Raw genomic sequence first — 144,179 nt, 5'->3', positions numbered from 1 at the left:
TCACGTCTTTGTGTTTTGATTTTTCCAAAACAGCTGAACCTTCACAGGACACAGCGACATAAAACACACCACCATCATTACAGAGATGATGGTAATCTCCATCATTCATCTGTGACTCAAACACTATGCACAGTGAAGATATTTACATTCATTAAACACTACCCCATTTTTCTTTCAGCATTTCTGCCTCAGCAGATCATCTCCAGACGAATGTTCGAGGGATTATCACTAGTTGTTATGTGAAAGATCGCAGTAATTTGTATTTGAATTGCTGTACAGATTGCATTGCGTCTGTCTGCATTAATAAAGGATCTGTTAGTAAATGACTGGTACTCATTCACCAACAAAAACCACGTGGATCATCACAGATCTATCCTGTTTGTGTAGACTGATGCAGGATGTGCAAAGTAGAGATTTATCCAATCACTGGTCAAAAGTATTGCTCCTCAGTGGCTGCAAGAATATTATGACTGCAGGAAGTAACAAAATGATTGTTTAAGAAGGATTATTACGACACATAAACTCATTAAAAAAAGAGAAAAGATCCATTTTTACCCTAAATAGACACTGTATTTTAAAAAGTACACTTTCAAAAAAAGACATCCAATTATTTTAGTTTAGATACATTCCAAAAAGAGGATCGCTTGATTTGAAAACATGGATTTATCTTTATGTTACTTCTTCACCACCTTAACAGTCCATAGCTGAGTACAACCACCAATCTTATGATACTGACAAAACCAAAGGGTTCTTAAAATAAAATAAGCTTCAGCCACATGGTTGGGAATGCAAAGCAGGGCTGTGGAAGCTTTCGCTGGTTTCTTAAAATGTTTGTGCGCTTAATTTCACAGAAACTGCCGTGTGGTTGAGACGAGGGAACTTTGCCAAAACCCAAAGGTGTTTCCTTTGCAACCGATGCGACTTGCTGCAGAAACACACGACGCCTGCAGCCGTGGATTTACACACAATAACTCTCGCTCACTATGACATGAGGGGGTTCAATCGTGGTGTAGTGGTCAGTTCTGTCATCTAACATCAAGCAGAGCCCTGGATCAAATCCAGTTGTGTTCCTTCCTGTGTGTAGTTTGCACGTTCTTCCTGTCTGTGCATCAAATTCCGCTTTAAAGCATTACATGTGATGCTGATTGGAGGTTTGCCAGTGCGTGTATATTTGTGTCTCTGTGTTTTCCCTGTGATGGAGAGGAGGAGGCTGACATCATGGGATCCAACAGCGACCGAGCTCCTGCTTGTATTTCAACATTTAACCAGTGGATGTCAGTGTTGGTCACAATCTGTGACACTTTAATTGTCATGAACTTTCAGGGAAATGTAGAGGCGCTGCAGGGAACTGCTCCTGAGTGCTATAAAGTCTCTAATAGAAAATCTTTAGTGATTTAGTGATTAGTTTTTGTTTGAATACATTTTTTTTTAAATTTAATGTGGTATGCAAATAAATAAGATGTTGCAAATAAAGTTTTTCTCAAGCAAATTACAAATATATGAATTCATTTCAACTAGATTTTGCGGCATTTTTTCACGTTAATAGCTATCCAGCTATCCAGTAGCCAGAAAAACATAATGAGAGATTATAAAAATGTATCTAAACATTTAAAAAAAATAATTATATATATATATATTGTACATTTTATCGTCTTGGGCCAAATAAAGAAAAAATCCAAAACATTTTGGGAATATTTTCCTTCTCCTCACTGCACACATACCAAATGTCACAGTCAAAGTTTTCAGCTGCAAACAACCAAGATTTTATTCATTATTGCTCTGGGTGAATGTTTCTAGGTGGGGGATTTATGTCGTTAAAACTCCGCAGTGAGTAAAATATTCTGCTCACACACGTTTGACTGAAATCCTGCGTTTAAGTGATTCTTTATGGAAAAGGATTAACAAGCACAAGATTTAGTTTATAAGATTAAGAAAAGTCAAAGCCAAACACATTTTATCACTTGCCGGGAGGACTTTATATTGAAGATGGATTTTAAATTTTTTTTTTTCTGAGTACATTGAATATTAAGTACGGATTAGTGTATTTCTCCTGTAACTAAACTATTGACTTGGGTAAGTTTCACCTGTGACAACCTGCAGCAGACTGACTTATCTCCTTTTTAAAGCCTTTAGAAACTTTAAAATCACTTTTCGACGATGCCAGCTGGCAAACTTTTTTCACATTTTTTTTTTTTAATCTGCCAATTTGGATGCAGCATCATTAGAAAATGTTTTGATAAGTCTAATGCTTGCAATCACGAGGACAAAAAAAAAAAAAAACTGTGATTAATAACGATAATTAAAGTCACAATTGCAAACAGCATGGCTCATAAATTTAAGGAGACAGTACAGATGAGGAGAGACGGCCAAGCCTTTACTCGTTCACCAGCATCCACAGCTTGTTGTCATTAAACAAACATATTTAACTTATTTCCTGGCGTGTATTTAGGAGTTTCATTCCCCACGTCGCATGTCCTTGCATCACCGATTCTCAAGTAACGTTTAATCAACGGCTAGCAACATGTTTGTCGCCTGTCGGTCTCCTTCAGAGGCGGCCAAAATTAATTTCTGGATTATCCTCCAGTCATATCTGGATGCTCTGCTTTCATCCCCCAAGCTTCAAAGCCAACGCTGTGCTCACTTCAAACAGCCATCAGCGAGTGCCAGTCAAAGCCCGCTCCAGAAGACAACAAACACTGCAGAAAATGTTAATCAGTCCGGGCCCAGCATCACCAGAGTAAATAAAATAAATTGTTAACAGATGCCACAATTTGAAACATGTGGATAAATAAGGCATCATGTCATCCTTCTTCTTCTTATTCTATTTTTTTTTTTTTTTTTTTTTTTTTTTTTAATTTGGTGGTTCACACAGGGTCCAAGCTCCTCTTCCTCTCTTCCACATCCCTCCATCCCATCCATCTCTTATGAGTCACTGACTTCACTTCATGCTGCTGCTTTTTCCAGCTCGGTGTGGAAGTCCGCAACCTCCGCGGAGTCTGGATAACACAGAGGAGATAAATCACTTCGCTTAAATTCACTTTACCATCCAAGAGCTGTGACCTTTTTACCCTCCGCAGGATCAGATGCGTCGTTCAGCGACCTCTTAAAAGAGGGCTTTTGTGAGCGATCCTACGGCTCAAAGTTTCCAGTCACACAAGTTTGAAGGGATTCCTGCTCTAAAATGGGACGATGGGTCCAAACCGATGAATGAAATCACCGGTTCATTCACTGGGTGCAATCCAGGAGAATCACAAGAGGGGGGGGGGGGGGGCACCAATAATGCAAAAGCAAGTGAAGCCTTTGACCGTGAGATTGTGTTTGTGTGAAATCTCCAGAGCAAGTGGTGACTGACAGAAATACCTTCAGCAAAGTGTAACATCTATGGACTTTACCCAGCTTAGGATCGCTGACAGTTGAGGGCCGATCCCAACTCGCCATTGACAAAGTGCAGGGCCGGTTTATTACAGAGCAGAAGCTGATGGACCCAGGAACGACTAGAAAGGGGAAAACATGCAAACTCCATCATAGAAAAGAAGCCTTGAACTCTGAATTCAGGTCTTCTCACAAGGAGGCAAAGCGCTTTTCCTGTAGAGACCAATGAATGAGAGCAAAGATGACGTTCTAAAGGACACACAGACACAATGGTTTGTTGTCGTCCCCGAACATCTTCGGGAGCATATTTTCCATCTTCCACGCCACTTTATTGTTGTCAGGGTTGTGGGCGCTCCAGTCGTTTCCAGCTGGCTGCGGGCAATGGCAGGATGTACAAGAGACGGGTCGCCAATCGATGACAGGGACAACACACAGAGAGACAGATAACCACACACACACACACACTCATACACACACACACGCCTATGAGCAATGTAAAGTCACCAATAAGCCTCAGACACTGCAGGAGGAAACCGAAACCGAAACCCACACCCTGCCAGTGAGAACATGCAAACTCTGTCTTGTTTGTCCGCCGTACCTTCATTTCCCAAATGAACTAAATAAAAGTGTCACCGGATGAGCCGATTCCTCTTCACTCACATCAGATAACCAGCCACAACTTGTCTTGGGACAGATCCTCTGATGTAATGTCTGGAAACAGGAACATCGCGAGCGTCTGACACAGAACAATAAAGATTTGTTCGCACTCAGCCTTATTAGAGGGCCTGGTGAAAATGTGACATTTGTTTTATGCTGGTAAACTTATAGCTCGGAGAAGGTCTTTCTATACCACTGACTTCCTTTTCTTTCGGATTCCTAGTCAAACCAGCTGATATCGGCTATATCAATATGGGGTGGACATTTTGTACAAAAGCCACACATACGAGGAATCAAGGATATATTATTTTAATGTCTATTAAAAAGACTCCAAAGCCCCAATAGCATCGCTAATCACACGTGGAAGAAGTAGTCTAATAAGGAAGAATGAAGAAAAGAAACACACCTTTCTTAATCTAAAAACATGAATATCAATATCTTAACGTGACAGCTGATCAAAAAAGAGACCTATCTAAAGTATTAATATTTTAGTATTGATTTGCACATCACTGCTAACGCTCACTCACTGGAATATCATTAACGGTCTCAGTGTTGTACATCATCGAAATGGATCCACAGGGACGGACATTTTACAGTGAGAAAGACATTTTGTGCAGAAGATATATTTACAGACAATATATTCATTTATATTGCTCTCAACCCATTAAATCACATTAGTGTAACGAGAATAAAAGCAAAATCCCAATGGAGGGAGAAACGTTACTGGCCGACATATATTCAGTGCAGGGATTGTGCTGAAGAATCCCTGATATTCAGTATAATGGATGGATGGATGGATGGATGGATGGATGGATGGATGGATGGATGGATGGATGGATGGATGGATGGAAGAGCTCTCCATTGGATGTGAGCTCGCCAAAGTCACATAAAGTCAGTAGAAACACGGAGGGAAGCCGAATTATAAAAGCTCATTTCAAACGTGGGAAAATAAAACGTCTTTGCGGTCGCGCAGCTCACTTCACATTAAACTCAATAAACTTGTTGGCTTTTTTGATTAGCGTCACTGTTGCGTGGTGGCGTGATGTTGACAGAATAGGAAAAGAGAGAGAGACCCATCCCTCTTGTCTGAACTTTTGGTAAACACAATGGAGGCAATGAGAAAATGTCAAGACTTCAACTGTGGTCAGAGCGCAGCGCAAGTGACTCACTCGTCGGTGTGCACGTACGTAAGAGAGAAAAAACAGACGCTGCGCGTGCGTGCGTGCGTGTGTGTTGTGTGTATACGTGCAGCAGCGATCTTTATCTCTCATTCATGGCGTCCAAGGAAATGTAGCAAAAGCTGGTTAACAGTCATTTTCTCGGTATCTGCCTGGCAGAGATGTGCTGATAAACACTTCCATGTCTGTCGAGCAGCCACCTGCCGCCTTGTTGTGTGGAGGCTGAAGTAATACTGCGGCGTTGTGCAGAAGGTCCTCGTGTTGCCCCGCTGGCTCGCCGACTTCCAGCTAGATGTTGCACAGTTGTTCTGGGAAAGGAGCGTTATCCAATGGAAAAGTGGTGGAGGATGAAGTCACTGCAAGAGAAATAATTTATCACTCGGGGCTCCAACCCAGATTACCTTTAATGGAGATATTTCACTTAACTTAGCATTTCCTATTCTTCTCTTTGTTTTGATTGAGAGAAGTTGATAAGACCTCATGACTACATCATCACCATCCTTTTATTTATTCATCCAACCATCTTCTGTACCACTGCATCGAGTTCAGGGTCGATATCATGCCGTGTGTTGCGTATTGATTCGGGTTATTCCATGTAATCATGAATGTGAACAACTGCGACCACAAACATGGAACAAACAGAAAAAAAGCACACCAATTTTCAGATAGATATTTGTGCTTTATATTTTTCACGTTCTGATTTCATATATTGTTGTTTTTTTGTCTCTCATTTCGGCTGCTAGCTCCATATTCTGACCAGCTTGATAGACATAGTAAGCACCAACCGACTATCGTTTCGTGTGTTTTTCCTCACAACCGGTTCATGTTGTACACGAACATTAACAAGTTGTTGATGTGAGGTTTTAAGTAAAAACAAAAAATGCCGTCATATTACTGCCACTGTTAATGATAATTACGATTAAAAGCCATAGATAGTAGTGATATTTGTGGCATAATCATAGCCTGCCCCGTCCCTTAAAGAGTAAGTTTAATTACTTTAAAACCCCAATAATATCTTAAATAACCAAAGCACTTCATGAATTGTATGATACATAAACTTTTTTCTGATTAAAATTAAAAGGAGTGTCCCACAGAAAATCTCTATCTTCACTAAAATTAAAAGTATCAGTTTTATAGTCTTTCAAACACATCGCCAGTAATGCCAGGCCTCTGCCGAGAGGAGGACCAGCTCACCTCCCATACTTTAAGGCACCTTGGATAAAAGCGTCATACAAAACTGACACGGGATACTTACAAATCAGTCCAAGTAAAGCCTTTATTTTTGGCCCCACCGATCAAGAAAGGCCTATATGACTTTATAGTCTGATTCACATCTGCTGCTGATGATGGCAATGTGAAACCACAGACTTGGCAGAGTGAGGGAGCGCCGCGTCCCTGCCAGCACTTCTACCACAAACTATCAAACTGCCACGCCGAGCCTCCCGCAATACACTGCACCCGGCGTCGCTGTGTGTACTGAATACTTCATTCTCTAATCATCACATTCTCCATATCCCCCCCCCCCTAAGGTGCTTCGCCAACATCAAAGGAGGTAAAGGGTGGCGTGGTATCTCTGTGAGCCCGTGCCTTGCAATGTATAAAGCAGCCCGGCGTTTCAGCCCCCGAGACACAGGCGGAGAGCAGCCGAGGAAATTCAATTTCACGACTACCACATTGCTACCTGGCAGGTCGGGCTGTGGTTCGTGTGTTTCGGAGGCTTTGCCTGCACCTGGTTCAGACTGATCACACCAAATGTCTCCCGGAACCACAGGATCAGATATGAACAGTCCCTGTGCCAAAGAGTCAAGATTTTAATATTCTGATCCCCCCCCTGAAGTCGAAAAAGTGTCACTCGGGGAGCATAATTCACAGAGAAATGATCTTAATTAAGAATCCTAATTGTGATGAAGTTTGCGAAAGATAGTAGGCTTTTTCATACATTCAACGTATTTTATGTGTATCAGGCTAATGATGTATATTTTTAAAAAAAACTTAGTTTAGTGATTTTTAAGCACAATTAAAAACTTTCAAAACAGTCTAACATTGAGTGTAGAAACTACATCATCAATAAGCACGATTAATTCTCTGTCTGTCTGTTAGTATCCTCGTTCACACGAGTAGCAATTAAAAAATAATGTGGCACTCACTTCTTTCACCTCATACAAGAAAAGCGGTGTGTTTTACATTATTCAGCAGCAGAATATAATTGGATCAAGGTGTGAAAATAATGACTCAAAATGACACTTTTCCCAAATTTGTTATTAATACTAAATAATTCCATTTTAATTATCTTTTGTTGAGGACGTGTGCTCGGTATTGTTTCCCACCGCTGTGGCTCGCCGAATGATCTCGGCTGCTCTTTGACACTTTGCTACAACATTAAAGTTACTGTGGATAATTACAGGAGCAAAGGCCCAGAGAGAGAGTGAGGAGAGAGAGAGAGAGAGAGAGAGAGAGAGAGAGAGAGAGAGAGAGAGAGAGAGAGAGAGAGAGAGAGAGAGAGAGAGGCTGCACAGCAAATGAAAATCCCTGGCACTGCATGTCAAGCCTCCAGCAAGTAACCTTGGTGTGCTTTTTGATCCTGACTTGAATTTCACATCATGAAAATCAACAAAAATCGGCTTTTATCTTCTCAGGACTACAGCCAGATACTGAAAGGCCAATGAATGCTTTTATCACTAACAGACTCGACTACTGTAATGTTGATTTTTTTTTCTTTTCTGGAAAGCACTAGATAAACTGCACATGTGCAGGCAGATGTTTCACTGTTTGTAATGCAGTTTTCTATATCGTTGTTTTGGCTTCAAATCACTAAACATTACCTGCCTTAAACTAACAGTTTTTGTCGGTAACCATTCACATATTCAGCTTCTCAGAAAATCCTGTTGTGATCAAGATCTTGTAACCGTTATAAAATCAAAGCGTAATGGAAAATCTGCAAAACGTGCATAAGCACCACTGTAAAACACATTTGTCAATAAGTGTAAAGAAAACTTAATCCCTCCTTCCAAATTCCTTATGACACTCCATCCATCTTCCGTACAACTGAATCCACTTCACAAAGGGAAAAGGTAGCCACGTTTATGTTTTTTAACTGTGGGAGGAAACTGAAGCATGCACAAGGAGAACATGCAAACTCCTCACAGAAAGGCCCAGACTCAAACTCACGGTATTCCCTCTTCACCACCTTCAAAAAAAAACGCAGTCTTTTTCTAAATCTGTTCAAAACAAAAAATATAATCTATTGCATCCCTGCATATAATAGTGCGAGCAACCGCTCCCTGGTGGCGTGGAGAGGTATTGCAAGTAGGAAATTTACAGTAAAACCACTTTTTCAAGTTTTCAGTATTCAATCTTGAAATTGAGGTTAGTAGTACTACATGAACATATATACACCTCTTCCTCTTATGGTCCAATAACATGTATTGTGAGGTTAATTGGTGACCTTAACTTGCCTCTTGGTGTGACTGGAGTTTTACCGGGCATGGCTGCTTGACTCAGGCTAATCATATTCATTGAATGGGATCTTTGCAGAAACAAATGTGTTGATATATTTTGCCCCATTTCTTTTTTTTCTTGACGTCTGGGGTGAAGACTGAAATCGCAAGCACACAAGAAGCGTTTTCTATTCAGGGTTGAACAGTTTGCTAATAATTTCTTGCATCAATAATCGTCATATAAATGTGGATGGAATATTGTGGACACATGCACTCGTCTGGGTGCATGATTAAAACACAATTTATTGCCATAAAATCATGTCCATGGTCTATGTTTCTAGAATAAATGTTTCAGCAGAATCTGATTAGAGGTTTTGGAGTTGGGTTTGCCTCAGATGTCATGATTTTTTTAATGGGCCTTGACATTGTTGGCTATATCAATGTATTTCCCAGGCTTGTTATTATGTATTTCATCTAAAAGGAGACTTCAACCAAAGCTTTTCTTTTTCAAAAGCAAAGTGGCCTTGTTAACTGGCCCTGTTTTATACAGAAAGCATGTCATACAGCATGCTTCCTTCTAACCTTGTTGGTAATTTGTGCCATCCAGTCATTTTGTGACAAATGAAACTCTCAATGAGCCAGTTTAAGGTTCCCATAAGTATTTAAAGTCTTTTCACCTTACAGTAATCCTGAATGAGTCGCGGCAGTTACATAAAATGCTGAAGTCAGTCACATTAAAAAGCGGAAAAAAAAAAAACCTGTACTTTTTCCAAAATGCACTTTGAGCTTCACAGTTGAGGCAACAACTTTCTGAGACAAGTTTACAGTTCACATGGAATTACTACGAAACAGTTTCCATCGGGGCGTGTGATCAGCGCCGAGATCTCTCTGTGTTGTGTAATTTTTTTACATGTCCTCAACAGGCGCGCTTCAGTGTCTTCACAAAGCATCGAGGATGATGTGAGGAGCCCTTTCAACGACAGGAGGTGTGAGGAAATCAGACGAAAGCTGTTGTCTGGGCGTAAACATGCTGTTTGTGGAGATGCTGACGGTTATATCTTAAATGCCAGGCGTACCTCAAGCTAACGTACAGACAACCACACATAAATACTGTCACTCGCCCACATTCAACAAACCACACAGGCAAACAGACACACACTCCCCAGCTACTGTACACTTCTTTTTTGTTTCCAGAACAGAAAGTTCCTACATGCATTTTTATTTTTGATCAGTTCATTTTGTGTTTGTCACTGTGTGAAATAATCCATTTAATGGGGTTGAAAGGTCACAAAACTCTTCTGATAAGACATACATCAGTGACACATTTACTGTGCGATCGAACAGATCTGAACATTCGGTGTGAATGAAAAGGCTCCAGACAAAGGAAAGGTTTTTTTTTTGTTTCATTTTTATTTATTTTTTTTTAACCTTTTTCTTCTCAGCCCAGAAACAGTTTGCTGAGAACAAATAATCTTTTGCATGAACACCCTGTTCACACTCGCATTACAGTTACACTCATTCTCACTTGGAGGCTTCCCAGTACAACCACAGCCTATTCTGCCAGCCTCTAAGCATCATTGTTTTGGAAAGTCAATGTCGTTTGGTTGGGAAATAATATCATCATACAAACATGTTTTTTGTTGTTGTTGTTTTTTTCCCCCCAGATTTGGTTTGTTTGATGTGGACGTGCTCGGCAATCAGTCACATTTTATTTGCGGAACTCAAACTGCTTTAGATGGGCCAGAAAAATAAAGAAAGTGTCCAAAAACAGTGACAAAATAAAATATTCAAGACTAATATACATTTTTTCAGAAACAAACTAAAAAAAAAAAAGTATTAGAGTATTATTATCCAAAGAAAGGCTCAATTTAAAAAGTCAGGGATTCAGATCTTGATATGTTTTCATATCAGTTTGGAACAGTTTAAGATTCTCAGGTTCTGGGGACCAGTCTGGCTTCATACATGACAGGGAAAAAAACAAACTTCACTGCGAAGGCCAAGAATCACTTTTAAGATAAAGGGTGTTCTCTTACTGAAACATCACAGTTTCTGAACGACTTTGTCAATCTTGATGTTTCATATGAGAGTGGCCAATGTAACACAGAGAAAGCTCAAGGAGACACTTAGATTATTCATTGTTATTTTTTTTTTTCCCCAGAAAGAAAAAAAACAAATGCCACAACCCATTATTGCCCGTGGTTTGTTATCTCATGTGTCTTTTGCATTCACAATTACAAATTCTGACGTCAACCCTCCCACAATTTAAAGAACCTCAACTCCCACCTGCCTCCCCAGTATGGAACCACAGGAATATCTGTCTTAACAAGATCATGAAGAATGTAACTGCTGTTCAAGATTTTCACTATTCCAAGGTTTGTTGGTGTAAATGTTTTTAACAAAAAAGTCTGTCAATTAAGAAAGTTTTTCATGACTTATAAACAGAGAACTGTCAGATTCTAACGAAATGTGATCTCACGGTGAAAAAAAAGCTCCAAATGCATCGGAAACAACACCAACGAACCACCAAGGACACGCGGACCGTGAGGAAGGACTCAATGGGACGCAGGTGGAGACACTCGAGGGACAAACAAAGAGGAAGCAAGTCCACAAGACAGAAGAGACAAGAGGGAAGAGAAGGTGAGAACCAGAAAACGATGAATATTACAGAAGGAACCATGAGAGGACGACACATGAGAAGCAGGAACCATCTGGGTCGTGACAGCAACCATCCAAACTGCATCCATAAATACTTTTTATAGCAATCAAAGATAATCACTATCAGAGAATGTTCTCTTTAAATATTTCAACAGTGAAATTACTTTTAAAACATTGACTCTGGATGTGAAGAGATAAATTCAGTTGAATAAATGGATTGTTAATGCAAAGCAAAGTTAATTAGAAGTGTTTGTCCCCCCCCCCCCCCCCCCCCCCCCCACCCCCGGGAACAAAAAAGAGAGTATTTACTCTATATACCACAGAAGAATGTCCCTCTAATTCCATGTTATGACAAATGGAATCCATCCGATCAAAGTCACAGCTCCATTCAGTCAGAATCTGTTAGCGTAGCACATCATTATCACTGCATTCGGTGAATGAGAACTGACGGTATTTCCATCGCTGCAAACCTCAAACCTCAGTGACTCTCCCCAGACAAAACACATTTTATCAATCCCAGAATGTGGCAGCTCCACACCAAACTCCAAATTAAGGTTTGTATGACAAACGACGTCGCACCTCAAACCGTGCGGGAAGAGAGGCCGCCTGATTGTTTTCTCGTTGTGTTTTGTGGCAACCGGGAGATGGAGGCGAGGCACAAAGACACATTGCTCCTCATCCCGACGAGAGCCCTATAATCTCCCCAATCAGGGAAACCAGAACAAATTGGGTTCCGCAGCGCTTTCAGTGTGCCATCGCTACAAATCATCATCAAGGCTCCTGAACATGTGAAAGCATCCAAGAACACAAACAAGGCCTGGGAGAATAACGTTTGTTCCAAAGACTGCTCTGGTGAAGTGCTGCGAGAACACTCGCTTTCACTTGTTCTTCTCACATCCTCTAGTGGATTGGGAGTATTTTTCAACCAGAGCTTACAGGGGTGACATGGTTTGGGTTTTGGCCTCCAGTGTTTGCTGGTTGTGAACAAGTGTTGGAGGAAATAAGGAGACACGTAAAAGTACATCTAAACATCCAGGGTTTCCCCCTCACGAACGGACTGAAGATATTTGAATAAAATATAACATTCTCATCAGATTACCTTCATTCATTAAAATGTTGTAATTCATTTGCATAAATATGAAGAAATGTCATCAAATACTTTACCTTGCTGAATAAATTGTTTTGTATTCCCACTTGAATAAGCTTTAACTTGGTTTAACTAACTTATTTTAAACTATTTGATGGCTTTTAGAATTTATCTTTCATATTCTCCTCGCGTCTGTACTTTTATTGTATTTCACGTACTTGTCTTTTTGCTATTCAATTATATTTAAGAACTTTCTAGTATTATTGACACTGTAAATGTATTTAATGTATTGCTACCAGGACACACTTGCAAAAGAGACTGTTAATCTCAATGTGTTTTCTCCTGAATAAATAAAGGAAGAATGAAAAAAAAAAAAATGAAAGCTCAATCAGTAACTTCAGTTTAGATTCAAAGTTTATCTTCATTTGAAAACATTCATTCATTATTATTTATTCGTATCTGATGTCATGCCTTTGTAAGATATGCTGGCTTCAACTTTACTCAAGGTGGAAATAACATCCAGATTATCTACATTCATTTGTGTGTTTCGCGCACGACAGACGGAAATGGAGCTGGTTGAAAAGTCACTGAAGTGATGACGGAGCAGATTTAGGGCCGAACAAAATGAAAGACAAATAGTATTATTGTTTTCAGAGTCCCTCCTCGTGTCATGCATAATGAATACAGATGAGTCAGCGTTTGGAGTCTTCATTGTTTGGACAAGAATTCGTTTGGTGAAACAAAACATTTCCTATCACGCCGGGCTTCTTCCGGCATTATCAGTCCTGTGGATTAAGCAGGGGAGAAGGTGGCTTGGCGGGATGAACCTTGAATGTTTGTACGCCGTCGGTATTTCAGAGGCTGGGGAAAGTGTTCATTCAGATTCATCCTCTGGGGACCGGGACTGCATCAAATTTTGAATGAATCCATTCGCCGCGCATCGAGAACTCACCGTGACCTGGTGCCACGGGAGGAGGAACTATCAGGTCATCAAAAGCCACGATCCACTCTCAAGGAACTCTGGGAAGTCTTCACCTTTATTGCAGTGACTGTTCACCACAGTCTGCTCGGTAATCGCTTAAAATATTTCAGCGTGAATCAAAACTGCTTCACCAGCAATCACTAACGCTCTCAGAGCCGCAGCCTGTTGACGCCACCAGCGAGGATGAAAATTAGGATTTGTGCCAATAAGCAGACCAACAAACAGAACCGACATGGAAATGAGGCGGAACAAAATTATCTGAGCAATTTGGAAGAAAGATATGTTGGTGTGCACCAGCGTTACAAAGTAATTCCATAATCTCCAGATCAATGCCAAATCCAGTTTGAATAATTGCAGTTGAATGCAAAAAACAGGTCTCATTATGCAGCTGAGCCGCGACAAAGGCAAGATTCATTCGCATTTAAGTGACGCTGTTCATCGCACGTTTCGAATAACAGCAATGTGAACTTTGACAGAGTGACCTGACAGCGTGCGAGTTAAGAGACTGAGATAAGATGCGGGAGAGGAAATAATGTGCTGTAATTACACACGCACACATTAAGGAGATTGCACGGGGCGAGGAAGAGAGGGACGACGAATACTGAGAGGGAGTCAGAGCATTTATGGCTGGAAATCCAAGTTGTGTTCTCAGTCAAGTGAAAACCATCAAAAGCTTGAGGTTTGGGGACTGAAAAGTCGGTTCAATCTCCAGCCGTTTCCCGCAGCCTTTCAAAGGCTGCCAAACATTTATTTGTTTTGGATTAATGTAATTAACCCCCCCCTCTTTTTCCCCACGTTGCACACAAGCGAGTCACAGTCAAAAGATTACAAGGCCTCTGCTTCTCCTACATGCAGCCTGGCCGGGGCTCAGAGACACTCACACACAGTGGCGCAGAGATTTCATATCAGCGGGATTATATATTGCTTCAGCCGCAACATCGAAATCACCCAATGACAACGCTCGCAAACAAATCGGCAAACAGTCTATTGTCCTTGTGGTCCAACAATGGAGAAAAGTATAAACTGTGTGCTTTTTGACATGCACAGGATTAGGTTCTGTTTTGTTTGTTACTTGGAATTAATTAATATTGTTATATTTGTCGTGTCTGACAGCTCATATAGTGAATCCAAAGTCACCATTTAAAAAAAAAAAAAATGTTATGGAAATGGAAAATACAGCCGAAAAAACATTAAATTAAATTAAATTAAATTAAATTAAATTAAATTAAATTAAATTTAATTTAATTTAATTTAATTTAATTTAATTTAATTTAATTTAATTTAATTTAATTTAATTTAATTTAATTTAATTTAAAAATTACATTTTTAAATTAAATTACAAATTAGAGAACATGCAAACCTTCAAGAACTAATTCACATTGTTGATATTCTCACTGGGAATCCCACATTTTCACACTTTGTTCCATTCTTCAAATAAACTAATGGAAAAACTTGATAATGGAAATCCTGAAACTTGTAGAAATATCAAGACTTCTTTGCCTTTGATATTAGTTTTTTTCAAAAGTCCGTAAAAAAGACAATCCTATGAAGTTATACACAAGTTACAAGCGATAGCTTGAAAATTTCTCTAAATCTGTTTCCTTTTTTTGTATATTATTAAGCACTATTATCACATGATGTAAATGTAATATTATGTAAAAAATAATATTCTAAATATGATGAATTAGATGCTTTGAGTGTATCGTGAAAAATGATCTGGGTTCATGTGTAAAAGCTGAAATATGCTTTAACCACAATCCTTTAAAAGCAAATGACCAATGCAGTTTTTCTGTGTTGATGTGAAGTGTAAAGCAGAAGTGTTGTGCAAGATATCATATGCAAACACCACTGAATGGCGCTTTTTATCCAAATGATATATTGCTGTCATTAGGTTAACCTTGGTAGCTTGACAGTGGAGTTACAAAGATCCCTCTCATCATATTAACTTGACTCATGAGGAATCAGATCTCGCAGTACAATGACGACCGACGCAGCAAGCACCTCTGTGCCAACCAGTTTAGAAAAAGTGGGTGTGACCTCAACAAATGCATTTGAGTTATTAAGCCGTTCCCAAGCTAAGAAAACCCTGCAGACGGTGTAAATTCTGTAATCATGATGTGTGTTTGCACATTTTAAAAATCTTTAGATCGCTTATTCATAAAATGTACTCAGTCAAACACAAATGAAACATCATTTGCAGTAAATATTACGTTTCCACGGAGTCATGATGTCTGGAGTGTGAATAATTTCAATTTGACAGAAGTCACAGTAAGAATTATGAGTATGCATGTTAATCATTAGTTTTCTGGCCAAAGAGAAATTTCCCATAAATGCTGAAGGTTTTCTGTTTCATATGTTATACATCCCCTCGTGGGCACAGTCGGGGGCAAAAGAAAAGTACTGTGAAGATTTTTGGCAATCAAACCCAGATGGGACCAAATCATTTTTCAAAGTCTGCTCCAATGTATAATGTGTTTTCTGAATTTTGCATCAGTTTGAATAATGAGGAGGTTTATACTGCAGGCAGGGTGATACAAGTTATGGTTTGACCTTTTTTTTGTCACTCACTATCTCAAAAGGCTTTTGTAAAGTTGTTGTTTTACATTAGATACAGTAAGAAGAAAAGAAAAACTATAACTTAAATAATTATCCATTCATAGTATTACTCTTAATTTCATATCATAAACAGTGGAAAGGAACCTTTGACGTTTATTGCTCTTTTCCCAGGCTAATAATAATGCAATCCTCCCCTCCTCAAAGCCTGCATGCATGTCTTCCCACCTCAAGAGGTCAGTCTAGCTCCCTGTGCCATCAGCATCTGGCCACCTCAGCTGATGACCAGCATGAAATCTTCAAAAACAAATTGAACAGAAGCAGAAAGTGTAAGCGTTTGTCACAAAACGACGTGAGAAGTATGGTTTCTCTTCTTAAAGGATGCAGCAGCCGTGCACATTGTCTGAATGATCACGTCACCGAGCTTCCATTAATTCCTGATTTTGCAGGATCAGCAAAAAAGGAGACCAGTAAAGAGAGCTTATAAATATGCAATAGTACACTGAATAATATAGTAGTCATAAATCTTGATTTCTGAAACCTCAAGCTCATTTGATGTTGTAAAATGTTCACAATATATTTGTATAATCTATATGATGCCATGTGTGAAGATCTTTCTATTTTTCTTGGATGTATGCGTTTTATTGAATTGGTTGCTTATTCAAATATGAAACCACCAACATTTATACAATAGTCGACATCAGTGGTAGTTTTTTTTTTTCCAACCGAAATCAACCAACAAATAAAACATTTGTTTCCTATGGGTGCACACGACGAGTCAAATCCATCAAAGATGTAGAAACAATGGTTTCCTCCCACAGCATGTTTAAAAAGACCTGAAAGCCACACTGCCAACATTTATGGATATAAATGGTCTGTTCGTGTGTTTTTATATTGTTTTTTTTGTTTTTATTTTTATTTTTGTTTCATTCAGGAAGCAGCTCCTCTCCCTGCTCTGGTTCTACTTTACCTAAATTCCCGTCCCTGAGGTTGTAGTGAATGTGGACAAACGTTTTCATGAAGAAAAACAAAAACTGTGATTCATCCAGTGACGAGGGGAGCTGTTCTAGTCGGTGAATAAACCAACGCACAAGATACTTCCATTTGAATTTATTTCTAAAGTTAGCTCAAAGTAAAGCAAAGTACTTTTTTTTTAAATTTTTTGCACAATTCTGTTGCTTTATTTGATTTTCTTTCGGTCTTCCCCTCCTGTTTCTTAGAGAGTTGCCTGTTTACTGGAAGAATAGAAAATGCCAGGATGTTTTCTTTGTCCGGTACGACACTCCCCACTTTTGACCTTGGCTTTGGATGAGGGCGCTTGGGTTCGGCTTGATGCTTTGGAAATATAACAACGTCGCAGAGAAGTGGAGGATTGATTTTTCAAGAGACGTTAACTTCTTTTCCATTCATTTTTACTGCTGTCTTCCTGTTGCTGACCCATGGAGGTTGTAACATGCGTATGCATCAGAGAACTGAAGTGTTTATCACCCGTGTGTCTGTTGTTTAAATATTTGTCATAAGTAGGAATACGAAGGAACAATTTGGATTCTATTCTCAAGAGAAAAGCTGTTTGACTCCACTTATCACTGAGGAGCCACATGGAAAGGTTCACCTGACAATAAAACGTACTGTGAATCATCACGTCTCCAAAACAGAGAACCCCGCCCCTCTGGACAGCTCTCTGGGATTGGAGATCATTTTAGTTTGTCAGTAAGTTATTTCCCTTCGTGAAGAAAAAGAACATATATACAAACCAGCTTACTTACCTTTTAAAACCGTATGATTTTGACAGTCTTCTTGAATTTCACTGTAACGTTTAAAGTGACTATGTTATGGAGAGGCCACGATCACATTTTCAGTTAAACAAGCTGAGAAACTGCCTGGAAAAACGTACTAAATATGTTTTAAATCGTCAGTTGTAAGTTGTAAGTTGTGAACTAAGAAATTAAAAAGGTCTCACTTCCCTGCGAATTCGTCGCTTTTTGAAAAACGTGTTGTTTTCTACTCGTTATACAGTAACAGGCTTTCTATCATAAGTCCATTTTTTTTTTTTCATCTGCATAATTCAAGACACTTGGTGTTGATGATTAGATTGAATGTAACTTCATATTTACAACACTAAACACCCAGAGTGAGAGCGTAACAGTTTACTGCAGACAGTGTTTGGACTGCGGATTTGGAAAATGTTGTGTTCCAGCCATGTCCTGATAATTACCACTTCAGTCGTGTGTGTGTGTGTGTGTGTGTATGTGTGTGTGTGTGTATGTGTGTGTGTAGCACACAAGCGTACATGTGTTTCCTGCATCCATGCAGATGCTCATTTGCACACATGCATGCATATACGTACCATTGGGACAGATTCTGAGTCCTTGATCTCCCGCAGCGTGGACCGGCATGGAAGCACTCACACACGTGCACACATACATAGGCTCACACACACACACACACACACACACACACACACACACACACACACACACACACACACACACACACACACACACACACACACACACCCACTCCCCAAACCTAAACAATGATCCATCATAGGAATCCACATCCTCCTCTGGGCCACATCAGTCCCTTTGCTGCGGAAAAACTGATCCCAGAATCGGCTGCTAACTGTCAACTGCAGGACTCTGAGCCGCCCACTCACCACTAGAAAGAGACCACTGTGGACGCACTCATTTAATAGGCCTGCCATCAGAGTAAATGGAGGCTTAGTTTGAGAGCGCTCTGATCTCTCTCTGGATTTGTGACGCTCCTCTTTTTTTTGAAAAAGAAAAAAAAAACAACAACCCAAGGAGAGCAAACACAATGGCGGATTTGTTGAGACTTTAATTGTGATTTTTAGTTTTAGTTTTGTTCCTTGTCATTGTCGGTGAATTGTCTGGCATGTTGCAGCTGTCATCGAGGTTTTCTGTGCATTTGAAACGCGTGTGTGTGCTTTCATGTAGGTCTCTCAGCTCTTCCCACTGAACACAATGCAGCCATTAGAAGTAGCTGCATGGTGCATATTTCCTGACTTTTGTTCCAGCTGTGGATGTCATCATTTATTTATTAGAAAAAATAAATCCCTTCTGCAATTGACTGGCTGCATAAAGAAATAACTCATTTCAACCGGTGACAGGTTGTTTTTGTTTTAGCATAGGAAGCTAAAAATTGCTGAAAAACACAACATTTTCTGATGTTGTGAAATCGTTATTTTGCACTCACAGCATATACGTCTATGTGATGGATCCAGCGTGTTAATGTCTGGGTGTGTGGCCATCATTAAACACCACTAACCTTGAACTGCCCGCTGCTTCAGGATGAACACGGCCACCCACACTCTCTGCCCCTGCTCTGCCATTTATATCAAACTCCACATCATGGACCATCTGGAGACTCTGTACTGTACGGCTAACCCATGAGCATCACCACAAGCTCCTCTGTCTGCCAGTTACAAAGTGATTTATTGAATTTTTTTATTGTTATTTTTGTTTTATTTTACTACTTTCCAGTCTCTTGGCAGTGAAGTCATCCAAAATGAAAAAGGTGAACGATGCTCGGATAAATGTTAAGATTCGGCTGGGTGACCGTTTTAAACAACATTGGTTTTCATGGAGGAGCATGAGCAAGGTTTGGGCTGTCGGCCTGCTGCCGAGTTTATACTGAGGCAACCAGAAATCTGCGAAATTTACAACCTTTCAGAGATGAATAAATGAAAGCGGGTGTCGCTGCATAGACCTCCGACTTTTACTGTCAGGAAAGTACCATTTTCTCCCTGTGAAGTAGTATTTGATTTTCTGTATCAATCACATACACGCTCAGAAAATCTCATTTGAAACTAAAGCGTCAATAGAATGGTCATCAGCAGAAGCAATGCAAAATAGAAACCAACCCAATAAGTGGGACTGGTAGAAAGCAGAGGAGAGAAGATGCAAAGAGAAACTTCTGGCTGTTATCGTCCCGTCACATGTAGTTCTCATTGCCCTGATGAGACTTCTGGGCAGAACCTTGATCAGCGGGAGAGTCGGGCCTCTCCGGCTGTGGCGAAAACGCTAACCACTAATATCAGGTTGGTTCTGCAGACGAGAACAACAGCATGGCCACACTAACCAGACAGCTGCCGTTTTCTGCATCACAATATGCTGGAACAGGAATAAGCCACTCCACGAGCATGGTAACAACAAACGAGGACGATAGTACAAAGATATCAAAGTGATGACCTGGGAAACATCCATATATGCAGAGGAATAACGTGCAGACTCCTGCTATCAGGCTGCTGCACCATTAAGAGCCGCTCCCTGGGATAGTGTGTGTGGAGAGTACGTATGTGTCAAATGAAGAGAAATGATGTTTAACATTTCTTATAACTTCTCCGCGTTTGAAACTTCTTCCTGTGATTCCCCGAATTGTGTCAGTGGGTAAGAAGCTTTTCCACACGTAATCCATAAGTCACGCTCTATTGTGCAAAAGTTCAACTGGAGACTTGTGGTAAGCAACGTATTTGGGAAAACTGACATCGATTATATTTAGCAACTTATCAACCAGTTTAAAGATGGGCTGTGCATTTCACAATGATCCATTTAGACAGCTTTGATAGCGAATCCAATTTACATGACTAGATTCATAACGTTCCATTAAATGGAGACAGTTGTTTTTCAAAAGTCATCGGCCAAACAACCAATGAACGCAATTAATCATAGACACATGTTATGCCACATGTTCATGTGTGGAAGTCGTGCATTTCCTAGAGTTCTAATCTGACATCGGGACACTTGTGCATTATTCTATTTTCATTTATTCTGCGCATCTAAGAAATTATATAATATGATCACTATAAAGCTACAAATTTAAGTTTAATGCATTCCTTTTTAGAAGATATAGAGAGTAATTTACAGGATAACAGTATGGGATGAGAGGGAATTTTTCTCCTGATTATATATCCGAAAGAATATTCTAGGTGTGATGATACCTGTTTTGATAAAGTTTCCACATCGCGGGATATAAGGGGACAATCGGGAAATATGGCAACAGTTGGGGAAATCCCCTTCCCTTCACGCAGATCCAATAGAAAATCTCTTTATTTTAGTTGCACCAAATTAACAATGCTGTATCCCTGAAAGACGTGGTTCATGGTTTTACGGGCAAAAATAACTCACTACTTTTGTAACTACTGAAATAAACTCATGGGAATTGCTATCACAAGTTCACAACACAGGAGTGAAAATGTGTGATGGGGAAAAGGTTTGTTTCCACTGAGCCAAACTGCAACTCTGTGGTGAGTGTGAGTGTGTTTAGTGTCGGCTGATTCAAATCTAATATATCAAGCTTTAAATAGCAGGCGTGTTGACTGAACTCAAGCAGATTAAACTTTTTTTTTTCTTGCGTTTTTTTTCTGTGGTAAGAGGTGCATGTGCACTTAGTCTGCATGTGCACACATATGCAACTAGGCGACTGCGTGTGTGTGCGTGTGTGTGTGTGTGTGTGTGTGTGTGTGTGTGTGTGTGTGTGTGTGTGTGTGTGTGTGTGTGTGTGTGTGTGTGTGTGTGTGTGGAGCGAGGAGTGAATGGTTTGGCTCCACATCAAAGGCCCCTGCGAGTCTCTGCATTAACGAGGCCTTTTGTTTCCTGCCTCCCAGATTACAGCACGTCTCTCCCGCACTGCCAGTGTGTGTGTGTGTGTGTGTGTGTGTGTGTGTGTGTGTGTGTGTGTGTGTGTGTGTGTGTGTGTGTGTGTGTGTGCCTGTGTACTTGTGTGACTCTGCTGAGGGCACTGTAACCTGTAGACCAAAGGCCATGGTCTGATCCTCCTCTTTATATTTTTTTCATCAAATGCAACCAGTCTGACTCGACTCTAAAGTAAAACATTTCATCCAAACTTGCCATGTCTGCCTCTTCTGTCATCGTTGTTACACTGTTCTCTTGCTTCACAAAACCATAGCATGTATCTGCAATTAATGAAACACTGTTGTCCTGCACTGTTTACCTATATGCTCTGGAAAATGTATTTTAACTGTTGATGCATTAACAACAACAACAAAAAAAAAGAAAAAGTCAGAACAGAGCAGAAAAGTATCCCTGGGTAATATTGTGCCATGAAAGTTATATTCTGAACACTTTAGGAGGATAGTTTGTATGTTATGTGAATCTAAATAAACAGGACATATTATAAGTATTATAAGTAACTTATTCAAATCTGTGGAAGTGACAAAAGGCAGAAGCCTCTTCGTGTTCCTCCTCCTCCTCCTGTCTTCATTTACCGTTGTCTGAAAGACATTCATTGGAGAAACTCAATCGTAAGGGTTTCTGTGTATGAGCAACATTTACAGCTGTTGCCACATATTAGCTTTATTTATTTTGAACCCCAAAATTATTTTGGATCAGTCTGGTGATTTAATTCTTTTTTGTGAGGTGTTTTATATGCGTTCAGTATTTAACATTGCTAAAGCGGTGAATTGGTGATGTAAGCATTTTCTTGAAGGAAAGTTCTTGTTATTTAATCAAGCTGTCTCTCGTTTAGGGCAAACTATACAAAGAGAAATCCCAGCAGCGTGTCTCAATGTCTGGCTTTTTTGGAGAATTTGTTCATTTTTAGTAGACTAGGAAAGAACTGCTGAAGCATGTCTAAAAGCTTGTTAAATATATTTAAGCTTTGGGATTCACATTTTTCTTTGCCTCTGCTTGGAACGCAACAGTTTGTTGTTTTAATTATTTTCCGAAATCTTTGTTTGTCTGCAATTTACACTGGCAGTTTTTCTGGGTTTTTTTAAAACGTTGCCATTCTTTGTCATTTGTCCTTGATTTGTTTTGTGCTTCTGACTTCTGACCAGCTGCCATCAGTGATAATATGTTGAAATACTGGAGTTGAATATGAACACAACCTAATCCGATTCTCTCCTGCAGACTTGCACAGACAGTCGGAGGCGATGCAGCGCCGTTAGTGCACATGTGCATCTCTACCCCCTCCCTCCCGTTGTGAATACTTCCTTCTGCTCATGCACTTGTAAACAAAGATGGCGGACTCGTAGGGGTATGACTCGCGGTCAATATTCTAGTTTTATAATCCACACAGGTAGTTTTAAAGTTGACACTCACCCCTGATAGCATCCGATTTGTCATCAGTCCATGCGAAAGTCGGGTTCTGTCCATTTTGTGCACGTTTATAGCGTATGGTTCTCTGCCTCGGTTCTCTGCACACGTGCACGTGTGGGTTTCTTTCAAAAGCATCGGGTTCTCGCGGCTCATGCCGTTGCCTTACCTTAGAAAAACAAAACAACGACAAAAACGTCATACCCCGAGAGTAACAACCCTGAATTATGAATTAAACTCATTTCCAATCACAGAAGTGTTCCTATTTCACCAGTTATCATCACTGTGATCATGAATAGTTAATATTCTTTTTATTTTATTAGGGTCCGAGCACTGACAGTGCAGAGAACCCTATTGAAACCGTGGGATTATTATTATTATTATTATTATTATTATTATTATTATTATTATTATTATTATTATTATTATTATTATTATTATTATTATTATTATTATTATTCCCCAAAGAAACACATTTTTAAGGACCTCACCATACATAGCTTTTTGTAAAACTTTTTTTATTTATTTATTTTATTGTCAATACTAGAAAAATCCCTGTATAACTGAGAAGTGAGATTCGGAAAGAGTTTCATTCAGATTCTGTTTCTGTGCAGATGACACCCAAATTTGCTTTTCTACGGATCGGGACTCAACAGCACAACAAATAAGAGACTGACTTCTCAAACCTGACGCCTCAAACCTTCCTCAGTACACTGAGACAAGCCTTGCAGTGTTATGACACAGAAGCTCTCCTGCTGCTACTTCCAGTCACTATCGGGCCTGCTTTTCAAAAGGCCGGCTATGATTTGTTAATGTGCGCCTTTAAAAAGTTCATGAACTGAAGCAAGCCAGAGTGAAGATGGAGCCGTTCCAACCACAGCTCGCTTGTTCTTTCCTCTGAACACTTGAAGAGAGCAGATTTCATGTAGGCATTTGAAAAGAGTTTCATTCGAGTCGGAGATATAAACACTCCAAAAGAAATTGGAGAATCTCTTCTTACATCATGACACACAGTTCAAAACCTCTGACTACGAAACTCCACGACGGGGTTGTCTTGCTGGCATATTCCCTTTTTTGTCCATTTTCGAGTTTAATGATTGATTGAGATCAAAGATGCATTGTCATGTTTTCCACTTTTATGCTGCTATACTTTGCTGCTCTCACCGGGAGACTTCGGTTTGCATTTGCTCGGGACAAATCAGAATCTCCGACTCACAAATAAAAGTGTTTGCATCTTCCGGTCCTCCGTTGAAAAGCAGTAATGTGTTTTCAAAGCTCTTCTCCTCCACTGTTTATGTTTGTTGATTTCACCCCCAAAGCCCTCTGCAGATCCGCGATATCAACTCATAAATGTTTGATAAGGAGTTAACGAAGAGGTAAAGGGACTGCGTTCTGCCAAATCAAAAGAGAAGGACACATTCAAATCTGCAAAACACTCAGCAAACTAGAGCTTGAACAAGCCTCGTTATATTCCACATGGTATCAAGTGCGCACTTCTGTTTTTATCTATTTGTGCTTATTTTGCTGAGCCAGTATCCTCCCGTTGCGTGTTCACACGGCAGTCCTGAAACCGGTCCTGAAGAGAAGGCACACCTCACGTCAAGGACACCTTAAGGGTAACTGCTGGCGGGAAACACTGATCCATTTCCTCTTCTTTAGTACAAAACTCATCACTTTTCCTTCAAGTGGACTCTTCTAACCACAATTATTGGAACAGACTGAAAGCCAAGAGTAAAGCGACCTAAACCGGTGTCTCAAATTGTGAAGTGATTCAACCTTCTACAGAAAGAAAAAACAAAAAAACTAACTTTTACAAAAGCAGCAGAGCATGAAAATATTACAGTCAACCTCTTTGTAATAGAAAACAAGCATGTTTAAAGATTTAGCAGTGGCGACATTACAAAACAGTTTATGTTTACATGACGCACAGTGTGTACAGGGATTGCGAGGAAAGAATATTGATTGTTGGCTACTTTGTTATTCAAGTCGATAAGCCTCTAAGAGACTTCAACACAAAGTCGCCCCCGCTGCATGCGGAGGTTTGTTGAGGTTCCATATTGCTGGCTGGATTTTGCCTCGGAGGACATGGTTTTGATTGTAGGAAAACTACCAATAAAAAAAAAGCGCACAAGTGGTTCCAGTTAAGAGCTGTTCGCTTGGATGTGGCTTAACCCCAATGAAAGGACATGATTTAATTACTCTGCAGCTTTAATGCGCCTGGTGTTCCTTTAGAAAGCATAGAGTATAATCTTTTTTTTTGAACTGACTGTGATTCATCTTTGAAGAAAAAGAAGAAAAAAAAACAAAGTTCGAGAAAGAACGTTTCCACCACCAATGATTAAGCAATGGAAAAGGACTCATTGAAATGATCTTCTCGCATTAAATGAGCCTTTCGCCCAACAGTGGAGTTCAATTTTGGAAGTACGAACTCATTTGCGCCGTTATGCTTCCTTGCAGCACAGCGATCCTTTGTAATTCTTTCTTAATCATTGAGGTTTTTAACTCGTGAGCCAAGAAGTCAAAGCAAAATCGACCTCATCGCCTTAGTCACAGGCTGTTTGAGTCTATCTGTTCGTTTGGGCCTGTTTTGTGTTATTGACATTCAGTTGATGCTGTTGACTTCTTAAAAGAAAATGATTAAATAAGACACGTTTACACTCCCTGACCTCTGGTGAACCAACGGCCTGATGGAGAAAACTACAGAGATTTGGAGAATTGCTACAGCAATAATTCATCACTTTCTATATTCGATAGTAAACAATTCAATTTCAAGCAAAGCTCCATAAATTTTTGTATGCTAGCACACACTCAGCAATGTCATATAAGATATGTCTCATATAAAAATGAGTAAAAAAAAAATCAAATAACTTACCTTTTCTGTTCTGTGAAGCTCATGCTATGATTTATCTTGAAACTGGCCTCGTCAGCATTTTCACTGAGAATATAAACAATAGTTACAAGTTCATTATTCACAAATGTTTTATTGTGCACAGGTTCAGTAATGCTCCTATTTCTGGTTTGAACGTTATATACATTAAACTTTCCTTTGAGGATTTAGGCGATGCGTTTACCAACATTTATGAAAACAATCTGCTGTATATCGTCTCTGTTGATGGCCTTTAAGATACATTTTTCTTTCCTTTGTCGTTGGATGCAGAACTGTATCTCTGTATGAAAAAAAACAAAACAAAAACCAAAACTTGGGTCCCAGCAGCGACGCACCTTCTTCTGTTATCAGTGTGGGATGCTTATCATTTCTATCTGCTCATGTTTCCTTTTTGGGCCTTTCCGACCAAAACGTATTGTGTGATGTCACAGGCGGCAGTCATTAGTCTGAGATAAGCAATGATGAGACAGGATGTGTGGGGTGTGCGTGAGTCACAACCCCTTCGGACTGATAAAGCTGCGTGACGTGAACTTTAAATACCACTCTGATCTGACAAGAGTGATCGAACTGCTCAGAGCAGGATAGCGAAAGAGAGAGAGAGAGAGAGAAAGAGCGAGAGCAGGAGGTGCATGTAAAAACAGAGGAGGTGTTTGTAGGTCAGAGCCCCTCAAAGTATTTCAAGGAAGACAGCTCGCATAAAGTGTGTTCATGTCTGAATTTCTGTTTTGCAGCAGACAGGCCGGATTTAGCCTTTAGCCTCAGGTGAACCTGTGAACCCATGTGATGAATGTGCGAAACGATCAGTGCAGATATTCGCGGGAACTGTGCTCGGATCGGAGCGCGGCGAGCTCACGAGGCAGCGTGGCCCATGCAGGAGAGGTGCTGTCTCTCTGGAAAAACAGCTGTCTATATTTAATCAAGGCGAGTAAACAAGGAGTTTAAACAACTCATTTATAATTTAGATTTGCATACATTAAAACTGCTCATTTTAATCTTTTTATTAATATGCATCAACGATATTGTATAAATATGCAGTTTTATGCAAATATCGGGCCCATTTTCTGTTTGTATTTAATTCTGTTTCCCAGCTGTGGATCATGATTTTCATTCAAGGCAACCGACTCAGATTAAGTCAAATATTAAGTCACAGCATGGGAGTGTATAAATATTTCTCAATTAAAAACTCTGCAGACCAGCCCTGCTACTGTATCAGCATTAAAAATGCATCGGCGTTGGGAGGAAAATAGGCGAAGGCAAGTAAGGAGTTTGATAAGACATCAGAACTTCAAGTCTACATCTTTGAACTATGTTTTCTCCCTTCTTTCCCTCCTCCAATCAAGTAGTTGCAACAGCTAGCACTTTTCGCTGTTTTGGAGACGGTTACAAAATCTGGGCGATGTACGGACCAGCCAGAGACATGCTGTGCCTCCGTTATTGATGAGCATGCTGTGCCTTCTGATGTTTTTCACAGAATGTCCTACATTTTGCGGTTCCTTGACTGAGCTGCCACTTATCGGTTGATGCAAATGAGTAGTTTTGTTCCAAATGGTGAAAACTACCAAATGAACAGTGTGACAAAAACTGCTAAAAAAAGGAGTGCTGAGAGCGGAGTGGAGCTCACAATGCATAATTACCGAAGTTAATAACCAGCTGGATGCTGATGATAGGCTACCTCCGAAGTATTGTCCCATTCAATGCCAGCAGCACCTTTCAAATTCAAAAACAGTGACGGTCTGCTCGCGTTTTCCTCGGAGAGCTGCTGATTATTCAGATATGTCTGTTTATTGAAAAAAACATCATCCTACATATGAAGTTCAGAAACAAATTTGACAGCTCATACAATGTCCTATATACGGTTCAAGAAGCAAACAAGATTTCAATAAAATGATATGTCTCCAAACGTTCACTCATTGAGCCACTTCCTCTGTGTGAGGAATTGAGCCAGATGTGATCCAATACAAGAAATCTGCATTCTATTGTGCCTTTGCAAAGTTGATATAATATAATGTTTAATATAACATGTAGTGCAGTATCAACTTACAAAAAAGGGTTGAAATTTTAAAAATACCTTGTGCAGTCCAGCTCTACATAACTACAAATAGACATGAACAAATAGTAATTATTAAACATGAAACAGTGAGTAAAACCTGTGTATGCATAGGAAGAACATGCATACTCCTCATCAGAAGCCCCTCTCAAACTGGGGGAACAGTCTTCCTGGGAGGCATTAGTGCAGCCAGCCCCCGGAAAAGAGCATCGGTAGTTTTCCCTGACAACACGGTTAATCACCTTGTCACTTTAGGTATCATGATTTAATCTCATATTAACACCAGATATTCATCATCAAAGTAACAGTTTCCAGGGACAAACATGGAAGGAAATTTCAGAAGATCATACATGAAGGTTTATGGAGCATGAATATTAAAAAAAGTAGATCTACACTCAATAGAGCTACAAAAAAAAGTTTGAAATGATCTTGAAGTGGGTCTTTTTTCCCCCCCAAGAAATTATTTGATTTTAAACCAGTGGATGGCCAAAAAGAATGCAGATTCTGTGTGAGCTTTGGGATTATAGTTGAGCTCCAAAATAATGAGTTTCTCATTGTCATGTCAACACTGTAAACAGGAACTAAAATGAGTGAGGGGGGTGAAAAAAAACCACCTCCAGATGCAGCTCGTGTGAGAGGGGGAGGAGGAGGAGGAATAATTGGGTGGAGGTAACTTCCTTTCACTCAAATGAAAGTAGCAACACTATACTCTAGTATTTTGATATACAAAGCTGCACTACATGAAAGAATACAATGTAAAGTGAAAAGTACAGTGAGTTTGAAGCCATAATATATGGAGGATATATACAAAATATGTTCATTAATAATAAACAAGACCTTCCAGACACATTTAACAATTTTTTTTCAGACATTCCCAACAAGGAAGCCAAAAGATTTCCATTTACAAGTTGGTCTTACCTCCAAGCATCAACTTTTCATCAACTTTCGTGGACCCCAACTTTGAGACTCTATGTCCTCAAATAAAAAAAAACCAACTAAATAATAATTTTTAAAAAAAGGCTAATTAAATATCTTAAAGCAAAATTATTAATCCTGTCAAGTTGGATCCCACTGATTCGGGCGCCCGGTCCACATGAGCCAAAACAATCTTTTTTCTCCCGTATTTCTTGGGCTGGAAAGATTCTTGCAGAGACTGCTGGAGGCTATGAGCGATCTTACTGCGCATGCACATATCCCCATGCACATATATTTCAATGGATTAAGTGTTGTCACTGGAACCTTGTTGTGGCCTTAAAAAGTTTCCCGTCCACACGACCTCAGGAAAACTACTCTAAACCATGTAGCACACATGCCAGGCCTATAGATGGCGCTGTAACTCTGATCTGGAGCATGTAGTCCACCATTGTTGTTGTTAAGTGACGTCACGGAGAGGGTCGCAGGGTTATCGGGTCGAGAGGTGGGGCGATGACGTCATCGTTTTCAGCTAATGTGCGTTTTGGCCATTTGCACGTCAAAGCCGAAACCACTCTGAAAGCCGTTCTCAAAACAACTGTTTTTTAGGCTCCTGACATGCTTCATCGTGTGGGTGATTAATAATAGAATTAAAAAAAATGCGGCTACATCATGACACGGTGTTGTCGTGTGGCAGGGCACGAGTTGATAGGTTGCGCGGTTTAAGTAACCGCTCTTATCAACTCCATCAGTTTTCTCTGCTTGTTGTTCATTCACACTTTCTTATTTTCATTATTGTCATGTTTATCAATGGGGCGGGGGGGAGGTAGGGTACGAGGGCGGGGTCATATAGGCCCCCTGGGCTACTTTCAAGCTGGGAAACCTGAAGTGCTTCCTCCATTCATGTAGAAATGTATTATTTCTCTATTGGATGTGCGGGGCAAGTCTGTTGCTTGCAAAGTTACCCAGAACAGTGTGATGTGTGTGGTTCTCTGACAAGAGCACTTAATATTTGTAAGTAATTTGGGACGCCAAATACCAAAAGAGCAATGTAAAGTTGATCCAACAGACAGGATGAGAGTGTGTGAGAGGTTGTAAAGTATTTCATACACTTCATCCTTTGAGATTAAGATTCCTAATTTCTTGCTTAATGTATTTGTTTAATTTCTCTGTGAAGCTTTAATGTATTTCTTTTATTCCTTTTGGAAAGCTTTTAAGTTTTTTTTTTATTTCTCAAAGGAGTTTGATTGAGTTTGAACTTGTTTCATAAAGAGTTTTATTGAAGTACAGATCTCTTTCAGGCACAGAAAGACACGTTTGGTCAAATAACGAAAACATGTAACCTCTCTACTAACCAGAGTGGCTCCAGCAGCAGCAGCAGCAGCAGCAGCAGCAGCCGGAGGACCGTGGATAGTGTGAACGCGCCCCTGGAGGTTATGAATAATGCGTGCGGAGCGCAGCTCAGGGAGGTGATGTCTCTTTAAGAAGCTCAGCCCTCTGCCCAAACAATCGTACTACCCCCCCCCCCCCCCTCCCTCCCGCCCCCACCCCAGTCATCGGACCTGTCAATCATCCGCTCGGCGCCCTTTGATGTCGGATCTCCTCGCCTTGTCTTGGGCTCAAATGAGCTGTTTGCTGTTGTAGGGAAACATTAGTCTTGTACCGAGCAGCCAGCCGGGGGACGCCACATCTCAACTTTTTCTCGTCTGCATGTGCCGGAGATTTCTACACTTTGGAGGCACCCCAAACTGAGGACGATCCAACACAGCAGTCGCCCCCCTCCCCTCCCTCCCTCCCTACTTCTTTATTTATACTTTTTTTTTTTTTTTTTTTTAAATTCGGGTCTTTAGTAAGAGTGTAGCCAAACATCGCAGGAGGGGGAAGTAGACATGCCTCAGCTCAGCAGCGGCGGCGGCGACGACCTGGGAGCGAATGATGAGATGATATCGTTCAAAGACGAAGGGGAGCAAGAGGAGAAAATCCAGGAGAACGCGTTCACGGAGAGAGACTTGGCCGACCTCAAGTCCTCCCTGGTGAACGAGTCGGAAATAAATCAAAGTCCAAACGCAGCGGTAGGTGGCTCGGAGTATGTGTGTGTGTGTGTGTGTGCGCGCAACCAAGACACACAAAACAGAGAATGTGTGTTTTATTTTACGCGTTGCTGACTGAATGAAAAAAAACAAAACAAAACAAGGCGCACAGAATTATTAGAAGAGGTGAACTCAGACGCATCATAAAGTGTTAATAAAGGTGCCTGTAAAGTCACTTCAGAGAGTTTTTCCTCACTCCGGGTTTGTTGTGGGCTCGTTTCAGGCGGTCAGACGGGGACAGCAGGGCGAGCAGAGGGGCTTCCCGGACAAACACAGGGAGCATCTCGACGGTGGTAAGTTTTTTTTTTTTTTTTTTCATTTTATTTTAGTAAATCAAAATTTTTTTTAAAAAAAGGGGGACTACGTACAAACCCATTCCCGTGTTTGAACACACTATCTTAATTTACGCACAGCCGCTGCGGAAAGTTGGGAAATAAATGGGTGACACGTGCAACTGCGCCGCTAACTTCAAAGGAGTTGCGTTCAGGTGTACACTGTAAAAAGTGCCGTGCATCTTTTTTCTCGCGCTACTTTGAAGAGATCGTGGCTGAAACCTGCAAAACTATGGAGAAAGTGGCGTAGAAATAGAGCTGAATCTCTGAAAAGTCATTATGGTCGTCTGCTTCTGTGCAACATTTTCATCATGATGGGGATTTTTTTTTAGGGTTTTTCTGCACCCAATTCATAATCTTATATTAATTTGAGTCACTTTTTTGTTTTTAACGTTTCAACTTATAGACAGGTCCACCAGTGGCTGCAGAGAGGTTTATCCCCTCTTTTTCTCTTCAAACTTACCACCCAAAAGAAGAGAGTAATTACCCCCCCTACATGAAGGCACATTTAGAGTATGTATACATGGCAGGTTTAATTATAGGTGTCACTGCAGGCTGTACTTAGTTGTGTAATTCATTGCAGTCCTTTATGAAAGGAAGGAAAATGCTCTCGCATTGTGATCCTTATAGCAAATATATTGGATTTGTGGTTTTGTTGAACCCTACAGAGCGAGACCCGCAGAAATCAGAGATTACCACCCGGATTGCATCATTTCACATCCTGCCACTCCGGGATCTGACCCTGTTGAAAGTTCTGTCAACTTTTGGAAAATCTTAGTGGTGATGATGGGGGTGTGGACATTTGATGTGAATGATTTTGATGTCAGTGCCACAGATATTTGTACGGAGGAGGGCTCCAGCCTCCAAACACCCGTCATTGTTTTACACCTTTTTAGTTCTAATGTGGTGTGTCTCTATTTAAACATGTTCAGACATACCTGCACACCAGCTGACCTTCAGAGGCCTCCGATGCTAAATATGGGTGGTGGTGAGATGTAAATGAAGACATGGGCTGCAGAAGTTCAGGCCTCTATCACGTGCCGATTGTCACACTTTTGTTATTGTCTCTGGTCATACGAAGATAGACCCTCAGAGTGCCGAGAATGCCCGTAAATAGATATTGTATGCACATTTAGCTTTTAGTTTTTCTTTTCTGTTTCGTACTGAACCTTTTTCGCAGCATTGCACGAGTAAGTATAAGATTTTGTGCCGCTTTAATCCCCACATTCAAAGTTTCACCATCAGTTCTGCGTGATGCCACCCAATCGCAGTCGTACAGGTCATGACGTGGTATTTACAATTCCTGTACTAAAGACTATTGGCAATTTGAGACAGGAGAAACTCTGCGAAGGTTTTGCTGGATCACGAAGAAACAAATATTGCAATTGTAACGCTTTTTTCCTGTCTGACATCAGTGTCGAAGCAACAAGATGGAGGCATGTACAAGTCTTCAGCGTATCCCGGGTATCCATTCCTGATGCTGCCAGACCCCTACCTCCCCAACAGCTCCATTTCTCCCTCTGTAAGTCCATTTCTCTTTCAATCCTCCTGCTGGCTTCGTTGATTGGTGACTGCTTTTCTCCTGGTGGTGCTCCTCGGTTCAAATCTCGTACCGGAGCTTTTGTACTTCAACTTGCACTTTGTGTTGTTTGCCACGAAGTCCAAACTCCGAACAAATGGCGTTTTATGTGAGAAACCAAAGATTTGGTGATATTCAGTGTCGTTAGCAAAGCTTAATCTAATGGTTGCTTTTCATTGCTGAGAGTATGAGAAATAAAACAAACGCTTCCATGAAGGGAAAATAGAATGGCATTTATCTATGCTGAAACATAACAAGAATCCAAATGTAATGTCTTAAAGTGGAGCACACTTTTATGTATTTCTTTATTTTTTTCCCCCTTATTGATTCATATTTATTTTGTCTCAAGATAAAATTTTGTAAACTTCACTCACTTCCTTCAACCTTAAAATCTGTGATGTTTCCCCCTCTCTTAAGTGAACTCGACAATTTATATCCTCTTCTGTAATCTCTGTATTTTTTCCAATTACATACAGAATTTTTAATGCGGCTTCTTTCAGTTCGGAGAGCTGAATTAAAAGCACATTTTTAATGTCGCTGGTATGTGGGTTTCCTCAGCTCCGGCTTCGTTAGTTGGATCTGTATGTTCTCACGACGTGAGCATGAATCAAATCCCGGAAATACATCCATCAAGTTTTCAAGTGACGCACCAAGAACTGCCAGCGCACTTCAACACGGTGCACGAACGGGCCCGTAGGTTTGGAAGAGGCATTAAAAGAGGCTCTGTCGGGCTAAAGTGCTTGTCGCATCGCTGCAAATCAGTCACAAACTTCACCATGTGTTCTGACTTGTCTTTGAACTGCGCAGTTTCCCCTCTAACTGCCTTATAAAACCGAGCCGTATTTAAAACAGAGCGACGTGAAATCAAAGTGCCGCAGCCTCATGAAGCTGAGCGGGGGGGGAAAAGGGAGGGGGGGGGAGACTTTGTTTTTGTTTACGCCCCTGCTGAACCTGGAATATGACTGATGTCGTCATCGTGAGGCACTTCGCATGACGTTTTCCATCTGTTTGTGTCGAGCGTGAATGACAAGAGGGTTGTCGCAGCCTTAATGGCAGTTCCGAGTGTTAAACCGCTAAAACAAACATCAGAAAGACTCATGGAAGGATTTGGAGTGTGTTAGAGCTCTCACCCAGCCAGACAGCCTTAAAAAATTAATCATAAAATCCCTTCAAGTCACCCATAAGAACCAATACCCATGGATAGGCTGACTAATTGCACCAAACACGAGTGGTTGTGCCTAATTCATTTTTCACGTGCTGCGTAATCCTGTTGCCTGAATTAACCCCCTGCTCAAGTAGACAAGACGTTGCTAAACAGCATAGATGCCTGTTTGTGAGATCACATGCGCTGTAGACTGACACAGTCTGCTGGATCACACAATCTGCTTCACGGCCCAAAAATGGGATTTCTCTGATGCCACCTTGACGTTTTCGGCATCATGGGTCAAGACCCAATGGGAAGAAATGGGAGATGGGGAAGAAGAGAAAAAAAACGGGTCATTGGAGGGTCAGAGAAGTTGTTAGAAATGGTCTGACAGTAAGTGAACATTTTATCTTCTCTCTGAAAAATGAAAGCTTCATTTAAAAGAAACATGACATCTGGCCTTTAACTGCACTGCAGCTGTGCAGAATAAAAGGTAAATGGTGTTTACAAATGCATTTGTTATGTAAGAAGTGCAACAGCAAGGTCTTTCTTGAAATCCCATCTTCTCCCGATCGAGGTTTCTAACTGAATAAACTAAGTCGTATGATAGGATGCCCTCCTCTTTCCAAGCATCTTCATGCACTCGGTCTCATGACGCAGTACATCCGACGAGAGTGCAATTTCTCTTCGAAGAACCCCGAAGCATCTGCGGCAGAAGCTTCTCGGAGATCGCTCTAGTCGAGGGTGGGATTTCTCTGAAGGTGGTGGTGGGGGGGTTGGTTGGTGGTGGCAGAGATAAAGAGCACTTTCTTTCCCCAGTGTGTCTTCGAGACTCCACACAATGCTCACTTGTTGCAGCTTCCCTTGTAATTAGCCCGCTGGTTGTGAGGCGGCAGCGGCATATCGGGCCCCATCTACCTGCCACTTGAAAGCTGTTGAGAATAGTGGTTACAGGGAGTTTTTCTGGAGAGGGGGGGGGGGGGGGGTGATGAATACGGACGGGGGAGATGTATCAGAAAGTATAGGCCTTGGTGTGTGACGGAGGGGTAGGAAAAGGCGGCGTGGTGTTTTCCCAGTATCGTGGCGTTAATGTGGGACATGGCGACACATGTTTCGACTCATGCCGGTCATTGTGCGAGGACTTCATCTCTGCTGCTAGTTTGTTATTGCCAGCCAGGTTAGTTGAAGCGAAACCTCAGAAAGTCACGGTGCTTCATGGGCACGAGTTGGACTTTGTGGACGCATAACTGTGATGGTTTTATCCAGCCTTATTGGTTACTATACTTTCCATGAAAACACTGAAATACAGGAACAATCCATCTGCTCTCTTCGCATTGGTGATTTTGTTTTGTGTCCTGCGTGTTGACGCATTTAGACAAACCTGTGAATCCGCTGTTTCATTGTGCCGTTATAAAACCATTGGTTAACTTGCTGAACTAAATGGCTGGTAAATAATTACATAAAGAATTTGAAAATGTGTTTTTTGAGATGATTTCTTGTGTTTTCAATCAGATTGTTTGACCTTTGTTGGTTGTAATGAGAATGTTTACCTATAATTGGTGCGATACAGATTTAATTCAATTGAATGTATTTGGATTAGTCACCCTGAATCTTAAGCCTCCCCAACATCAGACATTTTATCAGACAATTATTAAAAGATGAAAATCAATTTGGATTCACCGACTATAAAGGTACTTTTGCAGTTATTTACGCATGCAGACAAAATGCCCCCAGTCAAAGTCTTGTCAATGTTTACCTTCCTGTGTTCCTGTGAACCTCCATTCACACGTTGCAGGTTTTGAAGACAGATGTGTAGTATTCATCCTTCTCTGACTGTCTCGGCCACTTTGTGTCTCACAGGATACGATGAAATACAATTCCCCAGGCTCTTGTTATTCCTACAGATTAAAATGTTATTTTCCATGTTTGACTGAAGCAGGAACAGACACAAATGGCCGATAAATCACTCTGTATTATTCTGGTATTAATGTTAACATCTTGTGTATAAAAGCTCCCTATCTCTGTTGAGAAGACTTTTTTTTTTTTTCCCAGAGAGAATGCACACCAGAGAGGGTGCTGCGATATCTAGTCCCTCTTTATCCCATTCAGCCATAATACTCCTTATTACAGCATTTCATGGGACATTTCACTGTTGTTACATTAATGGAGATGTCGGTCGTCCTTTCAGAGGAAGTGGCCCAAAGGAGGAGATTTGTGGGATTCCGAGATAGGACTAAACTCCCCGAGCTTGTTGTCTTTGGATAAAGCTTTATCTGTAGTGTGTAGTGCCATGCACATTGTGTTTGTGTGCATGTTTTCCCTGCGCGTGGTCGCAGTTCTAGTTCGTTAGACCACGTACTTTGTGTGCATCTCAGATTTTGGCATGTTTGTCTGTGCGAAGTCGGATTCATCTGCATGTTTTCTCAAGTTTGTTGCCTTAGGCTCGTGTTTGTATCCCGGGTTCATGGTGTGTTTTGTGTGCTAATGTTTGCCGTATGGTGTGTGTGTGTGTGTGTGTGTGTGCAGCAGGCTGTGGATGCAGCACGTTTGCTCATTGTGGATTAAGAGACAGTATTTTTGAAAGGATCACGAGTCCGTCGTCTCGTGGAGTCGAGCATCAGCAGAGGGGAGACTGTTTGTAAATCTAACGTTTTTCCCTCCTCGGCATCCATACTTCTCTCCTTTGCCTTCCCATCTATCTGTCTTCTCTCGTCTCTGCTGTGTTCTTCATCGTATCCAGTTCAAAGCAGCTATTTGCTTCAGTTCAACTCTTTGTTTTCGTACCAAGTGAAATCACTTGATGTTGATACGAAAAAGAGAGATGACGGGGAAATGGCAAGGTTTAGGAGTGTCATCAATTTTGAATTACTGTCAGTTCAACATGAAGGAGATGGCGATCCGAAACCCTGCTGATGGGCTTTTCAGCATCTTCTTGAAACTCATCCAGGCTTGGACTGCCGCCTTGTTGTCATGGAGTCTGTTAGTATTACTCGCTGCGGTTGATTGTCACTTGATGAAAGTTTCTGAAAGAGTTTTCACGAGTAAATGGAGCATTAACAGAGGAAGAGTCACAGCTCTGCATTACCGAACAGTGTGGCTGTGAAATGTGTTTTTTTTTTTTTGTGATCTGCAATCATTTTTAAATCGTTGATTAATCGAACTTTTTCAATATTTTTCTTCCTCTTACTTTGTATTGATGATTGTGGTTTTCCGCGTCGAACAACAACAGAAAACAGTCCTCAAGCCGTTCATGTACATTTATAATCATGAATATTCCTCAACATGTTTTGTAATTTTAAAAGATTTTAAAGACCAAAAAGCGAAAAATCTATGAATCCAAAGCAATAACTGTATTGTTTTTATTTTACGGTTAATCACGCAGGAAAGCAGTTGCTGTGCTGCGTTCGACTTCAGCTCAAAAGGGAAAGCCGGTCGGCAAATAAAGAGAGTAGCAGATGAAGTCCTGGAGATTGATGGCTGTTTGATTAAAATTGGTGTGTGGCCATTAAACCAAAAACAGGAGCTCGACATGGCTGGAAGTGACTGGTGACTCATGGACAATGAGTGATTGGCGGTTTTATTTTAATAAGGGGGTTACTGCCCAAGGTTTTCCTCAGATGTGTTTGGTTTGAAACAAGCGCACCTTGTCCGCATGTGCACACTTCGTCAACGTGCTTCAGTCGAAAACATAATTAGTCTCTCCATGCCTGATGAAGACCGACTCCCCTGTGTCGGCGGTGAGTTTCCACCCACTTTGTGAGTGGAAAGAGACGTCGGAAGCAGTTGAAGTTTTTATTCAGATATTTGGCTGCGTGTTGTTTAATTCACTGCAAGAGAGGCTGTGAAACTCCCTGTGATGTGGAGGCTGTGGTCACACGAAGATGCCGGCGAGCGCTGCAGATGACACGCTGCTTGCAGACTCTTTCCTGCCGACTGTACCTGGACGCTGACTGTAAACGGCTCACTGCATCATCCAGTTTATTTAGGATATCTGTAAACGTTTGATTCGGGTGCCGGTGGAGTTTACGCGAGGCTGTGCGCTGCTGTTGTCACGTTTGGGGGAAATTTTCTGCTCATTTGACCTTTTGATTTCAGAGACAAAACGCTGAAATTTTACAGGAAGACTGCTGAGAGATTGATGTTTTGGAAAGGTGGGAGTGAGATCTTGTCATTTCTAAACCTCTATAAGCTCATTTTAATTTTCTTCAAGCATGAATGTTTCAAAATGCCCCTTCGTCAGTTTCTCCTAACTGGAATTTCCAAGTCGTTCTTAGAAACAATCTTCTTATTTACTTTCTTTTCGAGCAAATTGAACTTATGGATCTGCCCCATTAACATTTCCATTAGTCTCCTCCTCCTTCCTGGTATTCATTCAGAAATCAGCTTCTGTTGCGATCACACTTCCCTCCCCGTCCCCTTCTTTCTCCCCCTTGTATCCCCCAAATGATATGAGGTCGATCCTCCAAGATCAAGGGAATGGCATGTGTGTGTTCAAGCCTCTGGGATCTCGCCACTTCCTTGTTTTCTATTGTATTTCGGTGTTGACAGGGGGGTTGTTCATCCCTCCCCTAGTCCCTTGGTAAACAATGGAACCAACACAGGCTGAGGCCTCCCTAATCCCCCTCCTTCATTCAGACCCATTGCCGGGATGAGCAGCGTTGGGGCCTCCCTGCCTCTGACTGGCAACGATAAGGACCTTGCCCCGCTTGCCTCGGAGGAAAGCAGCTTGGGCAGAAAGTCTGCGTCTTGTCCTTTGTCCTCTTTTTTCCATTTCCACCGATATGAATCAGCATGTTGTTTCCGTTACTGAGCTGCTACAGTATAAATCTTTAAAGATGTCACAACGTGTGGAAGAGGTAATGTATTTTAATCAGATATAGTCAGACGCATGGATGCAAATCTGGAAATGTCTCCAGAATTTCTCAAAATTTTCAAAATAAATTAGCCACGATATATCGCCCAAACGGAACAAAAACATCCCACTATCTGAGAAAACATAATGTGAGGAATACTGTAAAAAGTTGCACGTTCGCTTCGAACCGCAAAACCTCCTACCTGAAGAGTTCATCTGGCGCCGAGAAACCTCATCGATGTAAATTTGATTCCCAAATACTTGTTTGTGGACTTGTTTGTCACAAGTAGATTGAGGCCTCCACTACTGATAAAACGCGACCAGGAAGATCAAAAAAGATGTGGGCGAGGACAGATAAATAGATTTTAAAGAGGGTCGACTGGAGAAGTAAAGGTGGCATTGTAGAGGGAGGAGAAGAGGAGGGGGAAGATTAAAATACAAATGACCATAAGAGCCCCTTCATCGCCCTTCCAGCTTTGAAGTAGCGGCCTGTGAAGGCACCTGAAGAGAAACGGTTCAGACGAGTATTTCAAGAGGCGGAAATGTTAAAAGAATATCAGAAGAAGAGGAAGAAAAACCCTTTGGATGGCCCCGAGGTGTTTATACCTGTAATTATTCATCCATTTATTTCTTTCCGGTGCGGTGGAAAGGATGGGCGGGGGGGGGGGGGGAATGGCAGCGCAGCAAAAGACAGGTGTTAGAAAAGGAAGTGAGGGTTTTGTTTGATTAACTTTTTCTTTTTTTTTTTTACAGTTTTGACTTGTCAATATAGAACAAATGGCGTGTGCACTTTCTTTTAATTACTATTCTGTATACTAACCATCACTGAGAGGAATATGACGTCAACATTCATCTTTCTGCATTAAATATGAACAATATGGAAGAAGTGGTCCTGATGTTTGTAGAGGTTAGATGTTTCTCAAGTCAACTTCATGTTTATGCTTCATTTTTATGCTGTAAACTAGTGTGAGATTATGTTTTGAAGTAACATTACCCTAAGAAGGTGGCGAAAGACCAACAGGTGTTTGCAAATGTTGTTTATTGGGATTTTCTTTTTTTTTCAAACAAAATGCAATCATGCATCTGAACAAAAATGGAGTTATTGGTTAAGATAATGGAAGAAGTGAACAGTACAAGTAAAACAAATTCCCCCGATATACAGAACCCCTAAACTCACGACATAGTATTCAGTGTTTCTGCCGTTTCCGTATAAACAGAGATCGCTTTCCAAACGTCAAACTTTTCCGAAAACAAAAATGTATTCCCTGAAGACACGGCGCCATGCGTAAATGATGCACAAGATCAGATTGTTGTTCTTCGTTCTAAAGTGTGCGTCTTGCGGGCATCACCTCTGTTTCGGTGGGATGTGAAGTCAAAACTGACTGTCGCATCCAAATTTAAGACATGTTCTAAAATTGCACAGTTGATCTCTTTGAACGATACATCTCTTAAGTCAGAATGGAAAAATGATTCACTTAGTTTTAGAAAGTGATTTTCTGTGTTCCAATATGACTGGAGGAGCTCTTTCAGTGTCGCTTGTATTGAGCCTGAGTTTATTTTGTTGTGGTGTGTTTTGTGCGACTCATTTTCTGCTAAACTAGCAGTGACACCTGGTGAATCACACTTGGTTTCATTCTAAATCACCGAGTTCATCGGTCAAGAACATTGTGAAAGCACCAATGACGGAGATCCAAAGTCTCACTGTTGCACTTGTGTGTTTTCTGTTAAATGGAGAGACGACGGTTTTGTTTTTCCAGGAAATTAATTTGGAATACAGGAAGACTTGCCACGCGGTCTTTTTTTTTTTTTTTTTTAAATCAGCTCCTTGTTTGCGTCCCACTCTTTGTCTGAAGTGTGTGTGTTTTACGGGATGTTGCACCCAGGTGAGTCATTGGCTCGCGGAGTGAAACTATTCAGTCTCGTGTGTGTCGTTGTTTACAAAGTGAGCTGTCTGGACCTCCCAGATGTGTGTTCTCAGCTTGGAGTTAATCAGTGACAGCTCACTCTCTCTGTTTCTCGCTCTCTCTCTCCTACACCAATGCAGTCACTCGTTTCCACTCATTGAACGAAACAACTTATTTCCTCCGTCTTCCGGTTGGTCACAACAGATACTGGCACCTCCTCAGTGCGCAACTTTGCTCCGTCATCGTTTTCGAGCTTTGTTCAGACAGTTATTGAACAGTTGCTTGTGTACACACAGATCCACAGCACAATTAGGTCAGTGGGCCAACGTCGCAACCTGTTAACGGGTTCAGTCCCTCCTCCTCCCCCTCGCCTGAATCCTTGGTCAGTCCGGAGTTTCATATAAGCACCTGTCAGCCTGTATGAATGAGTATTTGGCGTTTTAAGTTACATTTGAAGAGGATGTGAGTGTAGGTAAACAGAAGCACAGCAAAGATTAGAAATTGATCAAAATGGTTTTGATGTTGAATGATTGTGTGTGAAACTGAGTATTAATACACTTTCTTTGTTTGCATGAGAGGGATTTTTTTATTTTTTTTTTAAGAAATCATGTGACCTCTGGGAATTAAATCTTGTTTCGTTTCCTCTTCATTACTGTCAATAATCACTTGGTTTCATATCACAGTCACTTTTCTTTCTGTCGGTTGGTTTTTAGTCATCTCGTACTTTCCCAAAAAGGAAGCTAAATCATGTTAAACACGAGACTCCGCTACGTTTATGTAATCAGGAATTTGCCTCGACGAGCCGCATATTGCATAAGGAACCAATTTGATCTAAAGAGGCGTGCTGACGCTTAATTATAGAGGCAAACTAAATGTCTAAAACTGAATGTTTTGAACATCCAGGATGTTAAAAGGGTGTCGAACAGACTGATACAACCTGTGGTATACACGGTTTGAGCAAGAGAAAGTCAATCTAATATTGATGACGGCACAGCACATGCAGTATGTGTTGGTTTGTTTCTTCCACTTTTGTCGACCTGAAGATTTAATGATGCCGCACATGGGGCGTTCGCAAACAGAGTCCGAGTGACGACGATATGTGATCATACATGACAATTCGCCATGTGCACTCCGCCTTTCATCTGTCCGCCTGTGAGGAGATTTACACCCTGTTTACACTCTTTTACTGAGAGGTGTGTGTGTGTGTGTGTGTGTGTGTGTGTGTGTGTGTGTGTGTGTGTGTGTGTGTGTGTGTGTGTGTGTGTGTGTGTGTGTGTGTGTGTGTGTGTGTGTGTGTGTGTGTGTGTGTGTGTGTGTGTGTGTGTGTGTGTGTGTGTGTGTGTGTGTGTGTGTGTGTGTGTGTGTGTGTGTGTGTGTGTGTTTCCAGAGTCTGAGAAACTAACGTCACATGTGGGTCTGGTGTACGCCCGTACTTTTAATTCTTCTCTTGTTGGTTATATTTCTCCAGAAAATCTCCACACTGGTAATGAGTTGTGTGTTTGGATTTTTTATTTTTTTTTTTAAATCACCTCTATCATCTGTGTAATCTTTTTAAAGAGGCTAGACTAATGATTTCTAACCACTTGTTTTCTCCTTCTGACTCACAACGCCTTCTACTTCTTAATTGTGAAACTAATCGGAGTTCATCCTTATGATGCATCCCGGGCCAGTATTTGTGGATTAGTCATTCGCTTTCTAAATTTCATTAATCAGCAAACTCCATTTGACGTGTTCCCATTGCTTGTTTTTGGTTTGGTCCCCCCCCCCCCACACACACAAAAAAAAATCCTCAAGTATGCTTTGAAAATCAAAGACGGTAAAGACAACGCGGAGTGAAATTGTAACCAGTGGATATAGTAATTACTAGTCTCAAACCCCTGTAATTACCGAAAGCACGTCTGTTGATCAACTAATACTTTAAAAAGGTTATTTCTGCAGCTCTTCACACGGTCTGCATTTCTGACGTTGAAAGAAATAATTGTTTACCTGTTTGAATATACTACAGTTTCTCATTATATTATCTGAGGGAACTGCGACGGGCCCCTTGATATACACGTGGGGTCACAATATTTGTTGGCCTTCAATTAATTTTTCTGTTTGTAAATCAGCAAATTTTAGTTTGATGTTATTTAAAAGAAATAAAGAAGCGTGGTGGAGATAATCTGACTTTTGAACACATATTGGACAAAAATGCTCGTTGATAGTAACATATTGTGTTTACCTGTTGACAAGCCAACACAAACACATGATCCGTTTAGTAGATTAAATATCATCATCCTGGAGCATCTACCGAAAGTAAACCTTCCCGTTTGGTTTGTGTTATTGTTGATAATTGATGATGTCCTGCGACAGCATGTCCCTCTTCCACATGCTTCACCCTCCAAACCTCAAGCCTCTGCAGCTGACCTTTATCGCCACTTTAATACGCACCTTATTAAAATAGTGCCCATAAAAATAGTCGACTGAATGAAACTCAAACCCCATCCTCCTCCGCCCCTCTCGGCCTGCGCCCGTGGCTCTGCCCAGACCAACTGGAGCCTCCACAGCCGCATGAAGCGGCCCAGCACACATGGCTGTGATCTCATGCACACACAGGAGCAGAAATCCTCTCTCATGTGATCCTCGTCTGCTGTGGAGATGAAGCCGCCGCCACCTTCATATGCTATTCATTTGTCTCCACCCCCCCCCCCCCCCCCCCCCCCCCTTGTCATACAAACGTGCGTTTAAAGCTCATCGCGCTGCCGATGTACTGAAGTCGCGATACGGAGAACCCCCGCTCAAGGATAGAAAATGCCTTTCGTCTCGTTTACACTCGTAGTGTCGACTTTTTGCCTCCACTTCCTTCTTCCTCTTTATGACACACTAACATACATCAGGCATGCACACAATGCGACGATCTATTGTGTATTGTTTGAGCAACTTTGGGTTTCTTTTATTCCCTTGAACTGAAAGAATAAGTTGGGTGATAAGAGCCGAGCTGAAAGTTGTAAGAGGTTTGTATTTTGAAGTTCACGAACACAATTTTAATTCATGCATAGCTGGGATCTTTTGACTATACTCAACCTTTTAAGTTGGGTTCCTTTCAGAAAGAGAGTCGGGGAAAACAAAAAATACCCAATTTTTAGGTTGGTGGGGTTCATACTTTCTTTAGACGTTCAGCTCATATGCCAGCCAAATACACAAGCCTGAACCACCCATCCACTTAAAATTACAAAAACACTGTTGTACTTAGATGGAATCATGGCAATCTAATATAACACCAAAGCAAATCATTATGGTGTATAATTGGTGATTTACTTTGAGTTATTCATCCCTGAAGTAACAGGGTGGAGATGATAAAGATGGAGTCTGAACTAAACTGTCTGCCCAACTTTGGCTTCAGTCTTGGTGGGAAAAACATTAAGGCTGGTCTCATGGACAAAAGACCAAGTTGACTTGATTCTGTTGCTTCGAGTTACCTCAAGAAATTTGAATATTCATTGATACACAGATAAAATCCGATTCAGGCAACCACCAATTGCCATCATATTCAAAGATATGCTACTAAGTATAATGATAAACAGCAATCTACCTTGCCAAATGAATGTTTTGTGTTATCACAGCTTTTTCCAGTATTTGCTGGTAATTATAAAGAGTCTACAGTTTTGTTTTGTTTTTAACCGGTGCTTAATACAGGATAATGTCAAATCGAAGGTTGTTATTTCAGGTTGTTATGGGATATTGTTGCGTAACGAATGACTGCATTTTCCCCAACTGCTGCCTTCATTTGCACACAAATATTCCCACTTGTCCTGTTTTCGGTCGTCGCTCGTTTGCTTGGCTTGCCTACATCTCTGAAGACGATTTCTCCCGTCTGCAACTGTGTTATTGCTCTTGTAACAGTGAAAGTAAAATGTCCTTGAGAGCTGAACACAAGAAGCAAAAATGAGGTGAATGTCCCGCAGCTTTCTCCAGTCTGATCGCTCGTGTCCCATCTGTTAATGTCATTTTTAAGCCAGAAACGGGAGGAATTCCCACTTCAACAGGTTTCCTCAAAAGGAGCTCGGCCATGCGTCAAATTGATTTCCTACCTTTGTTTCTCCCTGCCCTGCAGAGGTTGAAAGAAAACGCCCATGCCCACATTTTGTTGTCATGGGAATCTTTTTCTATCGTGAGAATATCCTCAGGTCTTTGAGAAATGCAGATAACGTTGTTGGACGCATGGTGAAAGCCTATCCGTACGCCATCGACCTTCATGTGAACAGATGAATGCGAGTTGTTGCCAATTTGGGCAACTGATCTTTGTTCCTCAATGCCAAAGTTGGTGAAAAAGTAACCGGAGGTGGCCAAAAAAAAAAAAAAAGATGGCTTAAATGAGGAGAAAGAGAAACCCTGAAAGACATAAACAAGATCATTTAATGACCACGGAGTTGATGTCACTGGCGGCGTATTGCTCCAGGAAGTAACAGTGCCTATTAAGCATTAGCATTCTCAGTTTGGAGTGTGTGAAAAGGTGTTGTGGTAAATCAGCTTCTGCGAACGTTGTTCAGAGCCGAACACAAACTGGAGCAACTGCGATATGCACCCTGCTGTGGTCAAACGCTGCAAGTGTATATGTGTTTTGTGGCAGCATGTGGGCGTGTGCGACAGCGTAGGTGTTGCACACAGTACAGGGCATGTATGTGGGAAACACTGTATGCACATTGAGGACAGATGAAAGGAAAGAGGCGGGTGGGCAGGAAGTGAACAACAAAAGGAAAACACAATATCTGATTTATCAGATGGGGGACAGATTGAGTTGATGAGGTGCAGGAGACCAAAAAAAAAAGAGACCGTGATTGTAAAAAAAGAGAATTTGAAAGAAGTAGAGTGTTTGTGTTTGCGCGCACGTGTGTGTCTATGTGAAAGAGACAACTTATGAAGGAAGACGATAGCTGCAGTAGCGGAAGGGAGTTAGCAATAAACAATGAGAAGCTGGTAACCGCGTTGTGCACCTGGTAAAACAAAACCACAACCTCATGCTGAAGCAAACTCTTGACAGCTTAAGAACACCTTTAACCGTTTCACCTCCGCACTCAAGGAAAATGAGCTTAAATCTGTGGGGAGTTCGCATTTCGAAAGTCAGTTTTTAAGGAAATGGGCTTGTTTGATGGAACCCAGGAGAGCAGCGAAGTTTCAACACAGAAAACGATCAAAAATCACTCTTGTGGGTGTCTTGAAGCCATGGATGGTGGACTATTTATAGAATCGTAATTTCAAATTTCTGTGGAAAAAGCACAGAATCGGCACTAAAACTTTTTCTTTTAGTTTTTTTTTTTTTAGGATCTCTACTAAAGCTTTGTTTTTAGTTCTGACACCGGTCTATGAGGCAAAAGCCTTAACCACAGTGTTTTTGAACCTTCATGAGAAAGATGTACTAAAGTCCTCCATTTAACACAAAGCTGACATTGAGCATTTTGTTATATTTTCTTTTAACTTAGTTGAGTTCATCTTCAGAAAAGCAAAAGAAAAAATGCACAAATAGAAAATTAAAATTTCAGGTTGTATAATTATCTCATAAAACTTCATAAAAGTTTAGAAAATTAACAATTTCATAACTCATCTGGCCACAAAAACATCTGGTATGGACTGCCGAGGGCTGAAAAGTCACACAAAAGTTACTGTGTAAGGAAAACAATAAATATGATGCATTGTTGACATTTCCCGTCCATCATCGTCCTCTTCAGTCTGCACATGTCACACTGTAGTTTCTGTTGAATAAGCGGCATTTAATCTCTTCAATAGACGTGCACTCAGTCAGACCGTCTCCATCAATGATGTGTTTATGTTCCCCTCGCTGGATCATCCCCCCTAGACCGAAGCAGATTTACAGCAGGCACAGGCACAGCCGGCCCCATTGTCAGGACCCCGGAGGACTTGTGGGCTCCCCAACTGCTCTGCAGATCGAGGCGACCCGTTCCCAGTCACCTCCGTCTGTACGGGAGTTTCTGCTTCCGTCCAACCTCGTTCCAGTTTTTGTCCGCTTTTCCTTTTCAAGCAAGTCTTAATGCTGCCAATTAATGACGGCAGTAACTCCGACACGGTCTGAAACCACCTCGCAGCTTGAGTAACATCCAGGCTCCAGTTTATCCCCCACGGAGCCCCATTAATCTCAGGCCAGTAGAGGGAATACTGGTTTCAATTAGGCATCCATTAATGAAACATCAAGTCGGTGGTATGCTGTTTTGATCAGAGGAAGCAAAGAAAAACACTGTTGATTTTATCAATGTGTTTGTCTTTATGCATTTCACCACAGGGTGAGAAAGTCCATAAATGTCCCAGGAGAGAGTTTGCTGCGATTTAGCAGAAGCGCTTGATTTCAGGAAAATTGGAGGAAATAACAAGCAATTATTAGCAGGAGGAGTTTATTCGTCTGTTTTCGTTCATTTGGAGAGAGTTTCCTTCTTTATAAGCTTTGAAACTGCTTTGTTGCGGAAAGTAAAAAGTTAGAAAACAATACGAATAGGTTCATAAAGATCATTATGTTCATATTTGGAGTCATTGGTAAAACAAATGCTTTAACTTCTCTCTTTGCTATTATGTCATTTTTACCTCGAGTTAAACATATTCATAGATAAAGTTCAGATAAGATTGAGTTGTGTTTAACAAGCGTGTCCTGTTTTGGTTGCAGTTCAAACAGCAAGTGAAATGAACGTGACATTCGGCCTTATCCAACACAGTCTGATTGTTAGTCAAGAGGAGTTTCCTGTTTGTCTCCAGACCGAGATTCAGATCTCACCTCAATAGCTCCTCAAGCTCAACTGAGGACGGTAATATTGTTTCTGTAAGTCTTCATTTGCAATCAAACTGTACTGAGGGCACAAGTTTATAATTACCAGGTCTGGGGCGTGAGTGTGTGTGTGCGTGTGTGTGTGTGTTGTGTACAGTTTAGCGAGGTTGTCTGCTGCGGTTTACCATGGAAAATAAAGGCCCCGAGTCTCATTGTCACCTGAACGACACACACACACACACACGCATACGCACACGCACACGCACACACACACAGAGCTCCTCCCCTCGTACTGCTCTTGTGGTGTTGGTGGAAAAACTTAAAGGTTTACTTGCATTTCCTTTTTTCCTCTTACCACTTTAAAAGCAGGAGAGAAATACTGCCTGCAGATGCATCTGAACCTGCAATGGAAAGTCATGTACAACAGACATCACACAAAAAAAAAGCTGGAGAGATAACATTAAACTGGAGTCGTCTCTTATATGTGACTTTCTCCTGAAGTCATAACAGGACACCTTTTAAAAGCATTTTTATGTACAATTATTAATCAGACTACAAAGAAAGAGGAATCTTGAGACATCCCAAACGACCGTGTTTATGACCTGTCATCAAGTGGAAAGGTTACATTTCCCAGGTGTTAAAAAAGGAGAAATGAAAGAACCGATCAGCATTAAAGCAAAACAGAGGTACTCCAAATTAAAAAAGCAAAAGCACGACATGTTATTATCCCGAAACACTTTGGCTCAGGATGAGGTGCCTAGTCATGAGCCAGTCATGGAAAAAGTGTGGATTTTGATCATTTTAATTGGTGGAAAGCATGTTCGTGCTTTGCAGCAGCATCGCACGCAGTAGCTGGAGGGAGGAGAGGAGGGGGAAGGCGTCCAGGATGGGAGCAGCGATCTCTGGTTTGGCCTCAGCCATGCCGCATGTTTTTTTGGGGGGTTTTTTTGTTGTTTTTTTTCCGGTTCCCGCCATGTTTCTTTTGGCACGAGATTAAACAATGGGTGAATGAGAAAGATATGAAATGACTTTAAGATTAAGAGTTGGACAAATACACAGATTTAGACGTCATTACTGTAAGGAAGATATAGAGGTGGCGTCGTTTTCGTAAATGTGTGGATGTGTCTGCTTCCGATTATTTATTGACCGGAGTCTGAAGCTCTTGCTTCGTGTGCTTGAGATAATCTCTTTGGCATCTAATAAAAACACCGGCTCACTCATTAGCTGCACATTTGGACCAGATCAGCTCGGTAACACCGCTGATGGTTTCAAGGAGGACAGAAGTCTGTCATTAGATGAGTTCACCTCAAGTGCAGCTCTTTTCGACCTCTCGGTCAGAGCAAATCCATCAAATCATGCATAGCAACCTCTTTTCCTCAATATTTTCTGATACTGTGGTGAAGGTGTCTAATAAGCTCCGGGACTCCCCAAAATCCAACAGATCCAAGGTTATTTCAACTTTTTTTTTTTTTTTTTTTTTTTTTTTTTTTTACTTTATCTTTGGCATTCAAAATGAACAAACTCAGGGTGTGGTCTTGCTTTTAGTGACTCTGATGTACAAAAAATCAAGAGTAATAATACAAACAATTGAAATTCTCCTTTATTCTGTTAAAAGTTGGCAATCCGAACTTTTGCCCTGGTCAACCGAGCAGAGTCGCTTCGCGATCACGTCCTGTGGTCCATAAATGAAAAAAGATAGGAAAAAAAAAAACCTGCTGAGCTCTGTGCTGTATGTTTTGCGGAGACGATGGACTCCATCAAGGGGCGGTTGGAGGTTGGAGGCTCAGCGAGCCATGAGGGCTGCTGATGGTTAGCCGCTTGGCTCGGGCAGGCCAGTGCTAAGAGAGGAGAGGCCCGGGAACAATTATGGCTTAGTAGGAGTAACGGAGCTGAGCCAGGCAGCTGCTGGTTGTTCCCTGAATATGCCTCGTGTGTGACTGCTTGTGTTGGTGTGTTCAGGGGGCGTCGAGAGGGAGTGATGCTCTCATACACAGCCACATATTTACATTACAAATCACGACTAAACAATGCCGCCGACCACAGATGCAAACGTCTGACGTTTTCATAGATGGGATGGATTGATAATGATGATGGAGAGATGGGCAGAAGAATTCAGGAACGAGGGCACAAAAACAAGAATGGTTGAGATGTATAGATGGCAAGTGACTGCCAGTATTGTAACCTGTTTAACATTTGTCAACTTAAGTACCATTTGAATCTTAACTCAACATTTTCCTTCAATTTAAAGTGCTTTACTCTAAAAATATCAAGAAAAACAGACTTTAGGCGCTCAAAGATCATTGTTAAATGAGATCTGCCGTAGTTTTAGTGTCAGTTTATATGAAATGTTTCAAATATTCGTGGCCTGCACGTTTCTGTGATTGCTTTGTGTTGAATCGTCACTCATCAAGCAGCCATAAATGCTTGCTCTCATCAGCTTTAAAATGAGCTGACCTGCATGAAAGATGCAATACAATTAATGTTTGATTGATTAACCTTGCAAAATGATGAGGCTAGTGCCTAAAAACAAATGTTGGATGTCGTATGAGCTCAGTTGGTAGAGCATGAGACTCGCAGTCTCAAGGTAGTGGGTTCATGTCCCACGCCGGGCGCCACCTTCCCGTGGGTTCACCACCCGCAGGAAGGTTCTTAATCGGTGCAATGTGATCTGGGTGACGGTGCTCAGACTGCCTCCCTCACGACCCGGAAACGGATAAGCGGGAGAAAATGGATGGATGGATGGATGTCGTATGTTGGAAGTCCGAAATATGTCAAATCAATTGGGGTCGGCCCTTTAGATTGCTTTTGGTGTCTCAAAACGGCTGCCGCAACGATCATTGCAGATAAATTAGCTGTGAATTAGTCCTTAGTCATCCAAAGTTACTTCAAACTCTGTTTGTATATTATAAAAAAACCTTGGCAATGTTTCAGAATGGGTCTGCTGGGTTATAATAATGGACTCGAGCATACAAAAATAAAATGTATCTGGCTTGAGCAAGTGAAGATGAAACAGGAAACCATTTTAACGTGCAACATTTCGATTCATTGTACCAATCTGCAGATGTTTTCTTATTGGTTTCCAATTTTACTGTTGAAACGGATCAGATCACAAGCGTGTGCTTTAATTGTACTGCCGTTGGCTTTTGCTCCCATCACTGCTGCTGCGGAAGTCATAAAGACATCTCACAAACTCCTGAAGTGTCTGACACAGACGTTCATCCACAGAAGTACTTCCCGCATGACACCCACAGGAAAAATTGTAGCGAGATTTGAAATTTGAGGTGAATAGATTGAGCTCTTGAAATGAGTTTCATAAGCAGAAGTAAACAGTGCAGGAAAAAGCATCATGCCTGAAGCTTATTTAAAGAGCCGAGGTCCTCAAGTAGAAGCAGTCGCTTTATTTTGGGGTGATAATTGCACACTGCGGGTAAGCCACCATGTTATTTGTACAGATGATCGATAGCAAAATATCAACCCGAGGCCTGTTGACCAACGGGGCAGCTTGGCTGGCGCTCAACGTGAAACCAATGCCCGCCGTGCTCTCGCTCTCTCGAGGACCCTCTCGCACACAAGCATGAGGACAAACCTGCGCTCAAACACACAAGCTGACACGCATGCTGACTTTTCTTATAAAAGAAGGTAATAAATGGATACACAACATATGTTCCAAACACATAAAATGCAGCGGCACTTTGCACACATGCACGGCACAGCAGCGAGGACTCTTGTGCTCCGGAGATGGCGAGTGGTGACAGGCGGCCTGTGTGATGCCGCTGCATGCACAGGCCCCGTGGGCTCTGCGGTCAAACGCACCACTGCTGGCTCTTGCGAGGGTTTTGGACGAGCGCCACATGCGGTCAGCTGCATGGTAGCGCCCTCGCTTCAGCCTCCCAACATACACACGGGACTCCTGCAGAGTAGTATTATGTTGAAAACTCTCAAAGCCCCGCTTTGTTTAGGTTTTTTTGTCCCAAACTGAGAGAAAAAATTACATTCAAATAATCCAAATCCTTTGAAAGGTACTTAAAGTCGCCACTTGACATCAGGGAATAATTTGTATCTGCATGTTTAAAGTGACATTCTGAGGAAGATTCTTAGATAACTTGGATGTGGGCTAACAGTGGTCTTGTGGCTTTGATTAGATTTTGGAGCCGTTACATTAACTTCAAACTGCTAAATCTGGTTTGCAATACCACATTTGAACTGGCTGAATGATGTCAGTATGGTTTTTTGAGACATCACTGGATGGAAAAAGAGGCACGGATGAAGGGAGTGTACTTTTATGACTCATTGTAAAGGTTGCAGGAGCTTTACTATAACTGCTTTTATTGGCATTTAATATCTGTCTTGACATATAAATAGGAGAGCGTTGTCACAGTTGCAGGTAAACTAACTGGGTCTGACTGAATTGCACTGGGAGGTGTGAGTGTCTGCCAATCGGAACGGTCTGCGACCACCCCGGGTTAGGCTGCAGCGCGAAGCAGACGCCGCACGGTTAGCACTGGTGGGGAGTGTTTTCTCTTCTCTCCAGCCCCTCTTTGAGTTCTTGGAGATAAAAGCAGCTGGCGCAACATCAAATCAATAGGCCCATCAATGGTAACATCTCCTGAAGATTAAAGAGAAACTCACACAGAGGCAGCGAGGGAAGGTAGGGTGCTAATATAGTACAAGACCTGGCCAGTGGAAAGAGATTTAATTGATGTGTAGAAGGGAGATGGATGAAAGGTGGGAGCTGACGACAATGTTGTAATGGGGTGGTGGGGGTGGGGGGGTGTCGACGTCCCTTTTGTAATCAGTTATTTACTTTTATTTATCCATTAGCAGCAGCCGGTTTGTCTACATATTTATTAAGTAATACATCTCAGCTGCTTATTCCTCTTTTTAGACATGCATTCAGCAGAATCTGCACGTTGATGTTTGAATCCTCTGCTCTCCCTGCAGACACCTTGCTCTCCTCAGCTTTTCTTTTGTAGTTTTTGGTTCTGCTCGGTGACATCTGCGCTTTCATTATCTTGTTTGTCTGCATTTCAGGTTCTCTGTTTGATCCGTTGAAAGGTATCCAGCATGAGTCTGCTGCACAACACTATCCCTCCTACAACGATACGTAGACAAATGTGTGTGTACTACAGACTCTACTAGACAAATGTAATGTGAACTAGATTCAAACTGATTAGTTTTGTTGGAAAAACATTAGTTCATTTGAAATGTTCTAGTTAACCAGCATTCATACCACTACGATTTAGTTAAAATTATCTTTTTTTTTTTCTTTGTGTATTTGATGAATGAGACCCAGAATCACCAGGTTATTTTTCAACAATATACTCGAGTGTTTGTGAAAACAATCTTTTCCCCAGCAAGTCATATTGATGAGTGTCTTTGCTTTATACAACAAGGTCCTTGGCTTAAATACAGGTCGGAGGTCCTTCAGCGTTGCGTTGGCGTGTTCTGCTCATGCTTCTTCGTGGCTTTTTCGTGGATTTCCTTCCATCCAGAAATTGGCGTTGACTTCCTGTGATCCAATGTTGGATGAAGTGAATAGACAATATTTAGGACGGGCGGGATGGACACCATTTAAATAATCAGAATCAATGTAAAATGTACCAGACAGCAGTCCCTCTGGCAGATCCCGCCACAGTCAAAGCATAATGTAATTAACTCATTAGTCTGCTTTGCAAATAATCCATCTCGTTGTTCCGCTAATGACTGGGCAATGCAGTTTTCCACTTTCTACTCTGGGATTTCCACTCCACCAGCCCCCTCTTCATGGCAGGTGTTCATTTGTTAATTCAAATATTTCCTCAGGACTACCACAACAAGCTGCCGCAATTAGTGGTACAATTTCCCCAATGATGGTTATTTTATTTTGAGAGGAAAATAAAACCAGACGGAGCTTTCCTCAGACTCTGGAGTGTAGGTATTATCTGTTGGATCATTTATGCTTTGAGCTTTTCCCCAGTGTGGTTGCCTCTCGACTTGGCCAATGGTGCAACAATAAAGCGACATCGGTTCCGTACCAGCATCCGTCTGCTCCGAGTTATCCTCAGTTCCTCCTCTCTCTTGCCAGAACTCACCAGAATATTTCTGTTCCAATAGTGAAAACTAAAGTTGAGGAAGCCTCCAGTGCATCTGCTCACAAGCACTTAGTTTGCACTCCATTCCCCAATAAAAGAAACAGCAGCGTGTAGGGGAGGGGAGGGGGGGTGGTACGTCAGTTGGGGAACGTAAAAGACATTCAAAAATATTCTTTAATAGCACGGAGACCACAGGATGGGGCCTGCGCTGAGCTCGGCCGTGTGGTTGTGGCCCGGGGTTCGTACGCTCTCCGTCTGCAGCCACATCAGAGCTCTGAGCCATGTGTAATGTGATCTGGACGGGCAGAGGAGGGATCCCCCTTGGATTCAGAAGAACTGCCACAGAGGTGCAGTGCAGGGATAGGCGGTCAATGATGTAAGACGCCACACGGTGACAAACAGTTATGGCTGCGGTAACGGGCACTTTTTAACTGGCTGCTCTCAGCTACCATTGCGGGAATCGAACTCAGTGCTTCGAGGCGTTGCTCCTTTTTTTTTTTTGGGGTCTTTTTGAGATCTTTTGATATGCGTCTAGATCAGCCAATGTCAAACAACACACGGTGGATGATGATGGTGTTTGAGGCTGCATTCAAGAGTAGCTGCCAAACTTCTTCAACAGCATTTAAATAATATCTCGCCATATTGGAAAGTTTTTTTAAAGCTGAAAACTCAAATATCCCTCCTAATACTGGATAAATACACTCACTTTCTTCAATCGCTGTCTTGTCTCTTTCTTTTTTACCTTTTAATCTTCAGAGCAGCTACTTTCCAGTTTTTGTTTCTAAATTCTTTGTCCTCCCCACTGTTTTTTATTCATTCTCTCCATCCTCTGTCCTGTTTCATCCCTCTTCGCCTTCCCTCTGCTTACTCACAGTCTTGAACAAACAAACAAGCAGTGGGTGGCTCACATCTCATATCTTTAATTCAAGCCAGTCAAACTACGGCGAGGATGTTTGCCAAACACATGAAGTGCATCTCCCAGGATCACACAGAGAAGGAAGGAGGAGGGGGTGGGGTGGAGAAATAGAAATATGTTTAACCATCATGACTTGGACTTGATACACAGAGAACATCCCGGCATTCAGCTGAGAGATTAGCATGATGTTTATGGCATTTTTTGCTTTGTTTTGATGGAAAACACAATTGGGAAAGGCCACGATTGTACAATGGGGAGGATATTATGTGATCCCTTTTGTGAGCACGAGTAAAAGCCACTTTGAGGGTGAAACACATTGAAACCTCATGTTTTCTCATAAAAAAAAAGAGAGAGGTTTCCTGATATTTTTTCAATTAAGTCACGTTTAGGCACACAGGATGGCATAATTGATTCAGTGTGACTTATTCAGAATATAATCCACCTTTTATAAATCTTTTTCCCCCCCATTTATATCACATTTCTTGTGTCTTCTATGGGGGACACTGATGCAGCTGTGTAACAGTAACCGACTGCAGGGACTTATCCATCATTCAGGAAAGCAACATATCCCCCCCTGAGACCGAGCCAAACCATTTGTGGTAACAACATCTTATAACGATAAATGACAGTTTAGAGGAATACCAGAGCTGTTTTTCCAGGTGTTTGGATGAAACTCCCATGTGTAGTTTTCACATCCATCCGATTTTCTTTGGCAGAAGCCGCTCTGCTTTGGTGAAAGGAGTCTTGTAACGTTCAATTTATTTGTTCAGGCCATTCAAAAATGTGAGCGTGCGCAGTCAACGAAGCAGTGAAGTGAGGCCCTTGTAAAATTCTTTTTTTAAACTCCAACCATGAAACCTGTTTCTTTTGGTCGAGTAAATTCAGTGGAACGTTCACGGACAGTTTTTTTTTATTCAATCGCTGCAGCGCCTGTTAGGAGAGGTCACATTCTCCTCTCATCTGGCAAGTTTTAGGGTTTTCACTTTACATTGAAAGGCAGGATCAGTCATTTGGCCATGGGATGTGAGTACCAGACAAATGTGTCTGTTGCAGTAACACTTGTGCAGACAAAGAAGTCTGTTCTCTTGGGAAATAACCATCATACCTTTTAGGACGGCAGCAGCTTGTCACCAGCTTGAGTACTTCTATTGATCCCCCTGGCATTACATGGCACAAAGCTCCTGCTTATATTTAGACTGTGTACTAGAGTTTTCTTTCACTTATGTAAATGTAATTAAATTGTCTCAATATGCATCTGTATTTTATGGTTGCAGTCATAATCTAAACGTTAACTTCTACTTATAAGAATCAAGCAGTTATATAACAGTGCATTTGTAAGTAAATTTCTGTTATTAACTCAATTTCATTCATACAACACACATTGCCTAGAGATATTGTGTATTTAACTTTAGGGCAAAAAAAACAAACACTCTTTGTTTATTTTTTGAGCTTGCTTGAATGTAGGTAGACATGCCAAGTTGCTTATATGGAGTGAACTGCTAAAAGGCACTTGAATGCCTACATCCTTCTTTTCTGTGTGCACAAAAACACACCACCAGCTAGTGGCCTGGAATGCAAACTGCAATGCAATTCATGTGTATGAATGGCTGTTCCAATGCAGATGTGTACAAATGTCCAGAGAAACCAACTATACATACTCATTTACGCTTGTGGTTAATTCAGCGACACCAACTCACCAACAACTCGTATCTTTGGACTGACAAATTTGTGGAACCACCAGTTACTAACTTTCATTCCCCTCCAGAAGACAGCGTTATTTCATTTACTTCAAAATAAAGCTGACATTCACAGCTGTTTTTGTAATAGTAAGTGTCCCCTTTAATGACTAACCATTGCTTTAATAGTTTCAATTTTCATCCATACAAGGCAATTAAAGGGAGAAACGGTCCCGAGGCAGATCTTCTGGCGTCAGGACTTTTTCGCAGCCTGTGGTTCACGCTCAGTCTTACGGTTGCTACGGTTACTGCGTGCCCCCTCTGTTTCCTCGCTGCAGCGCGGCATGCGAGAAGTGGGACCGGCCCAGCAGGTGGGCCCCAACAAGCAGGAGAGGTACAGTAGCAAAGGGGGAGGGAGGAGCGCAGGGGAAGTTTGCTGGGAGGTGGAGCCCACCGCACATCCAGAGGAATCCCTCCAGCCGCTGGGCCAAGAGGAATTAATCAGACAGAATAAATTAGGACATGAAAGGATTGAATGGGGGGGGTGCAACATCTGCACCTCCTTCTACACTTTAATCCATCTACTCATCCCTCCATTCTCTCCTGGATCTACTCTCTCTTTTGCTTGCGCATGTCCTTCTTTTGCTCCTCAGTTTTAAACGATACGTGACCAAACTTCGCCTCGTCAGATCTAATTTTGGAGGCAAAACTCATAATAATCGATTGGAATGAGCTAAAAATGTTTTGGTCTATTTTCAGTGATCCCGTCCTCTCGTCCCTTCGATTTGACATTGAATTTTATTGGAAGATAAAACATACGGAAATCACAGATTGACCGATCAATTTTCATTTTAAAATGTATTAATAAACCACATGATGGACTTTGCTGGTTTTAAAAACTCTTACACCTGATATTATTACTTGTTCAGACCGAAGTGTCTGCTAATTGTGTAAATCAAAAGGACTTTTCCAGAAATCAAGAAGCCACTCAGTTGTAGAGTCTTAAAATAAGATAGAAAAGACAGTTCCCGTCTTCAGAGTATCTTCTTCCTTTTGAATTTTTTTTTCCAACTCAAAGGTCTCTGCTTCAGGCCTGTGCAGCCTCTTCATGCATGGAGACTGAGGATTGAGGACCTCTGAGAGACCTTTAAAGTGTTTTGGGATCAGCCATCAGAGCAGACGCTGGTCACCAGCGCTGATTAATAACCAGCCCTCAGAAGTGTTTGTTGCAGCGACCGTGATCTTTGGTGAAAGGCGCTTCTTTAAGTGGTCCTTGGTCGGCCTGCTTGATCTTTCAGAGAGACGATGAAAGCGGCGCACCGATCGGACAGCAGCCCCGGGGCGCTCTGCCTTTGCCCCCGATGTCATCTGTTTGTGAGTCGCCTCCTCCAAACAGCACATCGGGGATTTGTGCTCAACAACTTTCCTTCCTCTTTCACTCCCTAAACTGCTTTTGAGGGCCTAAATATAGCAAAGCTGGCAAAAAAAAAAAATACTCTTACTGGAATATTAAATATTGTTTTTAGAATCAAATGTTTTCTGAATTGAGCGATTGAAAGCTGCTTTTTAAGTTCCATAGCATCCATATCAATATTGTTTTAAGAGCAAGGTATATTTCAAAAATATTGTGTCATAATTTGAGCGTTTTTAAACTTGTTTAAATACTTTTGTGAGCTCAAAAGATATTTCAGTATAAATAAATAGTTCATTAACTCATAGCTAAAAAGAGTCAACTATCACTACATGAATGTGCTTAACTTGATCTTTCTTTAACATATGGACCATTCTAATCGTTCACAGAACGAACTGTAAGGATTCTTTTATTCTTGTTCTGCAGTAAAATTGATGGTCATCAAGTTGTTTTTGTGTTCATTGTGATGTTTAACAGATACTTTGAGCCTTTTTTTTATTTATTTTTTGGCACTTGGTAAAAGTCTTTTATGCTTTGTAGTTGAACTGATTGATGAGAAGCTCCAGTCGTGTCACTGGAGCAGGCGAGGCAGGATAATCAAATTAAAATGGTGATTTCCGTCTTTTGATGGTGAAACTGTTAATGGCACCTCAGTGAGCGCTGACGAAGCAGTGGACAGTGGCTTTTGGTTGTGGTTTGTCAATGCTGATGACCAGCAGAGATCGGGAGATAAAAGACAACAGTAGCTTTCAATCATCCTCGGAAGCAGCGTGGCAATTCGGTTGACTTTCTGACCTGCCAGAACTTGGAAACTTCTTTATTTGATGTTCCCCCTTTTAACCACAAATTGTTTTTGTTTCTTCTAAGACGTGATGCAGCGTGGAAAGAATTGGAAAATATGGGGAGCAAAACTCCGCTTGGTTTTGTAGTCGTGTTTCTTTCCCCCTTTGAAAAGTCATGCAAATCGTACAAATGAAATGCAAATTTGTGCAAAAATATCTCACTTTTCAAAAAGCAGATGTCCTTTCATATTTATTAGAGCACCATAGAACGTATTTGTGCATGCAAATAAAAAATATCCAGAAAATATTTCTGTTTGGGGGGGGGGGGGGGGGGGGGTGGTTGTTAAGGCTATTCAGCATGTCTGCCCCCCAGTTATTTCCTTTGCATGGCCCTCAATGCTTCCATAACACAAACTCCCAGGGATGAGATTATTTTGATACGAACATCAAAGAGAGCGGATCAGACAGAAAGCACCGTGCACGAGAAGTGAACCGGTGACCCAGAGGGCAGAAAGCATGTAATCTGATTGAGCTGACTGTTGAGGCAAGTCTTAGGGAAGCAGTCGGCCCGACGTGTAGAATCAGTCGTCTACACCAGCCTCACCAGCACCCGGACCACTCCACACATACACACAGTCATAGAAAATAGATGTGGAACAATAACGTGTGTTAAAAGAATAGATTTAAATGAGATTCGCCGTTTCAAAACACAAGTTTGTGGCAGATATTGACAGTTGAAGCACCCACTGCTTTCCCTCTCGCTTCAACCTGGAACAAACCACCCTGGTCAGGAACGTCTGGCACTGCTCGGTCCAATGACCACCCGCGGTGATGAACTCGCTGCTAATGACCTTTGAATATTTGTGTCAAATAGTCTATTGAATGATAATTTGGGGCTCGGAGCGGCGTGTTTAACATGTGCTGGATGCTTTAAATGTCATTTTAAGTAATATCTGTTTGAATATGAAATAATATGACACAGAAACGCAGCAGATCATCAGGTTGGACATTCTGAATTGCACATACTTCTGTATATGTGATGGTTTTCTAGATACAATGGACATTGTCCATCCATTCGTTCCCTTTGGGAGGGGTAAAGGAAAGGGTATTGCCAGTCCATCACAGATGGGAAGTCACTTTTCCAAACATTTATTTCTAACAATAGCTAGTTCATAGAATATAGTTGTGACGAGAAAAATCTTGCTTTCAGTATGACCCCCCTGTGTTTGTCTTTTGTTGTGGGGATCGGCGGTAAATTTGTGTGATAAAGAGAGAGTGGTACACAGGAAGTGCGTCACTGCAGGGTTTTTTTGATGTGTGGTGGCATTTCCCATTTGGGGCCATACGTAGACTGATATTCAGGCTGAGCTGGTGAGTGAAAGCTGTGCTGTTGCAGCCAGAGAGGAAAGGTTTCACAATGACTGAGCGACAGACATCTACAGCAGGGGGACGGGCCGCATAACCCCGAGGACAGGATCGCAATCGCAACGGGGATCTTTTCAGCAGTGTTCTCAGGCTGCCGTTTCCTTTCCCTCACACTGCTGAGTAGGTGGAAGGAGATTCACCGAAAGGTCACTTTTGTTTTTTTCTCCGTCTGGATGATTAAGTCAAAATTTCTTCCCAAACCACGGCCACCAGATAAACCAGGTCAGATAAACACAGTTGTTTGAGTTTGACATTTTGCACTGGAAACAATCCTTGCCGGCTTGTCTTAGAAAAAAATGCAAACACTGACACCTTTTTTTTCTTCTTCTTCTTCTTCTTCTTCTTCTTCTTCTTCTTCTTCTTCCTCCTCCTACTATGGTGAGCGCTCACAACCTTTCTGACAGCGCTGAGCAAAATCCAGCTGCGGGCGCTCAAAGTTGTAGCAGCTATTGTTTGAATGAACTCAACAGGAGGATTTATGTCCTATGTGGTTGTTTCACTTCCTGTCGACTCCGTGTATTAATGTTACTGTTACAAACAATTGCTTGATCTGATCAAAATAAGCAAATACACCATTACTTATCCTTTTGAGGTCATTTCTGATGCAGTCACCACAGTCCGGAGGAGAAAGTTACCTTCCAGCCTGTCTCCTTCCGCTCATTATCAGAGCGATAACTCGATGCCACAGCGGTGCTTGGACAGGATTTTGCACGCTCTCGCATCGGTGGCCAGGAGCCCGCACGGAGAGCTCAGAGGTTTTTCACGACATCAAGTCCCAGTTCTGATGTCAAATTAGGTGTGAAGGTGAATCTCTCTGCTCAAACCGGTCACTTCTGTTATTACCTCCACTGCTACCAACTTGCACAAAGAACCGCCGCTGCGAGAAACATTTCTACAGAAGACCTCTAAGAAATTCCTTGAAAGAAAGGAGCCATTTCAAAATGTGGGAGATCTTACACAGTGCCACCTGACAACTGCTTCTTCTCACCGTTGCTGTGATGAAAGACGTGATGCAAAATTAACCCTTTGACTTATTATTTATGCCGTTTCAAGCAGGCAAATACGAACTTAGTGTTGACACTGATCACGATGGAGTGAAGAGTTCAACCATTAAGGAGGAACTCGGTTCAAGCTTCTACCACTTGGAGCTGGAGAGATTAGGTTTGGTTTGAACAAGGAGTGTCTTCGGTTCTCCGAGAACGAACAAGCTGAAAGCTAATTCATCTAAGATGTCTGGCTTTCTCTATTGGCACGACAGCCATAGTTGCATTAAGGACTAAACAATGATGGATAGGTGAACCGAGGGATCCACGAATAAGTGAATTGCTTAGTTATTTGGTCAGTGAGTCGCTGTTTGGTACAAAAAAAAAAAAGACACTTTAAGTCCTAATTAACAGTCCAGAATCATACTGGGGAAACTGGCCAAACTGGAAAAGAATAGAAATCATTGTTTTCCTAAATGTTGAAATGGAAATCTGCAGAGAAAACATGCCGCATCCTTCTCTATGAAGACTTCAGTGTAGTGTGCATGGTTAGAATCCACACACAGCTCAACCCACACCAGTTCATCATGGCCAGAACCCAGATGTTCCAGTGGTGTGTGGCAGCATTGGACCGTGGTGTGCGTGCGTGCGTGCGTGCGTGCGTGCGTGCGTGCGTGCGTGCGTGCGTGCGTGCGTGCGTGCACACACACTGGGCGTATCCCTGCATACATGCATTCAGGCATGTATATGAGCATTTCAGTGTGTGTGTGTGTGTGTGTGTGTGTGTGTGTGTGTGTAATTGGGGGAGTGGGTGGGCGTGCTGAGGGGGGTGTTTGCTCCTTTTTTTAAACATAGCTGCGTTGTTATGGTTGCCCAGGCTTTGATGTTGCCCAAACCTCCAACTAAGAGGCTCTCATTTTAGGCTCCTGACTCCGGAGAAGGCAATGACTTCCAGATTGGGGGGACCAACTCCGCGCCGGGACGGGTTGTGGGAGGTCACGAGGGCCGAAGCGGGTTGATATGATGGTATTGGAAAAGCAGGAGGGCTCAACCTCCAGAGAAAAAGACGAATACGCTGGAGTCTGCGTCCGATTTTTGGTTCATGCCGCTAAAACGCGGGCTGGCAGGGAGCGTTTTACACATGTGTTCAATTTAAGCATCATCTCAGTTTGTAATTTTCCCCCAAAAAACATAACCTCGGCTGCATTTCATCTCTTCAAAATGTATTTACTTGGGCTAACTGGTTGTGTACGAATGCAACGTTGAAATAATGGGACTGCAGGTTTGAGTCTCTAAATCGCTTCTAAAGTTTTGACATGATGTTATGCAGTAAAAGGAAACAAAATATCAAAATTTGACAAATAACTGAAATTATTTAAAAGGGTAACGTGACATGAAAAATCCATATTTCCCGAATCTTTGTTCGACTGGAGCAAAACTAAACCAGTTTTGTTGTTGTTGTGGGTAATCAAAGCCACACATGTTCAGCATGAGACAAACCATTTCTCCACAAAGTTGTATCAATCATAATATTCCTTTTTGTCATGCAAAGAAGTTTCAAAATTGTTCTACCTGATGTCAGGCAGTTTACATATTTTTGACACTGTGTTTTTCCTTCCGCCTCCTTTTTCCAGAGAAATGGCAAATATTGATGAAGTAAATTCTCTCTCACTCTCTCTCTCTCTCTCTCTCTCTCTCTCTCTCTCTCTCTCTCTCTCTCTCTCTCTCTCTCTCTCTCTCTCTCTCTCTCTCTGGTGTTGGACTTTTTTTTACTTGCATGTTTTTTTTTCCCCCTTGTGATCGCCGGTAAACCCAACACCCATCAGCAGACACGGTGTGTGCACGCATGGTTTTTCAGGAAGCTGACCGTGTCTTCTGACCACTCAGGATGTGTTTTTTGGAGAGCAAATTGTTAGTCTTGTAAAATACACAGAGAAAGTGAAGAAGGGGGGGGGGTCAACTGCCTTGACATTTTCCCGTACTACTTAGAAAAAGAAAATCAACCTGCAGGGAAATAATCATAGGTGATCTTTTTTTTTTGTTTTTGTTTTTTCCCCCACTGAGCACCTTCTACAGTTCACTCCTTGTCTTCGTGTTCAAGCTGTAACATCTGGATACGAGCACATTTGTAATTGTACAGAAACCCAACTCGTTCTTTCACACACTCCATTAAAATAGAAGGAGTAGGCTCATTCACGTAACAGTGATTATATACAATCATGTTTTTAGGTTTAACAATCAAGGTTTTTCCTCATTTTGCCAGCATTGGATGGTCCTACGGGCTACACTACACCTCATTCAAGATGGGGGGAAAAAAACGTGAAAAGAGGTGAATTTTAAGCCTTTTGCAGCAGCAATCGTGAAAAGAAAGTGTCGATTTTTTTTGATATTTAATATATTTACTGTGTGTTACGATCTGGTTAAATCTATCGGCTAAGACATGATTTATTAAATGTTTGTTTTCACTTGCTTCAATATGAAGGTTTGTTAGGTCAAATTTTGGGCTACCAGGTCACTTTTCTTTTCCCCTGAAGAAACCGTTTGTTCTATTTGGCTGTCCGCACTCTTTTTTTTTTTTTTTTTTTAAATATGTCTTTATTTCAGCCCCAAGCAGGACAAGGATGATTGTGAAACAAACTGTGACTGAATGTTTTTAATGTGCCATCTCCATGAAATGTGAGATTAAAGACATTAGCCTCAAAAGCACTCAGAGAGAGGGGCAAGAGAGAGGACGCTTTAATTTCCGCTTCAAATAGAAAAAGAGACAAATCTACTAAGTGTGTCATCCGAAAACTAAAGAATACATTAGAGGGGTTTTATCGGTGTGTGTGTGTGTGTGTGTGTGTGTGTGTGTGTGTGTGTGTGTGTGTGTGTGTGTGTGTGTGTGTGTGTGTGTGTGTGTGTGTGTGTGTGTGTGTGTGTGTGTGTGTGTGTGTGTGTGTGTGTGTGTGTGTGTGTGTGTGTGTGTGTGTGTGTGTGTGTGTGTGTGTGTGTGTGTGTGTGTGTGCAGGCAAACTGTGTTTCTTTGCACGTATTGTGTGCGTGAAATGCATACGTGTGTGTGTGTGTGTGTGTACATGAGGGCAAGGCGGAGGGCCGTCATTACAAACTAGTGATATCCGAGATCCCATTAACTCTTGTATTCAGCCACAGATTTCTGTTCAAATAGAGTGAAGATAAAAGGCTGCAACAATATGCTGATAAATCAAAGGCCTTTCAAGGGAAATGAGACTACAGAGACACTGGCGGCCAGTTTCGATTTCCTGACGCACTTTAAAAGGTGCTGATATCTAATTGTAATTTTTAAAGTAATCGCCTCTTTGATGTAATTAAATCTTTGATGTAATCTACAAACCGAGGCGTTTTGATTGGTCCGGCAGCCGCTGCCGTTTGACACGAGGGTCTCTTCACGTGCATGTGGAGATTATTCAGCCTCATCCAATCGGCCCACCTGCTCAACCTAAACACCGTTTTATGAAATAGGCCAGAATTACTGCGGAGTAGCACTGAAGTAATCAAAGCACAATGACGCTTGCAGCGTATTCCCCTGGTGTATTGAAAGCCCAGCAGGTTACGGGGGTTTACATGGCACCCCCTGCTGGGCCTGAGCGTCAGGGAATTAAAAAAAAAAAAAAAAAATGTATATATTGAAATGGAATTTTTAATGAGAATGGATGCAGTGCACCCAAGGTGAACTCACCATTTGTTACAGCGAGGTCTTTCCCTCCTGAATCCAGGATGTCTGTGTTGCACACATTAACAGAATCTCTGAATCGGAGGTTAATTTAAAAAAAAAAAAAAAAAAAAAGGGACTCAACTTTTTTATTAGTGTCGTTTGCCATATTGTGGATGGAGGAATTCAGCAGCTAAATAAAGAGCGACATCTAGATGACTAGATGCTGAGTCAGCACTATTTTCTTTTTTTTTTTTTTCAATGAGCTTTTGTATACATGAATTTTGTTTCAAAGTTTAAAAAAAATAGAATTGATCCCGAAATGTGATTTGAAAAAAAAAGAGTTTGCGCATACACTTATCGTGTCCTACAAACTCTCACACCTTCTTTCCACTGAAGCTGATTTGCTTACATTCGAGAAATGTAGTCTAACAACGCGTCAATGGGAAGAATGTGCCTTTTATAATTGGAGCAGGAATATAAAAACAAAAGGCAGAGAGAAACAAACCTGTGCAGGGCTTGAAGCTCCGCCCACTTTCAGGTGCCGCCAACATGCCGATCACTGCAGGGAGTGAGCGTGGTTTACATAGTTGGTTTTTGGATGTCAAACTTTTGCTGTCTGAGCTCTTGGAAGAAGGGGGGGGGGGAAACTTCACCTGACTCACACTGCCCCAACACTTCCTGGTTTAAAACCACTGTTCCGAATGGGCGGACGGGTCTTCATCCATGTTATTTGCAGTTTAAAAAGAAAGAAAAACCTCCTCAAGGTTGACTTGTTCACAGTTTTCACCCCCTGTATTTACTATCGATTTGCACCATAAATTTCTGCTCCTGCGATTTATGTCAGCCTGCAAGGGTGGGTAACTCCTGTAAATTAAAGGGTGTGGGACATTTTCCCTTCATCTGTGTGTGTGTGTGTGCACCTGAATATATGTAGTCGTGACCCCCCCCCCCCCCCTTTTTTTTTTGATAAACATAGCTATAGGTTTTGTATTCAAAGACGTGTTATCTGATCTTATCCGTTCGACTTCCCCACACATGCATGTGAAAACTCGCCTGTTTCTGCAATGATTAATTATGTGCAAGTTGTGTGTGGTGGTGGGGGGACTTTTTTTTTTTCTTCTTCTTCTTCTTCTTAAACACAGAGGGGTTGATAATTACGGGTTAAATGAGTGCTCTCAGTCAGCCTCCCTGAGTGTGTGTAAAAAAAGGAAGGCACAGCAAAAGCCACTTCAAGGCTGGCTAATTACCCCGAGGAAGAGAGGAAACATAAATGGACGATTTTGCGGCTATAATGTTACAGCAAAAACGGCTAAATCAACCTCAGCACGTGAAACGGAGCCGCAGCTACATTTGAAGGCTCCAAGCAGCCTAGCAGAGTGTGTGTGTGTGTGTCTGTGTGTGTGTTTGCATCCATAATGTGCAGACCCCATGTGCATGTGTCTGTACATGCACTGTATGTCGGTGTGAGTCCCATGCAGAACTTCACATTTGGTCGATTTGTGGGCGCCTGGATGAATACTAATGTTTTTGCAGCCTCCTTTCTTCCCCGTGTGCCGTTCCCTCTTTTCACACAACTCGAACACGCATTCAAATATTTATCCACTATTGCCTTCGTTGCCAGTTTTAGCTCTCATTCAGGGCCGACATTTTAATGCCACGTAACATTTTAGACACGCACACATTCTCAGGCAGCACACCGCTGGTGCAAAGTGCACGATTTGGGATTTTCCCTGCTGAATGTCAGTGCTACCACAACTAGAATGCACTTTACTTTTCCCTGGACAGAGCTGTGCAAGTCTCAAACGTAATATGAACAAATAAACGTCTTTGTTTATAATTTGTGACATTAAGTAGCGTAAAAGCATTTTTTCCTCATCTCCCCAAATATCTGATTTCTTTGAAAAAAGAGGCAAAGAAAATCCTTTAAAAATTAAATGGGACTTTGTATATTCCCCCCAGAATATTGTATTGGTCGAAAACACCTCTCTGACTGCACAGGTACATAGAAGTTAAAAATCTACATTTGCTTGCCATGTCATGCCTAATCACCGGGTTCCATCTTTTAAGTACCATTCCACATTTAGTCTCTAATTTCTGTAAATTGGCCACTACGATAACACCGTTAAAGGTTCCATAATGTTTGTTTTGATTATAAAGCAGGCCGAGTTTCTGTATAAATACTGTGAAATTTTGTCGAGGAATGGACACAAACCTCGTTCACCTGTGAATTTGTGTATTTTTGAGACGTTACAAGCTGCGAATGTATACTTCTAATCGCAGAAAACATTTTCCACAAAACATCAATACAGTCTTTCTCTCTGTTTTTTTTTTTTTTTTTTTTTTTTGACACAACCATCTTCTAATACTGTGAAAATACTTGGGTGGTAAAAGTGGAGGTCCTGACAGCTGCTGTCTTCCATCCCAAATGAGTAAAGACAAGCAATAACCACAGGACAGCAGGCTGCGATGATGCAAACACCCCAACAAATTAGCAACACCCGTTGAACCTTCTCTGTTGTGATGAGGGAAGTAGTTAGTGGTCATCCACATACCCTGAATCCCTTTTAACTCTGCCGCGTTCAATCAGGTTTCAACCTGTGTCTCCTAAACATGCCGGGATCGTTCTATTGCCTCATCCTGTAACGTGATGAATGAGCTACTCCGTCCTAATCTTAGTTATTTTCCTCCATCTCTGATTCCCGACTTCTTTCCACCACTTTGTGCTCACATTACCTACTTCCCCCATGCCCCCCCCGGCTCCCCGCTATAGACGCAGTGCGTTTTGTTTTCATGTCTCTCAACATTAAAAGCGGTTTTAGTAGTTTGATCTTAGCTCAGCGGCTAACCGTGTAGCATACACATGAGGGTCCGTTTCTCTGTGCACGTGTGTGCGTGCGTGCCGAGAGTTTAAGATGCTGATTGATAGGAAAGCAGCTGTTGAAAATGTGTGCGAGTGCGCGTGGTAATGCGGAGGGTAGCGTGGGCAAGCTCTGCCTTTAAGTGATAAGGTATTCACTTTGTAACTCAGCAGGAGGCCCAGCAAGTAGCTGCAGATCTGCCTCTCTGTAGTGCTGATGCTTCATACACACACACACACACACACACACACACACACACACACACACACACACACACACACACACACACACACACACACACACACACACACACACACACACACACACGAACACACACACACACACACACGAACACACACACACGAACACACACTTGTGCAAACGGACGAGCATGCACGCGCTCACCGGCCCATCACAGTGTAGAGAATAAAGCTGCTTTAAAAACTTTTTTTGTGATGGGGGGGGGGAGACTGGCGAACCTTTAGAGATGCAACGGCCATGCACGCAGATCGGCCCATTGGAACACTTGCTCACAAGCCCTCTCGAACACACTCATGCAGGAAGACACATATTTACATGTGCACTGAAACAATTACAGTGCCCAGTCGACACACACACACACACACACACACACACACACACACACACACACACACACACACACACACACACACACACTCCCAGGTCCTGGTTCAAACGTACGCTGAGCAGATCTGTGTTCAAGGCTGCCTGCTGAGCCGCCTCCAACTCTCCAAACCGCTGTGACATATCGTATGTCATCCAGCATGCTGTGAGCATTAGCAATAACTGGATTTCACGTAAGTTATTGAAAGCCATTTGTAAACAGAAACATGAAAGCAAATAAGCTCGCACGCAGCCTCACTTGATCATCAAAGGCTTATCGATCAAATGGTCCCTCGCCTCCCACCCCCCACCCCCCCTCCCCGCTCCAGTGATGACCAATGCTAGTAAAGTACAGCCCATCTCTTTTGTTCCAAGCCATGTTCAAAACGTGCAGCTTTCTTTCAGTCTTTTTGCGTGTGCGCTGAATTGTTATCGTAGCAAGCAAAATGTCCCCTCGCGCAGGTATACGGAAAAAAATTCTGAATAATCAAGACCCCTGTAGTCCACATGTTTGTATGGGTGTAATCTTGCATCAGTTAACCAACCGAAAACTTTTCTTTTTTAATTTGTTTCATGTTTTTATTGGGCTGGATATGTCTTCTAATTTCTTATGGAAGAAACTAAATGAAAGGAATATATGCATAATGGTGGAGCTCTGTGATCAGCAGCCTTTAACTGAGTGACTGATCCTCAATCTGGACATACAGTTACCAAATATTCTGAGTAGATACACTGATCAAATGGTTTGTGATCAGTTTGGAATAGTTTTTTGGAATTTAATTAGTGTTAAGTTATTAAACGTCTGTCTTATCCTCAGATTTGACTTGCCGCTTTAACATTAGCTGACGATTATAAAGTCAAAATCTTGATAAGTTGATGCTGTTCTGTTGTTTCTATGGTAATATGATTAAACCTCATGCTGTTTGTTTTGCTTGATTCCTCTTTAGCCATCCTGTATCTTTCCAATTTTTACAAAAGTCCTGCTAAATTAACCCCAATGTCGTTTTCGGTTTTTAGTCGAACAAAGTGTCGGTGGTGCAGCAGTCGCACGGGATGCACCCGCTGACGTCCCTCCTGCCCTACAGCAACGATCACTTCAGCCCCAGTCCTCCTCACCTGCCCACAGACATGAGCCAGAAAACAGGTGGGAATACTCTCTCTCTCTCTCTCTCTCTCTCTCTCTCTCTCTCTCTCTCTCTCTCATTCTCACACACACATGACAGAAGTTTATATACTCGGTGGTATCGCAGGCATGCAGAAGGAAAACGTGTCCTTGTCATTGCTCTGTATTTTTGAAGAGTCGGGGTCACACACACACACACATAGACACACACAAGAATGGTCACAGACAAAGTCCAGACAGCTGCTGAATTGTTGCCGAAATGGCGGTTGGCGCGCACGCTGTGATCTGGTCGAGCTGTCGACACATCATTCATCACACGTGCACAGATGCAGCACCACCGTTGCCTCACTTTAGCAGAAACAGACACTCGCACACGGATTGCAAAATGACAAATGTGATGTATTCAAACCCCCCACCCCACCCCTCTTCATATATGCACATAATGTTTGTTGATTTCTCATTTCGTCCACGGCCACGCGCACACACAGAGGCACGCACGCCTTGTGTGAAGTGGTAGCGTAGTCTCCGTCAGCCTGTGGCGCTCCCACAGCTGCTCTGAAGTGGCCTGCTCTTCTGAAGGGACCGCCAGCCACATGCGCGCGCACGCACACACACACACACACACGCAAACACACGCGCGCAAACACGCACACGCATAAAGATGGAAACAATTAGGGTGACAATCGCACAAACCATCGCAGCAGCGCACACAAGGTTCTCCTTAACAAGCACTGCACATACAAACACACACTGCACTCTGTTTGGAAGTCACAAACAAACACACCCTGACATTTAAACACTATAAGGCTTTCTGCCCCGCTGGAGGCAGGGCCTGAAGGCTGGCAGAGTTAAGTCGGGTCTGTTTTAGATTTCTGGGGCAAGACGTCTCAACTACCGACCATTTCGACGTCGAATTTGCTGAATGCAGTCATGATCCCCAGAGGCCGATTCATCAGGGTTTTATAACCACTTTTAAGGTCCTTTGAAGACAAAGCCGACGTGTATGAGGAGTGGCTGTTCTCGTTCATGTGCCAGTTTGCCGGCGTTCAGCCGCTGTGTTGAAACAGTCTTACTGGCTTTTTTGTTTTTTCGGCTCATGAGCTTTACCATAAAATCTGCTGACCGCGTTCATGCTCCTGTGAGGATTCATCACTACATAATAGATTTCTCCCTAAAGCTGCACGTTACACGAGTGTATTTGGAAGATGAAATAATTTCATGGACCTCCAAGTACACAATTACATCCTGATTTGCCGAAAATCAAACGTAATCATTGAGATTTGAGTTTTCAATCATCAATCAGACCTTTTTTTTTTTTAGAGAGTCAGCCCCTCCTCAGCTGTATATGAAACACTTTCCTTTTAATGGGAAAATCTTGTTTTGGAACTTTAAAAAAGAAGTTTTAATGTGGAAATAAGTTGAGGTAATTGTGACACTTGGCTGACCAGTTACAGTTTTGGTTCCAGTTACTTTTGATGATTTTTTTTCTTTTCTTTTCTTTTGATCATTTGACCAAAAGAAAACATATCCGTTTTGGGTTTTGCAGTAGATTTAAACTTTTTCAATGAATATCTGAACCATAATGGATTCAAGATAGTATCACTTTAAAACATTAAAAAAAAAAAATCATTATTTAACTATGTTTAAGGTAAAACTTTCAATTAATTGCAAATCGTCATCCATACCTTCTCTTAATCTGTTTTATGGTTAACTAATGTAGCAGAAAAGTAACTCGGTGGAAGAGAGATGAAAGAAAGACAGAAGAAATGGAAAGTGAATACATGGTGTGTGTGGACTGAAATGAAACTAATACATTATACATTCATGATTTAAGTGATGAGCTTCAGTGCAGACTGGAGTCTGATATGAATGAGCCTGACACACACACACACACACACACACACACACACACACACACACACACACACACACACACACACACACACATGTTTGAAAGGTTTAATTCCTTGTTGGGTTGTTGTGCTGCAGCTTGTGTTCACCGACAGAGACACATCGGGTCGAGTCTTCACTTGCGTTGCCATTCAGCTCAAAAATGAGCAGTCCGAGGTAATTAGTCCAAGTTGCCTTGCACGCTTTTACAGCTCCCAAGAAAACATGAAGCATTAGGCACAAACAATGCTGTGAAGAAAACGGCTTGTGTCAACCACATATCGGGCAGGTGAAGATTTTGCGATGATTTCAGTTCATCGGTCTGTTGCTGCCTTGTTTAATATCTGCGGCATTTCCTTCGTTTACTGATTTTGGTGCCTGTTGTGACGAGAAAGCAAACACGCGCTCAGTTATTTTCCCGAAAAAAGGGAGAGGTGGTTGAGAACGGAGTGAGAAGAAGAAAAAAAGCCGGGACGTGATGAACAAAAGTCTTTTATCAGCCCTGATTAGGTATTAGACAGAGTGTGACCTCAGGCAATCTCCTGCCTGCTCCGTCTGGAAATCCCCGTCTTCCGACAAACACACTCTCCTTGTCTGGTCTAGACTGTGTGTGCACGTGTGTGTGTGTGTATGTGTGTGTGTGTGTGTGTGTCCACGGCTGACGCGAACACAGTGACTCAGCCCTTAATGACAGACTGAGCCACCTGCTTCTAACTTGTGCACGCCGACACACACAAACATGCTGCCAACACCTGGCCGCATGTACCCTTTGTCAGACCATCTCACCTGAGACTATGATGACATTTTCACTTGGGGAACATCACGAAGCACACGCGAGAATACACACACACACACACACAGACACGCACCTCACCTCACCTCACCCTTGTCATTCATCAGCTGGTCACAGGTATGACTTACCTCATGACTGATGTCATTTTTCGGCACCAACTCTCAACCTATATCCTCCTCAGAAGATCTGCCGCCCCTCTGATCTCCGTGTGGATCAATATCTTATCACGGCCGGTGACCGAAATCCAGAGGATTAACGGGGGAACTATGGAGACCTAATCTGAGGCATTCCTCTGGCTCGCACGGTTAACTCTTGAGTGAAGGCTGCCGGCAGAGGGACATCTGCAAATATATGGCCTTAAACAGAAGTTTGCAAGTTTTTTTTTTCATAGAAATGGTGGAAGACTTTCACAAGTTTAACATTTTTTGGGGGGTTCATGACAGCGGCAGCATCGATTACGTGTTGTGACAAGTTAAACCCGAGCGCTTTTGACCCAGATTTAAGTTTCAGGTAACGGACAAAACAAAGAACATGTACAGCATGTACTCAGCATCTTCTGTACTGTTTATGCTGAGTTTGACGCATTTTGCAAGAGTCAGAGCCTGATTGCTTCTGTTTTAGGAAACCTGTAGGCTACTTTCTTATTTTCTTTTTTTTTTTTTTTTTAAACCAGCAACAAAACAAACCGTTTGCTTAGCAAAGAGACGACACAACAGGCTTTTTCCAGTTCTGCACCGTTTTAAAAGAGAGACCACCGTTGAATTTGAGACCACTGTTCATTTGCATCTTGTTTGGTTTCTGTTTGTCCGGTGGAAATAAACAAAATGGATCAAGTCAAACGGAGAAACTCGACAGTAATCTTTACGTGTTATTGAGACTAGAGTAATGTTTCACTCTGGTGTCCCAGGACGGAGAATTGCGGCACGTTCAGCCTTTCAAAACGGGTCTTTCTAAACATTTTGAAGAAAATTAACCAAAACATGTGCACATTGCATCAGGAGAATAAAGAGGTTTGAATAACCTGGGATAACCTAGTGAGTACATTATAAAGCAACTCCATCATATTCATCAACATGCACATTTCTTCAAATGGGCCTTCGTTGAGGAAGCCTATTCAAGTCAAAATACATGAACAATAATTTAAGACCAATTAGGAAACATACTGCAGGTAAAGAGAAACACATTATCTAGTAGTGAGAGTGACTGTGCAGGATTTACTCGTCTTATTCTGCATTCATGCTTTTATTGTACTTTTTTCATTGACTTTATAAAGACACAGCTTTAGGATCAAAGTTACTTTACAGCTTTACAAATGAAACTGCAGTGGAGTTACACAGCTTCAGGAATATATCGGCCATTTTCACTCCAAAATCCAGCACCGACCAAATGAGTTACACAAAAACCCCACTAAAATCCAGAATCTTGTTCCTCATGTGCACTATAATCAAAATATAGTCTTTTCTTTGGTCTCTTCCATGATTATTTCATCTCTTGTGTTTTTGTCACTCCCTGAGCGGTGATCCAAGTCAAGCATGACATACACGAAAAGGTCGAAGCAAAAATCTAAGTTTCGATTACGATTTGTCTTTTGATTTCGTTACCCAACGGATTGCTTCACACCTATTTGTTGTGACGGCGTCTCCTTCTTCTGAACTACCACTACGTATGATAGTTTGCTTCGTGTTGTTCTCCCTGCTTCTCATGACATCACGTCTGTGCCAGCCGGCCGAGTGTTACTTGCTGAACCTTTGTCTCCTGCTTTGTGTGTGAAGAGTGAGAGTTTCGTTTGACACTCACCCTCCCGCCAGTGTTGTACTTTAGCTCTCGGCTCGGCATGCTCTGTTTCCTGTGTTGTTTCCGTCCTCGGCCACTGTTCTGTGTAATATACTCCCTCTGAGTAATATTTTAACTCTATAACACCCCTGATTTTCCTTTTAGATTTGTTCCTATCATTAAAAAAAAAAATAAAATATATATATATATATATATATATATATATATATATATATATATTCAAAATGGCCTGGTGGCAGTCGAGAAGCTCAGCATCTCTGGTAGAAGAAGAAACACAAGGATCTAGTATTTGTCAACATTTCGGTGACATTAAGATTTCACTAATCCCAGGTCCAAATTTAGCTGCAGTGCCGTCTCAGTACTTGGCAGTGGAGGTGCAGACCGTGTGACACCTAAAGCCTCGCTTCACGTCACCACCTCACCCCACTGCTGCAGGAGACATAAAATTGTGCTTTTTTTTTTTTTTTTTTTTTTTTGTGACAGTGACACGAACGCAAGGATGGCTGTTTCCCAGAGTGGTTGTTTTTTTTTTACTCCTGTTTATGTGTCCACAAGTCGCTAGACTACTAGTTGGAACGCAACAAAATGATAAACTTTGTTCTCCGGCTTGTAATTATGTAACGCATTAAGTCGGAGCAGATGAAACAATCAAAACTATAATTTTTTCAAATGAAACGGTGGTGAATAGCTGACTTTGGGGCGACTAGTTGGTGGAGCAGGTAGTCCTCCAGTGTCAAGGTTGGTGGTTCGATCTTTCATCCCACCCCGTCCAGGACAACGAACCCCAAATTGCTCCCAATGGAGGTCATTTAGATTGCACAGCAGCTGTGTGTGTGTGTGTGTGTGTGAGAATGTGTGTGACGGTGTGGAGCCCTGTAGATGGTTTAAAGTAGTGAAAATCTGCAATATGAGATCAAGTTAATGTCGCTTTCCGTATAAGTCCTACTTAAATGTATCTTTTTCTTTAGTTTAAGGTTGAAGTTTGTCTCTTATCGCTCTGTGTCGCTGCATATAAAATTAACAATGTACACTAAGTTTGTTTTTTTTCCCCCTCTTGTTTACTGGAGGCTTACTTTTTCAGTTGTACTGCTTCTCTTAGATGCAGTTTCTATCTAGAAGAGAACAGCCGGGGGGGGGGGGAGATACATTTAAGCTTGTATGTTAATTTACCACATTGTTCTTGTGTCTTTCCTGGATCAGGCCTCGAAAAAGACGCAGTCTTTCTAAAACCAACAGGAAAACTGCTCCATAGTCCACAGTTGTTGATTAGATCAACAGAAGAGTGAGTGCGTTATTTAACTCCAATTTGCCCCTCGGGACCAGCAGGGGTCGGAGGCAGGCAGGTTTTTCAAATGACCATCCTTTGTGATGAGCAAATTGGATCATCTCACCTTGTGATAAGACTTTATATTTATAGAAAAATGTCCAAGCAGCTGGTTTCGCAGTGCATTTAATTGATTTATGTATTAGACTATAATAGCCTGTGACAAAGTTGAGTCACATGTTAAATCATGAATACTTGTGTAGATTCATATAGCAAACGCAGCAGCCCTTCTTTTTAGAGCAATACATGAAAGCTGAATCACTAATCACGTTATGACTCTTGACCTGGACAACAGGTCACAGGTTCGAACATTCAGAGAGGAAAAGCAGAAGTGAAACATGTCTGCTCACAACACACCACACAGTAAACCGTGCTGAGGAACGTGTCTCACTGCTCTGCAGTCTTACTGTCAACAGGAGTGTACTCAGTTACCTGAGCCAGGAGTCCCAACGCTCATTATATGCTGGATGTTGCAAGAGTCTCTCTATCCCGAAATGACATTTTTGTAATGTATTTTCTTGTAGTCAGTACTGTTTATTAGAACCTGAGATTTGATTTGATACATTGAGGTTCTGGTTTGTCAGTATATTGCTTTGGTAGTGTGACAATAACATCAGTTTGAGCACAGTGAATAAAATTTAGGTAAAAAAACAAAACAACAACCTAATAACCACAATGGATTTCTCTAGGGTTTGGTTTTGGTGGTCAGGTGAACCCTTCGATCTGATTAAATTGGCCCCTTCTGATTGAAGTAATGATCTGATCAGAGCCGCCGGTGGAAACCTGTTTATGATCAGAGTCTATGTAAACGGCACATCCGATTCGTTCCTACTGTCTGAGGCTAATCACTGTCTGTTACATGACGTCAACCTGAAACACATCACATGCAGCAATTTTCAACAAATAATGGTGTTGCAACCAGTTTGACCAAGTCGAGCTAAGACACCTTTAGCTCCAGTTTGTCAATGCTGACTAGGTCTCCAGATGAAGCTGGATGAGGGATCTTGTCCCCTTATTACAAATGGGGATTGTTCCAATGAATTGAATTAGACTATATCCTTCATGCATGTAAAGTCTGTCTCTTTATTCAGCGTTCATATAAACGGGATCATCTGATGTTTCAGTCCAAAGGAATTCAGTCAGATTGACAAAAAGGTAACCAACCACAGTGGGACAACCCCAATGCGTTCCCACTGGTCCCACATCAAATAAAGCAGTGATTAAGAGGTTTATTTTCCCCCCAGATATGTTTTTTGTTTTGTTTTGTTTTTACATTTTTATAAATGGTTCAGCTTTCTTCTGTGATCTCAACAATGCCTCAGCCCACCGATCTCACTATTAGTCTCAACAAAACTACTCTTTGAAGGCGTATGTTGCTCATTTTGAGATTTATTGGAAAGATTTGTCTGTTTCATGCGTTTACCTTCGTCATTCTTTAATCATTTCTTCTCTACGATGAAATATGAAAGTGGTCACGTTGGTAGCAACCAATGAAGACATTAAAAAGAAAGGATTGGGTGTATCAGAAATGCCTGAAGGTGGACCAATTTGGATCTGAGTGGATTGGAGTGCGAGTCGGTCTGTTCAAACAGATGCCAGGTGGGAAACTCTGTGTTGCAGGTGAAACGTGATGAATAACCGTACAAAAATTAATTGAGGCGGGTTGGATGTGACTTGTCTCTGGGGGTAGTTTTACACTGTAAAAACTGGACTTTTACTATTACGCATATTCAAGTAACTGTTTCAGCCCTTCAGTAAAAAAATTTGTCAGCGCTCATCACCACATTTACTGTAACCGAACACTACAAAGTGTCTTCTGGTCATGGGCTCTTTTATGTACACCACACTTGGCTGATTGTCAAGTCGCTTTAAATGCTTGGATGCAGCATCACTTTCACTCTCAGTGGTAAAAACCCACCACAGCACGTTATCGTCGCAGTAATACTATTTTCGGCTCCCCGGCTCTCGGTTGAACATGCACACGTTGTGATACCGAGCTCACGCAGTGCAGAGTTTGACTCAAATGGTTCCTCCTTTGAAGTCTTTCCCGAGACGCTGACATGGAGACCGTGAGATAGTTGCTGTAGTTGTTATTAGACGGCAGCTTTTTAAAGGGGCATTCCAAAGAAAACTGCCCCCGTTAACTGCAGCTAATTTTCCCCCTTCAGTTTCCCAACAGCAGGCAGGACTGGCGGTGTGACGGGGAGACGGAAACGTCACTTGCGAGGGTGACAGTAATATAATTTGGACGTTTGACTAGCAACATTAAATATATTGATGGATTTCTGCCTTCATTGATATTAATGCTTCTATTAATGACTCCTCTTCACTGCAAATATTTCGCATGAGCACTTTAATTGGACAGTCTCTTTGATTGATGAGAATAAATTCTAAGAAACGTATCAATTCACTTTCAACCTTACACGTCATTAATATTAACACTCGCCCAGCGGCACATTCAGAACTGAGGGAAGCCCTTTGGCAAAGCGGCAAAATGCTCATTTTGTGTGCATTGGTCGTGTTGCTGCGAGTGATTGGGGAACATAAAGGAAACTTTTAACATTTCATCTTTTTTGCAACGAGCTGCAGAGTGTGCAGGGTGGGAGAGTAAACGTTCACTTGAAACAATATCCCCTCCTCGGCTTGTGAATGATGCATGTCGGAGCCACCAAGTGGAATTATTTCAATGGCAATATTACTGCTGCCTGTGAGAGGATCAGAGGTGTAATCAAAGCATTAAAAACGCTGGTATTTTCTGACACACTTCTACTTTTTTTTTTTTTTTTTTTTTCTTTCTGTGTTGATGATTCACCAGCGAAGTGTGCTCACTGTGAGTCATCTAACAGTGTCTGGACAGAGAAGAAAAGACTCTTCTCACTTTGAGATTCTTTCAATAGAAAATGGTTGTACTTGTTGGCTCCGGCTGACGCAGAACTTTGCCAAAAGATGCAGCCCTTTGCAGCGCAGCATTGTTCTCAACAGGCCCTTTGTTTTGCTGTTTCGTGTCGGCGTGTGGTTGTGCAAGGCTGAGTTACGATATTTAGTTTTCAAAACATGCCTTTTATTTGAACAGAGACTTTTGCATCCTGAAATATGGGTAAATATCTAGGTTAGTGCAGTTTAGCGAGTTCTCCCCGCGACGCTCGCATGAGCTTTGATCACATCTGCACTATTTAGTATACTGTTATTTGAGTGGGTAATATTACTGTTGATTACTGTGAACATGTTTTATTTATGCAGTTTTGATATTGTTAAAGTATGATGCGGCTTCACGAACATTTAATCTGAAGGCTTCATGAAACGGAGCATTTGAGTTTAGATTTCTGGTGAAAACACTGACGTAAAGTCATTATCAGTTGTATTGCAAAGCTGATGTTGCTGCAGTTGCACAGGAAACGGCAGTGAATGTGCTGTGTTATTAAATAAATTCTGCAGAAAGAAAGAGAGGAAATTTGGTGTGAAGACTTTTCATTTGTGGTAACTATCTAGCGCAGATCAAAATCTAGCTGAACAACAAGACTATTGGCACGAGATCGAATGTGAATCTGGCTTTAATAAGTTTATTCTTGCTCAGGCTTACAACTTGTGGGTTTTCTTAGGGTTGGAAATTGACTTAATTTTCAAGAGAAATGTAAACAAATCTGTTAGAATGCCATTAACAGGTTTACGAGTATTATTGAAAATCCTTTTCAGATTACAAAATAATGGTTATTCCAAAGATCAAAAAGCAATGTGGATGGGGAATGTCTGCAAATGGACAAAGAAACGATGAGAGAAGAGCGGAGGTCTGTAATGAGGGAGATAAAGAACAAGACAATTGCAGGAGGGAGGCAGAAAGAGAGGTCAGAGGTAAGAAGGGGAGTGAGACTGAGGGCGAGGAGCAAAGGAGTCCGGACGGTGAGAAAGGAGGATGACGAAGGGCGTGGCGAGATAGACAGGAGCGAAGGGACGGGATGAGAGGAAGGGCTGGGGTAGTGAGACGGGTGGACTGCATCAGTCACATTCCTGTCATCCAGATTTATAGCAGCTCGGGGTCCTGAAACAGGCCCGGAGCCGCGGCCAAATTACAGTCATCGACAGCATTCCTCCGCTGCAAACACAGGTTAGCGGCGCTAAGTGCTAGGTGCTGCCTGTTGACAAATGACTTCCTTTGAAGGGCACAAAGGGAGAGACTGTCGGAGGGAGACGGGATATTTACCGTGTGAGGGCACAGAGTCAAGCTGTCTGTGTTTCTTTTGTTGGAAAACATCTTTGCTGTAAGTAGAGATGAGGAATGTTTGTTTGTATGCATGTCTGCTCCCACCGGTGTGTACGTGTGTTTAGAATGTGGGCACCTCACCACAGTCTCGGACTGGTGTAGAATAAACCTGGGGAAACCGACTGGCATCATCGGCTCCCAGTGGAGGGACACACACACACACACACACACACACACACACACACACACACACACACTTGCGCACGCACATGCATGCACTCACACACACACAGGCTGCATTGTGTGACGTGTTCAGACTTTGTCAGCAAGTGATACCAGGTTCCCAGGCTCAGGCTACCCCCCCACCACCCCCGACCTAATAAAGACAGAAAGAGAGGTTGACACATCTATACATCAATACGACTTTAGAAAAGTATAGTTTAATAAAACGGTTAAACAAAAAAAAAAAAGAGTATTTCAGGAATTTGGGGTATGATTACAGTAAATCTATCTAACGCTGATGTTTGTCCTCTAGGAGTTCACAGGCATCAGTCCCAGGACCTCTCAGGTTATTACTCCCTCCCTCCAGGCGGCGTCGGCCAGATCAGTCCCTCCATGAGCTGGTGAGTTACACACTCACACTCACACTCACACACACACACACACACACACACACACACAGGGATTACTAATTTGTGTATTATTTTGAGTCATTTTAGGTTAAAGTACCAAGAAAATGAAAGACTTTGCCCTCCACTTCTTTTTAGTTTGTTTCTTGTGCTTTCAAAGGTGGTAAACGTCTGGAATCACACCAAACACACAATATGAGGGAGTAACTTTGGAACATTGTCGCCATTTTCTATGTTGAAAAATACCAGGCATGTATTCACTTAGCTGGAATAAGTTTAACTTCTTTTAACTCTTTAATACCATCTTGAAGAAAATAAGCATGTGGAAATTTTTAAAACCTACCGAGACTCCTTGTAGTACACTGGGACTCGAAAGTAAACTAAACCCTGACTCCTTAAAAAAAAAAAAAAAATCAACCTGAGGAATTGTTTAAAGCACACCAGCCCTAAAGCGATGATGAAAATGATAATGTTGGATTAAAATTGGATGATATGTACAATTTGAGTTTTGGCTTCTCAACTGGCTCTAAACTCTGATCTTTTTCTCTGTAACTCTCTCTCCCGGTTCCTCTCTAACCAATGAACCCGTCACTCACAAACTTTTCCGGCTGATTAACGAAGCTGTAATTCTCCCCAAAACGTGTCAAGACCGTCATTCCTGACATCATCATCATTTTAAAACTGTTACATACACGCAGGCGCTGACCTGGGTCGGCCGTTCATATATCACCGGCTCACCTGCTGTCAGTGCGGCTAACCCAAGGTCCCGTTGTCATGGAAACGGATTTCTTTGATCGCTGTTTGTTTCGGGGCTTGTGTCTTTAGGCCGTGGCCTTCGGTCGAGACAAACGCCAACGTGGACAAGTGGAAAATGTTGGGATACAATGTTAAACAAAATGTTATGTTGGCACATGTTGAATTTATGCTCCTGATTGTGTGTCGTCCTGGAAAAAGTGACTATATTTACACGAGCTATGCAGTATTCTTGGTTTACTTACTATGATTGACCGTGTATTAATTGGCATGCATCATCCCCACTTCGTTCTGGTGACGGGGCTCCTTTCAGCTCAGAGTCTCTTCCTGCTTCAGGGCTGCTGTCGGTGCAGCAGCAGTGTGGCAGAGCGAGGACAAGGAGACCCAAAACAGTCACATCTGTTCCACATTCGCTCGCTCCATTTCAGGTTTCCCCCCGTTCGGTTGATTGTGAGCTCTCAATGTCACGCTGGCTGATTGTAAACTTCTAATGTCAGGCTTCCATTGATTTATGGATCAACACAAATCCATTTATTACAACCTACAATATCTGTGCCTGGACAAATCCCCTCCAGGAATAGTTAAAGGCTTACATCAAATGTCATGGAGATTTGGGATGAAAGCTTTCCAAAGTTTCTGTGTGCATTCGCTTATATGTGTGTTTATGTCTGTTTTTCATGTTTCTGTAGGACGAGCTTTCTGCTCTCCAGACATTTGTCAAGTCTCTGATTTACAGGCGTTTTTATCTTTTTCGGGCAAGAAGGCCTCACTATGGATTTTCACAAGTATTATTAACGGCTAATCTCCTTTAACCCAGATTATCTGCTTGTTTTGGCCCCTTGTTGTGCGCTTCTTTCTCTCGGGGGGGGAGGAGGAGGAGGAGGAAGGGCGGGCGAGCGGTTAAATGTCAGACCGTTGTTCTCTGTTGTTTGGATTTTTAGCCCGGCCTGGAGTCCTTTTCCCTCACTGACCACCTCTGTACGCCCCCCTCGGCCTGCTGGGTGGACGGTTAATTGTTTCAAGCCAGGATGGTGTCAGGATGTGTGTTGTTGTGTGATATACAACGCTGTGGTGTGAACATGAAACGGTATTGAGGAGACTTTAGTTAGAAATATTCAAACCCATCGCTTGTATGCAACTGGAAACCTCTATTGACCAAAGGAGACACATTTGAATTGCATTGAAAGTGTATATTTTTTTGTTTTTTGTGTGTGTGTATTTTCAATCTGTGTACTTTGTAAAATTGGCATCAGCATATTTTGACACACTGAATGGAAGAACCGTTTCCTCAGTCAGTAAAGTTACTATTTGAAACTCTGCACTATGGAAAAGAATACAATCCATAAGTTGATCCATCAAATTTGAACTGTATAGTACTATTGATAGAACTCGAGCTGCTTCACAGATGATGGACAGAATGATCGTGCCATAAGGGAGGGAGAGAAAATAGGTTCTTTAACGAAATGCCAAAAAGGGCAATAATCGGGGATCTTGTTCCCTCGTGCAGTCTTTAACATTTTCAGCTTCTTCTGTCGACTCCGAGCGACAACAGAGCGCCAACAGCTACAGCGGCGCACATTGTTACACTTTTCGTTTCATTCTCAACATACCTCTGTGCAGCCATGCGTGTCACATGGTCAGTCTTTTTCTACGCCGCCGCTCTGGAGCTGCTGCCTCTCCAAAAGTCCTCAACTGATTTTTAAAACTTCACTGGGTTGTTTTTTTTTTGGGCTGTGGATCAAAAAGAAGTCACACTACTTGATGGATTGTTCTGCCTTTACCTGTGCAGCACTTGACCTGTGTTGCCGCGTGACCTGGAGTTAAATCAGGGTTACAGGAGCCGAGTCCTGTAATCGCCCAGGACTGCTGCCGCTGGGCTTCGCTGTGCGCTCAGCGCGGCTTCCTGGAGGGCCAAAGAAAGAGCCGGAGAAGAGAAGAAGGGGAGGAGATGAGAGATGGAAGCGCATGTGATGATAATGATAATCGTAAAGGTGCTTTAAATGGTACATGCAGATTGAAGTGTGCGCATACGATAAAACACAAGGATGAATCAGTTGGAGGGGGGCGGGGTTGTACGGGCTCTGAGGAGGTAGATGTGTGGTTTTCTACATATCAAAGGCTCTTCCTTACATCCCATCCCCACCCTCGACCTCCCACGGTGTGTGTGCGCGCATGTGTGTGTGTGTGTGTGTGTGTGTGTGTGTGTGTGTGTGTGTGTGTGTGTGTGTGTGTGTGTGTGTGTGTGTGTGTGTGTGCTCCCAGTAAGCCCAGTATTGACTCACACAGCTGTCAACAGTGCTGATCCAGACTTTCCACAGGAGGATCGCTGTGCGTCACGAGAGGCATTAAACCCTGTTAATTAAACTTTGTGTAAGAATACTAAAATGGTGCGCCAGGATGCGAAGTTCAGCTCAGCCATTATTTATTCAGATTGTACATTAAAATGCAGCATTGTAAAATATACATATCTTCAGAAGTGTTTGATGAATGCGTTGTGTTGGGAGGCTGGGAGACAAAGCTCCTGAAAGAAGAGTAAATGATGAGGTCGTAGCAGTTCAAGGTTTGTTTCCAGAACGAAGGCGAGATCTGATCAGATTTTGCTTGACCGGAATCTTTTCATGAAAGTTTATAAAGTTGTTTTTGTTTTTGTTGGGTGAAAGACGAGCCAACTTGTACCTGTAACGCTAAAAGGCAGCAATGTCTGCCGTCTCTCCCCTCTGCTGTACTGTGGCAGGCAGGGCCAGCCAGTCTATCCTGCCCTGTCCCCCTGTGGATTCAGGCAGTCCTACTCCCCCAATCTCTCCAGCGCCTCGTCCTACTCCAGGTACCCGAGCCAGGCTGAGCCCAGACAAAAGAAAAGAAAAGCAACGCTATGCATCATCAGCTCCTGTTTACAGTACATTTACCAAGCCTGAGCAGGAGTTTTCCATTCAGCGTGGCAAACTCGCGCTCGGCCCCTCCGTCACATTTTATTGGACAGCTGCCGTGAAAGGACCAATTGGAGGCAAGTGTGCTGTAAACAGGACCACTTCAGTGTTTTTTGCCAAAAAAAAAAAAAAAAAAAAACCTCAGTCAGAGCAGACTGAGCCACGCCGAGCTAATCTCTGCTGCAGAACACGAAGGCTTGGACACACAGAGAAACACTTCTAAATATCTTGCTTCTTGATGTCGTCTCTACTGTCTTTTGTGCACCTGTTTCATAAAACTTCATTTAAAAACTGTCAAAGTCCTTTTAAATTCTATGTAGTACAGAACAGTGGCACTTTAGATGCTCGCTGTGAGCTTATGCCACTACTTCCATTATTATTTTTTTTTTTAAACCTCTTCTTGCACCACATACATGCTTCTTTCTTTGCAGCTCTGCAAACAAAGCCTTGTCAGTGTGCTTCTGACCACACGTCATCACTTTTTTACCTGTATGAGCAGAAAAGGTGGGCTTTCTTTGCCGTAAAAAGTCAAACATTAAAAACGCATTATAATGTACAGTTATGGATGATGAATTGTATAATGCAGATTAGCAAATTAAGTTGTTTTTTTAGAGCCCTAAACTTTTTTTTTGTGTGTGTGTGGTTACCAATACATTCGTGTTGAAAACGCCAGGTTATGTAAGACAAAATCCTTTTAAATGAACTGAGACTAAATCCCACCTAAAAGCTGCTTCTCACTCATAAAGGTAAAAGCAAACATCAAAATCAGCTCTTCCCCCCCCCCCCCCCCCCCCCCCCCCCAGCCAGGTGTTCACCAAGCTGCCGCGAGCTCACAGCTCCGCTTTCCTTCAACCAGTTGTGACAATCTTAACTCTTCACGTTGGAGAAGTTCATTCATCGTTCTTTTATCTGAGAAACTTGGGAAAAGTTTCATTTACAGTACATTTACTGGGGGTTTAGGCACGAGTCCTAATCCTCTGCTCTCTTGCAGTGATGTTTGGTCGCCCTCTAGTGGCGACGTCACAGCTGATTACAAATAACTGCAAGGAGATAAACATCACCGATTGCCACGTTCACCCTCTATAAGTCTCATTTTATTACAGTTTTAAGCTTTTTAAGAGGAGTTTGAAACTTGCATTGGAACTGCAGCTTCAAACTATAGTTGAGACATAAATAATAAAAACATTTATTCAACTCCAGCAGACACTGGTTAAGCAATACACTTTTTCATGCTTTCAGGCTCAACCTTGCTTTTCGCTGGCGCTTTGTTGCTCATCGTCCTCTCTGCCCAGAACTGTGTTTCTGTCACTTCCAGTCCCCCCCTCACTGTTTTCCTCTTTTTGGTCTCTCTTGTCTTGTGCCTCCACCAGGTTCCATCACTCCCTGATGCTCGGACCATCGGGCATGCATCCTACGGGGATCCCCCACCCAGCCATAGTGCCCCCTACAGGCAAACAGGACCATGATCATTATGACAGGGGCATGTATGTGTAAGTACTGCGAGGCCGTGTCTTAACAGAGATGTTGTTATCGTTGGCGGAACACGCCAAGGCCAATTTCTTTGACCAAATGAAAGAAGGAAAAGAAAACAAAAGCAACCTTGTGTCCTTCTGTATGCAGGAAGCCACAGATGGAGGCCAAGCGGGAGAAGGAGCCCAAGAAACCAGTCATCAAGAAACCCCTGAACGCCTTCATGCTTTACATGAAGGAGATGAGAGCGAAGGTCATCGCCGAGTGCACGTTAAAGGAGAGCGCAGCTATCAATCAGATCCTGGGACGAAGGGTGAGACACACACACACACACACACACACACAAAACAAAGTGCAGACTAATCCCGTTTCCAAGTCAGTCTGTAATTTCACACATGAGAAACATGAGAAGATTCTGGTAACGTGAACTCTGCTGCCCTCACATGCTGTTTGCCCCCCCCCCCCCCCCGAGATTATAAAACAGGAGTTGTAGAGCCGAGCTCCAAAATTAACCTCCGTGTCTATTTCTGTCTTTTCCTATTGAAGTGACATGATTTTAGAAGCTCTAAATATCTTAGCAGGTTATGTTCTTCATTATGAATTATATACAAAAAAACAAGGGATTTATTCATTTATTGTTGTTCGGTACTGCAGGAAACTGTTTACTTGTGTGGCTGTTGTGTGAAAAAAGACAGGCTTCCTCACTGAACATAATACAAAGTCATTTGAAACCTCCAATCCTGGAAAGCAAGCGCAGAACAGCGTCTCACTGTCAGTTTTCATTTTGAACCTGCACCCATCTGACCCTGTGACCTCCGAGGCCCCCGATCTGACCGCTCCCCCCTGCCCCCTCCCCCCTTCTCCGCTGTGTGTTTGTCCAGTGGCACGCGCTGACCCGGGAGGAGCAGGCCAAGTACTACGAGCTGGCCAGAAAGGAAAGACAACTGCACATGCAGCTCTACCCGACCTGGTCCGCAAGAGACAACTACGTAAGCGCTCTCTTATTCACTCCCTCTTCTTTGTAACCCTCCCCCTCCCCTCCCCCCTTATTGTGCTGATATGAGAGGATGAAAAAAAAAAAAAACTAAATAACTGTTTTTAGGAGCTGATTGCAAAAGGCTGACTCACTTTGTTATGGAAAGTTGTGAAAAGGTCTTAAGTTTCATGTCTGTGTTTGCTGTGGTCACAAAGGAGCTTGCAGGACTAATCTCTCTTGTTTGTGTGGTATTTTGATGATGTAGTGGAATTTTTAATTTTTTATTTTTTTATTACAATTGTTGATTCTGGACTCCAGACCGTCTCTGTTACATGATCACTGTCAAGTTGTTCATTTAACATCTGAATATGAGCTCTGGAAGCCTAAATGTCAGAGGACGTTGCTGTTATTTTCTGTTTACGCTGATTCACCATGAAGCCAGTAAACAAGGTTTTTCATGTAGTCCTCCACAGCTTTAGGAAATATTCCAAGTAAGTTCAAAATGGAAAGCAGGCCTCTGTCAAGATAATTCAAAATGCACAACAAGCTGACCACACTGCTAGAGCTTTAGGTATTCATTTGAAATCTTCTATTTTGTCACTTATTTCTATTTTTACTTTAGCAATAGGGAAAGAAAACATGTATAAAAAGTGACTACATTATTCATTATATGTCAGATATATTAACTATCATAGCCTGCCCAATAAACTAACAAAACTATATGAGCTAAGCTTCGATGTTGTATTCTTTTTTTTTTATTTTTCACCATTCACTGTGTCAATTAGCAGCATGATCATTGTCTCTCAGACCTGCCAGGCAAAAGTCACAAAACATTACAACACACAAACGTGTGTGTTGCATGCGTTTGTAGTCCAATGTTTTGGGGATGTGCTGGATCTGGGCTGCTGTGTGCCTCTGACTTCTCAGTTTGCTGTTGAACTCTTGCAGGAGGCGGGCCTTAGCGGGGTCGCAGGGGAAAAGAGTAAAGCTGATTGGGTAGGGACTCGTCTTATGGTGGATTTATACCTCTGTGGTGGAAACGATGAATATGTGAAGAGCTGCATGAAAAAAAAAAAAAAAAAAAAAAACGAGGGTTGTGGGTATTCTTGTGCAAAGTCTGCATGCCCCCTTTTTTCAAAAATTTCAATGACTCACACACGTCAAGCTTCACAACAAAACGTGGCACGGGCAGGTCTGATCGGGCACTGCGAGGTACATTTAGCGGAATCTCGCACTTGTCGCAAAGTGCAAGTGTTTGGACGGCGAGCGTGTTAACCTGTAAGACACACAGAGGTATAAATCAGCCCATTTTGCTTAACTAACAGAGAGCAGGGCTGCATGGCTGGCCTCGCTGCCTCAGTTTAGATCTAAATTGGGCGTACCTTTCAAACACAGCGTCTGCACTCCAGTGATAAGTATAGCGAGACGGCTCCGAGATGTGACGCCGATGCACCGAAACACCCACTCTCCGATACTGCACTCAAACGTCCGCGTGAGGCCTGTGAAGTAAAGACAACATAGCCCTCGTCCACCTTTTGGCCACAACAGCGGCTGCTGTTCAGTCACATTAGAGTTGTGGCTTGTTTATGCTTTTTTTCCCCCCTCTGCTGCACTTTCTTGCTTCTCTGTGTGTGATGGAGCTGAATGCTGTCGGCAGGCAGGCAGGCAGGCGCAGCGCGCACGTCACGATGATGTCTCGTGGTTTAGAACACATTCAAACCACCTGAGCTAGATGGTAAAACATACAGGGGTTGTTGGGTTTGTGTGAGTAGGAGCTGTTATTTATTTATTTTTTTAAGTATTCAGGAAGTCTTAAAATACTTTCAAGACATTTGTTTTTGGGTTCTAACGGACAGATGTCGTGACTCTACACACTGGACACAAATGTAATCCATACATGGAGGCGTATTACCACCAACAGTGCAATTAATCTGAACAGATTACACTTTAAATCAGACAATGTACTTTAGACTTACCATCTTGGTGTATTTCTCAGCGCAGTATAAACCGTAACCTTCTCGCGAAGGCGAGACTATTACACAAAAGCTTTTGGTTTCTCGCTCCGATAGCGCGTCGTCCTCCTTAATCTGAGACCCAAAACATTTGGTGCGTTGAGCAGTTTGTGTTCCCCGAGTGGAAGGCTCTGCGATTCCCCTTCCAGCGTGTTCCTCTTGTTTACGTGACGCTCGCTAACAGAAATGTTGCATTCAGACGCTCCCGTGTCCCGCCGCTAGTCTGCACCATGCTTTTGTAATACAACCGCAGAACAGTGCGACGTAAACATTCCGGCTCCTTTCAGCTGCCTTTCTCCGTCGGCCTACTCGGTATCTAGTTTTTATTTATTTTTTTAAAAACCATCCACATGTGATCCAGATGAGTGTAGTAAATGTCCACTTTATATGAGAAGTGTTATATGAGAACAGCACAGACGCTCTGTGTTCATCCATTGTAACTATTTACACTGAAACAGATATTAATGGGTATATCGGTGCATGCATGCAAAAACAAAAACCAAGAACTGGAGCTATTAGCGAAACAGTAAGAGAAGTTTCACATCTCGCCCACACCTGTGGAGGGTCTCTCCTCCGACTCGGGTGGAAAAAAAACAAACTTGTCGACTACTTGTGTGTGTGCTCTCCCACAGACCCAAAAAAAAGCTTCAGAAAGACGCGGTAGTTGCAAGTGGAGTTGTTGTAACCACACAGTCAGCGCTGACAGCGAGCCGAGGAGGGCAGACACCAGGAGCGTAGGCGCTCCATTTCTATACCCACATCCTTCATCTCACCCAAATACGAGGCTTCACTTCACCGTCATCCGCATGAGCAGCAACGTTTATATCAGCAGTCACACTTCACAGTCAGGGTGAAGACACCAGCATATTATTGGGTGGGGGTTTGGACCACAGATGAAGCAAAATCCTTTCAGAGCTCCGTTTGGAGCGTCTCAGATCTCCTTTCCTTCTGTTTCTGTCTGTGGAGGATTCTCATGGTTTGCATGAATAGAGCTCACAACGGCTTCAGTAATGCAACGCCTTTTCTTGTTTCCTCTCTCTTGCCGCTTTTTTTTTTTTTTTTTTTTTTTTACAGCATTAAACACGATTGCCTGACGCCTGGTTGTTTACGATTCAAAACGGATTCTCATGGTTTTGTTTTGAGTTCCAAACAATGTCTGTTTCTTAAGCGTCTGCTAATAGTTAAAGGAATGTGAGAAATGGACCGCACCAATCTGAGTCACCGTGTCGCCAAATTACCCAAATTTCATCAGCAACCTTCAGGACTATGTGTGCATCACTTTGTAAAGCGCTGGTGCTGAGTTTCCTCCAGCGGAGGCTTTATAGCAGCCAACTCATTTCCTCCCGGGTTTTTGTTTGTTTTCTCCCACAGGGCAAGAAGAAGAGGAGGAAACGGGAGAAGCAGCAGGACTCCAACGCAGGTAAACGCATAGATCGCCTCCCTTCCTCCCCTGCCTCGGAGACGCGAGTGCGAGCAAACAAAAAGAAGTGGCCAGCGTCGAACCCTAACCCGCATTTCAAAGAGAGTTCAGTTTGCGTCGGCGCCCTGTAACCCAGCATGCCGGTGTCTTTTTGAGGCAGGATGTGTCTCTAACGTCAAACCGCCCACCCACTCTTGTTTTCCACGTAACCTGAATTCTAAAACATTTCAATCCCAGCGTGCAGAACTCGTATGTGCTGATCTGAACGGTGGCAGTGAGAAAGAGGATGGCGGACGGTCGGGGAGAAACGTCACCAGATGACAAGAATTTCTTTTCCATTTTTAATGCACTGCAGTGAGATGACAAAAAACTAAAAAAAAAATCTAAACTTGAACTTCTCATAGAATTAAGCTGTAAACTAAATATACATTTGCACAAATTGAATCTCTAATGTCTCACTTTTGGCCATAAATGCTTTCAGTTCCCTCCTGCTGCAAAATAATTTCACAATAAAAGAGCCAGCGTCACTGACCCTCCATTTCTTGAACACTTGCAGAATAAATTCAGCTTCTCTCAGCAAACTACATGATCTGAAAAAGTCCAAGTTGGCACTTTTTGACTTGAGGCGGCTTCCAAAATCAAACCACATTAGTTGAGAACTCAATTTAAACATCTTTTACAGGTAAAAGAGTGGGAGACAATGACCTCAACACATCTTGCAACTAATGATAATAACTTTAATCTCATGATGCAGAGTGGGATGACAAGGTATACACATCATTCCTATTACAAAGATCTAGACTAGTGGTTCTCAAACTTTTCAAAGTGTGTACTACCTGAGAAAATACCAAGCTTTCCAAGTACCACCATTATGGCTGACCTGAATATATAGTAGGGGAGGTTTACCATGTGACCTTATTACTTATATAACATAGAACATTCATATGTAAAATAAGTATATATTTTTTTATTATCTGTTTTGTGCTATTTTGACAATACATTTTATTAAAAAAAAAAAAAAAATTATTTACGACCTTCCCCTACATACCACTAGAGGGAGCTCATGTACCACAGTTTGAGAATCACAGATCTTTGTACGTTAACTACGTATTATTGGGTCAGAAAAAAATTAAGAATTAAATGATGTAGTTTTTATTTACTTATTGACAAGAAAGTCATTCAGATATTATGCTGCACGTCAATCTCGTAATACCACTTTGTACCACAAGATGGTGCGGTGAGCCACAGTCAGGTTTTCGTCGCCTTGTTAAATAGTGGAGGAAACCCAGTCCCGTCTGAAGCACCACCAACTAAAACAAAAGCTGCTCAAAATTGTGGAAATCAGACTAGAAGTTAGTTCCTCAGTACTGCCACCCAGAGTATAAAGAGTGTATTACAGAAAATCTTCACCCAAAAAATAAAATAAAAAATGGAAACGAGGGAAACTCGGTGATAATCTGGATTTAACTAGTGATGTTTATCTGTTGGTACAGGAATTTAAAATTCACCATCTAATACAGAGTGTCACAGCACGGCTGCCTCCCCCTCCAACCCCCCCCACCCCCCCCTACCCCTTCTCTGTATCTCTGCCTCTCTACTGACTTGTTTGTTCGACTAGTCTTGTCTGTGTCGAGCGCTTACCCCGCCGGTTGCTGATGTTTGCGTTGTGCTGCGACCGTCTACTAACAGTTGTTGGCGCTCTCTGACCGGACAGCCCTGATTGGTGCTTCCTCCTGCCCCTGACAAGCTCTTGTTTCTCTCTTTCTTCTTGTCTTCCTTTCTGTGGCCTCACCCTCTAACCCCCTCCTTCCTCCCCCTCTCCCTCCTCTCTGTTTTGTTTTTTTGCTGCTCTTCACCTCTCCGTGCATGCTGCGTGTGCATTGTGCTCAGACCCGGGCTCGCCTAAGAAATGCCGGGCTCGCTTCGGCCTCAACCAACAAACGGACTGGTGCGGTCCCTGCAGGTGTGTACCCGGACCGCCACGCCCCCGAGCTGCCTCGGAGGGTGGAGTAATACCTTTGATTTGACTTACACTTTCTCACCTCCAGCTTCTGAGTTTGTCTCACGTGACTCACTGAATGTACTAAACCCCGCCCACCGCCTGCCTCCAAAACAAGCTCCGCCTCCCAAACCTCTGCATGCCGCCTGTCACTAACCCAACCGCTCTGCAAACTGAAGCCTTGGACAAATGTCAATCAATCGAAGCAATGCATTTTAGTGTCTATTCACGGTAGAAATCATTCTGTGTTGTTGATTTAAAACCAGCTTTAGTAGATTCTGATAATCTGCTCACCAAATAACGACAAAACCTCTCCTGCCATATAACCCCCATCACCCCTTCACCATGATTCCTTCTGGTCAATCATCATCGTCGTCATCCGTCCTTTTCAAACATGCAAACTCAGCACATATAAAGGGCACAATAATCATGTCCAATAATAATTTATTCACTCACTGCCAGTTCTTCTCCTCACCGCCGTCTTCCTGTGTCTTACAGTTAAAGGGGAATACCACGCAAAAACGGCTTTAAGAATTCGAAGCAGCGCCGCGCAAAGTTTTGTTTCTCCTGACTGCAAATGCACAACTTTTAAACAGCTCGGCCTACTGAAGCACCAAATTTAAGTAGCCTGCGAATAATATTAAATTAAAGCTCTCTCTCTCTCTCTCAAATGGGTAAAATCCATCCACATGATGCCTGAGTTCCAATATTAGAACTTCTTCTGTTTTTAAAGTCTTATTCTGTTACGTTTAAAGCTTTAAATATTCTGCTTTGATGGAAAACTGGAGGCATGAGTTACTTAGACTTTAAAAGTGATTTGGTAGCACAATGAGTTACATTTGATTTGATAATATTATTACGTTCAGCTCATTTATTGCAGCAGCTTCTAGCCAGTGTTGTTTTGGAGCTTTTCTCAAAACTGCGACAGTATTCTTTTATTTTTCCCCCCATATAAAGCAATAAAGTGCTTCTGGTGTGATATAACTGATCAGCATTGGGGCCGCCTGCACCTCACACCGCTCCGTTTTAGTCACAGCAGGACTTCCAGTAGATGACGGTCTCGCTGTGGGAGTCGGGAATCTGCAGGGGGAGAAAAAAAAAAGCTTCCACCACAGCAGCAGCCCTGTTGTCTTCCCCACCGTCACGTCATGGAAATCTGTGTCTGTGTGTGTGTTTCAGTTTGAGAGAACAAAGGGGGCTGGATGTGGTTAGGGCAAATCCTTATCACCACAGCGACACACACCCTCTCACATACAAACACACACACACACACACACACACACTCCCTGCAGGTTTGCATTTCGACGGCGTTCCCATCTGCTTTCAACTTTCTCCATTCATGCGATGTGGTGGCAGGCCTATTTGATGGTGAACTCTGACATTTAGAAATCACTTTCTATTGCCCCCACCTCACCCCCCCCCCTCCCCCTCCCTCTCCCTCCTTGCGGTTCAACCTGGTGACTCGTATCACATACTGATAATAATCATGGGATCCTGTTAACTGCTTTGATGTTGTTGATGCTGCGCTACGCCAGCCTGCTTTTAAAGTCTAACACTTCATAAAGCGCAGCAGGGTCGAGAGAGAGAGAGAGAGAGAGAGAGAGAGATTCATTTTTAATAATTGTTAAAGCATGAAGAAAGGCAATATAAACTAGTCAAATAAATGAAAACTGTAAATGTAAGGAACACTTTTAATACATGCTGCTGTTTTGTTGTGATTTGTAGATTTCAATATAAGAACGGTTCAAATAAATGGGTGAGCAGCTGTGATCTGAAATGTTCTTCCAATGAAATCTGAAGAGGAATTAGAAAGCCGAGTGGTATTCCCCGTCCGACCTGATCAATAAGCGGCGGCTGAGACGTAAACTCCCGGCAGAGGGCCACATTTTAAAAAGGACGGAGACGGCTGTGCCCCGTCCATAGAGGGAACCCTCAGTGTCTCACTGTCGTCTCGTCAGGGCAGGGTGGATGTTGTGGAGGGTGTTTGTGCGTCGCGCTCATGATTCATGTTGCATTGACCTCATTGTGATGAAGCATCCTCACTGACGCACGCTGACGTTTACCATCCACACTTTATTCACAGATAACTCTCTCTGACTGTCCCTAGGAGGAAAAAGAAGTGCATTCGCTACCTTCAAGGAGGAGGCTGTCCCAGCCCAACTTCTTCAGATTTAAGTGCGATAGACTCTCCCCCCTCCCCCTCCCCCGCCCGCCCCCGCCTCTACCAGCACCGCGGCCCGCCGCCCTCCCCGGGCTGCTCCCCGCCGCCCGCCTCCCCCACCGCGGGCCTCCCCCCGTCTCCGCACACGCGCCTCCTCCCCCCGCCCAAACACGCCCACACACACCCGGAACTGTCCGGCAGGCAGACGCACGGCCCCACGGCACTGTCCGCCGCCAAGGCCGCAGGACTCTCTCTCAAAGTGCTGACGGAGACTCAGTGACGTCCCGTCACCTCCGCAGGCGTGAAGATCATCATCATCGTCATCATCATCATCATCATAGTCATCCTCCTCCACAACCGCTCCCGGTAACGGCGGTATGACGGCGTCCGTGGATCCAGCGTAGGATCCGTCCTCTCAACCGGTCACATTAACGCGCCGTAAAAAAAGGAAACCTGTCTGTGGCTCTTTGACTCCAACCGCTGCAGACAAGTTTTCAGAATAAGAGCTGTTTTTACCTGCTAACCTTGTTTTCAGGATTCAAGCGACAATCAACTATTTTGCTTAATGACTTTTTTTTTTTTTTTTTAAATAAACAACCAATCAGTGGTTTTCAAAGCGTGGGTCAAAGGGAAGCGTCACATCTTAACCAGCAAGAGGGATTATTTATTCTTGCTCATCAACTCATGAGAAATACATCAGTGGAGCTCATCCTCTCGCTCTTTGAAAATCCCTGGAGTTTAAGAGACCTCTGTAACAAAGCGAATGCCTCCATTTATTTGTTTTCCTTGCCGTGACCAAATCGTCCCACCACGAGAGCAGTGGACACGTGGACACACACACACACACAGAGCCTGACCAGACGCCTCCTATCGTAGGAGGACCCAGATATTTTTATTAAGCCGACAGTTTCCCGACTTTGGTTTTAGAGTTCCCCGCGCAGCTTCCAGGTAAAAAGGAAAATCTTCAAGTTACTTCTTATAGGCACTTTCAGGCTGTCAGTTTCTGGCTTCAATCGTATTTTCTCATTTCTTGTTTTGTAAGAATCTCATGTGATTTGTTTTTAAGTCTTTTTTTTTTTTATTATTTTATTATCAAGTCTCTCGCCTGTTTTCATTTGAACATATTTTGCGGCTCCGCAAAACTAATCTGAGACCAAATGGGTACTATTATATTGCATTGTGTTGTAAAGTTTTATATTATAATTAAACTTTTATATGTTTTTATGTAAAAGGAAAAAAAAAAGTTGAGTAACTAAAAAAAAAAAAAGAAAAGTTAGTTTTTACGGTTTTCTTAAAGCAATACATTGTGTTCGTCCTCTCGTGCAGTTTTTAAGTTTGGTTCATGTGTTTCTGCAGCAGCGTTCAAACTATAACTTGTGTTGGCAGCCTGTGCATGTTCCAACTTCAATGTAACAAACAAGGCTTCAATTTCCTGTTCTGCTTCAGTTTACAGTGTGGGCTGAGCTTTTTGTACAGCTAAACCCCTCCAGCGGAGGGCGCTCTCGTGCTAGAAATAGCTTTGTTCTCGAGGTGGAAATGCCTCAAACGGAAGATGTCTTTTGTACTTTTTACGCCTCCCAACACCTCGGATGTATTACTTGTTTGTTGTAATAAAGTGTTTAATATCTTGTCTGAGGCTCCTCATATCAAAAGACAAGGCCCCTTCCAAAAAAACCCAATATTGAACAAGTTTTATTTTCTCCTTCAGTATGCTTGATCATCCCAAAAAAAACAAAAAAAAAACAGCATCAGAGCTTCACTGAGAAAAAGTTTCCAATTCAATACAACATGAATTAGGAATGAGTTACCCAACGCTGTGTGACAACACACAAGTACTTCTAGTCCCGGGGACATTAATACAAATGAAAAGGAAAAAGAAACAAACTAAACGGCTCCTACCATGAGCTCACAGAACAGATTGCATTTACAAACAGTAAAATATCCACCCTTGTATTTCCATAGTCAAAAAAAGCCATTTTATTCAATTAGCCTCAAAAGAAAACAAATATGTCCAGTAAAAAAGACAACCAGAGCAATTTATAGGAGGACTGATGGTGCGTCTCCATGGTTACAAAGTCATGAAACTATTTGGATACGTCACGTTTGTGTCGGGGAGACTGAGAGGAGCTTTAAATTAAACAACACCACACAGGCAAGTTAATGGTCATGCTATTACTTGAATACAGAAATCAAGGGAGCGGGAGGAGGAGGAGGAAGAGGAGGGGCATGTGGGTCTAAATATACTAAATGTCAATATTAACAAGTATGAACATCGCCAGTGCAACCAGTAAGCAGGGACAATCCTTTACAGTGTGGTAGTGTTGGCAGGATCCTCCTGGTTACTTCTCTTCACACCACTGGTTCTCTTTGCGTACCTGCGGAGGAGACCAGCCACACGTCAGCTTCAGCCATATTCCTGAGCCGCGCGTTCAGACCGCACGAAACACGGATGATGAAAAGAGAATAGTACCTGGGCTTCCTCCTCCTCTGTGAAGTCATTTTTGATGTTGAAGGTCTTCCTGATCTCCTCCGGGGTTTTGCCTTTGATCATGTTGGCCACTGTCTTGCAGGTGACGTCTAGCAGGCCTTTGATATCCAAATAGTTGGCGGCCTGAAACGGAGAGCACAGCAGCAGTTTGACCACGAGCTCGGAGCGTTGATTTCTACAGTTATGCAAAAATGTCACTGAAAAACAGCTTGATTATCAAAAAATGTACTTCCACTCTTTGCCACTAGAGGGCAAAGAGGAAGACGAGCACACCTTGCTTCCAAACAACTCATGTCTACCACATTTAACAATCCACATGAAGCAAATCATTTATACATCGAAAGACCAAAATATAAATGTCATTTAGAATGCGTCAATTGCAATCTTCCGAGTGAAAATGATTGCTGTTCCTAGTTTGTCCACCATTTTAGCACAATTCTGAAACTCTATAGACAGAGATCAGTGATGATGCACTGAAAGGGTCAACTCCAAACCATGGAGGTGAAATAAACAATATCCAGAGACGCAGAAATAGTTGGAGGGTTTTTGTTTTTTTTCAAAGAATGACAGACATTTTCGTCTTTTATTCTGAAGGGATATGCTTTCGAGAGTCTGATTTTCTTTTTACAAAAAAAAAGAAGTTTATTTATAAAAGATTTGCTTGTTCTTTTTGAATTAGTTGATGATTGCATCACTTTCTGTCTGAAACATAAAAAGTGGAGATTATTTACACTTTGATCCGAGTGCGTGACATCAGGGGGATTTCCTTCTTTCACCACCAGTTTAATCTCTAGATTGGATTCAAGCAACACTTCAAAAACGGCAAACAAACATGCAGCTCCAATTAACCTGCCACATGCTGGACGCCGACAAAAGCCCTGTCACGTCTGCAGCAGCCTCTGCTCTGCGGCTTGTAAACACATTCAAACATCCAGGCGGTGGGGGTGGGGGGTTGTGCATCCACTCCAGTTACTTACATTTCACAATCTAGAAGCCCACAGATGTACCAACAACCATTTCTCAATCTCTGCTTAGGTTACCTTTCACATGCTCCTCAAATCCTCCAGATCACTTCCCCTGGTGTTACAGCTCAGAAAGTAGCTCTGTTAACACCCCCCCCCCCTCTCTCTTTTACAGCAGTCGTCCAGCTGTTACTAAGCAACATTTGTACATTTGTTAACCAAATAAATCCATTCTGTTCTCGAGCTGCTCACTCACATAAACAGACGGAGAGAGAACAGTCGCAGAAGGAACGATTAAAACCAGCTCAGGAGATCAGGCCAACGTGAGAATGTCAAGTATATCCATAACAACATGAAATAAACATTCAAAGGTCTCAAGCTTGTTCTAAATAACAGCCGCGCTCCCCCCCTCCCTCGCTCTCTCGCATGTTTCTGATTTCTGACATAAGACAAACAGATTTGAAATAAACCTGTCAAATACTGAAAATCAGTGTGTTCCCACAATATTTATGGCGTTGTGATATCAATATGTTTGGCACTGAACGAGCGCGGCCACTCGTTCAGATCGAAGAGGATCGGGACGGGACGGGACGGCGCCGTAGTCACCAGAATGAGCTCGAACAAGGTGCCCTGGTCCACTTTGAGGAACTCCTGGTCCCAGACAGGAATATCGTCCGTCCTCTTCTCCTTGTTCTCGTCGTCCTCGGGAGGAGGGGGGTCGTCTTTGTGATGGGTGCACCACTGGATCACCTGAAGGGCCACGCACAAAACACAGGATTCAATGAGGGAACTCCATACAGTACGTGTGGCATCCACCGACTCTGCATGTAAAACCTCATATCCAAACTGGCGGCTATTATTAGACGTCTGTCAGAACTGTGCAGATTATTCTAATGCTTCACTGAACCACCAGCTTACATTGATCACAAAGAGAAGAACAGGAACATTTTTGCATCATTCTGCTTCACAAACGTGGTTAGATGCTTCAGTGTTGACTAGAAACAACAGTTCTTAGGTCATGGAGTCGGGAAAACAAAACTTTTTGATGTTTTCTTGTAGCAGAAGACTGAATTTTCTCTTAGTTTGCGATCTGCTCGTGTGTCCTCCCGTGCATTCAACGCACAGCAAAACCAAGCACGGAGCAGAAAGAGAAATGAAGCACCACTGATAAGTAAAACGTTTGTTTGGTTCCTGTGCTTAATGCGATCTTTATTCAAATAAATGCTTTACAACGGCTGGAATTAAGTGAAAAACACTCGTGTGACATAAACGGCACCATCAGACCTGTGTTTATTATGTGTGTATACCTTCTTAAGGATGGCAGCATTCACATTGGGGAGGGGAACTGGGTCATCATCGCCTTCATCGTCCATCCCCAAATCTGTAAGAAACACCAACAAAATCCCCCATCAGCCGGTGGTGCAAACTCCAACGTCTCCATCCTTCCGAGTCTTTTCTAAAGTGGATAAAGTGACTGGAAAGTGGGGCGAATTTAAAGTTGTACCTTCTAACATGGTTTTAATGGTGACAGACTGTTTGGCTATCTCCACGTCCACCTCGAAGATCTCCCCATCGGAGCTCTGCAGCTTTATTGTGGGCATAATCTGGGGATCAGAGAGCAGATTATTACACATTGTGGTGAATACTTTCAGACAATCAACAGAGAACGGCGACAAGCCAGAGCCCACTTCGGAAAACGCCGTCAAGCCAGCCGCCGCTCTGCTCAGCAGGGCGCCCATACACCACGCATTACGGTACGAGCATACTCGAGGAAGGAAAGTCCCCCGTTATCATAAAACCCGTTCTAAATCAGATTAACAGTAGACCATTTAAGGATGTCACTCAAAGTCCCAGGCAAATCCGACGTATCATTTCAAAATAAAAAACAAATTTTTTTTTTAATATGATCAAACACGCTTTCAAGATTTCAATTTCAAGTTAGATTCCCTCCAAAATTTCTAGTTATCATAACGTCATTCCACATGACAGTGATAATGGCCCACCCCAGGATACCCCAGGATACAGCTCCAGGCGGGTCCTCGCTCCTGACAGAGTGTCACCTGAATAGTGGACGGATGTAGGAACGTTTTAAAAGTTAAAGGAAGTCTCAAGCGGAAAGCATGGAACCTGAAATGGTTCAAACTGGAAGGAGTTTAAAGGGAAGTTGAAGGGTTTCCCCCCGTCCACTTCAATGTTATAAATGATTTAAGAAGGTTTCAAAGACATGAAGACGTTTAAAGAGGTTTTAAAAAGAAGTTTAAAAAGTTGAATGTTTTAAAGAGGTATAGGCTCAAGAATTTACAAAAGAGCCAAAGAGTCAAAAACTGCAAATAATTCTCAGAATCAACAGTCAGTCAACTGTCAATAACTGCCGAAGTGGAAATCACCCAATGTTACTGTTCAAGGGTTATAAATTACTAACCTTGTCACTTATATATCAGCAGGTGCGACGTCCAACTTCTCCTCCTACAGTTTTTATCCAATTGTGACCATTCTAGTATCAAAATGTGCAACAGAGTGCATAATGTTGAGCTACGAAAATAAGATTATTAAATGTCTGTGTTGTTCCACAGTAAAGTTTTAAAACCTGCTGATCAGGAAGGTTTTGCATGAACTCAAACCCAGATTCAACTTGAAATACGGCAACATGTTTAGTGTTTGTTCACGTTCCAATTTTGAAATGAATTTATTTTGAAATCACACCTCTGAATTCCTTAATATTAACCGAGCGGCATCCTGGGATGGTCCACTATCAATGTGAGGTGGAATGACTATATGATAACTGGGGATTTTGTCGAAAAATGTGTTTGTCTTTGCTTCTGCAGGCAGTAGATTTTATTAATATTTAGTTATTAACAGTTTGCATTACTGGCCTCAATCATTTACTTTCTTTGTTGATATGTGATATCATTAGCAACAGCGTTAATTTGCGATTTATTGACTAACTCAATGAAGGTGAGATCTCATTCACTGGATCAGTTTGAGTTTGCTCCGATGTCATGCATGGTGTTCGGGGCACCGCGAAACAGAACGGCCGCTGGCTTGACTGCTTTCTGAAGTGGGGTCTGACTCGACACCAGTCATCAGTGAGATCGCGTTCCCTGGTTAGATCTGTGTGGTGGCCAAACGACAACTTGTTAATTCTCTTGATGTTGACATACCAACGTTTTGGGAACGAAACAAAACAAGTTGACTTTTAACTACGCAGACGTTGTTATGAGCGAAGTGAACGGAAGCTATGCTAACCATCGGGCAGCGATGCTAACCCAGGACGACACTGTGAATGGATGTATCGTAAATTATAATCCACACAGTGACACGTGTTGGTGTGTACAATACATTAAAGATTATTACCATCGTGTCACTCTGCAACATAAACAACCATTTAACTCGGTAGGCAAGTATCCAGGTGTTTCGGAGAAACTAGTTCCTGAATTACCTGGTGACCGATTTCCGCCGTTGCAGCTGGTAAAAGTAAGTGATGAAAATCCCACAGAAATCCGTAACTGGCCTGGCAAACGCCGTTTAACCTCATTCATGATAAACTTGTGAAGTGTCGTACCTTTTGTGAGTCCTCTTTTGGCATCCGTTAGAAACTCGCGGCGACAACGCACGCTATAGGAAGTGGGTCATCACTTAACAGGGCAACCAGTTAATCCGAAACACCGGCGGCTAGCATTACAGCGCACAAGGCTCGCCTGTTAGCTGGCGCCTGGTTAGCCGAGCGAGGCCTCTTAGCCACCGCGTCTCGGTTAACCGAATGGAGACGTAAACAATCTCCCTCCGCTCCGGGTTTCAGGTCCGAGACGAGCGACTCCACGTACCGTGAATGTTGTTAGCGCGGGTCCAGAGGTGGTTTTCCCTCTGTGGAGAGCGGGTCGGGGCCTGACAGACGCGGGCGGAGCGACGGCGGCTGGAAGAGTGAGGCTGGAATTGGAAGCTGCCTGGTGCCGGCCTGAAGAGGAAGAGGAGGAGGAAGAGGAAGAAGAAGAAGAGGAGGAGGAGGAAGAGGAGGGTAGGGGGGCTTCACTCCATTTATTATTTAACTTCAGCCACCCACATGTGTACAATATCAGTTTATTTATGTACGTAACATAGTGACCTTTAACATGTCGTCACTGGTAAAACAGCAAAGGTCGTTTATTTCTGTAGCACCAGTGAGACAAAAGGCTTTACATGTAAATGGAAAGGGAAATACGAAATAAAAAGAATACATAAAGTAAAAACTATTAAGATGAAGGTAATGAAATACATTTCTTTTCGGACATGTTAAGATAGAAATATGACTCATGTATATATATATATATCAGTATGTATGGGTGTGGACATACTGAGATATATCTGTACATATATTTTCATAAAATACTAATTCAAATGTTTATAAAGGGTTTATACAAGGGTATGTATATACATATGTGCATGTACACGTTTCTGACATGTCTGAAATGAATTATTAAAAAAAGATAATTTTTTTTTACTAGAAGGCCTAAACAGATAATAGTGTTTTAAATAAACTGAACTAACTAAACTAGTCTAACGTTGTAAGGCTTGATTTAAAAGAAGTGAGTGCGTCAGCAGTCCTCAAGGTATTCAGGACATTTGTTCCCCAGGTGAGGAGCATAGATAAAAGTCTTATTTTGTCTCATCATAAGACAAAATATAAAATACAATAAAGTCCATGATTATCTGACATTTGCACAAATTTCAGCAGATTGGTTTGTGTTTTTACCGTCGGTGCCTTCAAAAGTGGAGTGCAGCTCTAAAAGCAGAAAATCATGTAGAAGTGAATTATTTCAGTGAGACACAGCTCCCACGCCACTGTCAAACAGGAAACCTCATGGGACTACCATCTTTTGGCACAAAGGACAGTTTAACATCATGCCCCGTGTTTATTGAACCTGTATTGATTTTTAAATATTAATTTTGAGCATGAATATAACGCAATACAGACTCTTGTCTCGTCAACTTCGTCTTATTTTTTTATTGCTTTTAATACTTATTATTGTTTGTATTATTTTGCTATCTTTTCATTAGGGTATAATTGCTGGTGCGACAATGTAAATTTTCCCATTGAGGGACAAATAAATGTAATGAAAAAGGAGACCCCAGGCAGAAAAGCTCCTGCAGTAAGTCAGGAGCTAATGGGGCTCTCAATAAAATGAAATGGAATGAAATCTTATCTCATGTAATCTGATCTGATCTGATGTTAGAATAAGAGAAAATCAAGAACATAAAACAACTTATTCATGTCCAGAAAGTATAGGGAAGAAGCTCTTATTGATAACATTTCAACTCTGATGCAAAAAAATAGACAAGAAAAACATCTGCGCTCAGAGATTCTCTGAAAACTGTTGTTTTTTATTTAATTTTAATGAATTATAAGATAAATTACAAAGAAACCAAACTAAAAGGGTTTGAAATAGTTACATTTATGTTCAAGAATTTGTGGAATTTTGACTGATTAACTTATTTAATTTAGTAAAAGTTGTCTAAAGATTTAGAATAACTCCAAACTACATCTAGAATTTACAGAATAAAAAAGGAGAGGGAAAGAAAAAGAAACTATGCTAATCCTCACACCATCCTCCTATGATCACAAATAAAACTGGGCTATTATTGATTAATAGCAGAGGGCTGCACTGCCAGTAAATCCAATGTTCTCTCTGTGTAAATGTATTGGGAAACTCCTTGAGTGTTGTGTCAATACGAGGGAAGTGCACAATTTTATTTAGTTTTGTCCATGTTGTCCTAAATGAGAGGCAGAGAGCACATAAATCAGATGACATGGTGACATGTGTTGAAGAATTATTTAAACTACGTATAATCATCAGCTTTCCTCAACCTCAAAACATAAAAGAAATCATTTAAAATGTTTAGTGATGATTCTTAACATGATTTTTAATGTTAGGCTTTTGAACGTCATTATCGACACTCCCTATATCTAATCATCTTGTAATACTCTTAGCCGCCACGGAGTGGCGCTTTTCCCCTCTGTCATGCATTAGTTCTAGCTTTTTCTATGGTGCGTTCAAGTGTTCCTTGAAATATTTAAACACACTTTATTGCGTACTTATAAAAAAAAAACAACACCACGTATCTCAGTTAAAATATAACTTTTATCAGGTGTTTCTAAATTAATTTTAAACGGCAAGCAACACAGTACAGCTGTAATATTGGGAAATTCACAGAAACTGAGTAATAGGGAAACTATTGACTGATAGGCGTGACAAAAACAAATATGAAAGGAATGTACTTCGGAATGAGACTAAAACTATATATATATATATATATATATAGATACACACACAACAAACCCACAGTTGTGTGTGGTGTAAACATTTCAATTTTCTAAATGACTTCTAAATTAATCCTCATGAGATCAGTGTCTTGTAGCTCAATTCCGAATTCATAGAAACCTTGTCGAGTTGTGTAATAATGGGGGTGACCACTGTATTAATAGAAGATTTCATCACAAGGAGGCAGAGAACATAAGCAGGCGACTGTTTCCCATCAGAGCTCTTTAAAGAATCCCACCCACTGTGGTTCTCCCGGTCCTCTGGAAAGAAATACAAACTATTACATTTTCACTGCCTGCTCAAGCTGTTCACTATTTGCCAGACAAGAATTCAGATCACCTTATCAAAATTAGTGATCATAATCAATTCAAAGCTGTACGGAACAAGAAATAAAGAAGCAAACCAGCACATTCACATCAAGAAGCCTCCTTCGTCTTTATTAAATTGTTTGGTTAATACAGATCGTAGTTCAGGGAGAGTCAGTGGGTTGATGTGGATGAACACTCCACCATCAGTCAATCATAAACACCGAGCACGGTCAACTGCCTCAGGTGGGTTTTCCTTAAGTCACACAGGACAAAGAAACTTAGTGTAAAACCTGCCGGATGGGAGTTTTGTTCTTTTTATTTTATATATATATATATATTTTTGTTTTAAATCAAAAAAGGAAAAAAAAAATACAAAAAGAAAAAACATCTGTAGTGTGAAATCCTTTTTAAATTTTGACATATGTTACATTACTTTAAATTTACAAAAGTGCAAACAGATCATGGTGTTGTGATCACTATATAAGCCATGGCATGTGGGACTCGGCCGTGTCCTCGTCTTGGACCTCGGTGCCGCCAGTCCAGCTACACAGGCAAACCAAAAGCAACTTAAACATCACTGTCGTTTCATATAAGAGGGGCAGATTTTCAATACAAGGTCCTCAGCAATGAATATTGTAGTGATTATGGCACACACCGTTTTTTGGTCCATCCATAAGACACAGACTTCGTTTTTTTTTCCTCTTCTAAATGCTTAAATAAGTCTCGTGTTGTTATACAATGTGCACTGCTGTGTGGGCCCCTCCTCCCCCCATCCTTGTCCCTTGCACTCATTTATGTTGGTATCGGTTGAAAGTCGTGTATCATGGCAGTTCTGGACTGGACTGTACAAGGGTCGGAGTTTACAGGAAGTAGTCTGGGGTGCGGCGAGTGACGTGAGGTTCCCCTCTGCGAGGCGCCGGATCAAACTGCAAACTGGAGAAGAAAGGAAGAGAGCAGGAATTTAACACAGGAATCTGTGCCATCATGGAAAGAAATGCCGAACAAATACTCTTTTAAACGACCTGCAAAATGACATGTCCTGTTTTTCCAAGTACTTACAAAGAGTATTTGAGGGTGTCGTCTAATTCCATGATAGCTGCCTGGTTGCCACAGCGGTAGCAGTAGTTGGGAGCACTAAATATTGTCACCACATTCCTCTCATGACACCAGTTGTAGCCCTGAGAGAAAGCAGATGCATTATTTGTTAATGCGATAAATGGGTGACACAATATAATATAAATCTAAAAATGATCATGATGATTAAACACTTTATTGTACCGAGTAGCAGGAATCACCGCCGGTCTATTGTTATCACATTTCCATTGAGAACATTAAAGACACAAACCTCCATAACCAGCTGGTGGGCTCGAGAAACCAGTGTGAGTCGGTTGGCGTGGTTGAACGTCTCAGAAATGTCTTGTCCAAAAGTGTAGCCGGCTCCTCTGGGAGAGATCCCCCAGCCACCGCGATCGTCGGGGTCCGACCAGAGCAGGTCGCACATGGGACCCTTGAAAGGAAACAAAGAGATTAATTCTAGATTACTCAAACCAAAAGAGTTTAATGATGGCAAATGATAAAGACACCTCTGATTATTGGGACTGGTCATTAAGTTCATTCGGCCATAGTTGTTCATGTTTACCTCATGTGGCACTTCTTGTAAACGGTCCAGAGCCCTTATGTGGTCCAATGTATCTATGGATGGTGAGAGGCCTCCATGAAGGCAGAAAATCTGCAGGGGGAGGAAAATAAATACATTTCTGAATCCTTCACACATTCCTACTAATATTTCCTGTATTCCTTTGAGAAAAAGAAACATCCTATTCCATTTTCACGTTGGTGAGAGAGTCTACTGGTATATTCTCACCTGAGAGTCTACCAAGGCAGTGAGGGGGAGGTAATCAAACAGGTCTGTGAAGTACTTCCACACGTTGGCATTTCCATATTTCCTTAGGCACTCGTCGTAGAAGCCGTACACTTGTGTGATCTGTCTGCTCTCGTGGTTTCCTCGGAGGATTGTGATGCGCTCCCGGAAGCGTACCTGGAACACAGGCAGAGAAAAGACTTCAGATCAAGCAAATAGTCACTTTCTCAACTTCTCAAAACGGTGCGAGGCTTTCAAATGATCACCAACCTTAAGTGCTACTAGTAAAGTGACGGTTTCTACGGAGTAGTACCCTCTGTCCACGTAGTCTCCCATGAACAGGTAGTTTGTGTCTGGAGATTTGCCGCCGATCTTGAAGAGCTCCATGAGGTCGTGAAACTGACCGTGCACGTCGCCGCACACGGTCACCGGACATCTCACCTCCTGCACATTCGATTCTTTTGTCAGGATCTCCTTGGCCTGGAGAGGAAAAACACACACAGCTGCAGATGAGACCAAGGAACTGAACAGGGCTCTAACAGTATGGGAAAATGATGAGGTTCCATTAAGACTTTTAGTGCACAGAACTGGAATTCGTGCAAATGTTGAGCTCATTCAGGTGCGGCAAAACCACAATGATCCTGTAATCACGCGCTCTGCACACCGTCATTTTCTATGTCATTCAATGCCCCCCGTCATTATTTGAATAACAGACAATTAACTGCCAACCTCTTTGTGCAATTTCCACATGGGCCTCCGTTGAGGTCGACATGAACACGCTACAACGGCGATTACACCACGGCCTGCAACACCATCACCAGAATCTCTTCAGAGACGAGCCCCTACCCTCTCGGTTATTCTCCCATATATCCGATTTGCAGAGCTTGGAAAGGCTGCTCTGGCTGCACTGCAGTGTTTCCTAAAATCAATTAGTGTGGCGCTTCAAAAGAGAAGGATCGGATCGTGTCTTTCATCCGACTGCAACCAGAAACGTTGTGGCAACAAGACAAGCAACAAGTAAAATGAGAATTGTAATAATGTCTTAGTTTGACATACGGTTGTGCTGAGAATTCATGGAGAAAAAGGTCGAAAAGTGTCTGCTGCAGTGCATGACTCAGGATGCTGCCTCCAGCTAAAGCTCTTAGAGGAAACACTCAGCTGCTGCTGTCTCGGCGCAAAGCCACCCACCGACAAAACCCTCAAAATATCCAGCGGGGTCAGCTGATGAAGTATATTAGGCATCGCTGGGCTTCATTTAAACGTCTGTGTCGAGTGTCAGTTTCCTTTTTTATTGAATTATTTTAAATGCATGTGTGAGCTGAAACGAAGAATGCTCAATCAGGTATTTTCCAGCTGCCACCAGCAGCTGTGCAATCCGTACAAAACTAAAAATGGGAAGAAACAGTAAATCTGGAGACCGACAACGAGGCCTATTCCTGGACTGCGTCTTGCTCGGCTGGTTGGGATGTCTGATCATGGTTTCAGTCAGCTGGATGAGCTCTTTTAAGACGCATTAGAACAAATAAATCCTGAGGCTGGGGGAGAACTTCTCTAAAGCTGAAGGACCACCCGACCCACCAGCCATGAAGGAAGTGGAAATCTCTGCCAAAATCAAAGAGAGCAGCAACATTTTGAGACCGACAATCTCTGATAACAAACTTTGAAACCCATCTCATCCACGAGTACAGAAAAGTGCGTGACACATTAACATGACGTCCTTCATGCAGAGAGCAGAGCTGTGTCCGAGCGGTCATCATCAGATGGGAGCGAGAGTGACCAGGGCAGGCCTGCAACGCTGCACAATGTTGACCTATATTATATACGCTCCGACCGTGTCCATGCAACCACGTGACAGGAGGCCTTTCAGTCACTGGGCTGCAGATGACAGATTGACCAGCAATTCAGTCACTAAGCCCGAGAGAATATTCTTGATGCCTGGACTAAAGTGGAACAGCGACAGATTTGCTCTGCCCATTCCTACTGATCCTAATTACTCAGAGGAAAGAAAACAAACATAAGCAGACAAAATAAGCCCTTTAAGGTGCATTTTAAGTGGGCCAGGTCAGTCGTCTGGGGAGGTTATCTGTGACGAATTGCTCAGACGTTGAACCAAAAAAAAAAAACATTGACATTGGTATACTGTACCACCGAGTACTTTGACATCCGGGCAAAAGCACAGACAAACTGTTCAGCTAGAAATCACATCCTAATTTGGTGTCACAACAACACCAGGAAGTCTGCCGATACAGGCGAGACAATGGATCAAAAAAAGGCCACGCAAGTGCTCATTAGTTATTCGGTTCCACTGTCCACAAGTTGCTTTGTTGGCGTAGGGCACAGAAGAAGACCTTTGTCTGTGTAACCTTACATGCCAGTGAATGTCCGATATACTCGCTGATGCATGAGAGATGGCACAAGTAAACACACTGTTACTTTCCATCTCTGCAGAATGCAGTTCGGCCAACACTGGATTTTATTTTCCCAGTGCTGCTGCTTGTTTTAGTTCTGGTTACAATGGATTCATTCTTTAGAAGAAAAAAAGAAAAAGTCAATTACTTCATCTGCTTTTCCCCCCACTTACATGATGGGTTTTTATGATGGCGTAACAAAATATCTGGGCGGAAATAAAAACCCACCGGATTATTTTTTGCATAAAATATTACATAAAAGGTTGATTAATAACCTCCTGCTACTGTCACCTGGATACCTTTTTCATAACTCACAGTTTAAGCCTGGATTTAGCAAATGCCAGGAAGCATAGAGAGAGAGGGATTGCCAGGTAACAGAACGTACCGTGGAAACCACAGCTGTGAATGAAAAGGATGACGGCAGAGGTTACACAAGCGCCTCGCCCAAAGAGCGGGCCACACCTGCGGTAGAAATGCCGAGGCGAGCTGCTGGGAGGAGGGAAGCACCAGATTACGGCTCCGCCCGAGACATCGGACGCCGTACGGTCAACAAACTGCTCAGCCGGGTGGCAAGAAATGAAGTCAGCATTTTCCCGGCTGCCGCAATATAATCCCATTAAAACCCGAGTTAAACACAGCTGAAGGTTCTGCGGCAGACGACTTAGGGCGAATTAAGCAAGACGACAACCACGAGCGGTGACCTCACCCCCAGACGTTTATGGTAGTTTCACTGAAATCGCAATAATTCCGGCAACAATCAGCAGCCAAAGGTGTCAAGACTGTGACAAATGTGTAGTTTTACAGGGATACATTCAACTGCATCACTACAAAAAGATTAAATTGTGATGGAAACTGAATTGCATTGTTTATACGACAACATTCCTACAAAATGATCCCGGAACGAGCTTCTGCAGATGTACAACAGCAGCAAAACCAGCCATCTTTTGAGGACTCGTCTTTCAATCTGACTGGATGCCTGAGTTAAAGTGACCGTCTGGCTGCGCTGAACTGCTTCAAACAGAAATGAGGGTCATGCAGAAGGCGCCGGCTCCAAAAAGTAGGGCAACTGTTGCCACATGACCAAAATATTACATCACACGGGTACATTTTGGGTGATGTCATGAAATATTAATGTTGGGGAGGAACTCTGAAGTCTTGCTGGTTTCATGGTTGCAGTATAGTACTTTGATGTCTTAAAAAAGTAACTTTTAAAAATCACAATAACATGAAGCGGTTCCATAAGCCTAATTTGAATAGTATAAAGTTTCTCATAAAGCTGCTAAAAAAAGAAAACACTGCTGGTAAATGACAGTAAAGGAAAACACCAGCACGTAAGTAATTAAAAGCAAATTGGAAAATTAATTTAGTTTAACAAGGGGAAAAAACAAAAGGTCAACAAAAGGAGAAGTCTCTCTGATGCACATGTGAGTGGTTTAATTATGTTTGCTCCGTGTAATTGACAGTAAGATAAAAAACAATTTCCAGGAGGAGGCACATTGTGTACAGTTACTTTATTTAAACCACCACCAGATTAAACACTATTAAACGATCAAACAGATGACCTCTCAATTTAGTTCACAAATCATGTTTGAAAAACACATAACGGCAAACACAAAGGGTTTGTAAGGCCGTGCTCAGACTAAAAGTCTGGCGCCTCCAGCTTTCCCTCACATACAGCTGGGGGAGCAGGAACGAGAGGCGAGAGGACGTTACACAGCACATATTTCTCCTCGACTCCCCCATACATCCCAAAACAGAGACGGCCGCTCTGTGAGTCACAATGAACAGTGTTACCCTGAGTCACTCTCTCTGATCTGCTCCACAGGCAAAGGCTTTGATACGGCGAGTGATGCAACCCGCAATCAATCATATCCTCGGTTATTTTTAACCCGGGGAGGATGTTATGTCGGTGCATTCTGCTGAATGTATTAACACGGGGGAACAGATGGGTCGAAGCAGGTAGATGCTGGTTTATGAGGTTTATGCAACAACAAGGAAACCAGCTTTTCTTCTTTTACTTTTCTACTTTGATGGCATCCTTATTATTACATAAGGAAGGACACAGGATGGGGGGTGGGGACAAAATATTCTGAGCAATTCTGACTTGTTTTGTATTCTTTGAATAGATTTCCAACATCTGTTTACAGAGTCTGCTAATTATTCCACAGCAACATTTTAAAGCAAACAAACTTTATTCCTCTGTTCAGGAGCGACTTGCAACAAGATCGAATCATCTATAATTATAAAGATAATTGCCACAGAATCCTAAAAGTGGCTTTAAACCCTCTTCATTGCTCCGATACTTACTAAACAAAAACAAATGTAGGGATTAACAGGTCACTTGAGAGTAGAGCGCCCTTAACCTTCAGCGCTCCTAACATGGTATTGGGCCTCGTCTGTGTCCTTTTAAGAGCCAAGAGGAAAAGAGCTGCTGCACTAAAGAATGAAAACATCTCGACGAATGAAGCCTCCTCCACAAGTATTCAGCAAATTCGATTCCAACAGTTACTTGCCGTTATGTTTCACAATCAATTCTATAAACGCCAATTCCTCCAGCAGTGGGAGAATGAAAAAGAATCTTGACATAAAGCAACCAGGACTTGTGGCAATCCGTGCGTGAGCCTTGCAGGGAGACAAGTTCTGAACTGATTAAACTACCAACTCCAGAACCAATAAGCAGACAGTGTCTAAACACTGAAGGTCAAGTTTTGTTTTCAGGCCAGACGTGCAGAACTGGACGTCAGCCCAGGGGATGCTGAGAGATTGAGGTTAAGCTGCAGCTCAGACCACAGAAAGTGTGCACAGTCAGCTGGCCAGCATGTGTACGCTTTTGTGTATTCGGTGTGAAGTGACGATACAAATGCGACCACATCCGTGGCATCCTCTGGAAAACATTACCGAGGTGAACTCAAAGTAATTAGTTTATAATGAAGGATTAAGTCGCTCTTTTTAGAAGACGAACCTCATGTGAAAACATTCCACCATTATTCCCAGACGGCGCAAGAAGTCAGAAAGTCATGCGCCGGCATGTAAAGAAGTGCTGACACTATTCACATGACATATCCCTGACTCATTAAGTCATATTTAAGTTTAAGATTGACTATCTTATTGCCATGTAAACAGGGCTGCGTCACCACTTATTGACTTTTGAAGTCAATGAGAAGCCAGATGAGGGTCAGGGACCGGTGACTAATTGCAGCTCTCAAGACAACCTGTGTGAAATGCAGGAAGAAAAAAAAAAAAAGATGAAGAACAACCTAGACTAAACAGCCTCCTTATTCGATACACATGTACAATCTAAATTGATCCCGTACAACAGCAGCCATCATTAATGCTTAATTTACATTTTAGTCAAACAGCATGTTGTGTTTTGTGGTGGCTGTTTGCAACAGTGTTGGTTGAAGTACACAAGCGAGAGGTTCCAGTTGGGCAAATGACGTGTATACATATGGCCCATCTTAGTTAACCTGAACTACACAACACTAGAAGCAGTGGGCTGCCACTTTACAGAGCCCGTGTAGCGGTTGAAGGCCTGGCTCACGGGCCTAACCTGTCGGCAGTGGGATTTGAACCTGTGATACTTCAATCCCGAGCTTTCTCGGGCCACACAGATGTTCTTTTGTCGCTACAAGCCTCGTCTATTGTATTCAAAATATATCTATCATGGCAGTCAACCCACTGTAAAGCACAATGACTTTTTAAGAACTGAAATGACTGAACTAAAACTAAAGAAAGTTATTGAATACCATTGTACTTTTAAAAGGTAGGATTTATGGCTCTGTTACTGCAGTGTTGGCTCATGGGCCTGGTGTTCGGCACCCCTTGGAGAGACAAATTTAAAGCAAGTTCAACTTTGAGCTTTTGAGCACATGGACACGTCTGTAGTGGAAGTCTCGCGTTCTTATTCACTTTATGGGCTAAGCAAGATAAACTGCGAGGTGTTGGGTGTCTACAGTGAAGTGTTGAGGACTTTGTGGGACCGAGCTGGTTAAAGGAGATGCTGCAGTCCCTGACAGGCTGAATGAGGAGGCGAGTGGAAATGTGCGATGGGACTTGAATTCACCGCGCCGTTTCTTCCGCCCTGCCCTCGGCAAATCCTAAACATGTTCCCCGTAACTCAATATTCAGCGACATTGCTGGCGAATGGAAGCTTGAGTTGCTTGGGAAGAGGCGACAGGACACATGGAAGGAGAGTCAAAGTCCCGCGCGGCGAGGAGAAATGTACACTAAAGACGCCATTTTAAGAACGTCTGGAAGGCGGCGGGCGGCCGGGAGGGCCGGTGGAAGGAGGGAGTGGGGAGGGGGGGGATTTTTATAAAATAACTCACCTTTTCACACAAAGTCTTCACTTGGCCCTCGGACAGCTGCTTGCACTCGTTCAGCTGCTCGATCCACTGGTCGATTTCTTTCGTGAACGCCTTTTCGTCCATGTCTGCGGGTTTTCTTCCGTCGCCGGGTTTCTGTCGTTACCTCGCGCTGATCCCGATGATGAGGCAGATCTCAGCCCTCAAACGTCTCCTTCAGTCGTCCGTCACTAAAGAGCCGCCGCAGACAGGAGTTGTCGGCTTGTTGCAAGACGCATGTGCCGCCAGCTGCCGGATCACTATTTGACTGAATTCAATCTGAAGGGAGGGAGAGGAGTCAGTGTGGCGATCCACCCTGGAAACTAGTCCCGAGTCAAGTAACCCAACAGCAACACACCGCTTCCGGCTGCCACCTTCAAAATGAAAGCAGGACTGTCAGATACGATCAGAAAAAAAAAACTGTCATGGATGAATACAACAGAGCTAAACGTCACATGAGGCTGTTGACATGTGCCGTATACATACTATTTTTAACAAACCATTTAAAGAAAGAAAATATGATTTGTTTATCCATATGGAAGAATCTCTTTATCTGCATCTAACCTATCATATTCATAGTTTCAATCCCGACCTCCAGGGTATGAATCCCTCGCAAACAATACCTACCCCTACCCAAACCAGGGCTTGAAGCTCCCTCCCTACCATCTGTCACTTCTATTCATTTTTCTTTGTTTCTACCCCCTAACCCCAATCAGAACAGTAGAAAGTATCCACCAACACCTATGCTTGCCCATGCGAAATTGTTGTTGCTTTTTCTTTGTAAAAATGCCGTGAGACGACTGCGTTGTATTTGGCACTGTAGAAATAAAATTGAGCTTGTGTGAAGAAAACCTCAATTCCCTGACATCACTGCACCAAATGTAGAGATGCTGTGGATGGATCCCACGGCCTTGTATATACATCAAATGTGCCCTAGCACCGAGACACTTCCCACTAAAAATCGAGTGAATGCAGAAAGCAGGAACCCTCAGGCGAGATAAGTGTAGGTGGGGGATCATGCGGGAACTACCTCAGAATGGGATGCCATTCATGAAAATAGCACTCTCGCCTGGTAGCAAGAATGTCCCTCGCTTTAGTCAGGTCTTGAGATACAGGAGTCATGCTTTGGAAAACAGGTAATCACATTATTGAAAAGTAGCCTAAACAAAGGATTAAGACAACACTAAAACAGGATAGCACTGTAACTTCTTCGAATACAGTCTGAGTTGCACATTTATTAGAAATATTGGTCTGTTTTCTGGAATAGAATACAATGAAATAGCCTATATTGCCTTTGTAACACTGGACTTAAATAGCTGACATACATGGTACTACGCTTAAAAGACATTGACTTCCAAAAACGTGTCCAATTTAAAAGAATGTATAGTGACTAAAGAACTTTTGACGAAACATTTTTCTCAATTGTCCTGCTTTTATTTGCTTTTAACAACGAGAGCCCACATTTTGAGACATCCGTGATTGTAGTATGGGCGAATACAGGGTATAGACTGGACAGGCTGCCAGCCCATCTTAGGGCAGACAGACAAACAGAGTCATGAAATAACCTCACATTCATGTTTTTATACTGTGGACGTAAACGAGAGCACCTCAAGCACATGCAAACTTCACACAGCCCACCCTGAACTAAAAAACAAAACAATCTGGAGTTTTTTTTATATTCTAATGAAAGATCTTCACTTAAATGTAATTTAGGTTCTGAAATGTGTATTTATAGGTCACTGCTGTATGATTCTCTTGGCTGATCTCAAGCTTTTTACCGTACCAGGTTGGAAATGTTTAACAGCTCAAAGTCGCGTGTTTCTCTTCAGTCTCTTTTTCCGCCTTCCGGTGGTGGATTGTATCCAGCTTGACTTCACGACAGAGCGCAGCTCGACACAAATAGCAACCGGAGACCGGTGACGGCAGCTTTGCCATTGGTCCCCTGCTCTGCTTCCTCTGCGGCGTTATTGGCTCAACGTTTAACAGAGAAGTTACCGACACAGGAGAGAGAATACATCATCGCCTTCCTCTGGAAGCATGTGATGTGATGATTTGAGGTGTAACTATGATGTCACTGTTTTACATGTTGCTCTCAAAAAGCAAACGAAATCCCAGGCAGTCAGGATCCTCATGTAAAACCGCTCATAACCTCTATTCACAGGTTCAAATGTTGTATCGAAACAAAGAGAGTATAGCTATTGTAGCGATCAGGGAGCTGATCGCTGTGTATGCAGCAATGCATCTTGGGTGTTTGGGGAATATGGGCTTTAAACTTCAATTAATGTTGTTCTAATTAGTTTTGGCTGTAGTGTTGGTGTTTGTGTTGTCATGCTTTTACTGTTTTATCAGTTGACCCAATTTAATTTATTGTTATTGTAGCACCAAGTACGAGAGTTGTACTGTGTTTGATGTGCTCTGGTCCGTTTTCTTCAAATGTGTTCGTTCTGATTTTTCACAATAAAAGCGCCTGTCTGTACAGCGTGCGGAAGGAAGCCTGAATCGTCCTTCTTCTTCTCGGCTCGCCACATTGGTGTCAGAAGTGGGATCTTCCGTCAGAAGACTGGAGATGGAGGTCCACGAACTCGAGCGAGCTGTCGAAGAATGCATGGCTTCCCTACGGGAGATGATGAAACAGACGAAAGAGCCCAGCGGAGAGGGGAGCGAAGCGTCGAGACCTCGACGTCCCCTGGAGGCCGGTGATCGGCAAGACGGCCTCAGCTCGCCACAACCTCATCGCCCCCTGGAGGCCGGGAGGGGTACTACAGCAGACGGCTCCAGTGCACCGCGGCTTCATTGCCCCCTGGAGGCCGGGAGGGGTACTGCAGCAGACGGCTCCAGTGCACCGCGGCTTCATCGCCCCCTGGAGGCCGGGAGAGGTACTGCAGCAGATGGCTCCAGTGCACCGCGGCTTCATCGCCCCCTGGAGGCCGGGAGAGGTACTGCAGCAGACGGCTCCAGTGCACCGCGGCTTCATCGCCCCCTGGATGCCGAGTGGATTAATACAGCAGATGCCGTTGGAGCTGTCGGCCACAGTTCATCAGAGAGCGTTCCTGCTGCTGCCTCAGATAACTCTTTGCCACTGATGGTTTTGTCAAACCCACAACCAATGATGATGCCCAGATTGCCAGTCAAACTGCCTAAATACAATGGCGCAACGCCATTAACACCATACCTAGCCCAAGTCCAACTAGCAGCACAGCACAGCGGCTGGAGTGATGAGGTTACTGCCACACATCTGGCCCTTGCATTAGAGGGGAAGGCGGTGCAAGTGCTTCTTGACCTTGCTCCAGCAGAACAGCGAGACCTTTCCAGCCTGACTACAGCACTGCAGAGGCGGTTTGGACTACGGCGATTCACCGACCACAGTAGGGAGCAGTTAGCTGATCGGCGTCGGAAGGAGGGGGAGAACTTGGGTACCTTTGCAGCAGATGTACAGTTATATGCCCAGCAAGGCTACCCACATTTTGACGCTGCTGCCCAAGAAGAGCTCGCCCTTCACGCCTTCCTACGGGGCCTCGCGCCTGAGAGGCTGCGGCAACATGTCCGCCTAGCCTTGCCTCAATCCCTCTCCGAGGCGCTGTATGAAGCTGAACGGGCTGAAGTAGTGCTCTCTTCTCAGCCAATGCGGCAAATGGCCCCTGCTCCACGACCACTTGTCAGAATGGCTGACTACGGTGAGGAAGAGGAGGCTGAAGAGACCCGCCAAGCCACGCCACGCCAAGTGCTGTCATCCCAGGAGAGGCCGGCGCGCTTCAGCAAACCATCCCGTTCACCTGGCCGCTGCTACCGGTGTGATGAGCCTGGTCACATGGCACGCAACTGCCCAGCTCCTGCCCCGATTATCAAGACAGAGGGAAACGACAGAGGAGTGGCTCAATGAGGGGACCGCCACTCCAACCTCCACTCCCCCTCCAAGGCAGATGCACGTTGGTGGGCCGTTGCGGCCACTCTAAAGGACTCTATCTGAATTGCCAACTTGATAGTCATCACTGCCGTGCTCTGGTAGACACAGGATCCACAATCTCCTTAGTACGACCGGGTACTCTCCCTGACACCACAGGCACCCCTTCCATGGCGTGGGCTCCAACTGATACGCAACTGATGACAGTGACTGGGGAAAAGGTTGGAATGGAGGGGAAGAGGCTGCTGACAGTCCGAGCGGGAGACCAGGAGGTGGTGCACGAATTCTGGCTTGCCAATATCCAGGACCCATGTATCATCGGGCTAGACCTGCTGAGCCGTTGGGGAGCTCAAATTGATGTGGTGAGTAAGACTGTCACCCTCCGTGATGAGATAGTAAGGCTCCAGTCTGGTCGGGAAGGAAAGAACCAGGGGAGAGAGCACCGTCGAGCAGCCGCAGCGGAGCAGGTGCCAACACCCAACACTAGCAACACACCACCACAATCTGTTGGAGCACCACCCATAGGGCTAACAGTCATTCCATCTGCTGAGACAGCTGAAGCTATACATCAACTCTGGCAGCGCAGCAGTAGCAGCGGTCTCGACTCTCAGCAGTGCCACAAGTTGAAATGCCTCCTCGATGACTACAGGGACATTTTTGCTGCCAGAGATGAGGACTGTAAGCAGACTTCCCTAGTCCAGCACACCATTGACACTGGGAATGCCCAACCAATTCGTCTACGCCCCCATCGGCTGGCCCTCTCCAAGTGGCAGGCGGCAGAGGAAAAGATCCACGAGATGCTCGCAGCTGGGGTGATTGAGCCCTCAGACAGCCCATGGGCCGCCCCAGTCGTTTTGGTGAAGAAGAAAAATGCCACCTGGCGGTTTTGTGTGGATTACCGTCGCCTCAATGCAGTCACCAGGAAAGACTCTTACCCTCTCCCACGCATCGATGACGCCCTAGACCACATTGCTGGGTCCAGCTGGTTCAGCTCCCTTGACCTCCGCAGTGGCTACTGGCAGGTGGAGCTGGCCCCCGAGGCAAGACCAAAGACCGCTTTTACCCTTGGCCAGGGACTGTGGCAGTTCCGGGTCATGCCATTCGGACTCTGCAATGCCCCAGCTACGTTCGAGCGACTGATGGAGAGGGTGCTGGCCAACGTTCCCCGGAGCCACTGCGTGGTGTATCTTGACGACCTGTTGGTGCACGCCAATAACTTTGACAGGGCTCTGTCCAATCTGAGTGAGGTTTTTGCAGCCATCCGTCGAGCAGGGCTGCGGCTGAACCCTGCCAAGTGTCGCCTACTGTCCAGGGAGACGGAGTTCCTGGGCCATGTCGTCAGTGCTCAGGGTGTTGCTACTAACCCGGCAAAGGTGGCTGCAGTTCGAGATTGGCCAACCCCTGCAAACGTCAGTGAACTGCGGAGCTTCCTGGGACTGGCTTCCTACTACCGGCGCTTCGTCCGTGGCTTCGCCACCACCGCCAGTCCACTGCATCGCCTCACTGACAAGGGTAAACCATTCAACTGGGACGACAACTGTGCGGCGGCCTATGCTCAGCTCAAGACAGCCCTCACTGAAGCCCCTGTCCTGGCGTACCCCAATCCGCAACAGCCCTTCATCGTGGACACCGATGCCAGCAACGTGGGCGTTGGTGCCGTCCTCTCACAGCAAGGAAAAGATGGGGAACATGTGGTGGCCTACTTCAGTCGAGGTTTAAGCAGAGCAGAGAGGAACTACTGCGTCACCCGCCGTGAGCTGTTGGCGGTTATCCTGGCCCTCCGGCAGTTCCGGCCATACCTGCATGGGAGTCGCTTCCTCCTCCGCACCGACCACGCCTCACTGACCTGGCTCCTGAACTTCAAGAACCCTGAAGGCCAGGTGGCTCGCTGGTTGGAGGCTCTTCAAGGGTACGACTTTGAGATCCAGCATCGGGCAGGGCGGCTTCATTGCAATGCCGATGCCCTCTCACGTCGTCCGTGTGAGGCAGAGGAGTGTCGCTACTGCTGGCGACAAGAAGAGCGGAGTCAGGAGACAGAGCAGGTGGCGGCCGCCTGCCCGACTTACGACACTGAGGGATGGCTCCCCCTCACCACTGAGCAACTGAAGCAGCAGCAAGAGGCTGACATAACCCTGTCAGTGGTGAGAGGCTGGATGGACGCGGGGCAGCGCCCTAAGTGGGCTGAGGTGTCGGCCCTGGGACCTGAGGTCAAGGCCTTTCATTCCCAGTGGGGCAATCTGGAGGCCCGTGATGGGGTGATGTACCGTAGGTGGCTGGCGCCCGGACGAGGGAGTGACCTCTTGCAGCTGCTGGTGCCCCATGCTCTGCGTCCCCAAGTCCTACAGGTTGTCCATGGCTCAGCAGGGGCGGGGCACTACGGGGTTGCGAAGACCCTTCGTCGCCTGCGGGGACGCTTCTACTGGCCTGGCTGTCGGCAAGATGTGGAGTTGCATGTGCACTGCTGCGACAGCTGCACCGCCCAGAAGGGTCCAACTCAGCGCTCCCACGCTCCTCTGCAGCAGTATCTGGTGGGGGCCCCGATGGAGAGGATAGGGGTGGACATCCTCGGGCCCTTCCCGATCACAGACTCTGGCAACCGCTATGTGCTGGTGGCTATGGACTACTTCACAAAGTGGCCAGAGGCCTATGCAGTCCCAGATCAGACCGCCGCTACCACAGCAGAGAGGTTGGTGGAGGAGATGTTCGCCCGTTTCGGGGTTCCTGAGGAGCTCCATAGCGACCAAGGGCGGAACTTTGAATCCCAGGTCTTTGGTGAGATCTGCCGCCGGTTGGGGGTGAGTAAGACGAGGACAACCCCCCTTCATCCTCAGAGTGATGGTTTGGTGGAGCGATTCAATCGCACTCTGGCTACCCAGCTTGCCATCCTCACCAGCCAGCATCAGAGGGACTGGGACCGCCACCTTCCACTGGTTCTGTGGTCCTACCGATCGGCTGTGCAGGAGTCCAGCCAATGCACACCTGCAGCTCTCATGTTTGGGAGAGAGCTCCGGACACCGGTGGAGTTGGTGTTTGGTGCTCCGCCAGAACCGGAGATTGCCGGAGGAAAGGAGATGGATTACCTCCGCAGACTGAAAGAGCGACTGCAGGTTGTGCATGACTACACCCGTCAGGCCCAAGCTAATTCCAACGTTCGGCAGAAGAGGGCATACGACACCCGGTGCAGAGGACAAGCTTTTGGGCCAGGGGACCTGTTGTGGATATACTGCCCTGTCCGCAAAAAGGGGATCTCCCCCAAGCTTTGCAGCCACTGGCAGGGGCCTGGCGAGGTGGTGGGCCGTCTGTCTGAAGTGGTGTATCGGGTGCGGATGCCTGGTAAACGCCGCATTGTGGTGCTGCACCAGGACAGACTTTCACCATATCGCCCCCTTGCTCCACCAGCAGTTGTCGGAGGGGGTGATGGCAACCCCCCAGGCTCCAACCAGACTGACACTCCGCCAGGTCCGGCTGCTGGCTGCTCTGGACGGCCTGATCGCCAGCGGAGGCGGCCTGGACGCTTGAGAGACTTTGTCCTGGGTGATGGGGTCGCCGAGGACGACTGACCCCTCAGGTGGGGGCTGTGTAGCGATCAGGGAGCTGATCGCTGTGTATGCAGCAATGCATCTTGGGTGTTTGGGGAATATGGGCTTTAAACTTCAATTAATGTTGTTCTAATTAGTTTTGGCTGTAGTGTTGGTGTTTGTGTTGTCATGCTTTTACTGTTTTATCAGTTGACCCAATTTAATTTATCGTTATTGTAGCACCAAGTACGAGAGTTGTACTGTGTTTGATGTGCTCTGGTCCGTTTTCTTCAAATGTGTTCGTTCTGATTTTTCACAATAAAAGCGCCTGTCTGTACAGCGTGCGGAAGGAAGCCTGAATCGTCCTTCTTCTTCTCGGCTCGCCACACTATGTTACGTTATTGTCAAACCAAATCTAAAGGTCATAAAAATACCAAAATGTTGTTAACAACAACAACAACAAAACTCACTCATGACAAAATTTGCCCTGTTAATTAATATATTACTTTATACCAGTATATACAATACTACAACTTACCACTTTGCAGTCCGTTATGCGAACTTGAAGTAATGTCATTTTATGGCATTACGTGGCAGTAAAGAGTTTCTGAGTGTTTTCAGTTTGTCTTCAAGTTATAGTATTGATCTAAATGTATTCCAACCTTTTAACCATGAAATAAGTCTCAAAATGTTTGGTCGTCTTATATTCAGGGGGAATATCCAGCTCCTGGTGCTATCCTGAGTTCAACATAACCTCAGAAACAAGAGGAACATGCTGTTGAACGTGAACTCCTGAGTGAGCCAGTCAAGTGTCTGATCCGTACAATGAAACATGACTTGGTGATCCCTGTGGGGAAGACAAGGCAGTTACAGGTGTGGACATTTTTCATATTCAATTGTTCAAACTCCTGAAATATTGTGTCTTAGCTGCTTTGGATTGTAGTGAGGATGAGTGGCTCTGGGAGGAGCAGGCACAACCGGAGCACAAGAGCGAAGGCAGTCCAGACCAAAAAGGAAGATGTGTGTTTTTATTTAAAAAAAAAAAAGATTTTACTGGTAAAACACATTTTCCCCTTGTGGAAATTGATGTGGGGTCTAACTTTTTTGGAAGGAAGTTTTCCGCTATGAGCTGCAGATAGATAACAAAGATTTAAAAAAAAAAAAAAAAAACTTGAATCGCATGAGTCAACATTAGTGAATGCAGATTCTTCCACATAGACGTGCGAATAATTCCTCCCGGTGGAATTAAGCAATGACCTTTCTGGTGACCTTTGAAGAAATATTGCCGTGGCACAGATACTTCTGACTTCGTATCAACATGCAGGATGAAAACGTGAGAATGCATCATTACAAGGTTCAGATACAAAACCCTTACACAACAGTGCTCAGAGGAAAGTGGGACAACTGCATCTGCATGTTCTAAATGTCAGAACAATTATGTAGAACAATGCGGATTTCATGTACCATTTTGCTCGTGCATTGTTAGAAAACCTTCCTTGGGCAACACAAGGAGCGATCAGGATATAAACTCCCTCATTACAATGACCAAACCACATCGGAGGTGCAAAAACCACAGGCACCAGTCTACAAACACATGGAATAAAGTGATCAACACATGGGCATGTGCACTGTGCACACAGAGAGCATTACCGGCTTGAATGTTTGACTCCAACAACGAGCGGGATCCGGTGACTCTGTCCTGCTGTGGGGGATATTCTGCTTGCATGGTTGGGCTTCACCTTGGCTTTCCCTCCGTGGCGAGAGGTCACTGCGAATCAATGCAAAGCTGCTGTGAGTGATCGCCCTTATCCTGCGATGATACGTTTATATCCTGATGTGAGTGGTGTGTTCCAAGATTAAAATAACTCCATCCGCGGGGCACTAAGGGTCATTGAATGGTATGTAAATGATGCTGAATCGATTGCTCTTTGCCACCATCATCAAAAGACCAAAAGCTGTTATGGCTCAACGCTTTACAAAGACACATCATGTCGAATTCCTTTCATTATTGATGTTATATATACTCCTATCCAAACTCTTTTTCAGGCTTTTTTAATTAGATTTTTTTTTTTTTTGTGAATGTAGTAGTTGAAATTATTTCAAAAGGATGCTCTTTGGGGAGTGTCGTTGTGGAATATTCAACACTGCTTTGGAGAGCACAAAAAACCTTTTTTGTCAGCAGTTTCTCTTTATTTTTCCTATTTCAGGACGATTACTCCAGTCCCAAAGTGTGACTTGCCTCAGAGAAAAGTTTAAATACTGACACAGTCATTTCCCGTAGCCTGGATTGCACATTTCAAGCAGAAAACATACAGCCAAAGGCCGGAGGAATGAAGCAGGCATAGTGTGTTCTTTGAAGAAAGAGGATTCTGCCTTAATGATCTGGAGGCAGGATAAATATGGTTCTGGGGGGGGGGGGGGGGGGGGGGGGGGGGGGGTTGATGAGAAGAACATGCAAACTCAACAGCAGAATCTAACCCAGTTAATGATCCTGAGCCAGTGGTGTTCACCACTCTATTTACAAGCTCTCCAATTTGATGACTTTCTCACAATCGATCATTACTTGTAATGAGTACATTCAGTATTTTGTTTTGTATTGCAAGAACAAGGAAATACTTCAAGTACAGTCTTTTGTTATCCTGGCTCGTTAGTCCATTCGTTCGGCTTTCATTCGTCATCCATTTCACAATGGCCTGTGATTAATCCCTCTCGAGAAGGAAGCATCAACTGTTTGCGTTGAGCTGGAACATGCTGCCATGTGAACGTTTAAAGACACATTCATCTGGAACAATCAACTCACAGCATCTCCGTCTCAAGTTATTGTTCTTCCATCGTATTTCTTGCCTTTAGCTCTGTTTGGTTCCAGCTCTGACAGGCACCTCTTTGTTGTGGTCTGACCTACTTCTTTGTGTCTGCACCAGGGCACTACAACTCAGAGGGAGATGTGAGAATTGTGCCAGAGACCCGTCAAAATGCTTTAGATAAAGGCTGACAGATGTCAAAGATGTTGCATTATAAATAAGAAAAAGTATACATTAGCTTTTGTGTGTGCTTAATTGTGTTAAAACAAAACATTTCCTTGCTCTTTTGGCCTTTCTATTTTATTATTTTCTGCCACAAAAAGACTCCAAACATCTAAAATTAACAACGATCAAAGAATGAATCCTCCCTTCCTTTTAGAGCCGCCGCCTGACGCACAGGAACATGCACGAGTATCACCTGAAATAACAATCACTGTATCTTGATTGAAACCTGTTGGTTCCTTTGTGGAGACGATTAAACAGCAGGCACGATGGGAGGCTCCCCTGCTGACACGCATGTAAAGTGTGCAGAATACTGATTACCTGGAGCCCAGAGCAGTTATTATTCACAATTACAACTGTGGCTGATAACATTGTTAATTTTCTTAGTAATTACTGTTATGATCTATCTGCACAAGTTAGTGGATGAAAGGGTGATGTCGTAAAATTTCAATTTGATGTTATTTTATTGAAAACAAACAGAAATTCACATTTGCATCCTTCCTACATCAGTCACAAGTTTACATATTTAAAAAAAAAAAAAAAAACATTTTGAAATGTAACGGCGGGAAAAACCCCAGACAAATGCATTGTTTTATTGTTTATTGTTTTAATGCAAGTTTAGCTGCCAGTGCGAAAACAAGAGTGTAATGAAATGTAATGAAGAAACACAGTAATTCGCTGCATATTTGTGATAAGTTAACCAGTGACCTATCACCAGTTATCACCGTGTCTACACTGGAGTGAATATCTTACCTTCCCAGGATCTGTTCACTCCCAGGAGCTAATGGATTGGTCCTTGGATGGTGACAAATCATCCATGAAACTTTCATGCAATTTGGGTTAAGAGTTTTTGCAAAACGTTGGTGAAATACATAAATACATAGATAAATACACTTAGACAGCACAGATGGAACAGATGGATGGATGGAAACAGTAGAGCGCATACCTTCACCAACGCCGAATTTGTTTGCAGAACCAGGTTATACATGCAAACCAATAAATATATAAACACACACAGACGAACACATAACCTTCTCGGCCAACTTCGTTGGTGAAGGTAATAACATCCTAATAATATACATAAAATATGTTTTACAATACAGAAAATATTGTGGGTTTTCCCACCTCTTCTGGTTTCTGACTCATGCAGGTTAATGTCTGCCAGCTCTTCTTTATTTACGTGTGTGAGTAACACAATCATGTAACACTTCGCAACGGAACAGCAGCTGTCACTGTGGAAAATGTAAACAAAACTGACTCAAAGGAGATTACATTTTAACAGGTGGATTATTTTGCTGGTTATCCTTCTCTTCAACCACATGGACGTCTCTGATAACAACAGGGCGTCCCAGCGGTTTGTTTCTCGATATAGAGGCAATGACGGTTGGCCATCGTTGCACGAAGAGAGAAGAGACGGAAACGCAGGCAGGCTGGAGCCCTGATGAGCTTGAACATGCCATGAAGGATAAACAATGATACATGACTCTTTCATCACCACCAATCAAACCATCGTATATTATCGGTGGGTGCTGGAGACAGTTGTTGTTCCCAGTTGAATATAAAAGCCAGTACCTGTTGTGGCTGCTGCTGTTGCTGTTCAAAACCTAAATTTGTATTCTGCATGTGTGCCAAGGTGGTCGGGATTAAAGCCCCTTTTAATTCTACGAGCAGATGCAGAACACGTGTTTTGAGGCGTATGCCAAGCTATCAGAGAGGAATGGTTGAACCTTGTAAACAACACTATCTGAGATATGTGTTTTGTGCGTGCGTGTTGTGGCAGAGGAGAAGATCATGACAAATGGGATGCTTCGGAAAAAGTTAGGCGATAATACTGCCTGCATTATCAGAGAGGAGGAGAGAGGAGCCAGTCAAACCCCGGAAGAGGGTGAGGCAGGGGACACGGCGCATCCTTGTAATGAAAACCAGCCTTTGGTTGTATAACAGCGGCTTATCAGGCAGCATTACATCAGTGGTGCATTGTGAAGTCATGTGATATTAACCACAGCATGAAAAACTGCTGATTGAAAGAGATGAATGCACACATTGAGAATCCTGTATGCATAAGCTATCACGCATACGTACAAAATAGCTCATGATTTTTATTGCGGGCATGAATATAGGGGGTTATGCATATGCATATTTATTATCACACATTTACCAGAACAAGCAGTTACTGATGATGAGCTTCACTTAATCACATTCCCACATTTATAGAAAATGAAGGAATCAGAAGAAAGCAAAGAAATGGTGTTGCACCAGAATATATGCTCCAGACTAGAAAGAAAAGAACAGGTTGGTATTTTTAGTTGCGATGTTGAGAGTTTCTCCCACTCAGTCATCCATGATCTTATAAGTCTTTTTGAGTAAATGTTCCACCTAAAGATAGAGATACAGACCAAAAAGAAAAGGAGGGGAAGCAGCAGCTTCTAACACACACACACACACACACACACACACACACACACACACACACACACACACACACACACACACACACACACACACACACACACACACACACACACACTCCTTCTCTTGTCTACCAATTAGCATCCAGTATTGTCTCCGGGATACCTGAAACCATGACAACAGCAGGGTCCTGCCCCCATATGAGACCCTGAGCACCATCTGCTGTCCACAAAGAGGAACTTCAGCTGTTTTTATTTTCTAATATGGTGGGAACAAAGTAAGGACCAACATGATAACATACATTTATTTGTAATATATCATATCATATCAGTGCTGTTGATTGACAGTTTTCATGGGCATAAACACACACCATCCAGGCAGTGAGCTGTAATTTAAGATTCCTGTTTGTTGCTGGTTTAGTTGGCGCATCAAGAGTGAACCAGCACCGGAGCCATTAGTGAAAATAACACATAACAAATACTCAGATTACTCTCATTTTAGATCTACTATATCATGACATATATGAATGCTACACGTGTTTACCGTCATGTAACTTTTATATACTTTATTGATTGGCGGGCAAAAAGAGCTTTTTACTATGTATCTCCGAATCCCAACCACATTTGTGATGACTAACATGAACAAAAAGAAAGCAGTAGTCCTGGTCTTGTCTCAGATAGAGAGCCCTCAGTCTTGTGTTTGACAAGGAATAAACCTCCAACAGATTCATACTAAGAGGTTGTTGCTTTCTGATTGTGCTGGTTTGATTTGAAGCCACACTGAGAGAGAAAGGGATCAGACAGAGAGGAAGAACTAGGTTGACATCAGACAGAAAGTTGATCCTCACACTGCAGAACTGATGGAGAAAGAAAGCACAGACCACACATTTCCAGCTCACAACCAGAGATGCTGCATGAAGGACTAGAGCGAGGTGGAGGGAGAAGTCAGACAGAGGGAATATCTATCAGTGGATAAGTCAAGTCAAGTTAGTTTTAAAAAAAAATATATAGGAAACTGGTTTAAATAATTTGCATTTGTAGCTCCAATAGTACCTCAATGAGGCTGTGGGTCAGCATGTACACATGGTGCAAAGATCACATTAACAGGATGAGTAGTAGGAGTAATGTTACAATGCTATCTCCTACTATGTAAATAATGCAACAAACAACTCATGCTTGTCCTTTAGCGCCACCTGATTGAAAACAATTATGTGGACATCATTTTTTAAAATTTTTTATAACTGGAGCAAATGTTCCTAAAACCGAAGCAACTGGCCTCAGTAGAAACAAGCACCATCATGAGTAGATTGCAGTTTATTTACTGGAGGATCAGGAAAATGTTGATCTCAAGGGCTTGATATAAGTGAAGGTCAAAAACTCTGACACCACCTCACGAATTCATCCCGTTTAATTTTGCACAGTTAGAGTTCATTTAATAATCTCGAAACTCATCATGGCCACAAAAAGCGCGATTGCCCTTCACACATCCTAAAATTGCACCGTGACGCTCCTACGGTGCACAGACGTGACCAACTATCCAAACGTTCACCCAGTCGGCTGTGTAATTTAATCGCCCCCATCAGCGATGCAGATGTAAAGAGACATGGAGGCTCTAATGAGACAATTAGCTTGTACCATCTCTAAGCTTTGCTCCTCATTAGTGCTGATGGCTCTTGCTGATGGCTCCGACGAGGCCCCACCCTAACACTCAGACGAGAGTCTTCCAGTCGCCACCAGCAGGTTTCTGCGGAGACTAATGGATCATTAGAGTGGTGCATGAGGTGAAGAGGACAGCTCCATTCACGGAACACGAGGAAGAGGAAGACAGGGAAACACATATTGAAGCGCAGCTCATTTCCAAAGAAATATTATACGGTATCTGGAGGGGAAAAAAAGAAGATCACAAACAGCTCGAATGGAAGCATAATGGTATAATCTAATACATTCATTTATAAAGTAGGCTGAACTAAGCAGTAAACACAAGCAAATGAGCTTTCCACTGCTTTTTATCCACAGTGGTTATATGTTATTTGATTTGTTACTTAATACATATGTTTTGAAATTGTATTTCTTTTTTTTGTCTTGTTCAGTTCAGTGTTACCAGTTTTCTTCTCACGTTCACATTCTTTCTTGTGAATTTCTCTTCTCAGGTGTTTTTAATCCTGCTTTTTCTCTCAATTTACGTACAACTTTTAAATAGTTTTTTTTTATTTCTTGTCTTGTCACATACTGTTTAACTGTCCATCCTTGGTTTGTCTTATTATTACTGCACCAGTCTACCAACCCAGTGTAAAAACACAAGAGTCAATTTCTGAAAAACATTTTCTTTTTCACAGTCTGTTGATTAACAAAGGACAGTTAAAGTAGAAAGATCATTGATCCTGCTCCTGCGTGTTCTCCCTGAGAGAGAGCAAAGCAGCATTTCTTTGTCCTTTCTATAAAAAGCACCTGAGCTCAGAAAGGGTGACACTCTCTTCCTGCCTATTTTGGCTAAATTCAGGCTTTTGTCCAGACTCTGATAAACACACACACACACACACACTCATGAGGTCACTTTTCCATCCACAAAGAAGTGAGACAAGTAATAAAAAAAACAAAACAGACTCTACCTGTAAAATAAAAAGAGCTTGAAATACAAATTAATTGTAAGCTTATTAACACCCTTTTATGAGCTCAAAGCTAATCACATGTTGTTTGTATTCTGAAAAAAATCCCACACGTCAACCTGTTTTCTCCCTGCAGAGGCCGCATAGCAACACATGATGTAAATGTGTCTCACATTTCATAAAGAAACATGCTTTTCATTCCTCGCTCTTGGGGGAGCTGCGGCCAGGCCCCTTTTGTCAAAGTCTGACCTACATTCCCACAATATTGAGGCGGCTCGCAGGGCTTTGGGTCTATTGATAGCTGCAGTCTGGACTCTCTCAGGGAAAACAGCAAAATGAACGATCACGCGTGATTAAACAGCCAAAGATATTTGCTGGAGCTTTGAGTGGGACTTCAGCGAGGCGCTGCAGTGGGACAGGAACTTCATCACAATGTGTGACTCCACATACCGACTCAGGTCATGTTGGTCAGTTTCAATGTCATTTAAAAAGTCAAAATGGGTCATTTCTCGAGGAGAAAGTAAAGTTAGTCAAAGGTCAGCATTAATTTGGCTCTATGCATGAACAGGTGGGAAAATGTTGGAACTCCTAACAGTAATTAGCGAGAGAAGACCTTCCTCGTCTTACTACAATTTATTTTTCATCCTGAAGCATCGTAATCAAATTATATCTATCAATATCTCTCCCCACTTTGTTGAGGTTGTTGAGGGTCAACCTACTCAAATAGAAAATGCAAAAGCTGATTTATTTTCATCCATTTTCTTCCAATGCTCGCAATAAGTGTCCAAAATGTAGAATTTACAGTTATTGGGAGCACAAGGTGAGAAAATGACCTAATAAATCACAAAAGTTCTCTCTCTCTCTCTCTCTCTCTCTCTCTCTCTCTCTCTCTCTCTCTCTCTCTCTCTCTCTCTCTCTCTCTCTCTCTCTCTCTCTCTCTCTCTCTCTCTCAGAGACTCTGCAATACTTAAAGTCATTGTATTATTCCTTGCAGAAACAGTAACTACACATAACTAAGAAATGACAGAAGATCATTTGAATGTATTTAAATCTGTTCTTTGTTCTCTGTTAGAACTCTTGCCTCATTGTGGTCGTGGAGGTTGCATGTTTTCAACTTGCATCTGGTTTCTCTCCGGATACTTTGCAGGGACAGGGAATGACACACGCTCACGTCTATGGACACTTTAGAGACTAAAATGTAATCTGAGACTTATGCACTTCGACTGTGGGAGGACATTGGGATATGGAGAAAAACCACAAAAATGAAGGGGGAACTTTGAATTAATTGTCACGCTGAACCTATATGCTTCTGTTTTTAGTGGAAGGAAAGAAACTAATGCTGCAGATTGGCTGGATGGATGGATGGATGGATGGATGGATGGATGGATGGATGGATGGATGGATGGATGGATGGATGGATGGATGGATTAGTCATCTGAGGTTTTACTTCATGTTTATCATTTCTTCGTATCTACCACTGTACCCACAATTCATGAAAGTAAATTTAGCCGACCAGCTGAGTCAATTAAAATGCAAAGACCGTAAATATGCAAACAAGAGTTGTTGACAAGACATGAAAGAAGCAAATAAAAGCGATAACAGGGAGAGACGAATCCATAGACGGAATCAGACGACAAGGAAACCAAAGAAAACGGAGACAGAAATAAGATTTTTCTTTGTTTATCTCAGTGCAAGTCATAATCAGACTCGCTCAATGTTTACACTGCGTCTGTTATATTTGGAGTTATTGTCATATCCTGTTAGTCATAATGGTGTTAATAATTTTCAAGGACCACCACAGTACAGACACACAAAGTTTGCAATCGTGCGTCAGACAGTCAAACATTCTTCTGCTATAAGTAATATCAAGCACAAGTAGGTTTTATTCATGTTTTTATCCTTTGTCAGTGTGTTTTTGTGGTTGTCTGTCTCTCTGTTTGCCCTGTGATGGACTGGCGACCCCGAGCGCACTGTACTTTCCCCTCTTGCAGCTTTAAGTCGAATAACATTGCATAAAACTTTGCTTTTCTTTTTTGTTAGCGATGCTTTCTGACTGTGTCTCTGTGTGTAGGGCTGAGGACAACAACCACATTTGCACGTCAGTTCATAGAAATACAGAAAAATGTATGCTACTTGGAGCAAAAACCCCTCTATGCTAATGAAGGTTCTGAGGCAATTTGCATGTCCTGACATGAAGGTCTCGCTGTAAGAAAGTCACTTCATATTTCTGCTGACTTGATGCTAATCACTTTCCAGGCAGCACCATGCAGACAGGGTGCATTAGCTCCAGCTGGATTATGTAGATTTTAGGGTAAGCCACTTACTGCTGAGTAGATTATTAGACTCGCGCACATTAATTTTTATTTTCACCCGTCATCCGTCCATAAGTCAAAGTTTGACGACTGTATTGGGTGGATGACGTTGTTCAACACGGGCTTTTCTCTACTTAAACACTGTTGTTAATCAGTCTACAAGAAGAGATGGTCGCACAGCTCTGTGACGTGTAGTTTGTGTGTGTTTTTTTTTTTTAAACTCTCTATTTATTACTATTTTTTTTCTGTCATCATAGCAACGTGGCAGAAAAAGGAAAAAGATCCTCTCAGATAATTGGTGAAGTAAATAAATCACAGTGCACTAAAGCCCACACTGGACTGCACCTCGCTGCATGAGCATCCTTAAAGTCGGAAAATAAATCACACTGTTACCATGACAACACTGACAGTTGATCATTTTGTGTAATGCCGGGATTTTCTTAAGACTTAAAGACATTTTGAAAACACGCAGCTGAAAATAGAAACAGACTATTAACTCTCCTCTGGAAACGGGGCTGCAGAGGACCTTCCTCACAAGACTTAATGTTGCTTTGTCACGTTTCTCAGTTTTGATGGTCATTTTGTGGTCCTGTCAGATACTTTTTTCTTTCTTTCTTTTATATTTTTGTGTCTCTCTGTACTTTTTTTTTTTTTGTTTGTTTCTCTTGGTAATTATAATCTAGTACATTTACAGATGTGTTTGTTGTTTTGTGCCCTGATCATTTTGCATCACACGCACAGATCACGTTGTAGACAGATAAATGCATCTACTGGTATCTTTTTGTGTGATTCGCACTCTGAACTCTATTCAAATAGTTTTATATACATCTTTTTAAGCTGTTATTTTACTTCTTGTTAGTTGGGATGGGTTCCAGTGGTTGTTATATGACTCTTGCTTGTCATTTTTTGGGCTGAGTGTCTTTTTAGCAATCTTTGTGGGAGTGCTGTGCTCCTCGGCAATAGTTTCCACTGTTTTTCTGTGTGTGTTTCTTTTTGAGGCTCTGTTAAGTGAGAAAATGAGCCACTCAGAGGTTGTTGTGTATCTACTTGTGCAGTTTTTGGTGTAACTACGGTCATTTTCTACCTCTGTGATCCCCTCAATCATGTTTGTGAATTTTGCATTCATTTTTTTATGTATTTCTTTTTTAAATCAAAGGTTAATAAAACTCTCACCTCGTTGTTTGCTTTTTGTCTTTGCACCTTGTAGTTAGCACTTTTAATTTGGTTGTGTGATGTATCTGTTGTTATGGTTCTGTCTTACTATGTTACATCTTTTGTGTGACATGTTTCTGGTTCTATTGTGACAGTTTCTTTTTGTCCCTCTTTGTAGACTCTTGATTTTGTTTCGTTTTGCAGGTCTGTGTTCAGTTTGTGTCCCTCTCTGTGGCTGTTCTGAATCCTTTTTTTTTACTTCATGTGTTTATTTTAGTGACCATTGTTTGTGAGCATTTGTAGTCTTGCATCATTTTATCTTTCTATGTGACAGTGTTGTATCTCTCAGAGAGGATTTTTGTGTCCCGCTGTGAAAGTTTTCGCCGTCTTTCTGACTTTGATACCTCTTTGTGGTTCTTTTTAAGAATTTGTGTAGTTACGTGTGCCATTTCGGATCATTTCTGATCACATTACGCATCTTTGAGAAATACCTCCTTGTGGTATATTAAATTATATGAATATTTGTCTAATTTGTAGCTTCTTGAATATAGCTCTTAAAATTGAAAGACTTTGTTTGTTTGTTTTTTTTAACATTTCCGGTCATTTCAGATAGTGTGTTGGTATTTAATCCAGGTCATTTTGCATTTCTTTGTGGAAATGTTTTGATGTTTTTGAAGCTGTAAACAAGCAACGTGCCCTTCTGGTTCCCGGGCCTGTGTGTAACTTGGCAAAACAAATCATCCTTTGCAGCGTGTCGATAACAGATAAAACACGTCCCCCACATGCGAGCCGTGGTTTGGGAGCGATAGGCAGAAGGTGTAATTCGGGGTTTACCTGCACATGTTTGTGACAGAGGAGGCTGTTCCTCCTCTCGCCACAGCTCGCTAAGAACCGACGTCACCATATTTAGCAGCTCGCCAGTTGTTTTGAGAGAAGAAGAACAGGGCTGCAGGCGGAAGAACACACCGGGTTGTTTCGGATAGTATCCAGCTTTATGCGCCCGCTGTAGGCCGTTTGTTCCCCCTTTTTCTTTTTTTTTTTTTTATATACGTATTTCCAACCATGTCAACCCCGGCGAGGAGACGGCTTATGAGAGATTTTAAAAGGTACCTCGTCGTTTTGTGTTTGTTGTGCGGCTAGCGGCGTTAGCCACCGATGCTAGCCTAGCTCGGCGATAGCTGCAAACAATGCTGGGTTAAAAAAAAATCTAAACAGGATGAAGTTATTGTGATGAATATGTGCTTAATGTCTCTGGGTTTATGCTATGCCTGCTGTCTTGCGTATCGAGGAGGGCTGCGGGTGTCAATTTCGTTTGACATTAGCAGGCAGTATTGTTTCCTGCAGTGTCTCTGTGCCGGGGGAATAGCGATGGTCTGGTCGTTTATTTTTCTGAGCCTCAGCTACCTGGGGTGAACCGAGGTGGCTTGGAGTCAGCCTCGATGCCAGACGTGGGGTTAAATTCGGCAAATCGGGAGTCTTGGTCGACTAGATCCGATTAAGAGCCAAACGTGACAGGATTTATTAAGCTTTTCTGCGCAGTCTGCAAGTTGTCTGTTGATAAATACGGTGCAAGAATTCGGGTTGTGGTCTCCTCAGCCCATGGGCAGCAACGTGGCTTGCAGGTGTCGCACAACCCTACCGATTGTGGTCAATGTGCTCGATTTCAGCTGCCCACCTACTTCATGGTGTCTGTTGTAAAGAAATGCCTGATGTCTGTGTTCATCCATTGTACTTTGACACAAAAAACGAGCACTTTCTGGCTTCCTGGGACCAATACACCTGCCAGGTGTAGCTGCTTGTAATAACTGCCATGCACAAGCTGTTGCCCAGCTCCATATGGCATCCTACACTATGTGCATGTGTGTTATTCACACACACACACACACACACACACACACACACACACACACACACACACACACACACACACACACACACACACACACACCTGTCAGTGGACAAAAAGAGATGCTAAGCCATTCTACTGAGAACAGCCGCTGAATCAGGGTGGATAAGGTGTCAGTGTAACTCTACTCTGTTGTGCCAGTCCCCAGGTGGCAAAGTGTGACACCGAGGCTAATACAGCACAATGGCGAATGCTCCAATCGGTCTGTGTCCATACCAAGAGGTAGCCAATTGAATCCAGGCCTATATGGTATTGCCTAACCTCAGTTGTTTCATCTGTCAGCCAAATCATTTCCTTCTTTCAGTATTGTGAAACCCAGATATTGTGATTATTTGGACTGCTACGATTTAGAGATGAAATGGCTCGCTTACTGTAACTCGTTATCTGTCCAAGTTGATTTTGCCTGAGGTCAGCTGTAAGAGACTAACTGGAGCATATGATAGAAATGTGAAATGGAATATATTACATAAAAGTCATAGTCCTGTTTGCTTATTGCTTTCGCTTTCCTTTCTCTACCACTGATGTCTATTGCAATCTTTATGTAACTTCAGCATTGTTATCACTGTCAGGAGGTTAGTCTGGCTTTCGTTTATATTACCTCACCATCCGTGCATGCAGGCATCTACCCAAGAGTTTGGGCGCATTATAGTTATTTAGTTGTCTTGGGCCGGTCACCAATCTATCACAGGGCAAACACAGACAGACAAACATATTCAACCCCATGGGGGATTCATCAATATTCCTAAAAACCCTGTTTTTACGACTGTGGTTTGAAATTTAAGTACCTGCGTAAAAGCCACGCATGGTCAGGGAGCACATGCAAACTGCATGCGGAAAGGTCCACGCACATAACCTATTTTAGCATAATGTATGCAAGTTCCCACTGGCATTTGTTTTTTATAAGTTTAGGGTGAATAATCTGACTTTACTAAAGTTTATATATGAATAAAGTAATTGATTTGCCTACATAATGTGTTGTTTTGTCATTCATTACTAAATTTACACTTGAGATGTATATAATGATTTGATTAAGATGGGTATGGACCAAAAAGATAATGCGTTTCAGTTTCTCCAAGACTAAATTCATGTGTCTTTATTTGATTTGAGTTTCAGAAATTGCACCATGAATAATTGTGTGTAAATAGATCATATGATTATTCAGATATTACGAACACTCAATCTTCTGACAATCAAAACAAGATTAGCCGTCATATTGTCTCCTCCTATCCCCCGCAGTTGTCCCACACCTCTTCTAATCTCATTTTTCTAAGTAATAAAGTAACTTTTGGTGTATGGTACAGCAAAGTTGAGTGGCGCATCCCTCTACCAGCACAGAGCTCAGGCAGATTACTGTAAATGAGGTTAATTGCAGTGGGTCTGTCTGCAGCAAGGGACTTGGATCTGCACACGAATCAGCCTACCTTGTTTTATAGCTGTAAGCTCATAGTAAACCGGCTTTTACACTGGCCATTGGGTTGTGGGGCTTCATGGTCTGTAGTGATTCCTGGACTTGACTTTTATTCACTGGTGATATAAAACTCAGTCTGTTCTAATAGTTCAGTTTGAGTACACACAGGTGGGCCCAGGTTTGAGAGCTTGTTTAATATCGGGCGCAGGTCAATCGCTTAATCAGCTGGAAACTTATTGTTGGAAACTTAATTCAACCTGCAACCACTGTGTGTTTTGATTTGTTGACGCTGCTGTTGCTAAGCAGTTGTTGCCGTGGCACCTTTGCACTGCAATTCACAGAGAACCTTGTGTCAGTCCGACAGCCCCGGGCTGATTTCTTTGCAGACGTCATGATGGTTTTCAATTATGATTAATTCATCCGGGGTTATTTTTGGGCCTTCTGATGAAGCATAAGATTGGAGTGGAAAACAGCAAAAATGAAAGAGAAAGGCTCCATGAAGTCCTGCTGATGTCTTGGCATGTTTTACGTGTTTCCCACAAACACCTTTTGGGGGAAAACAAAACGGTAGATCATACAAATATTTTGAAAGTAGTTTGTATTTATCAGTTTTAATTCATAAAAAAAATAGATAAAGGTAAAAATGCACCAAACCAGCAACTAGTTAGAAACATTTCTTCCTCTGTCTCTCAAGTTTATTCACTTCATCTTTGCACCTGCAGATACATGTGAGCTCCTCCTCACCAGTAGTGAATAGAACAAATCCACAATACACCGGTACAATAATCACTGATGACAGGAGTAACAAAATCGGCACGTATTGACAGAAGCTCCTCGGGGTGTCTCTCCTCGCCGCTTCGTCTGGATTGGTTGATCCTGAAAACAAACGTCAGCGATAAGTCATCCCAGGTGAAGGACGACTCAGCAGTTAAAGTGCTTAGCGTGGACACGGCCGGGGCTTTGATGGTCACTGAAGACACTTGTCGCCGCACAGCGGAGCATTAGATGAGCAATCACAGCGTCTATTAACGGCTCCATGTGACAGCAGAATGGACGGTGTGTGCAGTTGATCCTGCGAGTCTGGCTGTCTCTTAAAAGTGATGTTGATACAGCGGTTCGTGGTCTGATTGATAATTATCCTGCAGTCAAGGTGTTAATTAAAAACCCTCATGCTCTTATCCATCCCCGTGTCAGTGCTTCTCCCTCTGACTCCTTCCTTTCTTATTATTTTGCAATTGCTTTCTTTAAGATCCATTTCATCCTTTTGCTCTCTCTTTTCTTTAGCTTCCTCCCTGTACCTTTCTTTCCTTGCCCGTCTTTTTTGTAACGTCTCTTTTTCTGCCTGTCACAGACTTCAAGAAGATCCTCCCACCGGCGTGAGTGGAGCACCATCAGAGAACAACATCATGCTTTGGAACGCTGTAATTTTTGGGTGAGTCATGCTCTAAATCCAACTCCACCTTCTCTCTCTCTCTCTCTCTACTTTGATGCACCCACCTACCCCTGTGCATTGTCCCCCCCCCCCCCACCCTGTTCTACTGCTTTTAAAATATTGTTTGATTACAGTCGCGCTTGTCGCAGTCAGTGCAGTCTGGAAAAGTCTCAGTCACAGTGGGAGTTTGATGGAAAGAAAGCGCGAGAGACTGAAGTTATTGAGACAAGGACGCATATTAGAACAGGAAGGATGGATAAAGATGGAACTGAGAGTTATTTTTGCATGCTTGTGACTCCCAACTCAGTTGGTGCATAATTTTTGTACAGCTGAAAAGAGAGTGACTCATGTAAGATGGAGATTTATTCTTTTTTTTCTTTAATTGTGAGGAGAACTAGAATCAAGGGATTTAAGTTAAAGCAATAAAACATTGAAAACACAAACAAATCAGTGAGCTGTAAGGTAACTGAAAACCCGACGCAGAGCAGCAAGGTGTAACAAAAACAAACCAGGGCACGAAGGGGTAAAAATAGACTTGATATTAGTTTCCCAAATAATTCAAAGGGAACGCTGCCAGAAATGTAAAATGTGAAGGCAGCTGTTGTAATTGGCCCCTGAACTGGGACTGTATGAATGTGAAGAGCTGAGTGAATAAAGGCGTCGAGCGTCTCCACCCTTCAAGGAGAGACTTTAACACTTATTCTGTGGACAAGAGCAGGTCTTGGCTGGGACTTCTGGAATTTGGGAAATGTCTCTCACTCTTTCTCCGTTTCCTGCAGGCCGGTGGGAACGCCATTTGAAGACGGTAAGTTCCACATATTGATACATTTGAAGTGTATGTTGGCTCGTGTTCACCCGAGGTCTGGAATCGGATTAACTCTGCTTGGTGTAGTTGGTATAGACATTCTGTTTATAATAAACCACTGATTCCAGCCTCGGGGGCAGAGGGGCTTCACCCAGACAATCAGTCTGCGCAAAGAAAACCCCACCTGCGAATTGAACCTTGATGAAATGATCAACTAAGACTTATTGATAGATTGTTTTTATTATTTAGTTTATCATTCGGACAATAGACACTAACATAGGGTTTCATTCTAAACTGTACATGTTTAGAAATGGTGACGGAGCAGTTTAGTAGCTCGTTTTCAAATTTAGAGCAGGGGTGTCAGATCTGGCCCACGAAGAGTCCTCTTGAAAGTCATCACTCGTCCAATAATAATCTGTTCCGGTTCATTAGTATCTGCATCTTGCACTGGAACACCACAATGCATCCACTCACATAAACCCAAGAGGACTAACGGTTTGTATTGTGAACTTGAAATTTTCTTCCAGCATCTCGTGTCCCCAACAGCAGCCCATTCAGTGAACCATTTCCCTAATTGTCACTTCGTTTATTACTCTGCTCTGAAGTCTGTGGATTGTGTCCTTGAGTGAGGTTGTTAGCCTTCATCGCTTTGGATGAGGAGTCACAGAGTGAATCGGGACAATCTGCCCGGTAACACACTAAATATTTTGATTATATCAGCTGCTACTGAATTGCGAAAATTCTAATAAAAAAAAAAAAAAAAGAAAAAGAACTCTCAACATGGTTTGAATGAAATGTTAGTAGTTTTTAGTACATGCTTGTCTTGGCCATATTAGTCATCTACCACAGACTCCAGGTCTGCCCCGGTGTCTCTTGTTGTGCCCGAGATATTTATAGCAGCATAATTGTTTCTCTCACTTTCACCGACTCCCTCAGCCGTTCACATCTGCCTCCCCTCTCGCCCGCTGCAGGAACGTTTAAGCTTCTGATAGAGTTTTCGGAGGAGTACCCAAACAAGCCTCCCACAGTTCGGTTCGTCTCCAGAATGTTTCACCCAAATGGTAAGCAGCTGAAACACACACACACACACACACGCATACACACACGGCTTCTACCATTTGACTGCTTCCGTTCTAAACAAGCATTCCAGACCAGAGATTGCGGTTCCCATTTGTATGTTTAGAAATGGAAGTTTTCAGATTTGCCATATTTCTTTCTTTTTTTTTTTTTTTTACTCTTTTGCTTCCTATTTTCTCAGAAATTCAGGGTCCACCTTTCCTCCCCATTCAAGCCGTTTCCTTCCATTCAGCTCCTCTGTCCAGTCTGTTATTACAATCAATCTAGTTTTGCTGCAGTGGCCTGTGGACTCCAAATGGCATTCCTATTTGTATGTGCACGGGCATCACAGTGAATTTGCAGCCAAAATAACTTGTTTGATTTGACCGCTTCGGGCCGTAACGGGAACTCACTGAGCGCCGTCCAGTAGCGTGTATCATAAGAACTAAAATTGGTATGTGATCATTTTGAGGATGAAATGTCATCCTCACTCCCAGAGGGCTGAATGGTGACTGTAGCACTTCACAAAGAATTCTGGGAAATGGGGCAGATCATTTCATGAAATTGACTAATTGTATGTCTCAATATGTTTTATTCACTTTTAAATATATTCTGGAATCAAGTCATTCGGAATAGTTCTAATTGTTACCAAGTTCAAATGTGCTTATAATGAATCATCCAAGAATTCCCCTTGAAACTAATATTATTCATTACTTTTTTAGAATTTTTCCTCATGTCTTATGGAGGACTAAATGTGCCACAATTAAGTAAATAAATACACCATTATTTACCTATATGTGTCATCAATTCATTAAAATACCAATTAGTTTTATGTTGAACAAAAACCAAACATATATAATCATTTCACTATTGAATTCAGTATGTCATGGTCTGGTCTGGTGTGGCACCGTTTCATGAATTTATTTTAACTGTCGAACCAAATTAGAGAACCAGTTCTCCATTAACTTACCTGGTGAAATAAAGTGAATACGTTTGTTTTTTTTCCATAAATAATTGATATTTTAATGGATTAACAACCCATTTTGGTAATAATGCATTTATCTGTTTAATTTTAGTATTTGTTTTCCTCCATATTGAATTAAAGTATCAGTCCCGTTTTGTCCTCAAAGGCAATTCTGGGATATCTTGCTGGTATGTCCACGAAGGTCAGCAAGCAATCTTTTTTAAACTACAACATAATGTATTAAATATGTGTGTGTAAATATATATGTATTCAACTGACTAACTACCAACCAGAGATTTAAAAAAAAAAGAGAAACTATAAGCCTGATCAGGGAATCAGCACTGCCTCTCAGTGTCTAACAGAAGCAAAACCTAAGTTTAATATTGTGGCTCTTTAACTTAAATGTGAATTTATGGTAAATAAGTGCTTGGTGTTGTGCACCCTGTTTGTTAAAATGAATAGTTTCTTCTTAAAGGAGTCATGTTCTGCAAAACTCCCTTTCTAAAGGTTTTCCAACAGTAATTTGCTTTGGAACGACACCGCAGAAGTGAAGAAAGTCTCTCCTATCTCTCCCTGGCTTGTTTCAGTTTTTAAAAAGTGCGTTGCTCCAACGAGCCAATCAGAAATCAAACCCTATATAGTGTCATCGGGGGTTTAGCCAATCTCATTCAGTGTAGACCCTCACTTTTACCCTCCCACAATCAGGCAGCTCTGCTCTGGCATCATGAGAGGAAGTACTTCCTCCTCTTCCCAAGGTGGGCATGTGTGGGCGGGGCCAGTCAAGCTCACACAGACACAGCAGATTCTGAATGGAGCTCCTGTGATCCAATATTAAAATCTTTAAGTTTAGGTTCTAGATATTTTATACTATCGGGACAAAATTTCAAGCTGGTACTTGAGAGTTTTCACTTGTACAATCAACTGCGTGTTTTTACTTCTCACAATATTTTCCACTTGTCCCAACACGTGATTAAAAGACAACCAGTCCGGGGGATGTGATGTTAATTAATATTTTTTGTCTTTGTTTTCTGTGTTCTTCAGTTTACGCAGATGGCAGTATATGTTTAGACATTCTTCAGAATCGCTGGAGCCCCACGTATGATGTGTCGTCCATTCTCACCTCCATCCAGGTGGGTTGCTCTCCGGTCTTTTGCTTCACTTCGTCTGACAGTGACTGTAGGGACGGAGGGCGGGACGCACGTGTACTGTTGACAGCTTGGTAGGATTCCAGGCTGTCCGTGAACACTCCCGTCGTTTTTATCTCCGCAGTCGTTGCTGGACGAGCCAAACCCAAACAGTCCAGCCAACAGCCAGGCCGCGCAGCTCTATCAGGAAAACAAGAGGGAGTACGAGAAGAGAGTGACGGCCATCGTGGAGCAGAGCTGGGTGGACGTCTGAGCCTCCGTCGCGCTTTACTCTTCTCTTCATCGTCCCTGTACTTCACTCTATCATTTTTACCTCATCGTCAAGAAAAAAAAACAACGAAAAAAAACAAAACAGCAACTATATCAGAAGTACTCAAGTGCCACCCTGAAAAAAAGAACAACCAACACCCGAATGGACATTACCTTGCTTGCCAATACATTTAAAGAAAATGAGAGAGGGGAAATCAATCTTTGTTTCTTGTCTTTAATTTTACTTTTTTTTTTTTTTTATTGCATGATGTGAAATAAGTTATTGCTAACAGAATTTTGTAATATATCTTTGTTGTTTGGTTGGATTGAAGTTTTACAGACTATTTTTTCGTTCCCCCCCCCCTTTTCAGTTTTTTTTCTTTTTCTTTCTTTCGTCTGCCGGTGTTGCACACAACTGGGCTGTTCTGGAAGGGGCTCATCGATCACCAAATCAGCGTCTTTTTAAAAGCTTTCCGTGTGTCGGTAGCGTCGTCCACACTTGTGAGCCGGCCGCATATAAAGCTGATAGAGAGCAGCTCCTGCTCTCCTCCAGCATAACTCTGTTTATTTTAAGAGACACAGTAGGTTCGGGCTCACAGACGTCACAGGCTGCAGCAGTGCCAAGTCTCCCTAGCACTGATGAATCACGACTCCCCGGCTAGCCATCTCCTGAGTTTTTTTATTTTTTATTTTAATCACTTTCTGCTTTGAGGTACAAAGTGATGCTCGTCGTGTCGCTTTCATCGCCTGTCCCACTCCGTCAATCCCTGTTAAATAAAATCAGTGTCTGTAGCGTTGAGTAGGAAATTTAAAATGTGCACTTTGAAGTCTTTTTTTTTTATGTTTTATTAAAGCAGAAACCACGGGATGCTGGAAACGGCCTAAAATCCTGTGAGTTCATTTTTGAATATTAAACCTTTATTGTTTTGCATAATGACCAAATTAAAAGGCAAATACAGCAATATACTTTGAAAATAAGTTGAATGTTCTCCCTTGTTCCCACGTGCTTTCCTGAGTTTCCTGACCACAGAAATATAAACATCTTTCGGACACTTTGCTGCCTGTGACTCGCGTCAGCCTCGATGAGGAGTCGGTGCTTTTGATCCGTCTCTTAAGCCGACATATCAATTAAGAAGTAGGTAGAGGATGAAAGCAGCGTTGCTCCAGTGTGTTGTTCTTCTTTTTTCGCTATAAACGAGGGCAGTTTAATTAGGTGGACAGATGGGGCAAACTGCTGCACGGTTCATGCTCACAGTTTGATCCGTTACAAGGGGGTGACATCAGCCGCTTTCCTCGGGGCTCGAGTTGTGTTCACGCCTGCGTTTGTCTCCCTTTTCAGATTTGTTTTTTCCAGACCCAATTAAAACACCACTTGAGCATATGTTCACCACTTAAAACCTGCCTGACTCCGGCTAAATAATCTGTGAAAGACAAGTCATCAGAAAACAAGACTTCCTCCTTTCTTAGACTGTGTAGGTCATATCGTGGTTAGTGACTTATTTCACCTAATAAGCAGAAGGGATATGTTATAAAATTTTGTGAATTAAACAAAAAAAATGTATACTATAACAATATGCTGTATAAACATAATAAAACACATTTTTCAGACTTTGACCTGGATTTTTTCCCCCCTGCTTGATACATTTCAAAGAGTTTTCCATCTGTTAAGTCACTACATTTTATCAACCAAATATTAACATCTACTCAGTTACATGGCTCACCTTTCAACAATGGGTATTTGTGAAGAAGCTCAGTTAATGATATAGCATGGTAGAAAACATGCAACAGTAATTGTTTGTTGGTTTTGTCATCTGGAAGCCGATTAAAACATCTAAGCATCTTTTTTTGGTGGCTTTTAATAAGTCAGCACATTTCTACAAAGTCAATGACTTATATTTGTAAATCATACTTCAATGTTGGTAGCACACGTCCGGCAAGCTACTCACAAGGTCCACATGGCCTGACACTATCACGGTTGTAATATGGAGGGAAAAGAAGGCCGGCGATGTCCCACTGCTCTTATAGGACCCCGAGCGGAGCTACCGGGTCTCTTCCCTGACTGTCGTCAATGGTACACCTCCAACGGGAAATGAGAGGAAACCTACTCCGATGCCTGACCTAACTCAACTGACTCCTCTCACGCAAGTTCAACCAAGACAAGCGCCTCATGAAGAGGTATCGATCACTCTGCATCAAATTAACTTATTTCTCATGGAAATCATTGACAACAATGCAATCTTGTAAGAAGACAACACAAGTGATTTATTATGCTTCAGTGAGACAATCGGCGTCTTAATTTATTAAAATGGAAAAACCCACTAAACACAATGACACTGCAGTAAAATAACAATGATCATAAATGGAGATAAAGTCGAACTTCAACACTGATAAAAACACACTTGTAAAAAAAGTCAGTCTCTGCCTTTAAAAAAAATGAGTTCCAGTGTTTGAACTCATCACATCCATTTAAAAACCATAAAATCATCTGGGTCCAGTCAGTGTTGCTCCAATACAACTGTTCCCATCATCGACTCTGCGGAAAACAGCAACACGTGCATGGTGTGAATAATTTGATAATCAACAGAGTATTTACATACTGTACATATACTGTATATCATAATTACCTGTTGCTTCTTCATAATCTCGTCTCTTGTCTTGAACACTGGTGCATCCTCCACCACAATCCCTTCAGCCATTCCCTTCACTCTTTCCAGGAGCTCTGCGTTGTACCTATCATGGATGAGGGGATGTGTTGTGTTATTATAACAACCTCAGATCAACCATGTGATTTCTATCATTTTACCAGGACAATGCTTTCCAACTGTTATTGACTATGATCAGCTCTGGTAAATGTATTTTCTATTTATCTTAAATTTGTTGTCGGTTTTGTGCACATATTGAACAGTTTGCCCCATTTACAAACTTTTACAAAACTCAGTCCGGGATATACATTTTACAAAACCTATTGATTACTATATACATAAAATTGTGAGGGAATCCATATCTCACGCTTGACAAATGAACGCAGTTTTTATGAAATCGGTCTTTGAAAAAAAAAAACTGTATATTTTGTGGTGTCAGTCAAATGTAGAATTAGTGACAATTTGTATTGATATTGTCTGTATTTTATATTTAAGTTGTAGTCCTGACAAAGATAAATATAATCATCAATTCAGATGCCCTCAAGTTACAGATTTAGCATGTAGGGCCATGACAGGTGAGGTTTTTGTTGCAGAGAGGGAAAACGTGAATGTTTGTATCATGGCGCTCTAATGCCGCTGTGTTGTTGTAGTACCGATTCCGGACACAGTGGGCAGCAGCGTGCACATCTTCACCATTTACCACAAAGCGCAAAGAAGACTAACAGCGTGAGTACAAACAATCTAATTTCTTAGAATGCTAGATTTGAAAATTTAGAATGACCTTTTCACATAATGTGTCCAATTTAAAGACTAATTAACATTCACGAGGCCACGTTGCGTGCACGTACCGACAGCCCATGAAGACGTTGTTGGCCCACACCATGGACAGAGACAGGAGATGGTCCAGCTGCTCGTCGTCGAAGTCGCTCATGTTCCGCAGGATGAACTCTCTCCTGGCCTCCCAGTGCTTCTCACTCTCCCAGTAACCTCGGAAAGTGTCCACTCTCTCAGCCTCGGCCCTGTTTTGCCTCAGAAAATCGTCCACGTCCTGTACAGACATCTTTCCCTTGTGGTCTTCCGCAGCAGAGTCAACAAAGAGACACTTCCGGTCCAGCAAGAGGAGGTGAGTGGTGTAGTTTGAACTGGGCTTTGTTTTAAACAGCGCCACTCAGCGGTGGAGTGAAGCACTGCTAAAAATGGTGAAAGCAATTTTATCATATTTGACTATTTTATTACGCGCATATTTTACATTTGAAAAATATGTCTTTATTGTTTTCTATCTAGTCTGATACACCAAATGAACAGTACAGAAGTAACCATGGTTAAAGTTGTATTCATACTATATGTAGCACTTAAGTCATTTGGGGAAGTGGTGGCCTGGAGGTTAGAGAAGTGGGCTCGGGATCATGAGTTCGCAGGTAATTACTGTGGGTCCCTGAGCAAAACCCTTGACCCCATCAGCCCCTCGCAGAGTCCTAGAATAGAATGGGTAAATGTGGAAAGTAGAAATTTCACAGTGAGGATTAATAAAGTATTGTTAGATAATGTTTTTCTTTAAAAAGCCTTATTACAATGCAATAAAACTAAAACTAACGAAATGTCA

The 144,179-nt window shown here is 42.6% G+C and overlaps 5 protein-coding genes across 10 annotated transcripts; 2 read left to right on the top strand and 3 right to left on the bottom strand.

Moving 5' to 3' along the window:
- Nucleotides 1-30,496: 30,496 nt before the first annotated feature.
- tcf7 (transcription factor 7) lies at nucleotides 30,497-94,700 on the top strand. 6 transcript variants are annotated; one of them, XM_080483148.1, is made up of 12 exons: nucleotides 30,497-30,915; nucleotides 31,157-31,226; nucleotides 32,681-32,787; nucleotides 68,932-69,058; nucleotides 79,572-79,659; nucleotides 84,716-84,835; nucleotides 84,966-85,128; nucleotides 85,697-85,804; nucleotides 86,740-86,787; nucleotides 89,175-89,223; nucleotides 91,114-91,186; nucleotides 93,330-94,700. In XM_080483148.1, exons 1-12 carry the CDS (start codon nucleotides 30,733-30,735, stop codon nucleotides 93,661-93,663), a joined length of 1,470 nt encoding a protein of 489 aa, XP_080339274.1. In that variant the 5' UTR covers nucleotides 30,497-30,732; the 3' UTR covers nucleotides 93,664-94,700. The 6 variants fall into 6 exon arrangements, with proteins under 6 accessions (XP_080339274.1, XP_080339271.1, XP_080339269.1 ...); XM_080483145.1 differs by lacking the exon at nucleotides 91,114-91,186 and adding an exon at nucleotides 83,153-83,242 and having other exon boundaries at nucleotides 93,306-94,700; XM_080483143.1 differs by lacking the exon at nucleotides 91,114-91,186 and adding an exon at nucleotides 83,153-83,242 and having other exon boundaries at nucleotides 93,330-93,524.
- A 359-nt stretch (nucleotides 94,701-95,059) lies between these two features.
- On the bottom strand, nucleotides 95,060-100,926 carry skp1 (S-phase kinase-associated protein 1). Its single transcript, XM_080483149.1, has 6 exons — nucleotides 100,658-100,926; nucleotides 98,338-98,437; nucleotides 98,141-98,214; nucleotides 97,440-97,583; nucleotides 95,854-95,994; nucleotides 95,060-95,758 (listed from the first exon to the last, which is right to left on the bottom strand). The coding sequence occupies exons 2-6, from the start codon at nucleotides 98,432-98,434 to the stop codon at nucleotides 95,723-95,725; spliced, it is 492 nt and encodes a 163-aa protein (XP_080339275.1). The 5' UTR covers nucleotides 98,435-98,437; nucleotides 100,658-100,926; the 3' UTR covers nucleotides 95,060-95,722.
- A 2,615-nt stretch (nucleotides 100,927-103,541) lies between these two features.
- On the bottom strand, nucleotides 103,542-112,389 carry ppp2cab (protein phosphatase 2 catalytic subunit alpha b). Its single transcript, XM_080482620.1, has 7 exons — nucleotides 112,035-112,389; nucleotides 105,569-105,778; nucleotides 105,302-105,475; nucleotides 105,077-105,166; nucleotides 104,783-104,944; nucleotides 104,497-104,615; nucleotides 103,542-104,370 (listed from the first exon to the last, which is right to left on the bottom strand). Exons 1-7 carry the CDS (start codon nucleotides 112,134-112,136, stop codon nucleotides 104,298-104,300), a joined length of 930 nt encoding a protein of 309 aa, XP_080338746.1. The 5' UTR covers nucleotides 112,137-112,389; the 3' UTR covers nucleotides 103,542-104,297.
- A 19,323-nt stretch (nucleotides 112,390-131,712) lies between these two features.
- ube2b (ubiquitin-conjugating enzyme E2B (RAD6 homolog)) lies at nucleotides 131,713-141,531 on the top strand. Its single transcript, XM_080483141.1, has 6 exons — nucleotides 131,713-132,075; nucleotides 135,635-135,715; nucleotides 136,495-136,520; nucleotides 137,492-137,581; nucleotides 139,582-139,670; nucleotides 139,810-141,531. Exons 1-6 carry the CDS (start codon nucleotides 132,032-132,034, stop codon nucleotides 139,936-139,938), a joined length of 459 nt encoding a protein of 152 aa, XP_080339267.1. The 5' UTR covers nucleotides 131,713-132,031; the 3' UTR covers nucleotides 139,939-141,531.
- Nucleotides 140,756-143,682, bottom strand: cdkn2aipnl (CDKN2A interacting protein N-terminal like). The gene is made up of 3 exons (XM_080483142.1): nucleotides 143,425-143,682; nucleotides 142,559-142,664; nucleotides 140,756-142,467 (listed from the first exon to the last, which is right to left on the bottom strand). Exons 1-3 carry the CDS (start codon nucleotides 143,634-143,636, stop codon nucleotides 142,459-142,461), a joined length of 327 nt encoding a protein of 108 aa, XP_080339268.1. The 5' UTR covers nucleotides 143,637-143,682; the 3' UTR covers nucleotides 140,756-142,458.
- Nucleotides 143,683-144,179: the final 497 nt, after the last annotated feature.

Source organism: Lipophrys pholis (assembly GCF_963383615.2).
Source record: "Lipophrys pholis genome assembly, chromosome: 16".
NCBI lineage: Eukaryota > Metazoa > Chordata > Actinopteri > Blenniiformes > Blenniidae > Lipophrys > Lipophrys pholis.
This window is presented reverse-complemented; position numbering and strand designations above follow the sequence as displayed.

Coding starts and splice junctions, on each gene's coding strand:
- tcf7 (XM_080483148.1), top strand. CDS start 30,733: ATGCCTCAGCTCAGCAGCGGCGGCGGCGACGACCTGGGAGCGAATGAT. Junction 85,129..85,696: donor ATCAGATCCTGGGACGAAGG/GTGAGACACACA, acceptor GTGTTTGTCCAG/TGGCACGCGCTGACCCGGGA. Junction 86,788..89,174: donor AAAAGAGTAAAGCTGATTGG/GTAGGGACTCGT, acceptor TTTCTCCCACAG/GGCAAGAAGAAGAGGAGGAA.
- skp1 (XM_080483149.1), bottom strand. CDS start 98,434: ATGCCCACAATAAAGCTGCAGAGCTCCGATGGGGAGATCTTCGAGGTG. Junction 98,215..98,337: donor CATTAAAACCATGTTAGAAG/GTACAACTTTAA, acceptor TGTTTCTTACAG/ATTTGGGGATGGACGATGAA. Junction 97,584..98,140: donor ATGCTGCCATCCTTAAGAAG/GTATACACACAT, acceptor GTGGCCCTTCAG/GTGATCCAGTGGTGCACCCA.
- ppp2cab (XM_080482620.1), bottom strand. CDS start 112,136: ATGGACGAAAAGGCGTTCACGAAAGAAATCGACCAGTGGATCGAGCAG. Junction 104,945..105,076: donor TACAAGAAGTGCCACATGAG/GTAAACATGAAC, acceptor TTTCCTTTCAAG/GGTCCCATGTGCGACCTGCT. Junction 104,616..104,782: donor CCCACCAGCTGGTTATGGAG/GTTTGTGTCTTT, acceptor GCTTTCTCTCAG/GGCTACAACTGGTGTCATGA.
- ube2b (XM_080483141.1), top strand. CDS start 132,032: ATGTCAACCCCGGCGAGGAGACGGCTTATGAGAGATTTTAAAAG. Junction 135,716..136,494: donor TGGAACGCTGTAATTTTTGG/GTGAGTCATGCT, acceptor CGTTTCCTGCAG/GCCGGTGGGAACGCCATTTG. Junction 139,671..139,809: donor CCATTCTCACCTCCATCCAG/GTGGGTTGCTCT, acceptor TTATCTCCGCAG/TCGTTGCTGGACGAGCCAAA.
- cdkn2aipnl (XM_080483142.1), bottom strand. CDS start 143,636: ATGTCTGTACAGGACGTGGACGATTTTCTGAGGCAAAACAGGGCCGAG. Junction 142,665..143,424: donor AACGTCTTCATGGGCTGTCG/GTACGTGCACGC, acceptor CATCCATGATAG/GTACAACGCAGAGCTCCTGG.